This window comes from Anolis carolinensis, chromosome 6 (genome assembly GCF_035594765.1).
Source record: "Anolis carolinensis isolate JA03-04 chromosome 6, rAnoCar3.1.pri, whole genome shotgun sequence".
Classification (NCBI taxonomy): domain Eukaryota; kingdom Metazoa; phylum Chordata; class Lepidosauria; order Squamata; family Dactyloidae; genus Anolis; species Anolis carolinensis.
The window spans coordinates 3,037,850-3,182,028 of record NC_085846.1 but is presented as its reverse complement, the minus strand read 5'-3'; the positions used below and the strand labels follow the sequence as shown (position 1 = coordinate 3,182,028).

General features: G+C 45.2%; 4 protein-coding genes across 6 annotated transcripts; all 4 read left to right on the top strand.

Annotated features, from left to right (window-relative positions):
* Positions 1 to 5,869: 5,869 nt before the first annotated feature.
* LOC134292576 (zonadhesin-like) lies at positions 5,870 to 11,846 on the top strand. Its single transcript, XM_062957937.1, has 6 exons — positions 5,870 to 6,081; positions 7,483 to 7,629; positions 9,470 to 9,723; positions 10,319 to 10,403; positions 10,573 to 10,719; positions 11,476 to 11,846. The coding sequence occupies exons 1-6, from the start codon at positions 5,967 to 5,969 to the stop codon at positions 11,742 to 11,744; spliced, it is 1,017 nt and encodes a 338-aa protein (XP_062814007.1). The 5' UTR covers positions 5,870 to 5,966; the 3' UTR covers positions 11,745 to 11,846.
* Positions 11,847 to 12,026: 180 nt separating this feature from the next.
* On the top strand, positions 12,027 to 64,281 carry LOC103281593 (zonadhesin). The gene is made up of 31 exons (XM_062957030.1): positions 12,027 to 12,036; positions 12,168 to 12,265; positions 20,537 to 20,609; positions 20,730 to 20,876; positions 22,125 to 22,393; positions 23,997 to 24,081; positions 26,291 to 28,606; positions 29,375 to 29,622; positions 30,643 to 30,823; positions 31,060 to 31,174; positions 33,020 to 33,114; positions 34,635 to 34,811; positions 35,738 to 35,943; positions 36,956 to 37,100; positions 39,367 to 39,611; positions 42,744 to 42,908; positions 43,127 to 43,254; positions 45,262 to 45,533; positions 45,802 to 46,010; positions 46,311 to 46,455; positions 47,442 to 47,692; positions 49,001 to 49,133; positions 49,388 to 49,571; positions 50,805 to 50,972; positions 53,635 to 53,765; positions 54,280 to 54,479; positions 56,060 to 56,198; positions 58,050 to 58,226; positions 60,368 to 60,476; positions 62,186 to 62,229; positions 62,878 to 64,281. Exons 1-31 carry the CDS (start codon positions 12,027 to 12,029, stop codon positions 62,925 to 62,927), a joined length of 6,915 nt encoding a protein of 2,304 aa, XP_062813100.1. The 3' UTR covers positions 62,928 to 64,281.
* Positions 64,282 to 69,118: 4,837 nt separating this feature from the next.
* slc12a9 (solute carrier family 12 member 9) lies at positions 69,119 to 116,868 on the top strand. Of its 2 annotated transcripts, none has more exons than XM_062958165.1 (15): positions 69,119 to 69,246; positions 74,887 to 75,147; positions 80,343 to 80,477; positions 81,483 to 81,614; positions 84,586 to 84,876; positions 85,122 to 85,229; positions 91,342 to 91,453; positions 96,245 to 96,402; positions 96,518 to 96,600; positions 100,030 to 100,154; positions 100,280 to 100,472; positions 102,902 to 103,076; positions 104,647 to 104,793; positions 106,602 to 109,016; positions 115,362 to 116,868. In XM_062958165.1, the coding sequence occupies exons 2-14, from the start codon at positions 74,925 to 74,927 to the stop codon at positions 107,516 to 107,518; spliced, it is 2,799 nt and encodes a 932-aa protein (XP_062814235.1). In that variant the 5' UTR covers positions 69,119 to 69,246; positions 74,887 to 74,924; the 3' UTR covers positions 107,519 to 109,016; positions 115,362 to 116,868. The 2 variants fall into 2 exon arrangements, with proteins under 2 accessions (XP_062814235.1, XP_062814236.1); XM_062958166.1 differs by lacking the exon at positions 69,119 to 69,246 and adding an exon at positions 69,840 to 69,916.
* Positions 104,658 to 127,892, top strand: ufsp1 (UFM1 specific peptidase 1 (inactive)). Of its 2 annotated transcripts, none has more exons than XM_062958167.1 (2): positions 104,658 to 104,793; positions 126,210 to 127,892. In XM_062958167.1, the coding sequence occupies exon 2, from the start codon at positions 126,228 to 126,230 to the stop codon at positions 126,894 to 126,896; it is 669 nt and encodes a 222-aa protein (XP_062814237.1). In that variant the 5' UTR covers positions 104,658 to 104,793; positions 126,210 to 126,227; the 3' UTR covers positions 126,897 to 127,892. The 2 variants fall into 2 exon arrangements, with proteins under 2 accessions (XP_062814237.1, XP_003229504.2); XM_003229456.3 differs by lacking the exon at positions 104,658 to 104,793 and adding an exon at positions 122,435 to 122,557.
* The last annotated feature ends 16,287 nt before the right edge of the window (positions 127,893 to 144,179 follow it).

The window sequence follows — 144,179 nt, the reverse complement described above, 5'->3', positions numbered from 1 at the left end:
TTGGAGTCCGTTCTTATTCCGGCAGGTCCTAGCCTTCCCAATTGGGAAAACTGCTAAAGTCTTCTTTATTGCGTTGTAAGGCAATTTATCTCAGAGGGTTCTGGCTTAGTCTATATAAAAAGGCTGATATGATAGATGCAAATGCAAAGCTATATATGCAAAAGTTTACTATTTTCTGGCTTATGGTCCCTTCAGCGTGGCTTTGCTTGTAAGCTATTGGGCATCTTGGGTTTAGCAGCACATGCAGTAATAATGTCAGATCCTGTGACTGTTTGTTAATTTTTCAAGGACCACATGAAACAGAGATTTGGAGTTACCCTTTGGCAGATTTCAAAGGGAAAGCCAGAGTTTGAGTAGAAGGAATATTCAATAATAGTTGTAAAATGGTTAAAAAAACATTTTCTCAAGTGTTAGAAAATGCTGACGGAAATAATCTTGTGCTCATGAGAATCTTTGCAGATCAGGACTTATGCTCCACAGTTTTTTTCTCCATTCCTTTGTGTGGCTTTAGCATCAAGTCACTCCCCATTTGCAATATCTTCTGCCACAATTTTTTTATTTCTTTCTGCGCAGAAAATAAGACTTTTGTGCAAAAATACTATTTTCTGCACGGAAAACATTTATGATCAGAAATGTGTCTACCCTGTTTCGCCGAAAAAAAGACATCCCCAGAAAATAAGACCTAGTAGAGGTTTTGCTGAATTGCTAAATATAAGGCCTCCCCCAAAAGTAAGACCTAGTAAAGTTTTTGTTTGGAAGCATGCAGGATCGGTAAATGTACATACCATAGATTGTTGTACATGGAAATAAAAGTAATAACAAGAAACAACAACAACAACAACAATAATAATAATAATAATAATAACTTTATTCTTGTATCCCACCTCCATCTCCCAGAAGAGACTCAGGGCAGCTTGCACAGGGACAAGCCCAACAACAACATAAATTTACATACGAACAGAAATTTAAAACAGTAATTGTAAAACAGTATAGCTATAAAATATTATATAGAAATTCTTGAAAGGATTCACAGTTTGGTTATGCTGTTTTGTGATGACAACTACTGTACAGTAGATAATAAATTTTCATTTTTAAAAATTCAACCATAAATGTGAATTCGTCTTTGTGGAAAAATAAGACATCCCCTGAAAATTAGACCTAGTGCATCTTTGGGAGCAAAAATTAATATAAGACACTGTCTTATTTTCGGGGAAACAGGGTATGTGTATATAGATGTGTGTGTGTGTGTGTGTGAATCACACATTAAAATTTTGCAAAGCAAAAAAAGTTGAAATCTGCCAACAACCTTCAAAAACTGCACAATTGTCAAAGGACCTTAACACATGCTTGTTCAGCACAAGTTTTAGCACAGATTCTTACGGTTTCCTATAGTATGTCTTCTTTTCTATCCCACAACACAAACCCCTATTTGTGGGCACTGCATTTGTATCCTGGAAATGTCTGTAAAGTGTCGTTTTTGGTGACATATTCAAACAGAAAATTTGTAGGGTGAATCCGTGCTTTTTACATGTTACTAGCTGTGCCCGGCCACGCGTTGCTGTGGCTAGGACTTTATTTTTCTTTTCTTTTTGTTGTATGAACCTAGAGGCGTGGATGAGAGGTTGTGCTGTCAATTTTCGAGGTTGTGGGGCGTTTAGTTTAGTTGTTTTGTCCGGTGCTGGGATTCCATTACCCTTTTATATATATAGATGTTTAACATATGATGGGCATCCTGTTGTTTTCCCTGTCTGCATCCCGTCAGGCCTTTTTCCTAGTGGGAAGAAAATGGCCAAAATTACACAATCCTTCTTTCAAGTATATAATTAGTGCAGGTATTTATCACTTTACTGTTTCTTTATGGCTGCCCCTTTGTGCCCCCGCCCACCCCAGCTATTTTCAGCAGGTAATTCACCTCCCACACCCAACCGACATTGCGTCTTCGCCTTGAACTTTAAGCAAGGACAACACCCAGGAGGGATCAAAGGATAAATCACAACGTCATCTCATTATTTTGATAACTGTCAAGGATCCATTGCGTGGCATTCTGGGATTTATAGTCAATGAGGGACTTAAAGCAAGGACTCTCGGCTCAAGGGTAGCAATGACTCTTCCTCCCAAAGAAGATTTTGGTCCTTCCTCCATGACATTTTCCTGCATTACCCAAATTTCTAATATTGATGTGGAACTGAAAAATATGGATTTTTTAGACATATATTGTACTAGCTGTGCCTGGCCACGCGTTGCTGTGGCAAAGTGGTGGTGGTATCGGTTAAAAATTGTTGTGTAATTGTATTTGATGTTATTTGCAATTTTTTATTAATTTTATTGTAAGTTATATTTTTATTTATTATATTTTATTATTTACTTGTATTATTTTTAGTTATTTTCTGTTATTATAGTATTTTATTGTATTAATTTTTAGTGTTTTTATTATTTTTTATTGGGTTGCTAGGAGACCAAATTGGAGGAGCTTAGCCTTCTAACTGGCAGCAATTGGATAAAAGCAATTATTCCTCTCTCTCTAATTAGGACTTTATTTTTCTTTTCTTTTTGTTGTATCAACCTAGAGGCGTGGATGGTGAGTTGTGTTGTCAAATTTCGAGGTTGGGGGGCCTGTAGTTTTGTTGTTTTGTGGGTCGCCGTGATGCCATCACTCTTTTATATATATAGATGCACATTAGAAGCACTGAAATGTAGAAAAATCAGACTCTCTCTGTGTTAGATTTTAGGGATGCACAAGCTGACAGGACAGTGGGGAGAAGGGAGGCCTGTTATCTATACATTCCAGTGTGAATTGGTTCCTAGCACAGCTCAATGGAAGAGCTGACTTCTCCCCCTCCCTTTTGACAAGGCAAAAGTAGGCCTCTTGATGGATTTCTCGTGGTGTCTGTGACTTACTACACGCTTTGAAGAGTGCTTAGATAGGAAAAATGCTGATTGTGCATATTTATGCCCATGTATGTAAGCATGTGAAGTGACGTACTAATGACGAGATGTATGTGGAAGCATGTTCTTTGTCTGAAAATGTATAAAAGGCGAGTCCACGACTTGATCGTCTCTCTGGAAAGCTTTTAGGAAGAGATTCCACTTCCAGGGACTCAGCTGAAATAATAAACCGGACTTTTGGGCCTCTCAGAAGGATCTCTCTTGCGTTATCTCTCCCTTCATCTACAACAGTGGTCCCCAAACTAAGGCCCGGGGGCCGGATGCGGCCCTCCAAGGTCATTTACCTGGCCCCCGCTCTCAGTTTTATAAGAGAATATTTTTATATCAGTTTTAATAATATAATATATTGTATATACATATAATATTGATAATAATATTATGTTATACAATATAATACTAATAGTAATACCATATAATAATATTAATTATATGTTGTATATTACATATTATATAATAGTATAGTGGTATAGTTCAATATAGTAATATATAATGCTAATATTGTGTTATACTAATAATATAATATATTGTATGTACATACAGCTGCTCTGAGTCCCCTTCGGGGTGAGAAGGCTGGGATATAAATGTAGTAAATAAATGCAGTAAATAAATAATTAATTTTAGACTTAGGCTCAGCCAAAGTCTGACATGACTTGAAGGCACACAACAACAACAACAACAACAATCCTAATTAACTTGACTATCTCATTGGCCAGTAGCAGGCCCACATTTTCCATTGAAATCCTAATAGGTTTATGTTGATTAAAATTGTTTTCATTTTTAAATATTGTATTCTTTCGTTGTTGTTGTTGTTGCACTACAAATAAGACATGTGTAGAATGCATAGGAATTTGTTTGCATTTTTTTTCAAATGATAATTCGGCCCCTCAACAGTCTGAAGGATTGTGGACCGGCCCTCTGCTTCAAAAGTTTGGGGACCCCTGATCTACAACAATATTGCAATAACTGAACACTTTGATTGATCATTTAGAAATACAGTCTAGGCAAAGGTAACCAAGAGAAGGTAAATACTGCAAATACTGTAAGAAATCTAGATGTGAGTGATGTGTCTGTGTCTCCCTTTGATACTAGAAATTTGGGGAGGAAAAATTCATGATGGGAGCAGAAGTCTTATTTGGGGTCCAATCTCTTCATTTTGCTTTACCGCCTCACCAGTGTCTTTGTTCAAGAAGTATCTTCACTACTACGTATGTTACAGCAATATGACAATGACTGCACGCTAGCTGTCAGGGTCCATCCTGTGGAAATTTGGGATTTGTAGTTCAGTGGGGGAATTAGGCTTTTGGAAAGGCATGACTTTTTAGAGATCCTAACTTTTTGGAAAACCACAATCTCCATAGCCTTTTAGTGAAAAACTAGCTTTGCCCGGCCACGCCTTGCTGTGGCTTATGGGAATCCTTTGTTGGCCAGGTGGAATAGCAGTGAATAGCCTTGCAGCCTCAAAGCCTGGCCGTTTTCTGGAGTAGCTGGAGTAGCACCCTCAATCAAAGAGGCTTTGAAGCCTGGCTACTTCCTTTGTCGGGGAATCCTTGTTTGGCCAGCTTGAATTGCACTGAATAGTCTTGCAGCTTCAAAGCCTGGCTGCTTTCTACCTAGGGCATCCTTGCTAGGCCAGGTTGAATGGGACGGAGTAGCCTCGTGGCTTCAAAGCCTGGGGGTTTTTCACCTAGGGGAAATCTTGGTTGGCCAGGTTGAAAAGCACTGAATAGCCTTGCTGCTTGCAAGCCTGGCCGCTTTCTACCTTGTGGAATCCTTGGTTGGCCAGTTTGAATAGCAATTAATAGTCTTAGTGTGGCAGGGGGAGAAAGGCTCTTCCTCGTCTTATGTAATTTGGACTATTTTTCTAGGTTTTTTGTTGAAAGACATATTTTGGATGATTATATCTTTTGTGGCCAAATTTGGTGTGATTTGGTTCAGTGGTTTTGTTGATAATAATAATAATAATAATAATAATAATAATAATAATAATAATAATAATAATAATAACTTTATTTCTATACCCCGCCCCATCTCCCCGGAGGGACTCGGAGCGGCTTACATAGGCGCTTGCCCGACACAACAATATAATAACAGCAATAAAACAATAAAACAAATATCGCAACAATAAAACATCAGCATCAATAAAACAGTCATAAAAATCAACATACAGCATAAAATGTTAAAAACAGGAGTAAAACACACAATACATTTGAAAATCATAACCCTTTGTAAAAGTATGATCTTCTAGTGAGGAGCCAGAAACTCATTTGAGTAAAATCTTATCTTCAGTGGTATATATATATACACATGTACTTATGCACGGCAATTTGGTTTCTCAGTTGTTAGACTGATTACCTAGTTGTCTGATCTGTTAGGAACAGAGATTATGCCAATGCAAAAAATATAGCAGTTCTTCAAAAGGTTTCTTTTCAGTGCCCAAATACATCTCCTCTCCCATAAAACATCTTGTTTCTATATCATGCTCTCAAGAGACAAAAATAAAGTACCTTTCCTTAAATATAGCATACTTGGTTTACTCACAACCTTGATGTATTCAGCATACAGGTACATAACTTGTCAATCCAGTTACAGATAGGATTTGAAGTAGTTTCTCTGTGCAGATAACACAGGCATCTTTCTTATAATCAAGAGCAACATGAGTTTGCTCTTAATGGTCCAAAGTCTACATGGAGTCTGAGCTCAGAGCAGTCCCAGATCTGATCATATGGTTTGCAGCCCCATCCACAACCTCAAGAAACATAAAGAGAAAGCTGCATACCAAAACATATATATATACAATACAGTAAGCAAACAGAATAATATACAAACAAATTACTAGTGGAGGCTTGACAAAGTTGCTATTTCCAACATAGAACTGTTTTCAAGCTAAATCCTCCTAGTTGACTCCTTTCATCTGGTTGGTGGGAGAAGGGGAATAAAGTGGTACATTTTTCATACAAATTTTGAAATGGACCCTCCATTGACTTCGCATTTACCCCAAAGAAAGGAATTTTTGCACTCCCATGTCGCCCATCCCAGATTTTGTTTCCTGCTGCTCACTTTGTTCGTTCTTCTCTCATTTCAGGGCAAAACAGACCCATGGTGTTGAATTATTGCAAAAATCCTTTGCCACAAAATGTAAGTGACTTCCCAACTATTTTAATGTGTCTGGAAGGAGTGTATGTTTATGTGGGCCACTAATAATATTAAATGGGTTGTTGTATGTCTTTCGGGCTGTGTGGCCATGTTCCAGAGGTATTCTCTCCTGACGTTTCGCCCACATCTATGACAGGCATTTTCAGAGGCTGTGAGGCATGCCTGCCATAGATGTGGGCGAAATGTCAGGAGAGAATACCTCTGGAACACGGCCACACAGCCCGAAAGACATACAACAACCCTGTGTTCCCGGCCATGAAAACCTTCGACAACACAATAATATTAAATATTTTTCTCACTGCCTCCTTTCTTGCCTACTGTGTAATTCCCCATCTCTATGACAGCATAATAATAATAATAATAATAATAACAATAACAACAACAACAACAACAACAACAACACCTTACAACCAGCAGAGTGTCTGCTGTGGACTCATCTTGTTGTGATAATAATAATAATAATAATAATAATAATAATAATAATAATAATAATAATAATAATAATACAAACACGGAGCCTCCGGTGGCTCAGTGTGTTAAAGCGCTGAGTTGTGGAACTTGCAGACTGAAAGGTCCCAGGTTCAAATCCGGAAAGCGGAGTGAGAGCCCGCTGTTAGCTCCAGCTTCTGACAACCTCGCAGTTCGAAAACATGCAAATGTGAGTAGATCGATAGGTACCGCTCCAGCGGGAAGGTAACGGTGCTCCTTGCAGTCATGCCTATGGCCACATGACCTTGGAGGAGTCTACGGACAACGCCGGCTCTTCGGCTTAGAAATGGAGATGAACACCAACCCACAGAGTCGGACACGATTGGACTTAACGTCAGGGGAAACCTTTACCTTTACTAATGCAAACACACCTCATTGAACAAAACCTCTACCACAGAACTCCTCTTTTGCAAACCCTTTTTGTGCCCTCCCTGCTCCCTGCTTTCCTTCCTCATCCTCTCTCTAGCTGGGTGTTCTTTAGCAGCAACAGCATTGTGAGGCTGATGAAAGAGAGGTAAACACTCAGGGCAGCATATCTTCATCAAACAATGCAATAAAACGTGGTTTGGAAAAAAGAAGAATTCTGTGTTTGCCAGTGTGGTTAACAGCAACTGCCTCCACAATTTCTTGCAGAACATACGGATAGCAAAACAAAGGGGAAAAACAAGTAAGCAGCTCCACTTGGTGTGTTAAAGAAGCATAAATCTAAAAGTTTGGCCAGTTTGGGATATGAAAAGTTTGCTGGGAAACCTGCTCCTCTTTATTTGTGTCGGAGGAACTCTCCTTTCTATTCTTTTCAAATTACCTAAACGCCAGGTGTTTGTTAAAGAAGGAATTATTTGGGAGTTTGTTAACAGGAGCCTTTCTGTCTTTGCTTCTTCTTCTCCATCTCAGCCGCCCTCCCCAGCTGTGACTTTGACGATGCCGAGCGCCCTTTCTGTGGCTGGACCCAATCCGAGGACGGTGGCGGCCAGTGGCTCCGAGGGGATGGGCCAAGGCCTGGGCAGAGCCCTGGACCTCCAGGAGGGAAGCCTGAACGGAGTAAGATGTTGCAACCCAGGCCTGGGCAAACTTAAGCGGCCGAGGGGGAAAAGAAAGGGGCCTGAGGCTGTGAGGAATGGTGGGAGTTGGAGTCCAAAACACCTGGAGGGCCCACGTTTGCCCATACTTAATCTACATAAGGCAGTGTGGCCTTTGATGGCCCAGGTTGAAGGCCTCGTGTGTGAAGCTCCAGTGTGAAGGCTGCTGTATGTAAAACTTAAGTGGCCAAGGGGGAAAAGGAAGGGGACTGAGGCCGTTAGGAATGGTGGGAGTTGGTGTCCAAAACGCCTGGAGGGCCCACGTTGGCCCATGCTTGATCTACATAAGGCAGTGTGGCCTTTGATGGCCCAGGTTGAAGGCCTCGAGTGTGAAGCTCCAGTGTGAAGGCTGCTGTATGTAAAACTTAAGCAGCCAAGGGGGAAAAGGATGTCAGCGTGGGGGTCAGGGTGCGTGCCGGGTGGGTTTCTTCAAGCTCCATCAATCATCTTCTCCAGCACCCTGATGAATTGGTTGCAATCGTCTGCCTCATCAATTCCTATTCAATGTCAGACTCAAACACATCTGTAGTCTGAAGTCCAAACATTTATTCAATATCTATAATACATATTTACAAAGCATAACAAAAGCCATCACTCTGAGCTGGCATTCTTCTATAGCCTCTTGTCTCAGCAAGCTCCAGCTCAGCAGGCTCAGAGATAAGAAAACACATTCCTCAGTCCGAAGGAAGTTCCCGGCCTCCAAGGCCGGAAATCATGCCTGATAGGTCGACAGTAGGCTGTCAGTCAAACTAGCCTGCTGTTAACTGTTTCATTGCTGAAACACACACTCTTGCACAACAGCAGAAAACACTTGATTTACATTTCATACACACACAACTATAATCCAACAAAAGAAAGGACCTGAGGCTGTTAGGAATGGTGGGAGTTGGAGTCCAAAATGCCCGGAGGACCCACGTTGGCCCATGCTTGATCTACATAAGGCAGTGTGGCTTTTGATGGCCCAGGTTGAAAGCCTCGATTGTGAAGCTCCAGTGTGAAAGCTGCTGTATGTAAAACTTAAGCGGCCACGGGGGGAAAGGAAAGAACCTGAGGCTGTTAGGAATAGTGTGAGTTGGAGTCCAAAATGCCTGGAGGACCCACGTTGGCCCATGCTTGATCTACATAAGGCAGTGTGGCTTTTGATGGCCCAGGTTGAAAGCCTCGATTGTGAAGCTCCAGTGTGAAAGCTGCTGTATGTAAAACTTAAGCGGCCACGGGGGGAAAGGAAAGAACCTGAGGCTGTTAGGAATAGTGTGAGTTGGAGTCCAAAATGCCTGGAGGACCCACGTTGGCCCATGCTTGATCTACATAAGGCAGTGTGGCTTTTGATGGCCCAGGTTGAAAGCCTCGATTGTGAAGCTCCAGTGTGAAAGCTGCTGTATGTAAAACTTAAGCGGCCACGGGGGGAAAGGAAAGAACCTGAGGCTGTTAGGAATAGTGTGAGTTGGAGTCCAAAATGCCTGGAGGACCCACGTTGGCCCATGATTGATCTACATAAGGCAGTGTGGCCTTTGATGGCCCAGGTTGAAGGCCTCGTGTGTGAAGCTCCAGTGTGAAGGCTGCTGTATGTAAAACTTAAGTGGCCTAGGGGGGAAAGGAAGGGGCCTGAGGCTGTTAGGAATGGTGGGAGTTGGAGTCCAAAACACCTGGAGGGCCCAAGTTTGCTCAGGTCTGCCTTAGGCCTTCCCCTTCCTTTGCACAGCTGGAGCTGGGGTTCAATGGACCCCCATATTTGGATCCCAGCTACATCATCGAAACAAAATCAAAACAGTCACCGACCAACTGCTCTCTGCCTTTTCCAGGAGAATATTACATCTACCCAGAAGCGGGGAAAACGGTGCAGCTGCAAAGCCCAGCTCTGGATCCAGATGCAGCCGAGATCTGCGTGGAATTCCTCTACTACCTGTACAGCTTCAGTGCTGGTGCCCAGTTGGTGGTAAAGGTCCAGGATGCTTCAGGGAACGTCTCAACGCTGTGGACCAAAGGAGGGATGCAGAGTTCGTCCTGGTTGCTGGGGACCGTGACCGTACAGAACCCTGTCCGGCGTCCCTTTCAGGTAATTTTTTGGTGAAAGGACAGGGAAAGGGCTTGGTTCTCATTCCTGTCACATCCTCAGTCTTGTCTCAGTGGCAACTGGTGGCTCCCGCGTGGGCAGGAGTGGGGAATCTGTTCCTGATTTAAGTCTGGAGATCCTAAAACCTGGTGCCTTTCTCCAGAAAGTTCCAAGACCAAAAGTTAGCTTGAAATCAACAAGTGAGGTCACAGGTACCACTTATACCAAAGTAGGTGTGGAAGGTGAGGAAGGCCCTCAGCCATTGGTCAATTTTAGATAAGCCAAGATATATATACTTTGTTAACTGCGACACAAGTTGCAGCAGCCATTTGCATGGTAGAGTCCTTTAGGGTGTGTATGGCTGTTCTGCCTTATCATAGCTGTGATAACAATAAACTTTGCTTTTTGCATCTTTCATGAGACTGGGTTTTCTGCCTAATTTCCCTCCTGAGCCAGGACCCATTGAAGGTAATTGTCTTGCAGTTTAGGATTAGGTTTGGCCACCTTAAACGGCACCTTGACAGTTTGAGATAAAAACCAAAGGGCTTTTGACGCCGGCTGTTGAAGCTAGTGATGACCAGGGCCTGTTTCCTCGCAGGTTGTGTTTGCAGCCACCCAGGCTGAGAAGATGGAAATCAATATGGGGCTGGACTCCATCTCCATCAGGGTCGGACCTTGCTCACGTAAGTGACCCTGACTCTGGGTTCCTCCCCACGTGCTGGGAGACGTTTGGGTTGGAGTCTGGGGATCCTGGCTACATTTCGGTCAGCCAAGTCCCACTTGCTTCCACGTCAACTGAGGGATTCTTCCTTACTTGTTCTCTCTCTGCCGCTTACTGCTTCTGTCCTGCAGCCTGTGTGACCGGCTGTGATTTTGACACTACGGATGACCTCTGCGGATGGGAGAACCCGGCTGAAGGGGACATCCAGTGGGAGCAGTGGCCTGGGGCAGGGGATGACCCCAACGTGGGACCGGAGGACGACTTCTCCAAACCTGGATGTGAGTTCCTCCCATCTGGGTTTTTCTGCACAGGAACCCTGGAAGCTGCCCTATGGCCCTTGAGCAGCTTTGTCAACCCTGAGTGGCAGCTGCAGTAGCACATTTAGGGTCTATCTAGACCAGGCATGGGCCAACTTCGGCCCTCCCTCCAGGTGTTTTGGACTTCCACCATTCCTCACAGCCTCAGGCCCTTTCCTTTTGCCCCTCAGCCGCTTAAGCGGCTGAGGGGCAAAAGGAAGGGGCCTGAGGCTGTGAGGAATGGTGGAAGTCCAAAACACTTGGAGGGAAGGCTGAAGTTGGCCCATGCCTTTTCTAGACCAATACCATCAGCTCTGACTGGCAGGCATAGCTCTCCACTGGGGAACTGCTCTTGAACTAGGTTAGACTGATTAATTAGGAACTGCCCTAGCAGCTGTGAGGGGACTCAGGGCTATAAAGCAGGATCAGGTGCAGCCAGCTCTTGCTGTTAACAAACCGACTCTAATGCCTTCACTCCCCTGGTGCCTGCTTCGAGTCTGCATCTGGATTTATTGCTGTTTCTTTGCTATTTGATTTGGGAGCTTACCAGAGACTAAGAACTGTGCTTGCCCTGTGACTCCCTTGCTTCCTTTTGTATTAGTCCACCGAGTGTGCTGTACTTTATGTTTTGCTGAAATAAAGCAGTGTTCATTTACTTACCGCAGTGTTTTAAGGCTGTTCTTGAAAGACAAAACAGGACAACTGCAGACCCTGATTCTTTCTCGGCCTTCCTTGCAGTCGGCTCCTACATGTTGCTGGATTCCCTGGACCCAAAAAGCAGCGGGACAGCCCTCCTCAAAAGCCCTCCGTACGAGTCCCCGGGGGGCTGCCTCTCCCTCGACTTCCATTACACTCTCCATGGTGTCTCCAGTGATACAACGCTCAAGGTCTATGCAGCGGCTGTGGCAGGTAGGCATGCACACTCTCTGGCCCAGCCAAGCCCAAGGGGCCCTTGTCGGAATAATGGTTTATATATTGTGGGAAATGTTCACTCATTGTTAAAGTAAGTGTGTGGTGCTTCAGTAAGCATTCCAGCAGAGAAATGGTTAAATGCATAGAATTAGATTGACTGCCTAGTGACATTATTTAGCTTCCGTTTAACCTGGTCTCCATCAATCCTGATGGACATGAGAGTGAGTTTCTCCAGCTGTGTGCTCTGTATATAGCTATAAATAACTGCAATAAAACTCAGTTACCGCTGGGCTCAGCAGACAGCTATGAATACACGTGTGCATGTTTGTTCATGCGTCTAAACCGATGCTAGATTGCCGGACGGAGGGGAGATTGAGATGGAGACCTGTTTGTGTCTCAATTAACCCCCTGTGACAATCCCACCGGATTCTGGGTTTCCCAGGACCTGCCTCTCATCTTGGGAGGATGACAGTTTTGTATTAAGTTTCCTACTCCTCTCTGTGTTTCTGTTTGAACAGGGGAAGGACTGGGAGCCCCCCTGCTGACTCTCAGTGGGGAGCATGGCCCCAACTGGAATCCAGGAGTGGTCAATTATACTGGGACGGCCGAGGTCCAGGTAAGGAAGCCAAGGGGATTCAACAGAATTGGGACTTGGGGCAGGCAGTCCTCAGCCGCATAAGCAAGGAGCAAGCACCTTGGGAGGGGAAAGGGATTTTGGAAAAGCAAGTACAGTAGAGTTCCGGTAATCCGACATAAACGGGTGGGCGGAATGTCAGCTAACCGAAACTTTCGGATAATAGGGAGTCCCTATTATCCCTCTTGCCAAGCCGGGTGCCTCATCCCTCCGGCAAGCACCGGTTTAGGGAAGCTAAACCCTATAATCTCAACAGTCCAAAGTCTAAAGCATCTCTCTGTTCTGAGAGTCTAATAGAGTCTGTCTGAAAGTTCAATGAAGTCGGTACAGTCTGAGAGTCTAATGCCGTCTGCCTTTACTGGCGCCTGAAAGCGTACTGGCCCAAACGGGACTAGCCCAATTTACTTGTCCGAAAGTATCTCCTCCTATGAGCCAGCAAGGTCCCTAAGGTCATCCGGAGAGGCCCTGTTCTCGGTCCCACCTGCCTCGCAAGTGTGGCTGGTGGGAACGAGGGACAGGGCCTTCTCGGTGGTGGCTCCCCGGCTGTGGAACACCCTTCCTAGAGATATCCGATAAGCCACAACCCTTCTGGGCTTCAGAAAAGCTGTAAAAACATGGTTGTGTGCCCAAGCTTTTAATGAGTAAATGTCAAAGTCGACATGGTCCGATTTAAGGTTGAAGCCTGAGGTTTTTGGATGAATGGAACTAATTACATATGTTTTAAATTTTATAATGTATTTTTAATAGTTTTAACTCATTGTATGTAGTGTTTTGATTTATAATTGTGTTTTAGGCATTGAATTTGGCCTATTGTTGTAAGCTGCCCTGAGTCCCCCTGGGTGAGAAGGGCAGGGTGTAAATGCTGGAAATAATAATAAATAATACTGTTCTAAAATGGAGTCTGAGTCCTGAACAGTCCCAGTTCTGATCACATGGTCTGCAACCCTTCCCACAACATAGAGTTAAGGAAAGCTGCATAGCAATACACACATATACAATACAGTAAGCAATCTGAATTATATACAAATATAATTTATTTATTTATTTATTTATTTATTTATTACAATATTTATATCCCACCCTTCTCACCCAACAGGGGACTCAGGGCGGCTTACAATAAAACGCATATATAAAAATTATACAGTGCAATATAAATCAGTTAAAATTATTATTAACTTACATCAGTATTCATAAAACACACTATAAAATACAGGTATTGTTCAGTGAAGGCTTGAAGAAGGTTGCTATTTCCAACATATTTCAACCAGATTTGAAATTTTATTTTTTATTCTGCAAAAAGTGGCAATTGTAATCCGGAACCCTTGGCCCTGATTTTTGCATGAATAGTTGTGGAGAAAATTGACTCAAGCGAGTTTTTAACTCGTCTCAGAGAAATTCCTGATTTCTCCGAAATGGTGGCGAATGCCATTTTCCAAAAGGTTATGGAGATTTTCATTTCCCAAAAGGTTATGGCATCATTATCCCCGAAGGTTGTTATTTCTATCACAGTTGTGCCTTTCCAAAACTTTTCCAAAATACTTTTCCAAAAATAAATAGAGGAAGAAGATGCTCCAATGACGTCAAAACTGAACAGAAATCAGGGTTTGTCACGACCCAGGCTACAGAGCACCAATAACCATACGCAGAGGCCAGATTCTATCTAATATCTTTATTAAGGAAATATATAAAGTTAATAAAAGCAAGTGTATGAAATAGTCCAGAAGCAGACCTTTCAGGAAAGGTCAAAATTAGTCCAAGAAAACAATGTCCAATATGAAATATTAAGGTCCAAAGTTGTAATCCAATAACCGAAACACTCACTTTGCCAGGCAAAGTGAGGGGAGATGACAAGGTCCTTTAGTCCATGAACTTGAGCAAGGCTAGAAAATAACTTGATACTTGAAAACAAGGCTTGAATCGTGGAACAAGGTAACGAGGAACAAGAACAAGGTCCGTGGAATAACTTGGTAAAATCCGTGAAAACAAGGCAAGGTTTAGTCCTGGGAAACAAGGCAAGGTCCGTAGGTAAACAAAGGCTGGGAAACAGGAGCGAAGGCTGGAAACAAGGACAAGGCTTGAGCAGGAACGAGGCTTGAAGCGGAGCGCGCTGTTCAGACACAACTCGCTCCGGAGGCTGACGAATTGACTCCGCAAAGTTACTCCGCGGGTAAAACACCTATATAGAGTCTAACTTTCCCGCCGAGAGCAGTTCTCTGGGAACCAGAAACGAAAGCTAATCTCTGAGACCAGATGTTTGACTCCTTAAAGATTCTCATGGAAAGCAGGCTTAATTGGCAAATTCTTAGCAATTATTCTAGCACTCCTGCGCGAGGCTGCTTCCAAACCTCTCTGTTGTTTACAAAACTCATGGCGAGAAAACACTGGAGATGTAGCCTCAGTATTTGTTTGACATACTTCTGGAACATAATCCTCTTGCAGGTGCAAGGTTCCCAGATCTGGCTGGGAAGAATCTGTCTGGGAAGAATCCAGTTCTGACTGGGAAGGTAAAAAACCCAAGTTTTCTTCTTCATCAGGCATCACAATGTCATGAGCAGGACTACAAGGCCCATGGGTCATCACACTATCCCCCTCCTCAAGCCCCCTCCCAAACTGGGACTCTCTCCCCGAGGCGCGAGGTCGTGGCTTGGCGGGATAGGTCTGATGGAAGCGACGGGTTAGATCAGGAGCATGGACAGTGGAGGCGTCTTCCCAAGAGCGTTCCTCAGGGCCAAAACCCACCCAGTCAATGAGATATTGCAGGCGGCGGCGGTGAAAGCGAGAATCCAAAATGTCCTGAACCTCAAACTCGTCCTCCCCATCCACCAAAATAGGGACGGGGGCCGGCCGGTCTACATCAGGCCGCACACCATCCGCCGGAAGGAGCAGGGAGCGGTGAAACACTGGGTGAATGCGCATTGAACGCGGAAGTTGGAGTTTGAAAGTCACGGGGTTTAATTGTGCCACCACTGGATAGGGGCCAATGAAACGGGCATCTAACTTCCGGCAAGGGCGATGGGAGGGCAAAAAGCGAGTGGACAGAAAAACCCGATCTCCTACCTTGATTTCGGGGCCCGGCTGGCGATGTTTGTCCGCGTGACGTTTATAGTCCTCCTTGGCTTGGTCCAGTTGCTGGAGCAAAAGTTGTTGCACCGCTGTGAGTTCCTGCAGCCAATCTTCTGCTGCGGGAACTTCCGAAGTTTCAATGACAGGGGGAAAGAAACGTGGATGGAAGCCGTAGTTTGCAAAGAACGGCGTTTCTTTTGTAGAAGCCTGGACTCCATTGTTGTAGGCAAACTCCGACAGTGGTAACAGAGAAGCCCAATTGTCCTGTTGGTAGTTTACATAACAGCGAAGGTACTGTTCCAAAGTGGCATTGGTGCGCTCCGTTTGCCCATCCGTTTGGGGATGGTGAGCTGAAGATAAACGAGAGTCTATGCCCAATAGTTTTTGTAGTGCCTTCCAGAACCGAGAGGTGAATTGGGATCCACGGTCTGTGACCAAACTCTTGGGTAATCCATGTAGTCTGAAAACATGTTGGAGGAATAAATCTGCAGTCTCTTGGGCCGTGGGAAGGCCTTCACAGGGAATGAAATGGGCTAATTTGGTGAAAAGGTCCACCACCACTAGAATCGTGGTGAATCCACAGGAAGGTGGCAAGTCAGTGATAAAATCCGCAGAAATTATTTCCCATGGGCGAGATGGGGTAGGAAGGGGGTGTAGAAGCCCTGAGGGCTTCTCCCTTCTTATCTTGGAGCGCTGGCATACTGGGCAGGTGTTGACATATTTTTCCACATCTTTGCGGATCTTGGGCCACCAGAAATCTCTTAGGATCAAATGCATGGTTTTAAATAGTCCGAAATGCCCTGCTGGTTTGCAGTCATGACACAGACGAAGTGCTTTTTCCCTGCCCGGTCCGGGTGGGATATAAACATGATTTCTATAGCAAAGCAGTCCATCTTTAAGCGAAAAGGGAAAATGTAGACCTTGACGAAGTTGGTCCTGCGCCCAGGCATCTGTTTGCTGACTAGCCCGGATTTCTTGAGCACAGATGGGGCCTGGAGTAGAGGGAGTTGAATCAATGGGAGTGGATTTGGTGTTCCCCACTGTGAGCGTGGCAAAGTTCTCGGGTTGTAGTAGTTGGGATTCAAAGGTCTCCTTGCGTCCTGCAGCGTATTCCGGTTTACGTGACAGGGCGTCTGCTTGCTTGGTTTGTGCTGGGGTCACATAATGAATCTGGAAATTGAAACGTTCAAAGAATAAAGCCCAACGCTGCTGCCTCTGATTTAGCTTGCGGGCAGTTCTTAGATGTTCTAGATTTCGATGATCAGTGTGGACTTCAATGGGAAATTTGGCTCCTTCTAGCCAATGTCTCCAAGTTTCAAAAGCTGCCTTTATGGCTAATAGTTCTTTTTCCCAAATGGTATAGTTCCTCTCTGGCGCGGTTAGTTGACGAGAATAATAGGCGCAAGGGTGAAGGCGATCTCCCACCGGTTGTAGGAGCACAGCCCCAATTGCCACATCAGAGGCGTCCGCTTGCACCACAAAAAGGGTTTCAGGATCTGGATGCTGAAGGATTGGCTGGGATGTAAATAATTTCTTTAGTTGCTGGAACCCTTTCTCTGCTTGATCAGTCCAGCGGAAGGGCTGTTTCCCACGGATGCAGCTGGTGATTGGGTCAGACCAGCGGGCAAAATCTGGAATGAACTTGCGGTAATAGTTCGCGAACCCCAAGAATCGCTGCACCTCTTTCTTGTTGGTTGGCGCCCGCCATTCCAATACAGCTGAAACTTTTGCCGGGTCCATGGAGAGCCCTAGAGGCGAGATGCGATACCCCAGGAAATCTACCTCTTGTAGATCAAAAGCGCATTTTTCCAGCTTGGCGTAAAGTCCATGATCCCGCAATCGTTGTAACACCATTTTGACGTGGTTCTCATGTTCTGATTGTGATCTAGAAAACACCAAAAAATCGTCCAAGTAGATGATCAAGAACCGATCTAGATAGTCCTGAAAAATGTCATTGACAAAATGCTGGAACGTTGCGGGAGCTCCGCATAATCCATAATTCATAACTCGGGATTCGAATAATCCGAATTTAGTCTGGAAGGCGGTCTTCCACTCGTCCCCTTCTCTGATGCGAACTAGATTATAAGCCCCCCGTAGGTCCAGCTTGGTGTAGACCTTGGCTCCTCGAAGTCGGTCTAATAGATCCGAGATTAAGGGCAGGGGATAGCTGTTCCGCTTAGTGATATTGTTCAATGCTCTGTAGTCCACCACCAAGCGTAATTCCCCTGACTTCTTCTTCACAAACATCACTGGGGAGGCGGCTGGGGATTGAGAGGGTCTGATGAATCCCTTGCGGAGGTTTGTCTCTATGAATTCCCTGAGAGCTTCTTGCTCTGGTTCAGTCAGGGAGTAGAGATGCCCTCGCGGGATCGGGGCCCCCTCCACCAAGTCAATGGCACAGTCATAAGGTCTATGGGGGGGTAATTTCTCGGCTTCTTTTTCATTGAATACATCCCAATACTCGGAATACTTCTTTGGCAAGGTGATAATGGGCTCGGTGTCTGTGGCATGGCAGACCTTGGCTACGAGGCAATGGTTTTGGCAGTACTTTGAAGCAACCTGCAGTTCTCTGTTGGACCAGGAGATGCTTGGATCGTGAAGTGTCAGCCATGGAATCCCCAAGATCACAGGGAAATGGGGAACCTCAGTAACAAAGAAGGAAATCTCTTCCATATGTTCCCTTATCCACATCCTGGTGGGTTCCGACCACTGGCTTACGGGACCCGTCTTGAGAGGGCGGCCATCGATGGCTTGTACCACACGGGCATTCTTGAAGTCATGATATTGTAATCCCAGAGAGTCGGCATACTCTCTATCAATGAAATTATTGGTAGCTCCTGAGTCTATCATGGCGTGGATCATGACGGGTCCCTTTTTTGCTGACCATAAGGTGACCACTAGAAGGAACAGGACCCCGGTTGGCGGCTCTTGGATGGGTTTCTTGACCGGGTTGGCGAGCCTCTCTACGCCCGGTCGTTGGCTTCCCCCGCCGGTTGTGTGCCAGCCGCCTCTGACGCCTTCGTCTCCGTGGAGGACGCCGCCGCAAGACGGGCGGCGGGCTTCCTTTTGGCTGGGCACTCTCTGGCGAAGTGGCCCCCATTTCCGCAATACCAACAGAGGTTTAGGCGTTGGCGGCGGGCCTTCTCGGCGGCATCTAATCTGGGACGCACATTGCCCAACTGCATCGGCACCTCCTCGTTCCCTCTGGGGTATGGAGATGGTGGTGGGGGTCTCCACACTGGACGCGGCTGAACGCTGGCGGGAGCGGGGGGTTTTACCCCAGCTCTACCGCTCTGGCCTCGTACCCACTGTTTCCTGTTGGCAATCATAACTTCAGCCCGTAAACATTGATCGATGAGCGCTTCAAGCGTTTGGGGAGGATCCACCTTGGAGATTTCCTCCAGCATTTCAATGTTGAGACCCTCCCGAAATTGTCCTCTGAGGGCAACATCGTTCCAGCCGGTGTTGTGGGCCAACACTCGGAACTCGGCTATGTACTGAGACATGGGTCTGTCTCCTTGGAAGAGGCGGCGGAGTTTGTGACCGGCTGCCTCCAAATTGTCCTCGATTCCCCAAGTCTCCTTAAGGTGGTCCAAGAAGCGTTGCGCTGATCTTAGGTGTGGAGAGGCTTGGTCGAACAGTGCCGTCGCCCAGTTGGCCGCTGGCCCGTCTAGAAGACTGTAAACCCACGCCACCTTGATGTCTTCTTGGGGAAACTCGGCAGCACGGGCCTCTAGATAAGCTTGGCATTGGCGACGGAAAACATGAACCTTAGAAGCTTCTCCAGTAAACTTGGTTGGCAACGCCATGGCCGGAAGACGGATTCCGCGTTCCTTCAAACCTTTTATTTCCCCATCCTGTGCATTGAGCTTATCACGGATTCGGTCCACCTCATCCTTGTCGATGGTGTAGGTAATCGGCTGGCCGCTCGGCCCAGGTACGACTCCGGTAGACATTCTGGCCGAGGTTAATTGGTGCTTAGGGTGGCGGAGTCAAACTGTCACGACCCAGGCTACAGAGCACCAATAACCATACGCAGAGGCCAGATTCTATCTAATATCTTTATTAAGGAAATATATAAAGTTAATAAAAGCAAGTGTATGAAATAGTCCAGAAGCAGACCTTTCAGGAAAGGTCAAAATTAGTCCAAGAAAACAATGTCCAATATGAAATATTAAGGTCCAAAGTTGTAATCCAATAACCGAAACACTCACTTTGCCAGGCAAAGTGAGGGGAGATGACAAGGTCCTTTAGTCCATGAACTTGAGCAAGGCTAGAAAATAACTTGATACTTGAAAACAAGGCTTGAATCGTGGAACAAGGTAACGAGGAACAAGAACAAGGTCCGTGGAATAACTTGGTAAAATCCGTGAAAACAAGGCAAGGTTTAGTCCTGGGAAACAAGGCAAGGTCCGTAGGTAAACAAAGGCTGGGAAACAGGAGCGAAGGCTGGAAACAAGGACAAGGCTTGAGCAGGAACGAGGCTTGAAGCGGAGCGCGCTGTTCAGACACAACTCGCTCCGGAGGCTGACGAATTGACTCCGCAAAGTTACTCCGCGGGTAAAACACCTATATAGAGTCTAACTTTCCCGCCGAGAGCAGTTCTCTGGGAACCAGAAACGAAAGCTAATCTCTGAGACCAGATGTTTGACTCCTTAAAGATTCTCATGGAAAGCAGGCTTAATTGGCAAATTCTTAGCAATTATTCTAGCACTCCTGCGCGAGGCTGCTTCCAAACCTCTCTGTTGTTTACAAAACTCATGGCGAGAAAACACTGGAGATGTAGCCTCAGTATTTGTTTGACATACTTCTGGAACATAATCCTCTTGCAGGTGCAAGGTTCCCAGATCTGGCTGGGAAGAATCTGTCTGGGAAGAATCCAGTTCTGACTGGGAAGGTAAAAAACCCAAGTTTTCTTCTTCATCAGGCATCACAATGTCATGAGCAGGACTACAAGGCCCATGGGTCATCACAGGGTTAAGGAAAGCGATCCTTTTGAGGATTAGAGCCGCAAGAATCGCTAGCAAGGAAAGATTCTGGGAGTTATAGTGCAAAGAAAGAAGTCAGTTTTGCAAGCTCTGAGGCAACGATAATGTTTCCAAAGCTGAAGGAAGGAGGAAAAGAAGAGCAGGAGAATCTCACTCTTTCTGAAAGTGTGCCCCATAACCACTCATGGGTTTCCCTCCTTAGTTTGTTTTCGAAGGCACCTACCGAGGCAAACCTGGCCTGGCAGTGGACAGCGTCCACATCTCACCTTGTGAAGGTAACTTCGTCCCTGGGCCTCAGGGTTGGCGTTTGGGGGGAGAGAAGGGGCCTGTGGGGCGGGAGTGGCAGTAGAAAAGGTTCCCTGACTCTTCCTCCCCTTTCCGCTCCCCGTCCCCAGAGGTTTTCGCCCAGTGCGACTTCAACGACAACGCAAATCCCTTCTGCGGCTGGGTCGGTTCTGGTGACGATGACGTCTCCTGGACACGGACCAACCATTCCACCCCGACCGAAGAGACCGGGCCCCCGGGAGATTACCCCGATGGAAGTAAGCAGCCCAAGAGGACACGGGATTCGGAAATCGTTTTCCTAAAATAATTAGATAATCCCTGTTACTCATTACACAGCAGTGTTGAGAAACTGACTCATTAAGCCAGGCATGGGCCAACTTCGGCCCTCTCTCCAGGTGTTTTGGACTTCAATTCCCACCATTCCTAACAGCCGGTAGGTGGGAGTTGAAGTCCAAAACACCTGGAGGGAGGGCCAAAGTTGGCCCATGCCTGCATTAAGCATTAAAGTTGTAACTTTTCTATTATTTTCTGTCAATTGGTTGATTGAGACGAATCCCCTTCCTGGTCTTAATTTCTCCTCCGATGTTCTGGCTGTCTGCTCAGAACGCACGGAATAAATGCCAGACTCCTTTCAGTTCAGCTATCAAAAGCGGCTCAAACTTTATTGCAGTATGTACAGCTTATTTACATCGTAGATCAGACAATAACCAGACTCAGTCCGACTACATCAGAGGGCACTGCAGGAGTGAACATTCCATTCTTGCTCATTACTTTTTATTTTGTAAAGAAACATAATACATCGAAAGTGGTGGAACAATATATTGATAGGAAAGCGAGGGAGGTGAAAGGGTTCTGAAAATAGGTGAAGAGAGAAAACCGGAGGGGAAAAAAAAGAAAGAAAAGAAAAGAAAAAGAAAAGAAAAAGAAGAAAAAAGAGAAAAAAAATTGGTTGACTTCCCATCTTGACCTCAGAGTTTTCTCTTTCGTTGATTACATATTGGTATTTTCTCTTAGTCTCTTTTCGCTTAAACCATTTTATATTGTAGATAAGTCTATCGTGAAGTCCATTCTTCCTTTTATCAAGAATTTTATGAAGTTTGCCCAGTCTGTTTTATTTTTACCCTCTCTTACTTTTTTGTGTTAGCTTATCCATTTGTATCATGTCCAAGATTCTGATTATCCATTCCATTATACATTCCATTCTTATCTCTAAAACATACGTACATCCGGCTAGAAAGCGGAACCTTCCAAAGTTACGCTCTAGCCATTCATTCCCACTCTATGCATTTAACCTCTTGACTACTAGATTACACACACAGCTTTAAACTCCAAGCACAATTTCACATTCTACCAATACATTTTACTAACACTTTCTGGGTTTAGTATGGAAGAACAAAATCCTAGGATTCCTCCCTGATGGCAGCCAGTGTCTCCCATGTCATTGGCATAATAATTATCCGCTCTGGGTTGTGTTCTGAACTTGAAAGGCTGTCCTCTTTCTGCAGAGGGCTACTACATCTACGCAGAAGGGGGCTCCTTGAAACCGGGCCAGTCCCTCCGCCTGACCAGCCGGGCCTTCTGCACCGACACCGAGGCCTGTGTGGAGTTCTATTACTACATGCACGGCATTGTGCAAGTCCAGACGCAGCTCCGGGTGCTGCTGGAGGGGCCTTCTGGAACAGAGGTCCTGCTCTGGACCCGGGGCGGGATCCAAAGCCCCGTGTGGCTCTTGGGATCCGTGACAGTGCCGTACGGCGGGCCGCAGCCAAGCAGGGTGAGTGGCGTAGTGCTGACCATATATTGGAGATGTTAATTTATCAGGTAGGCTGGGAGTTATTGTCCCCCGAAAGTAGGGCCCAAGCTGCAATGTCAGAATTTCTAATTGCAGCAACTTTGGCTCTTTGTCCTGATACTATTCAACGTATTATGGGGCTGTGTGTGTATCTTTGCTGTCCCCCCACTCTCAGTGAAGTTGGTGCTACTTGATTAAGGTTCCCTGTTTCGCACCTCAGGTTAGCTTCACCTTGCCATATTTACCAAATTGTACACAGGTTGAAGTCTTTTCAGTTTATTAGAAAATAGAAGATAAAAAGTTCTTTAAAAGCAAAAGTAAAGTTCTAAAAGACCATTGCAAAATACAGTCTTAGAGAATAATTCGAGAAATCACAAGGAATAAAGAAAGTCCCAATAGATTATGACAAAGTCCCAAGAACATGAACACAAAAGCTGCAAGATAATCCAGGAAAAACGAGAGCTTGCTTCTTGGTAGAACGAACGTTGTTTTGACAAAGGTTTGTCTCCAAACACATTGCTTTAATACCCTTTGCAAAGCATGAAAGCATTTCTCTGGCCTCTAACCTCCCTCTTGTTTGCGATTCTCACACTCCTCCGAACCCTGAGTTCCAAACGGTCCGCTCAATCTAAAGATTCCGTTTCATCAAGGTCAGCCTGCTCATTAGTGTCAGCCAGCTTGCTATCAGACTGAGAACTGTCCTCCTTTCCAAGTCAATTTGCACCTGGCTAGTTTCAGTATCATCAACATCATTCCTGCTGTGGGAAAAACTCCCTGTTCTTCATCTTCTATAACAACAGGGACATTTTTAACCTGATTCTGAACCTGAATCCCATCATCCTCATCAGAGTCAATCTGAGGTTCCAGCTGAGTCACAACACCCTGTGGCTCCATTGGTCACTAGATGCTCAGATTTGTGGTCAAGGGGGCTGCGGTGGCGCAATGGGTTAAACCGCTGTGCTGCTGAACTGCTGACCTGAAGGTTGGCAGTTCAAATCTGTGAGATGGGCTGAGCTCCCACTGTTAGCCCTAGCTCCTGCCAACCTAGCAGTTCGAAAACATGCAGATGTGAGTAGATAAATAGTTACGGCTTTGGTGGGAAAGGCATAAGATGCTACAAGCAGTCATGCTGGTCATACGACTAGGAGGTGACAACATAGGCTTGGAAATGGAGGCAAAAACCTCCCGCCTCTAGAGCCGGAAATGAAAGGAGAAGCCTTTGCCTTTGTTTGTGTATGTGTGTCTCGTTGTATTGTAACAAGGGATTGAATGTTTTCCTGTCTCTGTTTATATATATATATATATATATATATATATATATATATATATATTTATATATAAACATATATATATATATATATATATGTTTTTATATATATAAACAGAGACAGGAAAACATTCAATGCTTTGTTACAAAATCTGCTCTGAGTCCCCACGAGGAGAAGGGCAGAATATAAATAAAGTGTTGTTGTTATTATTATTATTATTATTGTTATTATTCTGCATCACGCTCCTCTGCCTCTGCTGCCTTGGGCTCTGCAGGGCAAGGATTTACAAAAGCCTTTCTGTCTCTGCTTTGACTCAGGTGCTTTTTGAGGTGGTTCGGGGGAGCCACCCTTACCTGGACGTGGCCCTGGACAACATCTCCGTGCGCAGAGAACCTTGCTCAGGTGAGGCCGGGCAGGGGCTCATTCACGCTGAGTCTTGTGGCCTTGCTACACATGTCGGTGCCAAAAGAGGCATCTCTGCCACCTGACGATGAGTAAATTGTTGGGAATCATCCTGGACTACTCAAGTCTAGATGTAGTTAGATAGATGATAGAGTTAGATTGAGGGAATCCTTTCCCTGTTTCCAAAGCATGCCTAGACAGGCTTTACTGTGTTTTCCCTCTATCCTGCATACGTCACATCCTTTACTTTGAAGTTAGTAGAAATGTGAATCTTTAGGGACACTAACTTCTCATTGGTCAGAATGTCTTTTATGGCCCCAATAAACTGGACCATGAGGTCGGACCATTTTGGTTCTCTCTTCTCCCTTTGTTCTTCAAGCTAACAAGAAGCATCCTGCCATCTCTCCTGGCAAGATGTAATTATTTAGATGTTTGTTATTTTTCCTTTCTTAGTTTTCCTTAGAAACCAGTCTAGAGTAGTCTAGACAGCTCCCAAGCCTTTCTATCTACAATGGAATTCTTTTTACCTGAATAAATACTTTTTGAACTTTTATTGAGACTCTGCAGCCATTGCAATCCTAAATAGACAAAGGCTTCTCTTGCTCACCCGCGTGTAAGTAACTGTTGCATTTGAAAGCTTTGCTTTTGCTACTCTGCTGATTTTGGTGGAATCTCCCCCAGAGAGGGTTAAATTGAGTCTAACCGCTCAGAGATTACCACAACATAAATAAGATCTGGATCAATGTTTAAGGGATACAGAGGGAGGAGACAAGCTTCCGACCTCCAAAAGAGGAGACCCTCAATCTAGATCTCTCCCAAATGAGAGCAGCAGGCAACGGCATGGGAGCCAGGGGCTAGTTTACACCCCAGACCTCCCCAGGGTCTCACCCTTCCCACAGCAAGCCCAAATGCTTCCGTTTTGCTTTGCAGGCGCTCTCAGAATGGCAGCAGGAAGTGGCATTGCCTTATTTCCTGTTGCCAATTGAGATTGACAACAGTCGAAAACGGAGGTTTTCAAATAGCACAGGGTGGCGAGGTGCTTGCAGACTAGGGGAGCTGAAACATGGAGAGAACAAGGTGGAGAGGTCTCACCTATCATTAACAAACACAGGAATCTAGCTCGTTTACATTACATGAGACATATTTTAGCGTATCAGATTAACCTTAAGTTGATATTAAATTCAATGACTTCTCTAAAGGACTTACTCAAGGGTCCTGAACATTCCCCTCTCGTCTCTTCTCTCTGCCTCCCTCCCCTTGTCCTACTTTTGGGCGTGGCAGGAAAGGTGACACATGTCCCCTTGATGCCACTGTCCACAACACTGAGCGGTAGCCAGTTGGGCATCCTTGGAAAAAGGATATTATTAAGATTTCACAGAAACAATGCATTGGAGATGTACAGGGGCGGTTCAACCACGAGGCAAATTAGGCACTTGCCTGTGGCACCATCCTCTAGGAGGCGCAGTTGAGGCACTCCTGGGTGCACGCACATGCTGAAGGTGGGCCCAGGCCCGCCTTAACCCACACCTATGGCAGGCATCCTTAGAGGTTGTGAGGTCTGTTGGAAGTTAGATAAGTGAGGTTTATATATCTGTGGAAAGTCCAGGGTGGGAGAAAGAGCTCTTGTCTGTTTGAGGCTAGTGTGAATGTTGCAATTGGCCAGCTTGATTAGCATTTAATGGCCTTGCAGATTCAAAGCCTGGCTGCTTCCTCCCTGGGGACATCCTTGGTTGGGAGGTGTTAGCTGGCCCTGATTGTTTCCTGTCTGGATTTCCCGTGTTTTCAGAGTGTTGTTCTTTATTTAGGCTTTTCCTTAATCCCTCCTTATTATCCAACATTTTCGCTTATCCAACGCTTTTATTTTTCAGTGATTGGTTTTGGTGGGGGTGTGCCAAAATTCTGTTCGCCTACACTTGAAAATTACCTTGGGCCAGCCCTGGAGGTGTATCAAATTTGTGATTTATGACTATCCAGCTGTGATTTATGGCTATGTAACTGTGAAAGACATATGTAACTATGTAGCTGTGCTGAAAAATGCACTTGTAAGGAGCAGGGAGAGAACTGACTGGTAAATAAAAAATGAGCATTTAGAGTGGTCTTCATTTTCTCTATTTGCCTTTAATTTTCCAGTTCATGTTTCCTTCCACATACGGGTAGCCCTCTCCTCCTTGTTTATGTCCTGGGGACTCTTATCTCTTCCTCTTGACAGGCTCTGGAACGCCACTTCCTCCGACCACTTCCTCCATTGCCACATCAACCCACGCTGGCCCTGTGGTGACCCTGCCGCCCTGGAGTCCTGGAACGTCGCGCTCCACAACCACCAGCTCTGCACCCACCAGCCACGTGGTTCCAACAACCCACAGCAACACCACTCCCCAAGACCCCACTCTGACCAGCCCCACCACCACAACCACCACCACTACATCAAGCTCTACTGCCACCACCAGAGACAGCCATGTTAGCAACACTACGCCAACCACCTCTGGTCAAGACAACCAGACCACGCCTGGGGTCCCCAAACCAACAAGCCATCCCACCCCAGCTGCCCCTACTACCAGCAAGGCTAGCACAACTAGCATGACAGCCAGCCCCTGGAACACAACCACCACTGCTGCTATCACAACCAGCGACTCCAAAACAAGCACAACTAGCACAACAGCCAGTCACGGCAACATAACCAGCACTCCCACCACCAGCGTCTCCAAGACAAGTACAACTAGCACAACACTCAGCCCTGGGAGCACAACCACCACTGCTGCTATCACAACCAGCGACTCCAAAACAAGCACAATTAGCACAACAACCACCCACGGCAACACAACCACCACTCCTGCTTGCACCACCAGCATCTCCAGGACAAGCACAACTAGCACAACAGCAAGCCCAGGGAGCACAACCACTACTGCTGCTATCACAACCAGCGACTCCAAAACAAGCACAATTAGCACAACAGCAAGCCATGGCAACACAACCAGCACTTCTGCTCCCACCACCAGCGTCTCCGAGACAAGCACAACTAGCACAACAGCTAGCCCTGGGAACACAACTACCACTGCTGCTATCACAACCAGCGACTACAAAACAAGCACAATTAGCACAACAACAAGCCACGGCAACACAACCTCCACTCCCGCTCCCACCACCAGCGTCTCCAAGACAAGCACAACTAGTACAACAGCCAGCCACAGCAACACAACCACCACTGCTACTATCACAACCAGTGACTCCAAAACAAGCACAACTAGCACAACAGCTAGCCACAGCAACATAACAACTACTGCCACTCCCGCCACCAGCTCGACACACCACACACAACTGCCCATTACGAGCCAGACAAGCCCCACCCATGGAAGCACCACCAGTACACCAACTATGACCAGCCAAGGCAGCTTCACTACTAGTACCACTAGTCCAGCCACCACCTCAACCAGTAGTGACTCCAAGACAAGCACAACGAGTACAACAGCCAGTCAAGACAACACAACAGTGGCTACCAGTCCCAGCACCACTCCCAGCCCAACACAGCTGCCCATTACAAGCCCCACCAGTGGTAGCCGGCCTAGTACCACCACAGGCCACACCAGCCATGTTACAACAGCTGGCAGCAGCACTAGCCACCCCTCTGTTACCACGGCTGGGCCCACCCCTCCAAAGAGTAGCACTACAGCCACTACTCACATCAGCCCCTCCACCTCTCTGAGCAGCCATACTGCTCCCAGCCACAACCAAACGAGCGCTACCCAGGGAAGTCCAAGCCCTGGTCACACCACTGCTTCCCCATCAACCACCAGGCAAACCAGTCCCATCACCACCAGCACAGCCACCACAAAAATAACCACCATTAGCACAACCACCATCAGCAGCAGCCCAACAACTCACACTACTGGCCATCCAACGACTACCTCAGGAACTACCCTGCAGGTCAACACAACCACCACCCAGAGCTCCACCACCCTCACCACTTCGCCCCACACCAGCTCCACCATCTTGTCTCCAGGCGGCCCGACAAGCGGACCCCCCAGCCCCACTGTAACCAGGACCACGACTCATGGAAAGACCACCAGCACTGGCCCCCTTCTGACCAGCTCTGTGAGTCCAAGCACACTGCACACAACCATGGTCAGCCATGTCAACGCCACATCCACAACGGCCAGCACCAAGTCCACACCGACAACCCCAGGCTGTGGCCACTCTAGCCCTACCACCACTAGCCCAAACAGCACTCACACCAGTGCAACAACCATTGCCATCATCACAACTAAAAGCAGTGTTGATACTACCGTCAGCACTACCACCAGACCACCGATAAGGACAACCACGACTCAACACACCACTAGCCATGCGGCCATTGAGTCTAGCCGGACCACTATCACCACCACGGAAAGAAGCAGCACCAAAATGCCTGTTAGCCCAGAGGCTACAACCACAACAACAACACTTCAAACGACCACAGCAAAGCCCATCCCAACACAAGGGGCCTCCACAGGGACCATAGTCACAAGCACAGTGCCAGTGGCACCTCCAGGTAAATGGCTTTATGAGTTTCCTAATAGTAGAGGGAGGAGCAACAGCTGTCTTTGGCAGAGAAGGATGAAGGCCTCATCAAATGACAACCCTATGGTTGCATAACATTGAACTGTGGCAGATAAAGTGGTGTCAAACTGCATTAATTATACCATGTAGGTGCATCTCTAGAGGTGTAAGGGGTGGATTATACAGAGGAAGACAATGTGTCATGATCTCCGATCTCTGACATCTCTGGACACAGAGCAAGCGCTGACAAAGAACAGATGCTAGCCATAAAACGGACCAACCATAAAACCTCAATTACCCTCTGGTATGTGTGAGCCCCTATATAAATGGGCTAAAGAGAAGGTTCTGGTATTCTGTACAATAAAACCTGTTGGAATCTACCAGCGTGTGTCTTGGGGCTTTCTTCTGGCGGAAGACTTACCCACAGCACAACTGGGAGAAGAGAACCCAACAATTTGTACAGAATCCCAGAACCTTCTCTTTAGCCCATTTATATAGGGGCTCACACATACCAGAGGGTAATTGAGGTTTTATGGCTGGTCCGTTTTATGGCTGGCATCTGTTCTTTGTCAGCGCTTGGTCTGTGTCCGGAGATGTCAGAGATCAGAGATCATGACACAATGCTGCAGATAACCTGGGATCATGGAGATTTGGGGATTTTGTGCTGTGCTCCAGAAAAGTAACGTTTCCAACTTTCCTAAGTTCTGGGTGAAGCCAGTTAGGTGCGTGGTGCCTGACTCTTCCCTGTCCCTTCCCACAGACCAAGGGATCTGCACCATCTCGGGAGACCCCCACTACACGACCTATGACGAGCGGCTCTTCCACTTCATGGGCACCTGCACGTACCTGCTGTCTACCGTCTGCAACGCCACATCGGACCTTCCCACCTTCAGGGTCCAGGCCACCAACGAACACCGAGGGGCCAACAAGCAAGTCTCCTACGTCAAGTCCGTCCGTGTGGAAGTCTATGGGATTGAAATCGTACTCCTGAAAGCGCGAAGGGTCACTGTGAGTGTTGCTTCTGGGCTCTAAAAACAATAGCAAGGAAATATTCAGGGTGCAGAAGGTGCATCCCCTTGCTATCATGTCCTCAGGGAGACCACCTGGTCCAAAATGTCGATGAGTGAGAGGCTAATTGAGACATATTCACCTTCTCCGTCTCAGTTCCTCTCCTTCTGTGCCAGTCTCACAGAAAAATAAACTCTCATTAGTCAGATGTCAGCCGATCCTGGCCGTTCAGAGCTTTATTGCTGTTATTTACAGCTATGTACAGACACGCAGCTAACACACACGTCTCTTGTCCAGCAGAATTAATGGCATCTGATGAAGAAACTTGCCACCTCCCAAATTCCATTCCCAGTGACTTATGTCCGCTACCTAAGCGGAAACTGAATTACTATCACTCTAGGCAGTAAATCTAATTCTACCCTGTTTCCCCTAAAATAAGACATCCCCTGAAAATAAGACCTAGTAGAGGTTTTGCTGAAATGCTAAATATAAGGCCTCCCCCGAAAGTAAGACCTAGCAAAGTTTTTGTTTGGAAGCATGCCCTCCGAACAGAACACCAGAGCATGCAGGATCGGTAAATGTACGTACCATGGAGTGTTGTACATGGAAATATTGGTAGTAACAAAAAATTCTTGATAGGATTCACAGTTTGTCTGGTTATGCTGGTTTGTGATAACTATTGTACAGTATGTAATAAATGCTCACTTTTTGGTTCAACAATAAATTTGAATTCTTCATGGAAAAATAAGACATCCCTGAAAATAAGACCTAGTGCATCTTTGGGAGCAAAAATTAATATAAGACACCGTCTTATTTTTGGAGAAACACGGTATGCAGTTAAGCATTCGTCTGTGGGAATGCTTACCGAAGCACCACACATACTTACTTTAACAATGAGTGAACATGTCACACACTACATTAACCATTACTCTGACACAAAATACATCAAGCAGCTCAGACAAACAACCCCTTTTGACAAGCGAGACATTTGCTTACTTTTTTGTGTCTCCTGCGCTGCAGGTGACCGGGCAGAGAGTGACCTTGCCAGTTTCAGTAGCCGAAGACCGGGTGTCAGTGCGACTCAGTGGCACGTTCGTCTTGATACAAACGGATTTTGGCCTCTCGGTGCGGTTTGATGGGAACCATCATGCTGAAGTCTCCGTCCCACCATCTTACTATGGATATGTTTGCGGCCTCTGCGGTGAGTAGGACAGCGAGAATTATTTGACGCAGGGGAGGCAGCAGACAAAATTAGGCAGAGGTCCCTATGGCTCAGAGGTGAGACTGTGCTTTATGCGAAGATGGCCCCAGGTTCAACCCAGGTGGAGTTGGCAGCTCCTCTGTGGTGGGATCAGCTACAAGAACCTCCAAACCCTCTTGGTCTTCCATTCTTCTGGACATGATATCTCTTCTTATATCTCTTCTCCTGCTTTTCAGGGAACTACAACGGGGAAGTGTCAGATGACAACCTCATGCCTGATGGCACTTCAGCTGGGACAGACGCCGACAAACTGGGAGAGAGCTGGCAGGTCCCGGATGCAGGAGATGAAGGGTGAGCCTCACAGAATCTGCCTTGAAATCCCATCTCTGTTCCACCCTGAAATGTATTATGTGATATTTTTCAAGTCAAAACTTTCCCCAAATGAGATGCCATGCTTCCCAAGTGTTCCTGTTTAGCATGGATCGTGTTGTCATCCCACTTTTTTGAGATCATTTTTGCATGTCCCAGTGTCCTTCTCCTCCTGCTTTCCCCCTTTGTCCTCATCTCACTCGAGTTACTGGAAACTGAGGATGGAGATGAGAGGAATGGGGAGGAAATTGCTCTTCCCAGTCGGCTCAGCCAAAAGCAACTTAGGGCCCTTCTGCACAACCATATAACTAGGGCTGGCTCAAGGTAGTTTTCAAGTATAAAAGGTATAGGTAAAGGTTTCCCCTGACGTTAAATCCAGTCGTGTCCAACTCTGGGAGTTTGTGCTCTTCTCCATTTCTTAGCCCAAGAGCCGGCGTTGTCCGTAGACACCTCCAAGGTCATGTGGCTGGCATGACTGCATGGAGCGCCGTTACCTTTCTGCCGGAGCAGTACCTATTGATCTACTCACATTGGCATGTTTTTGAACTGCTAGGTTGGCAGAAGCTGGAGCTAACAGCGGCCGCTCTCGCTACTCCCAGGATTTGAACCTGCAACCTTTCGGTCTGCAAGTTCAGCAGCTCAGCGCTTTAACACACTTTGCCACCGGTGCTCCAATGTTCAAGTATAGGCGAATAGAATTTTGGCGCCCCCCCCCCCCCAAACCAATCACTGAAAAATAAAAGTGATGGATAAGTGAAAATGCTGGATAATAAGGAGGGATTAAGGAAAAGCCTAAATAAAGAACAACACTCTGAAAACAGGGGAAATCCAGACAGGAAACAATCAGGGCCAGCTAATGGATGCTCCCAGGTAGCAACAGCCAGGCTTTGCAGCTGCAAGGCACCTCAATGCTAATCAAGCTGGCAAACTGCAGCATTCACACTTGCTTCAAACAGAAAAGAGTTCTTTCTCCCATCCTGGACCTCCCCAGATATATAAACCCCACTTACCTAGCTTTCAACGGACCTCAGAATCTCTGAGGATGCCTACCATAGATGTGGGTGAAATGTCAGGAGAGAATGCTTCTGGAACATGGCCAGGCAGCCCAGAGACCTAGCCTCGAGGAAGGGGAGAGAAGGAAGGCGTTCGCCGCTTTGGGGAGCAGAGAAGCAGAGAACTTTTGATGGCCAGACTGCACTCTGCCGTTGAATGGCCACACATGTCCTGGTCTTTGTCTGGGAAATATCAGATGATATGAGATTTGCTTTGAGGGGAACATTCGAGGATTTGAAACAGCTCCTCTAGGGTCCTCCTCCAACACCCAAATGCTGCTGTCCTATGCAGATCGTGATGCTATATTGTTGGAGACTGGCCCGGAGGGGAAGCAAAGGAGAGAATTCCAAGAGATGAATAAACCAAGCCTTTTATTGTTATCACAGCTGATGGTAAGGCAAACAGCTGTAGGCACCCACTGTAATGGGTCCGTACTATGCAAATGGCCATTGCAACATGTGCGCAGTTAACAAAGAATATATATCTTGGCTTATCTAAAATTCACCAATGCCTGAGGGTCTTCCTCACCTTCCACACCCACTTGGCACAAGCGATACCAATGACCTAACTTGTTTACTCTGAGCTTTCTTCTCTCCTTGGAACTTCCTGGAGAAAGGCACCAGCTCACAGGAAGGGAGGGGCATATGCAGAGGCAAAGCTACATAGGCAAAAGTTTACTATTTTCTGGATTATGGTCCCTTCAGTATCAATCAATATGTAAATAAGTAGACAAATGCAACACAATGTCATCACTGGCACATCCTGCCTTTGCAGCTGCAGCAACACGGGGGACCCAGGAGAGTGCGACAAGGATCTTGCGGCAGAAGCGGAGAAGCCTTCCAGCTGCGGGATCCTGACAGACCCCCAAGGTGAGAACGGAGTCCGGTTAGTTACCCCTGTTAATTAGCTCCGAACCACCCTGATTTATTGGTGAGTCAGGCCTCTCACTAATCCTTCCTCCATCAGTCTGCTTAAGCATCTGGCTAAGCAGCACTGACAAACGACACCACAGTCGTAATTCAGCTGATCACAGAAGTTCCAAGGCTTTATTATATACAAACTATATACAACTACAAAGTCCATAGCTCATAGGACCCATGCTTCCCTAGCAAGGCAAAGCATGTCCTCTCTCTTTGCCTATCGTCAGCGAAGCTCTTCTGCTGTCGGCAACTCCCACATTCCATTGCAGAATGACGAACGTCCTGTCTGCACTTCTAAGGCCAGAAGGCTTGACCTATTGGCTAGGCAGGCTATCACTCAAGCTGGCCTGCCATTAACCCTTGTGCTGCTGGAAAGCATACACAGTTGCAAAAACCCAACAGCAAAAACACTTGATTCAACATTTCACCCTTACACCAAAATACACCAACAGTTAGGTAGACATTGGTTGCAGGGCAGGCAAGACAAAGAGGCTGCTTTGAGAAGTTTCCGTATTTGTGTTAAAAATATCCCCAGAAGAACATCTCCCTGAATTAACAAGCCACTTTTAATAGAAACCCTCCTAAATTATTGTGTTCTCAGCCTGGTCTCCTTTATAGGACTTGCCTTCTGCCTCTGCACCTAGATTTACAGGCATGGCCAACTGTGGCCCTCCATGTGTTTTGGACTGCAACTCCCACCATTCTTAACAGCCTCAGGCCCCTTCCTTTTCACCCTCGGGCCCGACCAAGAACTCATGAAGTCATCCCTTTGACACCTGGGCAAACTGTGGCCCTCCCACCGGGTGTTTTGGACTCCAACTCCCACCATTCCTAACAGCCTCAGGCCCCTTCCTTTTGTGGCTGAGGGGCAAAAGGAAAGGACCTGAGGCTGTTAGGAATGGTAGGAGTTACAGTCCAAAACACCTGGAGGGCCACAGTTGGCCCACGCCTGCACTAAACCCTGCAAAAGGTGCTGCAACAGCAAGAATGATAATTGCTAGGAATAGAAAAGTGTTAGCTAAAAAGGATTGGAAAGATAAATTAATGTATCACATGCAAACGGCCAAGATAGCCAATAATTTGGCAGGCAAAAACAATGAAGATTTCCTAAAGAGATGGAAATGGGCAATAGCATATCTGGAAGGAGAGTCAAAGAAGTCAACGATAAATAGTCCAAAAAGGAATTTATGGGCAAACACAATAGAAGGGTAAATAAGTAATGTTATAGGCACCACAGTGACTAGGGATGGAAGTCAAGGTGTGGGGTGCACAGGTGTGTGGGATAAAGGTTAACTTTGTGTAGGATGTGGGCCAAGATGGATGTCTTACATGTTGTAGTGTGGATGCCATGTGTGTTATGTGGACTGTGTGTATTCATCACGTTTGTAAATTTTAATTAAAATTAAAATATGCAAGAAGCATATCATTCTGTCCTTCTTGGATGCCGACTGCATGTCATCTCCCCGCAGGTCCGTTCTCCCCTTGTCATAGCAAGATCCCTCCCGAGGGTTTTTTCGAGAGCTGCGTCTATGACTTCTGTGGCACCGGTGGGGACACGAGCACCCTCTGCTTTGCGCTCCAGTCCTACGCTGACCGCTGCGCCCAGGCTGGGGTCAACATCGCTTGGAGGAACAACAGCTTCTGCCGTACGCCACTTTCTTTTACTTATTTGTTTCCATTCAATTATCCAGTTTGGTCTTTCAAGACTCTAAAGTGGATACACACACTTGAAGTCAGGAGTAGATACATAGTCTGTCCAAAGCCACATGTATCCTTTCAACTCCACTTTCCTGTCAGGGAATCGGCGATCCCCGATTGATTGATGAGCCAGGTCTCACCTCTGCTCACCCGTCAGACCACTTAGCAAATGGCGAAAGTGGCACCAACAAAGAACAACAGCTTCGTTGATTTTATCTGCTGATCTCAGCGGCACTGATGCTTTATTTACATTAATATTTACAGTGCTAATTGACCAAAGCTGTCAGGACACATCTTGCATCTGCAAGATCAAACATGGAACTTTTCCGTCTCTCTCAGAGTCCATTCTTCCTGTCATGTAGCACAAATTGAAGTCTTTGTCATTTGCCCTTCCAGCAATCAATCAGGGCTCACTGCAATTAACCTCTTGACTGCTGGAATGCTTGCCGGAACGAAATACATTCACTTCCACAGCAACAATAGATTAAACATTTACTACATATCACAAAAACACTAACATTTCCTGGACCTGACTAACATTTCCCCACCTGACTGTCAACCAAGCTTGCCATGGCTTTGGGAGTTAAAGACACCTGGAGGACCAAAGGTTGGGAACCACTGCTGTTGGGCATCTGGAGCAAGCATGGGCCAACTTTGGTCCTCCCTCCAGGTGTTTTGGACTCCAACTCCCACAATTCCTAGCATGCCTGATCTAGAGATCCTGTTTTAACCCCTGAAAGGTCTTTTGGGCCCATCTGTGGTCTAATGGCAGCACCAAGCTGGAGTCTCTTGAACAGAAGCAAGCATTCTCAGGGGAGAGCTTTGCTCTTGCCTTTTGTGTTGTATTAAAGGTGTTTCTCCCACCTCTTTCCAGCCCTGAACTGCCCCCCTGGGAGCTCCTACTCCCCTTGCACCCCTTCCTGCCCGGCTACCTGTCTAGACGGCCCCTCCGAACCCGGCTGTCCCGGCCAGCCCTGCCTGGAGGGATGTGTCTGCGACGACGACCTTGTGCTCAGCGGAGAGACCTGCGTTCCCATCAGCCAGTGCGGCTGCACCGACGACAGCGGGCAGTACCACCCGGTAAGGAGGCCAGCAGCATGAGAATGCTTCGTGTTTTCTTGTCACCATTAAAGTGTTTATTAATGATGTATGAGGGTTAAATTGAGCTCTCTGCCTCAGTCTCCCCTCCGTCCAGCAATCTAGCATCTGCTAAGATGTATGAACAAACATGCACACTTGTACTCATAGCTGTCTGCTGAGCCTGGCGGTAGTTGACTTTTACTGCAGTTATTTACAGCTATATACAAGCACACAGCTGGAGAAGCTCACTCTCATGTCCAGCAGAATTGATGACGACTGGCAAAGAAAACGTCAGATAAACTTGTTGCCTCCCACTTTCCATTCCTAGTGACTAATATCTGTTACAGAAGCTCCACAATGCCACTCCAGGCGGTATATCTAACTGTGCATTTAACCATGTCTCTACTGGAATGCTTCCCGGAACATTGCACAAACTTTAGATTTAACAATGAGTGAACATTTCACACTATACAAACCATTACTCTGACATTTATATCGCTCCCTACATGCTCAGGGAAGAAGTAGAATCAGTTTAAGTTGCCTTCTGTGATGGCAAGAGGCACTGAAAACCTCCTTCATGAAAGGGCATATAGTAAGACCCCTTATCTGCGAGGGATGCATTTCCAGACAGACTATGCTAATGTGTCACTGTGGATATCACAATACATGATTGATGTTGGGAATTACAACCTTCTTCAAGCTTCTTTTAGTCATTTGTTAATCTATAATTCTGTTTGCATACTGTTTTATATTTATGTTCTGGTATGCAGCTTCTTTTGCTCTATGTTTCCTGAGAGGTTGTGGGAGGGGCTGCAGACCACACGATCTGATCTGTGACTGCTCAGATCTCAGGCTCCATTTAGATTCTTCTTAGACTTTGGACTTGCTTGATGCTTGTAAGACAGATGCCCGATGCCATCTGCACAGATATGATCTCAAACACATCTGAAACTGGACTGAAAAACATGGGTTGTTCTTTCTTCATCCCTCCTTTTTTTCTCCTCCTTTTCAGGTCGGGGATAGCTGGATGGCCGACAGCAACTGCACCGAGCACTGCACCTGTGGGGCCCAGAACAACGTCACCTGCGAGGAGTGGAGCTGCAGCCCCGTCCAGGAGTGCCGGTCTGAGGAGGGCCTGCTGGGCTGCCAGGACACAGGTGAGCCACACCTGAAGCGCTTGAATGGCATGGAACAGGGAAGGCAAAACATGCCTTGTATTGACAAAGTCAGAATCACTGGGATGTTGTGTGGTTGTCGCACCTCAGGTTAGCTCCACCTTGTTAAAGACACCAGACTGCACACCAAATGTAGTATTTTGTAGTTTATTAGAAAATAGGGAAAAGATAGTTCATAAAAGGTAAACGTTCAGTTCCAAAAGATAGTTACAAAAACAAGGCTGTAAGAACAAATCCGTGGAAACATTAGGCATGAAGCAAGGTCCTTAAAACGAAGCCAAAGTCCCAGAAACGAGGATACATCCAGGCTATAAGATAATACAGGAGAGCAGACTTGGTTCTTGATTCAAGTGAGGAAATTGCTTTGACGAAGATTTCCCTCTCAGCAGACTGTTTTAATAGCATAACATGAAGGCATTTCTTTGCCCTTTGACCTCCCTCTTATTTGCTATTCTATGCAACCTCCGAAATTCCAAACGATTAGCCCGATCTAGAGGCACGCCCTCATCACTTTCGCCTCCCTGCTCCTCATCTCCCACAGCAGTTCAGTTCAGCTGACACAAAGGTTTAACCCATTGCGCTCCTGACATCATAGTGAAATTGCACAATTGGGGCTTGCTTTCAGGGATTATTTTGGAGGAATGTTTTCAAGATGTGGATGATTGAACCCTTGGATCTGGAGGGCTGACTGCGTTTCCTTCCTCTGGAGAGACTAAAGATCTATGGGAGGGCAATGTGAAGGGATTTCTTTTCTGGTGTATTTGTACTTGGATTAATTGGTAAGGGGCCTTGAGTTCCGGTTTTAGGGGAACGGCCTGGTGTCAATCAATGTCAATGTTTTTCCGCTTACCAGAAGAAGGGTTACCGAAACTGGGATAAAACCCGTGAACCAGTTGTAAATGGCGTAAACGGATATATTACCACCTACTCCAGTCAATAACCAGCTACTCAGGATCTACATCAGCATTGACTCTGTCTCCTTGGCTTATTGTTTCAAAACCGGTGGAGTCCTGAGGAATCCTTCCAGAACTGCAGAGACTCTGAATCGGTTTGCCTTTAAGCCAATCTAATCCTTTTAGGACTGCAGAGACTTATATCATCTTGTTTGATTTATAATACTGAGTTAGATACTTTTGGGTTATTGTGATACTCTAGGCTGCATGAGCACTGGAAACCAGACACCAAAGCCAATAAACAATCTAATATCTTTATTAAAGAATTGAAGAAATAAAACAAAAATAAGCAGAATATATAGTCCATCAATAGACCTTCTGGGAAAGGTCAAAAATAGTCCAGTAATATCAGGTCCAATGTCCAGTATTAGAGTTTTAAAGATGAAAATCCAGTTAACCGAAACACACTCAAACTTCCAAGCAGTTTGAGTGGGGAATAATCCAGGTCTTTTGCAAGAGTCCCAGGGAGCGGGTCCAAAGCAAGGAGTTCAAGGCAAGGCAAGGAAACAAGGCAAGGCAAGGCTGAAGATAGTGGATCCAATCGCGGTCCAGACTTGACTAGAAGGCGAGGCGCAACGGCCAGTCTACTCGAGAGTAGAGTGCCACAAGGACTAGAGGCGACGTTGATCCTACAACTGACACGTTGACACCGCGCTGGCTAGCCAGCGCGCAGAACTTTTAAGGGACTTCAAATCTTCCTTCAAAACAGGTGTCCAACATTTTTCCCAAGGGAAAACTGGCTAAAGACAACATCTTTACCAGATGCAAGCCTCCCTGGAAACTCTCAAGTGAAATGGATTAGTCAGCGGTTTCTCTGGCTGTTAATCTCGCGCTCCTCCGTAAGTTAGCCTTCTCTGAGTGACTTGATTCCCAAAACAGCCTCCTATCAAAGGGAAGGGAACCGCTGGGAACAGGCTCGGCCTCAAGGGCTTTTTTAATGAGCTTTGGGCTTGAACTGTCAACAGGGAGCATCTGGAAGGGAACAGAATCTTGCTGAGTCGGCATAAACCCTCTTTCCTCGTCGCTCTGGTCCGCAACGAATACAGGGTCATGACCCGAGGGTCTCTGGGACATCATAGTTATATACCATAGGACTGAGCATTGATTCTGTGAATGTAATATGTATATGATGCTCTAATATACATATTGTGTACTACTTATGTTTTGAACCATTATTGTGTTTTGTATAGCTCATTACATTGTTTAGAATAGACATCTGTGTTTATCCAATAGTCAATCAATGTCACCCTTATCCTGGCTGTAAAGTGTCCGACTTCCTTCTCCACCCTTTGCAGGTGTGGCGGCTTGCCACGTGGCCGGGGACCCCCACTACTACACCTTTGACGGGGCCATGGTCTCCTTCATGGGCACCTGCACCTACACGCTGGTGGGCCTCTGCCAGAGCGACCCCCGGCTGCCCTCCTTCACCATCACGGCCAAGAACGAGGAGCGGGGGCAGCCCGAGGCCTCCTACCTGCGCCAGGTCACCCTCCAGCTGCATGGATACACCGTCACCCTCCAGAAAAGCCGCCGCGTCCTGGTAAGGGGTGTGTGTGTGGGTGTGAGTGTGAAGAGAGGCCATTTGGTGCAAACTGCGGCTTTAAATGTCGCACCTCAGGTTAGCTTCACCTTGCTAAAGACACCAGGCTGCACACAGATCGTAGGAAATAGGGAAAAGATAGTTCATAAAAGGTAAAATTTCGATTCCAAAAGATAGTTACAAAAACAAGGCTGTAAGAAACAAATCCATAGAAACATTAGGCATGAAACAAGGTCCTTTCAAAAGAAGGCAAAGTCCCAGAAATGAGAATACATCCAGGCTACAAGATAATACAGGAGAGCAGACTTGGTTCTTGACTCAAGCGAGGAAATTGCTTTGACAAAGATTTCCCTCTCAGCAGACTGTTTTAATAGCATAACATGAAGGCATTTCTTTGCCCTTTGACCTCCCTCTTATTTGCTATTCTGAGACTTCTGCGCAACCCCAAAAATTCCAAATGACTAGTTCGATCTAGAGAAGCGGCCTCATCGCTTTCAAGGCCACAGGGCTCGTTAGTGTTATCAGGCTGAGGCTGGGAGCTACTCTCCCTTTCTGCTTCTTGCACCTGAAAACCATCATCAGTAACAACATCATTCCTTCCCAGGAACACTCTGCACCTCAATCCCATAATTCCCATCAGAGTCATCTTGAAACTCATCCTGAACCTGAATCCCATCATCTGGAAACTGCATCCCAGAATCCTCATCAGAGTCACACAAAAGCAAAGGCTGAGTCACAACATTAAAAAAAACTGTGACTTTAATGTTTTGCATCCTGGTCTGTGACAGTAATAATAAAATTCATTCATTTGGGGCAGAGAGAGGCCACTGGGATGATGGGTGTGATCGTTAAGAAATGGTAGAAGAGCAACAACAACCATGAAATAAGAAGAGCAACCACAATCATTTTTGTTTATATATCACCCCAAGGAAAGTACTGTGGTTCTTCTATTCTAAGACCTCTTCTACACTGCCAGATAATCCTGGTTATCAAAGCAGAAAATTCACATTATCTGTACTGAATTATCTTAGCCTTTCAAAGAAGATAATCTGGATTATATACAGCTGTGTAGAAGAGGCTTAATGGATCTACACTGCTAAATAATGCAATCAATCCTATGCAATTAAACTGCATTAAATGAGTCAATACTGACCATATCATCCAGTTCCAAACTGCATGATGTGAAAGTGTTAGATGCAGCCTAAGGCCCCCTCTACACTGTCATATAATTCCAGATTATCTGCTTTGAACTGGATCATATGGCAGTGTAGACTCATATAATCCAGTTCAAAGCAGATAATCCGGATTGTATATGGTAGTGTATATGGAGCCTAAGATTCCATTTCCCCCCATCTAAGCCTCTGTAGAAACAGGATGTATTTTAGAACCAATGTTTCCTTTTTAAAAACTCCATACTTTGCAGAGAGCATCCCACTCACACTTTTGTTTTTGTGTGGGAATCCCGCCTCCAAGTTGGACCTTTCTTTGCTCCACCCACTCTCACTATTTCATTGTTGAATTCTGTGGAGTAGTTTGCAAGTGTGGAGCCATTAACCTGCTGTATTATTTTTATTTGGCAGTTTTACTTACCATTATATGGTTGTTAAAATGTTGGTTTGATTTATGTAATGTAAATGTCTATGATGTTCGTTTTACTGTAAATATATTTTATTTTGCTTATTGGGGAAATTTGGACTTGGCCCCTTGTCAGCTGCTCCGAGTCCCTGCAGGGAGATGTAGGCGGGATATAAAAATAAAGTTATTATTATTATTTTATTTTATTTTATGGCACAGCAAACAAGATAGATATGCTGGATTTCATTTCACAAAATCACAAGTCGAACACTTCCCAAGTGTCTAGGACTGTTTGATGTCTTTTCGGATGATGCGCGCAGATCCCAGTCGGGTGGCCTTTTGCAGTTGGCAGATCGTGATTTTGTCAATGTCTATTGTTTCCAAATGCCGGCTGAGATCTTTTGGCACAGCACCCAATGTGCCCATCACCACTGGGACCACCTGCACTGGTTTCTGCCAGAGTCTTTGAAGTTCAATCTTGAGGTCCTGAGAGCGGCTGAGTTTTTCCTGTTGTTTTTCGTCAATGCAACTGTCACCTGGGATGGCGACATCAATGATCCAAACCTTTTTCTTTTCCACAACTGTGATGTCTGGCGTGTTGTGTTCCAGAACTTTTTCAGTCTGGATTCGGAAGTCCTACAGTATCTTTGCGTGCTCATTTTCCAATACTTCTGCAGGTTTGTGATCCCACCAGTTCTTTACTGCTGGGAGGTGGTACTTGAGGCATAAGTTCCAATGAATCATTTGGAACACATAGTTGTGCCTCTGTTTGTAGTCTGTCTGTGCAATTTTCTTACAACAGCTGAGGATATCAATGGTTTTGTCAGCTTCCTTGCACAGTCTGCATTTTGGGTCATCAGCTGATTTTTCAATCTTGGCCTGAATTGCCTTTGTTCTGATGGTTTGCTCCTGGGCTGCAAGGATCAGGCCTTCTGTCTCCTTCTTCAGGGTCCCATTCATGAGCCAGAGCCAGGTCTTCTCCTCATCAGCTTTTCCTTCAATTTTGTCAAGGAACTTTCCATGCAGTGTTTTGTTGTGCCAGCTGTCAGCTCTAGTTTGTAGTGCGGTTTTCTTGTACTGACTCTTTGCTGTGTTTTGAGGAGTTTCTGATATTATTATTGTTGTTGTTGTTGTTGTTGTTATTGACTCCTGGTAGGAAGTTTGGGTTATATCTCTGAAACCACCTATGTAAGAAGTTGAGTACTAGTATTTCAATAATTTTGATCCTTTATGGCACATCAAAACATTGTCCAAAAGATTGCACTGCAAAGCTGCATTAAAACAAAAAAGTATTGTGCAAGCAGAAGAACATGTAAATAGAGCTGCAGGTGGACATTTTATTTTTTTCTTAGGTTCAAAGCTTTTGCTGTTGTAGTTGTTGGTATTGAAATGAGTGTGTATCTTATGATCAGAATCAGAACTGCTGCATTAAGGCAGGGCCATTCATGGAGACATCCCAGAGAGGAGACTGTGATACTTTAACTAAAGTGGTTTCGTGCTGGTTTCAAAATTCAGCAGTGAGGTGTGTAGCATTTCATCATTCAATTCTGGCTGCAGATCGATGGGCAACGGGTCCGGACCCCCGTGGAGGGGCGCATCCCAGGCGTCTCCATCACCTCCAGCGGCATCTATGTCATTCTGGAGACCGACTTTGGTCTGGTGGTAAAGTTCGATGGGAACCACCATTTGGAGATCCAGCTCCCGGGGACTTACTTTGACAAGGTAAAACATCTGCAAAAGTCATGGAGTCACCAAAACCCATAAGGCAGGCATGGGCAAACTTTGGCCCTCCGGGTGTTTTGGACTTCAACTCCCACAATTCCTAACAGCCGGTAGGCTGTTAGGAATTGTGGGAGTTGAAGTCCAAAACACCCGGAGGGCCAAAGTTTGCCCATGCCTGCCTTAGAGCAAAGACTCTCAAAAGACCCTTCTCTCCCCAGGTGTGTGGCATGTGTGGCAACTTCAACAACCACTCCCAAGATGACCTTCTGATGCCAAACGGACACCTGGCCGCCAGTGACAGCCAGTTTGGGAACAGCTGGAAAGCCCCCGGAGATGCTGACCCCGGGTAAGGAATGGACAGAAGGCGGTTGCAGTGGGCAGAACCCTGCTCTTCCGAACATAGTCTCATCTGGAAAGGCCACTTTCTGTTACTCTCATATGAAGCCTTTTATTTTATGAGATTGTGTTCCCTGTGATTTTAGTTAGAAATTACAGAGTTGGGGGAACGTTTCTTTTCTGAACATAAATCTACATCCCATTCTATTTCTATATATATATACACGAGGGTTATCCAGAAAGTAGATTACGTTTTGAAATTAAAAATGAACAAAGTATAGGTGAAAACATTTACCATATGCAGTTGAAAGCCAGATCCAAATACCACTTCTCAACATAGTCACCATTCAAATCTAGGCACTTATCATAGTGAAGAATGAGCTTGGCAACTCCTTCCCCACAAAACTCTGCCACTTACGTCCTCAACCAGCCGGTCACACCTTCCCACAGCTGCGCATCATTGCCGAAACACTGTGTTGAGCGGAAGAGTTTTGTGGGGAAGGAGTTGCCAAGCTCATTTCTTACTATGATAAGTGTCTCAATTTGAATGGCGACTATGTTTAGAAGTGGTATTTGGCTGGGGTTTTCAACTGCATATGGTAAATGTTTTCTCCTATACTTTGTTCATTTTTAATTCCAAAACGTAATCTATTTTCTGGATAACCCTCGTATATGCATGTGTATATATATCTATATCAATATCTGTATCATATTTCTTTGATTCTAAGATGCCATTGATTGTGTGCCATGTGTGCCATAAAAAGTTTTATGTATACAAAAAAGCACCTATGACTATAAGATGCATGTCATTTTTAGACATAGGAGATATACACACACGCACACACATATTGTTGCACTCCAGCACTGAAACACCTCTTCACCCAGCACCACACATGAGTCCAGAAGTTCTATCTAAGAATGCTTATTGAAGAAAGCAGGTAAAAGGTGGGAGGAGGCAATTCCAAAAGGGACAGAAGAATAGAAAATACCAAACATCAATAATCTAAAAATGACAAAGTACATAAAATCAAGAGTGCCCAAATCCACAGTGATACTTCAAACATAAATCCATCAACAAGACAACAGGAACTTTTCCAAGGAAAACCCTTTCAGGAGACAAAGGCATGAATCAGAACAGGAAACTTGAGTACACTTGAAACATGAACTTGAGAGCAGAGACAGACAGGAAAGCCATCAGGTTGTTTTATGTTTTCCGGACTGTATGGCCATGTTCCAGAAGTATTCTCTCCTGACATTTGGCAATGTTGTCTCCTCTTGTAATCCTTTGGCAACGTTGTCTCCTCTTAGAGGCGTAAAGCCAAGACCACTTAATTTAAGCCCGACCAAGTTGCCATGAGATCATGCCAAAGGCACCTGGGCTTCAAGGTCTTCTCACGGATTCTCTCCAAATGTCTAATTAGTCTATTTTTCACTCCCTCCGTTCTCAAACCAAATCTGACTTCTCAGGAAAACTGTTTCCCAAGAGAACTGGTTTCAGTCTCCCCAGTTGCCTGGGAATGATCACAGGAATGCAATACATCATCCTCAAGTGTCTGTGATTCTCTCCTAGCACTGACAGACTCATCACTTTGAAACCATCAAACCCTTCATCCTCTGACATATCAGAAAAATCCTCTGCCACTTGCTGAGCTACAACACACATCTACACACACTATATTTCTCTCTGTGTGTGTTTAGATGTCGGGTTCTCTTCTCTCAGTTGTGCTGTGGGTCCGTCTTCCAAAGGAAAAAGCACCAAGACATGCTGGTAGATTCCAACAGATTTTTATTGTACCAAATGTCAGAACCTTCTTTTGGCCCACATATATAGGGGCTCCCACATACCAGAGGGTAATTGAGGTTTTATGGTCGGCTGTTTTATGGCTGGCATCTGTTCCTTGTCAGCCGACCAGAAATGTCAAGAATTGGAGACATCAGACACATGTATACATGCAACTAAACTTACCTGCTCCCAATTATCTTCCGCTGACTCCTTGTTCTCTTGCTCTGCCTTTAGTTGCCAGCCAGACGACCGTGAGGATCTAGAGCCCCACTGCTCCCCAGAAGAGATGGAGCGCCTGTCCGGCTTGTGTGGAGAGATCCTGGGGCGCAAGTACCAGCGCTGCCATGCCGTCATCGACCCCAGGCCCTTCATCCAGAACTGCCTCTTCGACCTGTGCGAGTACGACGGCATGGCCTCCGTCCTGTGCGACAACGTCCAGTCCTACGTGGAGGCCTGCAAGAGCCAAGGCGTCACCGGACTCTCCTGGAGGAACAGCACCTTCTGCCGTAAGGGGCCCAGGCTGGGAGCCCAGAGGGTGGGAAGGACCCAAAGGATCCGGGGACCTGGAGACGAATGATGCACACAGATTAAATCGATTGAAGAGTATGGCAAATGAAAAGCATTTTGGTATTGGATATACGGGGGGAGGGGGTCTTTTCTAACATTTTCTATGGATTTTAGGCTAATGTTCCCAGAGTTCCAAAACACCTGGAGGGCCAAAGTTTGCTCATGCCTGCCCGAATAGCTGACATTTGCTCCTTTCTTCCTCTCCAGCTCTGCCTTGCCCTCCGCACAGCCATTACACAGAGTGCGCCTCTCCCTGCCCGGCCACCTGCTGCAACCTCTATGCGCCGGCCACCTGCCAGAGCCGCACCACCTGCGTGGAGGGATGTACCTGCGACCGGGGCTACGTCCTCAGTGATGACACCTGTGTCTCCGCACACAACTGCGGGTGCCTGGACAGCCAGCACGAGTACCACAGCGTAAGTCAGGGGCAGCACCATAGGGCTGGGGGGCACTGTTGAGGTTGGAAGGGACACCAGGGACACCCAGTCCAGCACCCTTCTGCCAGGTAGGAAAACATCATCTAAGTCAGGCATGGGCAAACTTGGGCCCTCCCTCCAGGTGTTTTGGACTCCAACTCCCACCATTCCGTAGGCGTTGAAGTCCGAAACACCTGGAGGAGGGCTGAAGTTTGCCCGTGCCTGGTTTAAACCAAGAGTCTCCTTTGTGGCGTGGTGTGGTGTGTGGGTCCTGACAGAGCCGATCTCCTCTTTTTCCAGCCCGGAGACACCTGGGTGACCCTGGACTGCCGCGAGCACTGCACCTGTCTGGGGGGTGGGAAGATCTCCTGCCGGGCCTTTGAGTGCCTCTCCGGGTCTCTCTGTGTCCTCAGCAGCACCGGGCAGCGCTTCTGCCAGCCCAGAGGTGAGTCTTCCCATTGGCCAGAAGGACAAGCAGGGGTCCCGGGCACAAAGACCCCGACTGCCCTCTCTCTCCTCATCAAGCCGCCCCTACCTGGGTTGCATTCTATGCAAAAATATTTTGTGCAGATTTTTCACAGAAAATGTTTCCGATTGCAGAACTTTCTGTGCAGAAAATAATACCCCTGGGCAGAAGTATAGCAGTACTGGCATCCCCCCACTTTTGCAGGGGTCCTGCACCCCTCACCTGTTAGGGAATTGGCAACCCCGACTAATTGATGAGCCAGGTCCCACTTCAGCTCACCCATCAGACCACTCTGCAAACGGCGAAAGTGGCACCAACAAAGCACGACAACCTCGTTGATTTATCTCTGCTGAAGACAGCGGTACTGAAGCTTTATTTACAGTGCTAATTAACCAAAGCTATCAGGACACATGTTGCATCCAAATGAACAAACATGGAGCACATCCGTCTCTCACGAAGTCCGTTCTCTCTGTGCTGTAGGACCTCTTCTGCATTCCACAGCTTGTGATGTATCTTCCTGTCACATAGCACAAATGGAAGTCTTTGCCATTTGCCCTTCCAGCAATCAATCAGGGCTCGCTGCAATTAACCTCTTGACTGCTGGAATGCTTGCCGGAACGAAATGCACACAATTCCACAGCAACAATAGATTAAACATTTCACTCCATATAACAAAAACACTAACAATGAACGTGATTGTATTTTTACCTAGAAAAGATACAGCAAACTTTGGCCTTCCTTCAGGCGTTTTGGACTTCCATTCCCACCATTCCCAACAGCCTCAGGACCCTTCCGTTTCCCCCTCAGCCGCTTAAGCGGCTGAGGGGGAAAAGGAAAGGTCCTGAGGCTGTTGGGAATGGTGGGAATGGAAGTCCAAAACACCTAGAGGAGGGCCAAAGTTGGCCCATGCCCAGCCTAGTGAATTCCTTAAGATATAACTCTTTCCTCCTCCTCCTTTTGCCCAGAATTCCACCAGTGCGTGATCTCCGGGGACCCCCACTACCGCACCTTCGACCGCTTTGTCCACCACTTCCAGGGCCGCTCCACCTACGCCTTGAGCCAGACCCTCCTGGACCTTCCTTCGGTGCTGGAGCCCTTCTCGGTGGCTGGGCGGAACCGGCGTCGTTTCCCCTTCCACCGCTTCTCCTTCCTGCGCGAGGTCTACATCTCTGTCTACGGCTATAGCATCACCCTCATGCAGCGGCGCAAGATGCTGGTAAGCAACACGCCCAGGACCCCTGCCTCCGAAACCCACATGGTCGAGAAGCATCTGGTCTTTTTGGTGGGGAATAAAATGGCAATGGATTTGGTCTGTGTTTTAGTGAAGATGCTGAATAGGTCCAGTTCCCTGGATGTCTCATTTAGGGTTCGGTCTAACAGAGCAGATTCACAACTCCATCTGGTTCACAAGGAATTTCATCTGAGGCTTCACGAACCTTTCCCCATTCACTTGACCAGTGGTTCCCAACCTATTTTTGGGCCTGCCCCACCTAAATCTCTAAAATCCTGATGCCCCCCCCCCTTCCCCATGACATTTCCAGCAATGAAACAAAACAACTATCCCAGGGTCATAGCAATATTCGAAGCACAATGGATTTGAGTGATCTACATCAAATTCTGGGTAATTTAAGTGTCCCACTTCATGGGGTATCTTTGTGAGAAGATGCAAGAATATCCTGTCACCTGTTCGCCAATATATATATATATTGATATGCTGTATATAAAGCCCCTAGAACAGGCATGGGCAAATTTTGGCCCTCCAGGTGTTGTTGTATCATCTGTCCTGGTGTCGTATCATCTGTCCCGTTGTTGTATCATCTGTCCCGTTGTTGTATCATCTGTCCCGGTGTTGTATCATCTGTCCCGGTGTTGTATCATCTGTCCCGGTGTTGTATCATCTGTCCCGATGTTGTATCATCTGTCCCATTGTTGTATCATCTGTCCCGTTGTTGCATCATCTGTCCCGTTGTTGTGTCATCTGTCCTGCTGTTGTATCATCTGTCCCAGTGTTGTATCATCTGTTCCGTTGTTGTATCATCTGTCCTGTTATATCATTTGTCCCATTGTATCATCTGTTCCTAGGGATTGTGTGTTGAAGTCCAACTCTCATAATTCCTAGGAATTGTTGGTTGAAGTCCAGAACACCTGTTTGCCCATGCCTGTTTTAAATTCTATTCCAGAGCCAGTTCATAATGGAAGCCCTTCGGGCGCAGCCCTTGCTGGGCTCTCTCGCGGTGGCGGCGGCGACCATTGGGTTGCTCGCCGCGGAACAGGGAAGTCCTTGCTATTCTCGCAAGATTTCGCGAGATTTCTGCAAGAATAGCAAGGACTTCCTGGAGTTCCGTGGCTGGAGAGCGCGCCGCCGCCAAGTTGGAGGGGGGGGTGTAATTTCGGGGGGGGCCTAGATTTGCGTACATAGTGAAAAAACCTAGGGCGGCTACTGTTCTATTCTTTTGAGTGTAGAGTCTTGCATAAAAGAAGAAAGTGGGGTGTAAATAAACATGGGAATACTCCTCCCTGGCAGGTGAACGGCCTGGCAGTCACTCCGCCCTTTGCCACTCTGGACGGGTCACTCCAGATCTCCCAGCGGGGCCTGAGGCTCCTCCTGCAGACGGACTTTGGCCTCACGGTCTCCTTTGACGGCAGGGATTTCGCTGGTAAGGCTCACCCACTTGGGGGTCAGAGGGGTGTGGAGAGGGTCTGCCCTTTTTAGGGAGGGAGGGAGGAGGCAATCATAAAACCCTCAAGTCCCCCAAAATGTCCACTTTCTCGGCAGCTCTCAGGAGCCTGGAGGCTTAAAAGTGACCATCTCTTGGCACCCAAAGATTTCCAGGTGGGTGGTTGCACGGCTGCACTCTTGGTGTTACCATCTATCTATCTCTTTCTTCCTTCCTTTCGTTGTCCTACCCAGAGATCACTCTTCCCAGCACCTATCAGAACCGCGTGGGTGGACTCTGCGGCAATTACGACGGACGGCGGAACAACGAATACATGAGGCCTGACGGAACCTGGACCCGGAGCCTCAACACCTTTGGCAACAGCTGGGAGGTCTCCGTCCAAAGGGAGATGAAGGCCGGCATCCGCACCCGGAACAGGTCAGGCCCGTTGTGTGTGTCCATGTATGGAGGGATGCACCCATGTTTGCAGTCTATGGATGATTACACTGTAGAATTAATGCAGCCTGACATCATTTTAACTACCCTGGCTCAATGCTACAGAAACTTGGTAGTTCTACAAGATCTTTAGCCTTCTCTGCCCAAGTGTAGTGCTGTACCTCACTAAACTACAACTCTCAAGTTCCATTGGACTGTGCATGGTGTTAAACTGCATTCATTCAACAACATAAACGCACCCCTTATCTAAACAGAGGAGACATGGAGTCAACTGTTGCACCTCAGAATAGTTCACCTTGCTATAGACACCCAGTCAGACACAGGAGAAAGTCTTTTGTAGATATAAATATAAATCAAAGCAGGCAATAAAAAAGTCAATAAAGACCCATTAGTCCATGAGCCATAATAATCCACAAATCCATAAGCCAAAACAGTAAACGATAGATCCCAAAGAACAAAGGCCCAAAGGTTTCAAAGATCCAGGAACAATAATCTTTTCTTAATCGTGAAGCAAAAACATCCACACAGATGAAGCGAGGATTTGCTTTGACAAAAATCTAACGGCAAACACACACTTTTAAAAGCACCCCAGAAATGCATTCCTCTTTCCTGAAGAGGCCTCTCTTTTTCCTACCAATCTCACACTCCTACGAGGCTGAACTCCCTTCCATAACAACCGGTCCGCCCTAGATAATGATGGCGCCCCTTCAAGGTCCTTGTTATCTCGCACCTGAACCGGGGCTTGAGACATCTCTTGCTCATTAATTCCCATGGGAATGTCATTCTGGCTGTTATCGATGGCTTGTGGGGTCAACAGTTCATTCTGCTCAAACTGCATTTCTTGAGCCTCTGAATCAGCCTGTATTCTCATGCCATCATCCTGAAATTCATCCTGCATCCCCTCGTCTGACTCATCAGGCTCTTGTATCTGAAACCCAGAATCCCCTTCTTCATCCTCACTCTGGCTATGCTGTGGCTGAGTCACAACATCAACGTTCCCCAGAGCCATGCTTTGAAACCTGGGGGCCTCTTTTTGCTCACCAAGGGGGCTCTTGTCCCCAGGGCCATCCTTTGCCCACTCTGGCTCTGAAGGGACTGGTCCCCCGAATGAAGCTTTTGCCATAGTCTGGCTGCCCACTGGTGCCTCCTCTACCTTGCCTTGTCCTGTGTGTGAATCTCAGCAATGCCTTCTCTCTTTGGTCCCCCCTTTTCAAGGCGCGAGGAGCCATCCGACGACGAGGATGTGGAGACAGGGTTCGACATCGACTGCAGCCCGGAGCAGCTCATGTTTGTGAATGGGACGGATGTCTGCGGGGCCCTGTCCGACCCCGTGGGGCCTTTCTCAGCCTGCCACAGCAAGGTTTCCCCAGACACCTTCCAAGAGTGAGTATGGAAGGTGGAGGCAGCCAAAATTTTCAAAATCTTTTTTTTTTTTGCGGGACTTCAAATTCCTAGAATCTTCTGCAGGACTGACTGAAGTATTTTGAGAGTTGTGCTCTAATCAGGCAACATTTCCTGGATCTTGACCTGCTTGTTCAGGATTGCTTCCGTTAATGAAATAAATGTGTCCCTGGGGAGGCTTTCAGAAACAGGAAGAAGCAGGATTAGTAAGAAAATAATAATAATAATAATAATAATAATAATAATATTAATAATAAGCCTGCATATACCTTAACACAGACATGGGCTGACTTCGGCCCTCCAGGTGTTTTGGACTTCAACTACCGGCTGTTAGGAATTGTGGGAGTTGAAGTCCAAAACACCTGGAGGGAGGGCCAAAGTTGGCCCATGCCTACCTTAACAGGTTTTTAATTATTCCTAATTGAATTGTACGTTTAATTAAATTTTCATATTTGTATGTTGTGGGTTTTAAATGTTAATGTTGTGAGACGCTTTGGGTCCCAATCAAGAGATAAAAGCTGGATATAAATACTGTGACTTCCGCTTTTGCCTGCGTAGAAGGAAATATGTCACAGATAATGGAATTTGGGAGGTGCTATTCTTTACGGATAAGAGTTCTTGTAGTCGCCATCAATCTTTCTGTTAGAGCAACATGTGTCTGAGCAGCTCAGGCTGCTATTTGTGTATATACCTGTAAATAAAAACTAATTACCGCTGGAGTCGGCAGACAGCTATGCAGTCTTGTTTGTTCGTGCTACTAAGCAGATGCTGAGTTGCCGAACAGAGGGGAGAATTGAGATGGTCGGCCATAAGTATCTCAATATATCCGCCTCACATCAATCAAGTGTCATCCAGCACTTGACAAGGGTTATGAGCCCAGTATGCTTCTGCTGCGCAACTCTGCTTATGTTCTTAATAGATTGTGGTGCTCAGCCATCAAATAGACTCCGTACTATGCATTGTACAATAGACCCCCTAATTCAAAATATTTAAGAATTTTTGGGCAATTTGCCCAGGTACTAATTCCAACTCAGCATCTGCTTAGTAGCATGAACAAATAAGACTGCATAGCTGGCTACCGAGTGTGCCAGGGAGGGGGAAAGGGGAATATTTTTCTTATAAAATATTGCCCTCATCATCACCATCCTACCTTTTTTCTTTCACCAGCTTCCACTTTTCTTATGATTTTCATGTTTTGGTGGCCATACTTACAAATCTCTACATCTTTATTATTATTATTATTATTATTATTATTATTATTATTATTATTGCATTTATTTATACCCCGCTTTTTCTCTCCGACAAGGGGACTCAACGTGGTTTACATTAAAAGTCTTTCAGTACAGTTTAAAATCTACAAATATATAAACATTAGAACAGAATTAAATGTCATTGGTATTTTAAAAATTCAATTAAAACCCATACAAACATATTTAAAAGTAAAAAACACAGCAGCTCATCTGCTCTCCCCATTTCTGTGTTACTCTTCGTGCAGTTTACCTTAACAGGTAGATCAGGGTCAGCCAAAATCATGCCCCTCTTTTCCTTCATTCATAGATATGAAATGTATTTAGGGGAAGAAGCTATAAAATCACTGAATCCAATTTTTTTTTCGTGTCAGGAGCGACTTGAGAAACTGCAAGTCGCTTCTGGTGTGAGAGAATTGGCAAGGACATTGCCCAAGGGACGCCCGGATGTTTTGATGTTTTTATCATCCTTGTGGGAGGCTTCTCTCATGTCCCCGCATGGAGCTGGAGCTGATAGAGGGAGCTCATCCGCGCTCTCCCCGGGTGGGATTCGAACCTGGCAGCTTTCAGATCAGCAACCCAACCTTCAAGTCACAAGGCTTTAATCCACTATGCAACCAGGGGCTCCACTGAGTCCAATAAAACTCCTGTATTCACTGGGAATGTGTTCCAGGACACACACACCCCCCCCCACACACACACACACATAAATAGACCCGAAACCATTGCTATTTCCAAGTACTGTATTTTGCCTATAATTGAAGTGAGGAAGCAAGAAGTCAGCTTTGCTCCTTTGCTTTAGGTAAGCCCTGTCTAAGATTGCATTAAAAAGCTGAGTGTGTGCTTGACTCTTTTCTTAGAGTGCATTAGGAAGCTGAGTGTGTGCTTGACTCTTTTCTTAGATTGCATTAAGAAGCTGAGTGTGTTCTTGACTCTTTTCTTAGATTGCATTAAGAAGCTGAGTGTGTGCTTGACTCTTTTTGTAGATTGCATTAGGAAGGTGAGTGTGGCTTTGCCTCCTGTAATTGAGGCTAGCTACTCTGCTATTGTTTTGAAGGTGAGGTGAGGCTACGTGACTGATTGTTGGCTTTCTGTTGAATCTTTCTGAGTCAGAGGCTGAACTCAAGTGGCAGTTATCACCTCCCTACACACATATCCTGGAGCATTCTGCACATTTGTTGGCTTATTTGTAGGATTCATTTGCAGCTACTACAACCTTGTTTCTCAAGGATCTTCCCACTGCTGATTTTGCTAAAAATGTCCAGCTAGACAAAGATAAAAAAGCATAACAAGTAACCTCCCTGTCACAGCCTTTGTTAATGGAGATCTGCCATCCTCTGGCATGTTTCCCCTTTTCTTTCTTCCTTTCTTCCTCTTTCTCTCTGCCTTTCCTCCAGGAGCTGCGTCTACGACCTCTGCGCTTTGTTCAACGACACGGAGCTGCTGTGCCAAGACTATGAGGCCTATGCCCAGCTCTGCCAGGAGGAAGGGGTGCCCTTGGAGGCCTGGAGGCGGCAAACGGGATGCGGTGAGGAGCCCCTTCCTCTAAACCCCATGGAGTAGGTGGGAGAGCGACTGTGGTTGGGGGTCATTATTGCTCCACTTTCCATGCTGCACAAGCGGGATAACAACATGGTGTGTACCCCACTCCCCTCCATACAAGGCATTGGAAAAAATACTTTTGATAATATCACAGGCATGGGCAAACTTTGGGCCTCCTCCAGGTGTTTTGGACTGCAACTCCTGCCATTCCTAACAGCCTCGGGCCCCTTCCTTTTGCCCCTCAGCCGCTTAAGTGGCTGAGGGGCAAAAGGAAAGGGCCTGAGGCTGTTAGGAATGGTGGGAGTTGCAGTCCAAAACACCCAGCAGGAGGGCCACAGTTTGCCCAGGTGTCAAAGGGATGACTTCATGAGTTCTTGGTCGAGCCCGAGGAGGAAAAGGAAGCTGAGGCTGTTAGGAATGGTGGGAGTTGGAGTGCAAAACACCTGGAGGAGGCTCAAAGTTTTCCTTTAAATATATATCAATTCCTTCTGTCTCCATAGAGGTCTCTTGCCCCCCACACACGACGTATCAGCCTTGCATGACCGCCTGTCCTGCCAGCTGTGCCAACATGGCCGCTCCCTCCGACTGCGAGGCACCCTGCATGGAGGGATGCGCCAGCAACACGGGCTACGTCCTCAGTGGCCTGGACAGCGTGCCCTACAACCAGTGTGGCTGCACCTGGAACAACCAGTACTACCAGGTGAGGAGGCCAAGGACCGAGTGGAGGAGCTCAGCCACGATACAAGTCTTTGAGGAGGAAGCAGCATTTGAGTACTACTACATCTCCCAGAACCATGCCTAGTGTGCCAGCAAGATTAATGAGTTATGGGGAATGAGCTCCATTACTGCTAACTTGGGGCTCTTCCAGACAGGTTCTATATCCCAAGTTCTGATCCCAGGTTTTCTGTTTGGATTATATGAGTCCTCACTGCCAGATAATCTGGGATCAGATCCTTGGATATAGAGCCTGCCCGGAAGGACCCTTAGTGCCAGGACTCCTAAAAGATGCTCTGGGCAAGACCCTGTTGACTCTTTTCTTAGATTGCATTAGGAAGCACACACACTCAGCTTCCTAATGCAATCTAGGAAAAGGGTCGGCAAGGTCCTGCCCAGAAGCACACACTCAGCTTCCTAATGCAATCTAGGAAAAGAGTCAGCAAGGTCCTGCCCAGAAGCACACACTCAGCTTCCTAATGCAATCTACGAAAAGAGTCAGCAAGGTCCTGCCCAGAAGCACACACTCAGCTTCCTAATGCAATCTAAGAAAAGAGTCAACAGGGTCTTGCCTAGAGCATCTTTTAGGAACCCTGGCACTAAGGCTTATTTCAACGTACATTGTTTTAAATGTTGTGAGCTGCTTCGTGCCTCAATCAAGAGATAAAAGCAGCAGAAGGAGGAGGTAGTAAAGGTAAAGATTTTCCCCTGATGTTAAGTCCAGTCGTATCCAACGGTCAAGAAATAGTTGCACTTTGTCCTCTGCCCTGAAGCACTTTATAACTTTACTATGGCACTTTAGTACAATTTGGCCACTCCATACTATCCCCCTCCACCATCCTGGTGGTTCACTGTATTTTATTTTATATTTACCTACTTTATGTTTTAATGGGCTTTTATGCTTAATGTAATGTATTGTTTGCATAATGTGATTTTACTGTGTTTTATTCATTGTAATATGTTTTAATTGTTGTACTTGTTTACTGTTTTCGGGCCATTGTCCTGTGTTAGCCGCCCCGAGTCCCTGCGGGGGAGATGGTGGTGGGGTAGAAAAATAAAGTTACTTATTTTCTTACTTACTTGCTTGGTGCTCATCTCCGTCTCTAAGCCAAACAGCCGGCGTTGTCCATAGACACCTCCAAGGTCATGTGGCCAATGTCATGACGGCATGGAGTGCTGTTAGCTTCCCGCCGGAGCGGTACCTATTGATCTACTCACATTTGTATGTTTTGCTAGGTTGGCAGGAGCTGGGGCTAACAGTGGGAGCTCATCCCACTCAATGGATTCGAACCGCTGACCTTTCAGTCAGCAAGTTCAGCAGAGGCTGGATGGTCGGGGGTGCTTTGAATGGGATTTCCTGCTTCTTGGCAGGGGGTTGGACTAGATGGCCCATGAGGTCTCTTCCAACTCTATTATTCTATGATTCTATGATTCAGTGGTTGAACCCACTGCACCACTAAGGTTTCCTGGAGGAGGAAGAAGAGGATTGAAATGCTAATGCCCGTGACCACAACGGGCCTGCCTGGACCCCATCTCTTCTGCCTTGACCGCTCCTTTCCTTCCCAGATCAACGACAGCTTTTGGACGGAGGACTGCTCCCAGCGCTGCTTCTGCCGCACCACGGGGCCCCCGGAGTGCCAGGATGCCGGATGCGCCCCGGGGGAGGCCTGCACCCTGGCCAACTTCACCCGCGGCTGCTTCCAAGGTGAGCCCTTCCTTTTGACCCACAATTGCTTGCATGGGGGGGGGGGGGGGAGTAGTTGTCATCTCTAGCAGAATGGAGCCTAGCAGAGCCTGTGCTGTTGATGAACTCATGGCAGGAAAAGGAGAGAAAATGCGGAGGAAGATGCTCTGGCGAGGTTGAAAAAAAGAGCCACAAACTGACTTCTGTTGTTGCAAGTTATGCATTTCAGGTAAAAGAGGAGATGGACAAAAGAAAGCCACCTGGCCATGGTAGAAGAGTCCTTAAGGCTGACTCTCATGTCTCAGTTGAAGGGATCCTGAGGCAGAGCGAAGCCCCTTTACGGCAAAGGGCCATAAAGACATTAAAGACTTTGGGGAAGAAGAAGGAGGAAGTGGCCTCTACCTCTAATATAAAAGAGTAGATAAGACAAAAGAGAGTTGCCTAATTTAGCTAGAAGACTCCCTAGTAGTAGTAGTAGTAGTAGTAATAATAATAATAATAATAATAATAATAATAATAATAAGCACAGCAGACAAAAAACCAGTACAAGAAACCCGCACTACAAACTAGAGCTTACAGCTGGCACAACAAAACATTGCATGGAAAGTTCCTTGACAAAATTGAAGGAAAAGCTGAGAAGGAGAAGACCTGGCCCTGGCTCACGAATGGGACCCTGAAGAAGGAGACAGAAGGCCTGATCCTTGCAGCCCAGGAGCAAGACATCAGAACAAAGGCAATCAAAGCATTTTAAGATCGAAAAATCAGCTGATGACCCAAAATGCAGACTGTGCAAGGAAGCTGACGAAACCATGGATCATTTCCTCAGCTGCTGTAAGAAAATCGCACAGACTGACTACAAACAGAGGCACAACTACGTGGCCTAAATGATTCATTGGAACTTATGCCTCAAGTACCACCTCCCAGCAGCAAAGAACTGGTGGGATCACAAACCTGCAAAAGTCTTGGAAAATGAGCACGCAAAAGATACTGTGGGACTGACAAAGTTCTGGAACACAACACACCAGACATCACAGTTGTGGAAAAGAAAAAGGTTTGGATCATTGATGTTGCCATCCCAGGTGACAGTCACATTGATGAAAAACAACAGGAAAAACTCAGCCGCTCTCAGGACCTCAAGATTGAACTTCAAAGACTCTGGCAGAAACCAGGGCAGGTGGTCCCGGTGGTGATGGGCACACTGGGTGCCGCGCCAAAAGATCTCAGCCGGCATTTGGAAACAATAGGCATTGACAAAATTACGATCTGCCAACTGCAAAAGGCCATCCGACTGGGATCTGTGCGCATCATCCGAAAATACATCACACAGTCCTAGACACTTGGGAAGTGTTCGACTTGTGATTTTGTGACGCCCCCGGCTTGGACGGCCCCGTTGGTGGAGATGGCGCAGACGGAGAGGACGGTCAGGGAGATGATGAGGTAGGCCACCACCAGCATCAGGAGCGACTGCAGGAAGCCGGCGTGGCCCACTATGAACCCTGCGAGGAGGAGGCGGGACATTGTTGGATGTCAGGCACAGATCGGCTGGGCTTTGGAGGGCTCACCTTTGCCAAACAGTTTGTTACCAGCAAGAGCTGCCTGCACCTGCTTCTGCTTTATAGCCCTGAGTCCCCTCACAGCTGCCGGGGCAGTTCCTAATTACTCATCTGCATTTCTGGCAGCTATTCTTGTTGAACGAGGTCTCTGCTCTGTTTCCTTTCGCCTCTCCTGAAACATGGGTCCTTCCAAAGTCTCCTCCTCAGATTCCAATTGCCCCTCTGATTCACGAACACTTTCCTGCTCCCGTTGCTCTTCTGAAGAAGAGGAACCCCTAACAGTGACCCCCTCTTCCTTCCTTCCTGCCCTCCTTTGCAGTGACCCCCTGCCTGAGCAGCCCCTGCCAGAACGAGGGCACGTGCCTGGACGAGTCCGAAGGGTTCCTGTGCCTTTGCCCCGAGGGATACGCGGGGCCCCGGTGCGAGGAGGCCCTCCTGGATGAGGCCCCCGCCACGAGCCTGCCACTCCACACCACCACCAGCAGCCCCACCACAAGTAAGCCCTATTTTACTTCATTCCTTTATTTTGTGTAGTATTTCCTCGTATATTCCAATTTTAGGTTTGATTATTCTGCTTATTTCATCTTGTAAAGTATTTATAACGATCTCTGTGAGTCCAGCTGGGATTGGTTCCCAAAGTCCGAAACTTGGACTATCCAGTGACTTCAAACCACAGTCACCCCTGTGATATACTATCACAGATTCTCTGTTCCTTACCAGGACACAGACTACATTAAATAAGTCACCAAACTTATTTAAAACCGACTGAAAACTAACAATTGAGTCCTTGATCCCATCAACCTGGAATCAATCCACCCTGTGCCTCATCAGAGCACAGACTCACTTTCTTTTTTAAACTCTGCACTCCTTCAACAGTAGGCATTAACTGTAATACTTACCCTTTTAAAACATAAACACACAATTAAACATAACATCTGTAAACCAAAATTCATACTTCATTACACATCTATATTTTTGTTTTCATTCAATGTTACTTAAAAAAATATAAAACCCTTTATATCCAGCTCTTTTCTCAATATTGAACTCCAGTAGTGTGTATGTATATGTGTGTATATGTATAGGTATATGTATATGTGTTTATGTGTGTGCATATATATACCGTATATACTCGAGTATAAGCCGACCCGAATGTAAGCCAAGGCACCTAATTTTACCACAAAAAAACTGGGAAAACATTGATTCCAGTATAAGCCGAGGGTAGTAAATTCCAGAAATAAAAATAAATACCAATAAAATTACATTAATTGAGGCATCAGTAGGTTAAATGTTTTTGAGTATTTACATAAAGCTCAAATTTAAGATAAGACTGTCCAACTCTGATCAAATCATTATTCTCATCTTCTTCAATGATTCTCATCTTCTTCTTCAGTGCTTATGTATCCTTTTAATAATAATAGAGTAAAATAATACATGTAATAATAATAATAATACAGGAAAATAATACAAGTAATAATAAATAGAGTAAAATAAATGCAATAATAATAATAAGATCAGAGTGAAATAATAAATGTATTAATAATAATAGAGTAAAATAAATGTAATAGTAGCAACAATAATAGAAAAAATAATAAATGTAATAATACCAATAATAATAGAGAAAAATAATAAATGTACCATATATCCTTGAGTATAAGCTGACCCAAATATAAGCCAACCAGGACCCTCACCCGAGTATATGCCGAGGGGGGCTTTTTTAGTCTTAAAAAAAGGGCTGAAAAACTAGGCTTATACTCGAGTATATATAGTGTGTGTGTGTATATATATATGTGTGTGTGTGTGTGTGTATATGTATGTGTATGTATGTGTGTGTGTGTGTGTATATATGTGTGTATATATATATATATATACGCACACACACACACACACACACACACACACACACATATACATACAGGGTGTTTGAAAAAGAACTCAATAGTTTTACAGGCTGCAGCATTAAAACTAGGGAGTTCTTTTTCAAACACCCTGTGTGTATATATACAGTAGAGTCTCACTTATCCAACGTTCTGGATTATCCAACGCATTTTTGTAGTCAATGTTTTCAATACATCGTGATATTTTGGTGCTAAATTCGTAAATACACTAATTACTACATAGCATTACTGCGTATTGAACTACTTTTCTTGTCAAATTTGTTGTCTAACATGATGTTTTGGTGCTTCATTTGTAAAATCATAACCTAATTTGATGATTAATAGGCTTTTCCTTAATCCCTCCTTATTATCCAACATATTCGCTTATCCAACGTTCTGCCGGCCCGTTTATGTTGGATAAGTGAGACTCTACTGTATGTAGGACAGGGAGTGGACTCTGGAGTGGACTGGTCCATGAGGTCACCAAGAGTCGAAAATGACTGAGCGAGTGAGACGACGACGACTGTATTTATATATATATATATATATATATATATATATATATATATATTCCACAATAAAATTGTGTGTGTGTGTGTGTGTGTGTGTGTATATATATATATATATGGTAGAACAAAAATGCAGTTTTAGAAAACCCCAGGAATTACAAGCAATAAAAAAAACAAAACAAAATGAAAGAAGCCATTGGACTGAAAACAGCCTGTGGGTCTCTCGTGACCTTTCTCTGCCCCCGTCTCCCCAGGTGACAAGGCAGACTCCGACCTGGTCCCGATCCTGCTGGGGGTCCTCATTCCGCTGGGGATCATCCTCCTCGTGACGGCCACTGTCTGCATCTGTCGGCACAAGAACAGGTAAGTTCTAGTCAGAGGAAACGTGGTGGAGCAGAGGTGGGCCAACTTGGGCCCTCCAGGTGTTTTGGACTTCACCTCCCACAATTCCTAACAGCCGGTAGGCTGTTAGGAATTGTGGGAGGTGAAGTCCAAAACACCTGGAGGGCCCAAGTTGGCCCATGCGGTCTCTTCCAACTCCAGGATTCTCTTATTCTAACTTTGGCCCAAGGGGCCCCAAAGTGTTGCCCCAAAACCCTGTTTTCCTTTTTCACAACCATTGTTGTGACTCTGATGAGGATTCTGGGATGCAGTTTCAAGATGATGGGATTCAGGTTCAGGATGAGTTTCAAGATGACTCTGATGGGGATTATGGGATTGAGGTGCAGGGTGTTCCTGCTGTGGGAGACGAGGAGCAGGGAGGCTTTCCCACGGGAAGAAATGATGTTGCTACTGATGATGGTTTTCAGGTGCAAGAAGCAGAAAGGGAGAGCAGCTCCCAGCCTCAGCCTGATAACACTAACGAGCCCTGTGGCCTTGACGATGAGGCCTTGACGAGCCCTGTGGCCTTCTCTTGATCGGGCTAGTCGTTTGGAATTTTGTGGGTTGCGCAGAAGTCTCAGAATAGCAAATAAGAGGGAGCTCAAAGGGCAAAGAAATGCCTTCACGATATGCTATTAAAACAGTCTGCTGAGAGGGAAATCTTTGTCAAAGCAATTTCCTCGCTAGAATCAAGAACCAAGTTTGCTTTCCTGCTTGGATGTATCTTCGTTTCTGGGACTTTGGCTTTGTTTTAAGGATCTTGCTTCATACCTAATGTTTCCATTGATTGGTTCTTACAGCTTGTTTTTGTAACTATCCTTTGGAACTAAACTTTTGCCTTTTATGAACTATCTTTTCCTTATTTCCTAATCTATATATATATAAAAGGGTAATGAAATTTCGGCCTAGGACAAAACAACAAAACTACACATCCCAGAAACACTAAACTTGGCAGCACAACCCCTCATCCATGCCTCTACGTTCATATAACAAAAAGAAAAGAAAAATAAAGTCCTAATTAGAGGGAGAGGAATAATTGTTTTTATCCAATTGCTGTCAGTTAAAAGGCTAAGCTTCGCCCACTTGGTCTCCTAGCAACCCACTCTGCCCAGGGGACAGGCAGAGTTAGGCCTCACTTAGGCCTCTTCCACACTGCCTATAAAATACAGATTATCTGATTTTAACTGGATTACAGTATATGGCAGGCCCTTCCACACAGCTATATAACCCATTTATAATCTTATATTATCTGCTTTGAACTGGATTATCTGGACTCCACACTGCCATATAATCCACTTCAGTGTGCATTTTATACAGCTGTGTAGAAGGGACCTCATATAATCCAGTTCTAAGCAGATAATATAAGATTATAAATATAATATGTAATTACTGTGATATAATAATACAGAACAATATAATCTCTAAAATCAGGACAGTAAAAGCATAAGCCACAGCAACGCGTGGCCGGGCAAAGCTAGTAAACTACAAAAGACTACGATCTGTGTGCAGCCTGGTGTCTTTAGCAAGGTGAAGCTATCCTGAGGTGCAACACCCAGGTGGACTCCCATCATGCCTTGCGCCCCACCACCCTGCATTTGGGCAGATCTTCCAACCATCCATTCGAGCCAGGCCCTCTTGCCCCCTGTCCCCCCCGGGCCTGACCCTGCTTCTTCTCTTCTCCTTCTCTATAGGAAGAAGACCAAGGAGGACCGCATTGCCGTCTTGTCTGCACCAGGTGAGAGAAGGTGGGGTGGGGTCCCTCCATAGGAACAGCTGCCCCCAAACCCAGCTGCTTTTGCAACCAGAGGGTTGTCCTGCTCTCTAGTTGGCTTTGATGCCTCCTGGCCCCACAGACCCCCAGGAGACCCTCATTCTGCCCACATTTCCTTGATGCAGTCAGTCCACTTCCTTGTGCTTCTTTCATGCCTTCCACTTCACCACATCCTTCCCAGTGAGGCCAGTCTGGATTCCCTTTCAGACCCACCTGTTTCCCTTCTTTATCCCACACCATATTTGTGGATTGATTTCCGTTTGAGATTGATGTATGTTTTGCTTTATGTGTTACATAATAAGATAGTACTCAGTTGGGACTGTCAAGAAAATACTCAGCAATACTATCATACTGTCTTATAAATACACACATTTAAAGCTGTCTGAGAACATATACATTTAAGTTTTTTCTTTAAGTTTTTTCTTTCTATATCACTCTTGTAGCCTCCTTCTGATTTTTTGCCTACTGCCGATGACGGACTCAAAAAATAGAAAATTTGAGCCAAGGGTGTAATGCTCCTTGATGCAAATGAATGGCATCCCCGCATCTCCAGTAGAGTCAGAAAAATGCATTTCAGTGATATTATTTTTCTTTATTGTGATTGTCTTCCAGGGCAGTCCAGCACTTCAGATGCCTTTGGCAATAGGATCACTCGCTTCTGAGCTTCCACGTTCCTCGCTGAGCAGATTCCTTCTTTCTCGCCTGGTCCTCTGAGCTGGATGTGTCCAAGCTTTGGCCTTTGCTTATGGAGGAGAAAGAGACGCTCGCATTGGAGCCTTGCGTGAGGTTCTTCCCACAAAGAACGGGGAGCCGTGCCTTCCCTCCTGGACCCGGACTGGGAGGAAGAAAAGACACTTTGGAGAGACACTCACACCTGAGCTGCCAGCCTGTGTCCACTTCCACATCCCTTGGTAGAGACTTGTGTGGCTTCCGGAGAGACTCTTGAATCTCGTGCTCGGAAAGAGGCCTGCCGGTCAACCCCAAACCCTCCTAAATTATTGTGTTCCCAGCCTGGTCCCCTTCAAAGGACTTGTGTTCTGCCTCTGCATCAGGCATGGGCAAACTTGGGCCCTCCAGGTGTTTTGGACTTCAACTCTAATAATAATAATAATAATAATAATAATAATAATAATAATAATAATAATAATAATGCCATCTCCCCGAAGGGACTCGGGGCGGCTTACATGGGGCAGAGCCCAACAACACAGTTAAAATGTAATTACATAAAAATGCAATTCACAATACAACGGAACAGAACAAAACATTATAACAGTAATAAAAAAAAACATCAACCAGGAACCAATTTCAGTTCCTATTGTCTTCGTGGGCATATGGACTAGTTATAGCAATAAAGGATAGGCAGATAAATAAAGTGCATAATCATATACGGGTAGTAGTAAAGTGCAAGAATAGATTTTGATTCCTACAAGCCTATGGGGAGTTGAAGTCCAAAACACCTGGAGGGCCCAAGTTGGCCCATACATGTACCTGCTGACTTTTGTTTTGAAATACAGCCTTCCTTTTCTGCAACAAGAGGCTTCCTTTGTCAAGTCTGTTTGTGGGAAGGCCTGTGGCCTGCTCTCTCTGCTCCTCTCTCTTATCACCAAGAGTGTGTTCAATCAATCCAGGCTGCAGCCATACACCTGGAGAAGCACCAACATACGAGGGCTATCCAGAAAGTACATTACGTTTTGGAATTAAAAATGAACAAAGTACAGTAGAGTCTCACTTATCCAACATAAACAGGCCGGCAGAACGTTGGATAAGCGAATATGTTGGATGATAAGGAGAGATTAAGGAGAAGCCTATTAAACATCAAATTAGGTTATGATTTTACAAATGAAGCACCAAAACATCATGTTATACAACAAATTTGACAGAAAAAGTAGTTCAATAGGCAGTAATGTTATGTAGTAACTACTATATTTACGAATTTAGCACCAAAATATCACGATATATTGAAAACATTGACTACAAAAATGTGTTGGATAATCCAGAACGTTGGATAAGCGAATGTTGGATAAGTGAGACTCTACTGTATAGGAGAAAACATTTACCATATGCAGTTGAAAGCCACACCCAAAGACCACTTCTCAACATAGTCCACATTGAAATCTAGGCACTTCTCATAGCGATAAAAGAGTTTGGAAAGTCCTTCCCCACCAAACTTTGCCGCTTGGCTTGCATCCTCAACCATTCCTGCTCAACCTTCCTGCAGCTGGGCAAGTGCATGCGCTCAACTTTCCCCCACGCTCGTCCTGGATCACTCTTCTGTTTTGCAAATGCTTGTAAGGAAGGTTATGGCAACTGTTTTTTGGTACAGGAAAGGTGTGCTTCTTGCAAAACCTTAGAAGAGCGATCCAGGACAAGCATGGGGGAAAGTTGTATGCATGCACATGTGCAGCTGCGGGAAGGGACACCCGTCCGGTTGAGGACGCAAGCCAAGCGGCAAAGTTTGGTGGGGAAGGACATTCCAAACTCTTTTATCGCTATGATAAGTGCCTCGATTTGAATGGTGACTATGTTGAGAAGTGGTATTTGGGTCTGGCTTTCAACTGCATATGGTAAATGTTTTCTCCTATACTTTGGTCCTTTTTAATTCCAAAACGTAATCTACTTTCTGGATAGTCCTCGTATGAGAAGTGGTTAAAGGAGGGTTGTGAAGGCATCCTGGCCACACAGACTGCTCTACGTGGGCACACTTTGAAAGCAGGAAGGCAGAGGGTTAATGGGGACCGTCCTGGCTGAACTGGGAATACTTCGAAGATACAGCACACACTGGAGAGAGCACAACTATGGCCAATGTATTTGGGAAACACACAACCTGGATCCTTCACGGTTTGCTTGGCAGAAGGCCTTCTCCTGCCCGGATCTTATCAGCGCTGTGGCCTCTGAGGTCCACGGGATGGAGGCTGGAGGGTTATCTCGGTCTCTTATCTGCATGCCATTGGGCACGTGCGGTTGCTATCGTTGCCTCTGAGAGCCGCAAAGGGAAGGAGGGCGGTTTGGCCAGTGTTTGCCTTCTGTCGCGGCGTGTTTGCGCTCTCAGATTAGAACAGCCTTTGGAGAACCACAGCAAAAGCCCCCGCTCTCCCCATTACAAATAATAGAGTGATTAAAGTCAGTCCTTAGATAAGATAATTTGGGACAAATAAAAGACCCTGATTTTTTCTCTGTGTGTTTGCTTCGTAATAATGATAATAATAATAATAATAATAATAATAATAATAATAATAACAACAACAATATTATTATTATTATTAACATGACCTGGCAGAATATGTAAAGCAAAATGAAGAACCTGCTTTGATTGAAGTCAAAAATCAGAAACTCCTCAAAGCACAGCAGACAAAGAATCAGTACAAGAAAACCGCACTACAAACTAGAGCTGACAGCTGGCACAACAAAACACTGCATGGAAAGTTCCTTGACAAAATTGACGGAAAAGCTGATAAGGAGAAGACCTGGCTCTGGCTCACGAATGGGACCCTGAAGAAGGAGACAGAAGGCCTGATCCTTGCAGCCCAGGAGCAAGACATCAGGACAAAGGCAATTAAGGCCAAGATCGAAAAATCAGCTGATGACCCAAAATGTAGACTCTGCAAGGAAACTGACGAAACCATGGATCATATCCTCAGCTGCTGTAAGAAAATTGCACAGACAGACTACAAACAGAGGCACAACTATGTGGCCCAAATGATTTATTGGAACTTATGCCTCAAGTATCACCTCCCAACAGCAAAGAACGGGTGGGATCACAAACCTGCAAAAGTATTGGAAAATGAGCACGCAAAGATACTGTGGGACTTCTGAATCCAGACTGACAAAGTTCTGGAACACAACACACCAGACATCACAGTTGTGGAAAAGAAAAAGGTTTGGATCATGGATGTCGCCATCCCAGGTGACAGTCGCATTGACGAAAAACAACAGGAAAAACTCAGCCGCTATCAGGACCTCAAGATTGAACTTCAAAGACTCTGGCAGAAACCAGTGCAGGTGGTCCCAGTGGTGATGGACACATTGGGTGCCGTGCCAAAAGATCTCAGCCGGCATTTGGAAACAACAGACATTGACAAAATTACGATCTGCCAACTGCAAAAGGCCACCCGACTGGGATCTGCACGCATCATCCAAAAATACATCACACAGTCCTAGACACTTGGGAAGTGTTCGACTTGTGATTTTGTGATACGAAATCCAGCATATCTATCTTGTTTGCTGTGTCATAATAAAATAATATAATAATAATAATAATAATAATAATAATAATAATAATAATAATATCTCAAGATCCCATTCTGGGAGGTTCACAAAGGTTACGTCAGGCACCATCATCCCGCTGTATCTACACATCCTGCATCCACGGAGCCCACCATCTGTAACTTGAAAATATTAAAAATAAAAAAGCCAACCTTAATTTACCCTATTGTTTATAACAAAAGCCATTGTCTCTAATGGGACTTGCACTTCTCCTCCCTTCTCTTCTCTTCTCTTCCATTCCCAGTCCCTTCCTTCCTTTTCACTCTCTCCTTCTCTCCCTCCATCCTATCCTTCCTTCCCCATTTACTCTTCCCTTTCCTTCCTTCTTCCCTCCCTTTCTAACCTGATTCATTCCCCACCTGTTCGTTCTTCCTTCCTTTCCTCCCTCTCTTATTCCTTCCTTCTTCTCTCCCTTCTTACTTTTTGTTCTTTCTTTTCTTCCATCCTTCCATCCCTTTTTTCTTCCTTTCCTCCCTTCCCTAATTCTTTCTTTCCTTCTTTCTTTCTTCCCTCTCTCCCTCCCCTGCTCCTTCTTACTCCCACCCTCCATCCCTTCCTACTTTTCTTTCCTTCTTTCATCCCTCCCTCCCCTATTCCATTCCTTCCTTCTTTCTTTCCTTCCTCCCCTACTACTCCTCTTTCTTCCTTCTTTACTTCTCTCCCTCCCTTCCTACTTTTCTTTCCTTCTTTATTTCTTTCTTCCCTCCCTCTCCTCTATTCCTTCCTTTCTTCTCCCTCTCCCTCCCCTACTCCTTCTTCTCTCAATCCCTTCCTTCTCTTCTTTTTCCATTCCTCCCTTCCCTACTACTCCTCTTTCTTCCTTTCTTCCCTCCCTCCCTCCCGTACTCCTTCCTTTCTCCCTCCCTTCCTACTTTTCTTTCTTTCCTTCTTCCTTCCTTCTCTCAATCCCTTCCTTCTCTTCTTTCTTTTCCCATTCCTCCCTTCCCTACTCCTCCTCTTTCCTCCTTCTTTCCCTCTCCTTCCCCTACTCTTTCCTCTCTCCCTCCCTTCCTACTTTTCTTTCCTTCTTCCCTCCCTCTCCTCCATTCCTCCCCTTCTTCCTTCCTTCCTTCTCTCAATCCCTTCCTTCTCTTCTTTCTTCCTTCTTTCCTTCTCTCCCTCCCCTACTCCTCCCTCTCTCCCTCCCTTCCTACTTTTCTTTCCTTCTTTCCTTCCCTCCCTCCCTCTCCTCCATTCCTTCCCTTCTTCCTTCCTTCTTCCTTTCCTCCCTCTCCTACTCCTCCTCTTTCTTCCTTCTTTCCCTCTCTCCCTCCCTCCCTACTTTTCTTTCCTTCCTTCCTTCTTCCCTCTCTCTCCTCTATTCCTTCCCTTCTTCCTTCCTTCTTTCCTCCCTCCCCTACTCCTCCTCTTTCTTCCTTCTTTCCCTCCCTCCCTACTTTTCTTTCCTTCCTTCCTTCTTCCCTCCCTCTCCTCTATTCCTTCCCTTCTTCTTTCCTTCCTTCTTTCCTCCCTCCCCTACTCCTCCTCTTTCTTCCTTCTCTCCCTCCCTCCCTACTTTTCTTTCCTTCTTTCCTTCTTCCCTCCCTCTCCTCCATTCCTCCACTTCTTCCTTCCTTCTCTCAGTCCCTTCCTTCTCTTCTTTCTTCCTTCTTTCCCTCTCCCCTTCCCCTACTCTTTCCTCTCTCCCTCCCTTCCTACTTTTCTTTCCTTCTTCCCTCCCTCTCCTCCATTCCTTCCCTTCTTCCTTCCTTCCTTCTTTCCCTCCCTCCCTCCCTTCCTACTTTTCTTTCCTTCTTTCCTTCCTTCCTTTTTCCTTCCTTCCTTCCTTCTTTCCTTCCTTCCTTCCTTTCTTTCTTCCCTCTCTCTCCTCTATTCTTTCCCTTCTTCCTTCCTTCCTTCTTTCCTCCCTCCCCTACTCCTCCTCTTTCTTCCTTCTTTCCCTCTCTCCCTCCCTTCCTACTTTTCTTTCCTTCTTCCCTCCCTCTCCTCCATTCCTCCCCTTCTTCCTTCCTTCTCTCAATCCCTTCCTTCTCTTCTTTCTTCCTTCTTTCCCTCTCTTCCTCCCCTACTCTTTCCTCTCTCCCTCCCTTCCTACTTTTCTTTCCTTCTTTCCTTCCTTCCTTTTCCTTCCTTCCTTCCTTTCTTTCTTCCCTCCCTCTCCTCCATTCCTTCCCTTCTTCCTTCCTTCTTCCTTTCCTCCCTCCCCTACTCCTCCTCTTTCTTCCTTCTTTCCCTCTCTCCCTCCCTCCCTACTTTTCTTTCCTTCCTTCCTTCTTCCCTCTCTCTCCTCTATTCCTTCCTTTCTTCCTTCCTTCCTTCTTTCCTCCCTCCCCTACTCCTCCTCTTTCTTCCTTCTTTCCCTCCCTTCCTACTTTTCTTTCCTTCCTTCCTTCTTCCCTCCCTCTCCTCCATTCCTCCCCTTCTTCCTTCCTTCCTTCTCTCAATCCCTTCCTTCTCTTCTTTCTTCCTTCTTTCCCTCTCTTCCTCCCCTACTCTTTCCTCTCTCCCTCCCTTCCTACTTTTCTTTCCTTCTTCCCTCCCTCTCCTCCATTCCTCCCCTTCTTCCTTCCTTCCTTCTCTCAATCCCTCCCTCCCTCCTTCCCTGACTCCTCCTCCTCCTCCTCCTCTTCCTCCATCCTCCCTTCTGCCGGGGGCGCGGCGGATGCGCTCGGCGTCCCTCCCCCGGCCCCGGAAGGAAGAGAAGAAGGAGAAAAAACGAAGAGCCGGTTGGACCCGGAGGCGCGTCGAGGAGGTTAGGTAGGTGCTTTTCCTGGGGAAAGAAGCGGAGGAGAGAGGAAGGGGCTTTGCAACATTGTGCCAACAAATCTAACCTAGGAGGCCTCTTGCACTGGGACAGAATCCGGGGCGTCTACACTGTGGAGTTAGCACGGTTCAGAACCAGCATCCCAGAATAACGCCAAGCCAAAGGCCAGGCGTGTTTTGGACTCAGGCTCCCATCACGTGGGTATGATGATGATCCTTTGATTGACACCAAGAGGACAAAGGCATGGGCCAACTTGGGCCCTCACTCCAGGTGTTTTGGACTACAACTCCCACCATTCCTAACAGCCTCGGGTCCCCTTTGGGGACCCGAGGCTGTTAGGAATGGTGGGAGTTGTAGTCCAAAACACCTGGAGTGAGGGCCCAAGTTGGCCCATGCCTAGTGTTGATGCACTTCCCAATCCATCTCAACCCATCCTCAATGTCCTTGCATGATGATGGAGCATCTCCGCATCCCAGCCACAAACCGCCTTTGTCCAGAGATCAAGAAGACCGTGATTGACAGGCCGAGCCAGGCAGGTCCCCATCCTCCGCCCCGGCTGGACATGTCACGCTCATGTGACTCAGTTTCCCATGTGATCCCCAAATCCGCTTCCAAAGCCCGGCCGAGCTGTCAGCAGCTGATAGAAGCCAAGAGCCATCCAAGGTAGGCTCGGGATCTCAAAGGAAAGGGTTGGAAATGGGTCCCCAAAGGGTCATGTAGTCCAACCCCCCGCTGGAGAAGTCTCTCACAACCTCTGAGGATGCCTGCCCTAGCTGTGGGCGGAACGTCAGGAGAGAATGCTTCTGGAATATAGCCATATATAGCTCACAAACCTCCCTAGGATGCCTGCCATATATGTGTGCCAAACGTCAGGAGAGAATGCTTCTGGAATATAGCCATATATAGCTCACAAACCTCCCTAGGATGCCTGCCATATATGTGTGCCAAACGTCAGGAGAGAATGCTTCTGGAATATAGCCATATATAGCTCACAAACCTCCCTAGGATGCCTGCCATATATGTGTGCCAAACGTCAGGAGAGAATGCTTCTGGAATATAGCCATATATAGCTCACAAACCTCCCTAGGATGCCTGCCATATATGTGTGCCAAACGTCAGGAGAGATTGCTTCTGGAACATGGCCATATATACCTCACAACCTCTGAGGATGCCTGCCCTAGATGTGGGCGAAACATCAGGAGATAATGCTTCTGGAATATAGCCATATATACCTCACAACCTCTGAGGATGCCTGCCTTAGATGTGGGCGAAACGTCAGGAGAGAATGCTTCTGGAACATGGCCATATATACCTCACAACCTCTGAGGATGCCTGCCCTAGATGTGGGTGAAACATCAGGAGAGAATGCTTCTGGAATATAGCCATATATACCTCACAACCTCCCTAGGATGCCTGCCATATATGTGTGCCAAACGTCAGGAGAGAATGCTTCTGGAACATGGCCATATATACCTCACAACCTCTGAGGATGCCTGCCTTAGATGTGGGCGAAACGTCAGGAGAGAATGCTTCTGGAACATGGCCATATATACCTCACAACCTCTTAGGATGCCTGCCCTAGATGTGGGTGAAACATCAGGAGAGAATGCTTCTGGAATATAGCCATATATACCTCACAACCTCCCTAGGATGCCTGCCATATATGTGTGCCAAACGTCAGGAGAGAATGCTTCTGGAACATGGCCATATATACCTCACAACCTCTGAGGATGCCTGCCCTAGATGTGGGCGAAACGTCAGGAGAGAATGCTTCTGGAACATGGCCATATATACCTCACAACCTCTGAGGATGCCTGCCTTAGATGTGGGCGAAACCTCAGGAGAGAATGCTTCTGGAACATGGCCATATATACCTCACAACCTCTTAGGATGCCTGCCATATATGTGTGCCAAACATCAGGAGAGAATGCTTCTGGAAAATGCCCATATATACCTCACAACCTCTGAGGATGCCTGCCCTAGATGTGGGCGAAACGTCAGGAGAGAATGCTTCTGGGACATGGCCAGACAGCCCGGAAAGCACACAACAACCCTATTATTATTATTATTAATTATTATTATTATTCCTCACAACCTCTGAGGATGCCTGCCATAGATGTGGGCGAAACGTCAGGAGAGAATGCTTCTAGGACATGGCCAGACAGCCCGGAAAACACACAACAACCCTATTATTATTATTATTAATTATTATTATTATTCCTCACAACCTCTGAGGATGCCTGCCATAGATGTGGGCGAAACGTCAGGAGAGAATGCTTCTAGGACATGGCCAGACAGCCCGGAAAACACACAACAACCCTATTATTATTATTATTTTATTATGACATAGCAAACAAGATAGATATGCTGGATTATTATTATTATTATTCCTCACCACCTCTGAGGATGCCAGCCCTAGATGTGGGCGAAACGTCAGGAGAGAATGCTTCTGGGACATGGCCGTACAGCCCGGAAAACACACAACAACCCTATTATTATTATTATTATTTTATTATGACATAGCAAACAAGATAGATATGCTGGATTATTATTATTATTATTATTATTATTATTATTATTATTATTATTATTATTCCTCACCACCTCTGAGGATGCCTGCCCTAGATGTGGGCGAAACATCAGGAGAGAATGCTTCTGGGACATGGCCAGACAGCCCGGAAAACACACAACAACCCTATTATTATTATTATTATTATTATTATTATTATTATTATTATTATTATTATTTTATTATTATTATTCACAACCTCTGAGGATGCTGCCCTAGATGTGGGTGAAACGTCAGGAGAGAATGCTTCTAGGACATGGCCAGACAGCCCGGAAAACACACAACAACCATATTATTATTATTATTATTATTATTATTATTATTATTATTATTATTCCTCACAACCTCTGAGGATGCCGGCCCTAGATGTGGGCGAAACGTCAGGAGAGAATGCTTCTGGGACATGGCCAGACAGCCTGGAAAACACAGAACAACCCTGCCTTCAGAGGGTTCTGAAGAAGGAGAGTCCACAACCCCGTGATGGGAATCCACATTCCTCTCTCTAATATTATCCTTGAATCTCTTGTGACTAAAATTCACTTATTTGTGTCTTTGGAGAGGCAAACGTCACAACTTCTGAGGATGCCTGCCCTAGATGTGGGTGAAACGTCAGGAGAGAATGCTTCTAGGACATGGCCAGACAGCCCGGAAAACACACAGCAACCTAAACTCACTCCGCCTTGGATATTTAAAGATGGGTCTCAATTTTCTCCTCTGGAAGCTAAACAGACCAAGCTCAATAAGCCGCTCCTCGAAGGGATTCATAGCGTTCGAACCTTTAACCATTTCAATCACTCTGCTCTGGATACTTGTTGACATTGAATATTGGTTAGCTGCTCTGAGTCCCGTATTGGGAGACAGGGTGTGATAATAATAATAATAATAATAATAATAATAATAATAATAATAATAATATCTGCATTCATTATCCGAAAATACATCACAGAGTCCTAGACACTTGGGAAGTGTTCGACTTGTGATTTTGTGAAACGAAATCCAGCATATCTATCTTGTTTGCTGTGTCATACAATGTTGTTGTGTCAATAATAATAATTATTATTATTGGCGGCCAGACTGGAACATAGTATTCTTCCAGGTGAGGTCTGGCAAAAGTAGAAAAGAGCAGGGCTAGGACTAATAATAATAATAATAATAATAATAATAATAATAATAATAATAGTAATAATAATAATAATAATAATAATTCATTTCTTATAACCATCTCCCTGAAGAGTTTGAGGCCAGAACAGAACATAGTATTGTTCCGGGTGAGGTCTGTCTAAAGTAGAAGAGAGCAGGGCTAAGACGAAGACTAAGACTAATAATAATAATAATAATAATAATAATAATAATAATAATAATAATAATAATTTATTATAACCTGCCTCCATTTCCCCAAAGGGTTTGAGGCCAGAACAGAACATAATATTGTTCCAGGTACGTTCTGGCTAAAGTAGAAGAGAGCAGGGCTAAGACTAATAATAATAATAATAATAATAATAATAATAATAATAATAATAATAATGAAATCCAGCATGTCTATCTTGTTTGCTGTGTCATACAATAATAATAATAATAATAATAATAATAATAATAATAATAATAATAATAATATATTTCTTATAACCTGCCTCTATCTCCCCGAAGGGTTTGCGGCCAGAACAGAACATAGTATTGTTCCAGAGGAGGTCTGGCTAAAGTAGAAAATAGCAGGGCTAGGAGCAATAATACTAATAAAAATAATAATAATAATAACAACAACAACAACTTATGCCTCAAGTACCCCCTCCCAGCAGTAAAGAACTAATGGGATCACAAACCTGCAAAAGTATTGGAAAATGAGCACGCAAAGATAATAATAATAATAATAATAATAATAATAATAATAATAATAATAATAATAATAATAATTGGTGCCGTGCCAAAAGATCTCAGCCGGCATTTGGAAACGATAGACATTGACAAAATTACGATCTGCCAACTGCAAAAGGCCACCCTGCTGGGATCTGCGCGCATCATCCGAAAATACATCACACAGTCCTAGACACTTGGGAAGTGTTCGACTTGTGATTTTGTGATACGAAATCCAGCATATCTTTCTTGTTTGCTGTGTCATAATAAAATAATAATAATAATAATAATAATAATAATAATAATAATAATATACATCACAGAGTCCTAGACACTTGGGAAGTGTTCGACTTGTGATTTTGTGATATGAAATCCAGCATATCTATCTTGTTTGCTGTGTCATAAAATAATAATAATAATAATAATAATAATAATAATAATAATAATAATAATAATACATCACACAGTCCTAGACACTTGGGAAGTGTCCGACTTGTGATTTTGTGATACGAAATCCAGCATGTCTATCTTGTTTGCTGTGTCATAAAATAATAATAATAATAATAATAATAATAATAATAATAATAATAATAATAATAATAATAATACATCACACAGTCCTAGACACTTGGGAAGTGTTCGACTTGTGATTTTGTGATACGAAATCCAGCATATCTTTCTTGTTTGCTGTGTCATAATAAAATACTAATAATAATAATAATAATAATAATAATAATACATCACACAGTCCTAGACACTTGGGAAGTGTTCGACTTGTGATTTTGTGATACGAAATCCAGCATATCTTTCTTGTTTGCTGTGTCATAATAAAATAATAATAATAATTTCTTATAACCCGCCTCCATCTCCCCGAAGGGACTCACCATGGCTCACATGGGGACGAGCCCTTAAAAACACCAGTTTGATGTACAATCCAAGCACAATACAAATTACAAGATTAAAACATAGCAAAGCAATTATTTCAAACATCTTAAAATGAACACACAACCATATCAATTACGAAGCAGAAGTGGAACTATTCAGGGTGCGTGGAAGGGGCCGGCTGTGCAATTGTGGATAATAGAACCTGAGTGCAAGAAAGGGCTCCCTCACTCTGGACATTAGACTCCCATTGATGCAGCCGAGAATCGCACTGGCCTTTTTAGCCGCTGCATCACAGAGTTGGCTTACGTGTCTCCTGCTCTCCTCCTAGGTAACTGGGGACCCCCGCTGCCGGTGCCCCCGGCCCCCATGTCCACGGAGAGCTCCCCTCTGCTCAGCTACCGCCTCTTCCGCGTCTGGGGCGAAGGGGAGATGCCGGGGGTCGCGCAGGAGGAGGCCCCGCTGGTGGTGGGGGTCATGGGGGGCTCCGGGGGGCCCCACCCCGACCCGGCCAGGCAGCTCTCCACCTTCTTCGGGGTCATCGTGCCCACCGTCCTCTCCATGTTCAGCATCGTGGTCTTCATGCGCATCGGTGAGTGAGTGGGGGGATCCTGGGGGTCCCAAACAGGCCCTCGTTTTTGACATGGAACTTGAGCTACAAAATCCGCAGGAGAGGCTTTCCTGGATTGACTGCAAAAATATGGATCATAGCAATGAATGAATAACTTCCGATGGAAGCAAATCATAACAGTTATGCTGGAAATGTCTAGGGAGGACGTATTTTGTTAGATATGGGTCATATTGTATTAGGGGAATGTCTTTATTCTGAAAATTGTGAATGATAGCAAGATATGTTTAACAAGGAGCCACCATTGAGCTGCTGAACGTGCTGACCCAAATGCCAGCAGTTTGAATCTGGGGAGCAGAGTGAGCTCCTACTGTTAGCCCCAGCTTCCGCCAACCTAGCAGTTAATTAAAAAAAAAATACTTTATTTATACCCTGCCACTGTCTCCCCGTGGGGACTCGGGGCGGCTTACATGGGGCAGCAGCCCAAACAACATAAGGACAAAATATAAGCAACATAATACAAATCTATATCTATAAAAGGGTAATGAAATTTCGTCCTAGGACAAAACAACAAAACTACACATCCGAGAAACACTAAACTTGGCAGTACAACCCCTCATCCATGCCTCTACGTTCATACAACAAAAAGAAAAGAAAAATAAACTCCTAATTAGAGGGAGAGGAATAATTGTTTTTATCCAATTTTTTTTATCCAATAGTTTTTATCCACTTGGTCTCCTAGCAACCCACTCAGCCCAGGGGACAGGCAGAGTTAGGCCTCACTTAGGCCTCTTCCACACTGCCTATAAAATACAGATTATCTGATTTGAACTGGATTATATGGCAGTGTAGACTCAAGGCCCTTCCACACAGCTATAAAACCCATTTATAATGGACTTAATGTAAGGTAAAACCTTGACCCTTGACCTTAACTACCACCAATTCCTCAATACTTTATTTCCCAGAACACCAGACTTCGCCACAGCAACGCGTGGCCGGGCACAGCTAGTCACAATATAAAAAGATAAAACAGTAGTACAATATATCAATTAAAACAACAATACAAGATAAAAATTGCATTTAAAACACATACATGGTAAGACCGTAATAAATACAGGATAGCGTATTAAAAACCCTCTGGGGCTGATTAATTAATGACTGTATCTCCGAAGGCCTGCCAAAACATCCAAGTCTTCAGTTGTTTCCTGAAGTTCGAAAACATGCAAATGTGAGTAGATCAATAGGCACTGCTCCGGCGGGAAGGTAACGGCGCTCCATGCAGTCATGCCAGTGGCCACATGACCTGGAGATGTCTACGGACAACGCCGGCTCTTTGGCTTAGAAATGGAGATGAGCACCAACCCACAGAGTATGAGTAGATCAATAGGTGCCGCTCTGGCGGGAAGGTAATGGCACTGCATGCAGTCATGCCATTGGCCACATGACCTTGGAGGTGTCTACGGACAACGCCGGCTCTTCTGCTTAGAAATGGAGATGAGCACCAACCCACAGAGTATGAGTAGATCAATAGGTGCCGCTCTGGCGGGAAGGTAATGGCACTGCATGCAGTCATGCCATTGGCCACATGACCTTGGAGGTGTCTACGGACAACGCCGGCTCTTCTGCTTAGAAATGGAGATGAGCACCAACCCACAGAGTATGAGTAGATCAATAGGTGCCGCTCCGGCGGGAAGGTAATGGCACTGCATGCAGTCATGCCAATGGCCACATGACCTTGGAGGTGTCTACGGACAACGCCGGCTCTTCGGCTTAGAAATGGAGATGAGCACCAACCCACAGAGTATGAGTAGATCAATAGGTGCCGCTCTGGCGGGAAGGTAATGGCACTGCATGCAGTCATGCCATTGGCCACATGACCTTGGAGGTGTCTACGGACAACGCCGGCTCTTCTGCTTAGAAATGGAGATGAGCACCAACCCACAGAGTATGAGTAGATCAATAGGTGCCGCTCCGGCGGGAAGGTAATGGCACTGCATGCAGTCATGCCAATGGCCACATGACCTTGGAGGTGTCTACGGACAACGCCGGCTCTTGGGCTTAGAAATGGAGATGAGCACCAACCCACAGAGTATGAGTAGATCAATAGGTGCCGCTCTGGCGGGAAGGTAATGGCACTGCATGCAGTCATGCCAATGGCCACATGACCTTGGAGGTGTCTACGGACAACGCCGGCTCTTGGGCTTAGAAATGGAGATGAGCACCAACCCACAGAGTCAGTCACGACTGGACTTAACATCAGGGGAAACCTTTACCTTTTAATATCTATTATAAATATAATAATTGTTTTTATTATAATATAACATATTCATAATACATATAATGAATTTATTTATTTATTTATTTATTTCCAACATTTGTATCCCGCCCTTCTCACCTGAAGGGACTCAGGGCAGCTTACAACAATGGCAACAATTCAATGCCCACATAAAAACAATATCAAACAATACATAAAATCAATTAAGACTATTAAATACAATATAAAATTACAATATATAAATTTAAAACATATATTATTTTGTTATAATATTCCAATAATCATAATTATTGGGCTCGGGCTGTGGCGCAGGCTGGAGAGCAGCTGCAGTGAATCACTGCAATGAATCACTCTGACCAGGAGGTCATGAGTTCGAGGCCCGCTCGGAGCTATGTTGTTTGTCTTAGTCCTATGTTAAAAGGCATTGAATGTTTGCCTATATGTGTAATGTGATCCGCCCTGAGTCCCCTTCAGGGTGAGAAGGGTGAAATATAAAGGCTGTAAATAATAATTATTATTATTATAATATAATATACTTGTAATATCTATAGGTAAAGGTAAGTCCAAGTCATGTCTGACTCTGGGGGTTGGTGCTCATCTCCATTTCTAAGCTGAAGAGCTGGCTTTGTCCGTAGACACCTCCAAGGTCATGTGGCCACTGGCAGGACTGCATGGAACGCCGTTACCTTCCCGCTGGAGCAGTACCTATTGATCTACTCACACTCTGGGGGTTGGTGCTCATCTCCATTTCTAAGCCAAAGAGCTGGCGTTGTCCGTAGACACCTCCAAGGTCAGGTGGCCATGGGCATGACTGCATGGAGCGCCGTTACCTTCCCACCGGAGCAGTACCTATTGATCTACTCACATTGGCATGTTTTCAAACTGCTAGGTTGGCAGGAGCTGGAGCTAACAGCGGCTGCTCACGCCGCTCCCGGGGTTTGAACCTGGGACCTTTCGGTCTGCAGCTCAGTTCTTTAACACACTTTGCCACCGGGGCTCCTGTAATATCTATCTATATATATAAAAGGGTAATGAAATTTCGGCCTAGGACAAAACAACAAAACTACACATCCCAGAAACACTAAACTTGGCAGCACAACCCCTCATCCATGCCTCTACGTTCATACAACAAAAAGAAAAGAAAAATAAAGTCCTAATTAGAGGGAGAGGAATAATTGTTTTTATCCAACTGCTGCCAGTTAAAAGGCTAAGCTCCGCCCACTTGGTCTCCTAGCAACCCACTCAGCCCAGGGCACAGGCAGAGTTAGGCCTCATTTAGGCCTCTTCCACACTGCCTATAAAATACAGATTATCAGATTTTAACTGGATTATGTGGCAGGGCAGACTCATGCTATATAACCCATTTATAATCTTATATTATCTGCTTTGAACTGGATTATCTTGAGTCCACACTACCATATAATCCACTTCAGTGTGCATTTTATACAGCTGTGTAGAAGGGGCAGTTCTAGGCAGATAATAAAAGATTACAAATATACAGTAGAGTCTCACTAATCCAACATAAACAGTGTCCTCTATCCTCATCACTTTCACAGTACACAAACAACCAAATGCATACTAAACATAAAGACAACCATACAACAGACATTCATAGAATCATAGTATAGTAGAGTTGGAAGAGACCTCATGGGCCATCCAGTCCAACCCCCTGCCAAGAAGCAGGAAATCGCATTCAAAACCACCACTAGCTCAACAATTTCAGTACCACCACTAGCTCAACAATTTCAGTACCACCACTAGCTCAACAATTTCAGTACCACCACTAGCTCAACAATTTCAGTACCACCACTAGCTCAACACATTCAGTACCACCACTAGCTCAACAATTTCAGTACCACCACTAGCTCAACACATTCAGTACCACCACTAGCTCAACAATTTCAGTTCCACCACTAGCTCAACACATTCAGTACCACCACTAGCTCAACAATTTCAGTACCACCACTAGCTCAACACATTCAGTACCACCACTAGCTCAACAATTTCAGTACCACCACTAGCTCAACAATTTCAGTACCACCACTAGCTCAACACATTCAGTACCACCACTAGCTCAACACATTCAGTACCACCACTAGCTCAACAATTTCAGTACCACCACTAGCTCAACACATTCAGTACCACCACTAGCTCAACAATTTCAGTACCACCACTAGCTCAACACATTCAGTACCACCACTAGCTCAACAATTTCAGTACCACCACTAGCTCAACACATTCAGTACCACCACTAGCTCAACAATTTCAGTACCACCACTAGCTCAACAATTTCAGTTCCACCACTAGCTCAACACATTCAGTACCACCACTAGCTCAACAATTTCAGTACCACCACTAGCTCAACACATTCAGTACCACCACTAGCTCAACAATTTCAGTACCACCACTAGCTCAACAATTTCAGTACCACCACTAGCTCAACACATTCAGTACCACCACTAGCTCAACACATTCAGTACCACCACTAGCTCAACAATTTCAGTACCACCACTAGCTCAACACATTCAGTACCACCACTAGCTCAACACATTCAGTACCACCACTAGCTCAACAATTTCAGTACCACCACTAGCTCAACACATTCAGTACCACCACTAGCTCAACAATTTCAGTACCACCACTAGCTCAACACATTCAGTACCACCACTAGCTCAACAATTTCTCACCAACACCACCAGACAATGCCACAGCAACGTGTGGCTGGGCACAGCTAGTAACTGTATATATTGTGTATTTTGGGCTTGGTCCCCATGTGAGTTGGGAAGATGGGGCAGGATATAAAAATAAATTTATTATTATTATATTATAATGTGGAAAGAGGCCCTGTCAGCCTAGGTTTGGCAAAGGTGAGCCCTCCCAAGCCCATCCGGTCCATGCCTGACACCCAGTGATGTCCTGCCTCCTCCTCCTCCTCCTCTTGCAGGGTTCGTGGTGGGCCACGCGGGCTTCCTGCAGTCTCTCCTGATGCTGGTGGTGGCCTACCTCATCATCTCCCTGACCGTCCTCTCCGTCTGCGCCATCTCCACCAACGGGGCCGTCCAGGCCGGGGGCGCCTACTGTATCCTTCTGTTGTGACTAACATTGACTTAGATGAGGATGATGGGAATCAGGTTCAGGTTCAAAATCAGGTTCAAAATGTCCCTGTTGTAGAAGATGAGGAGCAGAGAGTGCAAGTTCATTTTCCCACAGCAGGGAATGATGTTGTTGGTACTGAAACTAGCCAGGTGCAAATTAACTTAGAAAAGGAGGACAGTTCTCAGTCTGATAATGAGGCTCAGCAAACTAACGAGCAGGCTGACCTTGATGAAACGGGAACCTTAGATCAAGCTGACTGTTTGGAATTCAGAGTTCAAAGGAGTGTGAGAATAATAATAATAATAATAATAATAAGAAGAAGAAGTTTATTTATATCCCGCCTCCATCTCCCCCGAAGGGGACTCGGGGCGGCTTACAGCAAAATCAAAATCAAAATACAAGCAATGATAAAATATAAAACATCAAAGGACAAAAACAAAAACCAATAAATATATACACAATAAGTTAAAAAAACACAACACAGAATTAAAACATCAGGTTAAAAACAATGAGGTTGCAATAGTGGATAAGCAAAGTGTACAGTGCACATTATAGCAAACAAGAAGGAGGTCAGAGGCCAAAGAAATGCTTTCATGTTTTGCAAAGGGTATTAAAGCCATGTGTTTGGAGACAAACCTTTGTCAAAGCAACTTTTCGCTTAGCCAAGAAGCAAGCTCTTGTTTTCCTGGATTATCTTGCAGCTCTTGCGTTCATGTTCTTGGGACTTTGTCATGCTCTAATGGGACTTTGTTTATTTTTGGTGATTTCTTGAATTATGCTCTAAGGCTTTATTTTGTAACGAATTTTTGGAACTTTACTTTTGTTTTTGAAGAGCTTTTTATCTTTTATTTTCTAATAAACTATAAAGACTTTAACCTGTGAGCAGTTTGGTGTATACAGCAAGGTGAAGCTACCCTGAGGTGCGACACCTTCTGTGTTTCCCTCTTTTTCCTCTTTGAAATGTGGCCTTAACCGCATCCTTCTTCAGTCATGATTAGCCGGACGCTGGGCCCCGAGTTCGGGGGAAGCATCGGCCTGATGTTCTACCTGGCCAACGTCTGCGCTTGCGGGGTTTATGTCCTGGGCCTGGTGGAAGCCATTCTGGATGACTTTGGAGCAGGTGAGCGTGGGTTCAGAAAAGTCCCCTTCTTTGGACAATAACTCCCACTATCCCATGGTCAGTGGACTACTCAATAAACAGATCTATCTGCCCCAGGATCCAAGCATTGTTGGGTTCCAATGCCCAGCATTCCACACCCAGGCCTGTAGCGAGGGGGCGGTTTTAGGGGTTCAACCCCCCCCCCGAAATTTTTCAGGTTATAAAAAAAACCTGGTTTACTCATGAATTTTAACTGGTTAACCAAATCCCCATGCTATGTCTATGAGATGCAAAACATTAAGAGTCCCTCCAGGCACTATTTCAAGCAGATATTCACAGGTTTGTAGCGGGGAGAGGTGTGTGCTAGGGGTTCAACCCCCCCCCCCCCCGAAATTTTTCAGGTTATAAAAAAAACCTGGTTTACTCACGAATTTTAACTGGTTAACCAAATCCCCATGCTATGTCTATGAGACGCAAAACATTAAGAGTCCCTCCAGGCACGATCTCAAGCAGATATTCATAGCTTTGTAGCGGGGAGAGGTGTGTGCTAGGGGTTCAACCCCCCCCCCCCCCCGAAATTTTTCAGGTTATAAAAAAAACCTGGTTTACTCACGAATTTTAACTGGTTAACCAAATCCCCATGCTAAGTCTACGAGACGCAAAACATTAAGAGTCCCTCCAGGCACTATTTCAAGCAGATATTCACAGCTTTGTAGCGGGGAGAGGTGTGTGCTAGGGGTTCAACCCCCCCCCCCCGAAATTTTCAAAACCCCTCCCGAAATTTTTTTCTGGCTATGGCCCTGTCCACACCCCTGACCATATTGGCTGGGAGCTTATGGATGTTGCAGTCCAACAACATCTGGAGAGGAATCTTGTTCTCACCCAAGCCTCCATCCAGTTGCCAGGACCAATTTTGGGGATAAGTTCAGAGACGTATAAATACCCCACTGAAGAGGAAATCACAAATCAGAACCCAGTGATCCGATTTGGAAATGTATGTTGGTGATCTCACAATGCAGAACTCAAATGCTTCTGTCATTTTGGGAGGAGACTTTGACGCTAAGATGGGCCCAAATCTTGCTTTATAGACGCCATAAGACTCTCCCTCCCGAGCCTGATTATGATCTACCCCTCCTTATGCGATAATACTGAAACCAGGAAATATTTTTATTTATTTATTTATTTACAGTATTTATATTCCGCCTTTCTTTCTCACCCCGAAGGGGACTCAGGGCGGATTACAATGAACACATATATGGCAAACATTCAATGCCAACAGACAAACAACATACAGTATAGACAGACACAGAGGCATTTAACATTTTTCCAGCTTCATGATTCCGGCCACAGGGGGAGCTGTTGCTTCACCGTCCACTAGTGGCTGTACTTCCCCATTCCTTTCCTCGTGTTTTGCTAGCAGTTTTATGATGTTGTAAATTAGTTAAATTAGCCTCCCGCATTAAGCGTACCTGAATTTCCCTACTTGACAGATGCAACTGTCTTTTGGGGCTGCATAGGTCAACAGCAAGCTGGGCTATTTAATGGTTGGGGGCTTAACCCAACCCAGGCTTCGAACTCACAACCTCTTTGTCAGTAGTGATTTATTGCAGCTGGTTATTAGCCAGCTGCGCCACAGCCCGGCCTAATTTATTCATTTCCTGTTGTGTTTTTAGTGCCCAATTCCCTTTTTTTTATTAATAAACCTTTATATTTAAGCCAATTTTCCCACCCTATTCTTCTTCTTTGGGAGGCCTCTAATGGTGATATTCATAATAATGTTTTTTCGTATAACTTTTATATATATATTTCTCCCATATCTTAAGAATTGAGGACCTTATAAAACAAAATTATTTTCTATCTTTTTTTTTTCATACCAGAGATAAGAGTGCCACCCTAATCTCAGGTCTATTCCCTTCAGATTCAAAATTTTGCTACTTTCAAGTTTTGCCGCCTCAAAGTATAGTTTTAAGTCAGATGTAGCTAGACCTTCCCTCTTTCTTTCATCAATCATGTATTTTACTTCAATTCTGGGTTTCTTTTTTTTCTTTTTCTTTTTGGCAAATAAACGTCATTATATTTTTATGCCAAAAAAAAATCCAGAATCCTGAACGGGATCTTGTTAACAGCTTGTTTATTTTAACTTCTTTTGTGCCGCGGGTTGTATGTTGTATGTATGTCTATGTGCTAAATGTTTTGATACAGCCGACGGGCTAATCAATAAAATGTGATTGATCATATAATAACGTATAAATAAATCCGCAGATTCTATTGGTTAATCTAAACAAGAGGGATGCCCTACTCTAGGTCTTGTATGTTAGGGATTCCTCTTCTTCAGACGAGGAAGGGGAGCAGGAAAGTGTTCATGAATCTGAGGAGGAGATTTTGCAAGTACCCACATTTCAGGAAAGGCTAAAGGAAACAGAGCAGAGATGTCATTCAGCTAGAATAGGTGCCAGAAATGCAGCTAAGTAATTAGGAACTGCCCGAGCAGCTGTGAGGGGACTCAGGGCTATAAATCAGAAGAAGGTGCAGCCAGCTCTTGCTGGTAACAAAGAAAAGCCTAAGCCTTCGCTCCCCTTGTACCTGCTTCAAGTCTGTATCTGGGAAACTGTTCCTAAGGATTTATTGCTGTTTCTTTGTCTGAAGTAAGACTGCCATTTGATTCGGGAATTTATCAGAGACTGTGCTTGCCCTAAGACTTCCTTGCTTCCTTTTGCATTATTCCACCTAGTGTGCTGTACTTTATGTTTTGCTGAAGTAAAGCAGTTTTCATTTACTTACTACAGTGTTTTAAGGCTGTTCTTGAAAGAGAAAACAGGACATTGTAGGACCAGTCCACAGTGAGGGACCTGTTGTCCAACCCCACCTGAAAAGCTACATTGCTCTAAGAAAAATGAAGCATTTCTGCAGTGTTGTGGTGATGGGATATGGGGGTCCAGGCAAGGTTGAGGTGCTCAGATACCCGTTGATCCTGCCCTTTCCTCCCTGGCAGATGGGTCGGTGCCACCAGGCTCGAAGGCCTTGCCCCAGGGCTACCTGTACAGCTTCTTATATGGCTCGGTGGTGCTCTTCCTCTGCCTGCTGGTCTGCCTGGTGGGCTCCCACATCTACTCCCGGGCCGCCTTCTTCATCTTCCTGGTGGTCAACCTGGTCCTGGTCACCATCTTCGCCAGCTTCTTCGCCGTCTCCCCCAGGGAGATCTCCATCTCCCGTGACGGCAACCACAGCTTCAACGCCTCCTTCACTGGGTTCAACGTCTCCACCCTCCGAGACAACCTCTACGGTAGGTAGGCAATTTGAAGCTGCCTTCAGGCACAGGATATATACCAGGCATGGGCCAACTTCGGCCTTCCCTCCAGGTGTTTTGGACTTCAACTCCCACAATTCCTAACAGCCGGTAGGCTGTTAGGAATTGTGGGAGTTGAAGTCCAAAACACCTGGAGGGAAGGCCGAAGTTGGCCCATGCCTGATAGAAATGCAGGTTGAAGAGCTCTTTTTCTTCCTCTCCTCATCTTCCTCCTTTTGCAGCCATGTATTCTCGCGATTACACCACGAACAACATGATGTCCTTCGCCACCGTCTTTGCCGTCATGTTCAACGGCTGCACAGGGATCATGGCAGGCTCCAACATGTCAGGTGAGGATCTTGTAGCATTCCTAAAGCTCCATGCATGTATATTACAAGAATAATTTATGACACGGATGTTCAGCGTTTAAGATTACTAGTTTCCCTTGCTTAAATGGGTTAGGGACCAGGGCACTGTCTAAAACTGAAAATGGTTGAAAAGTCCATTTTAGCTTGTAATTACAAGACTGAACACTAGATGGTGCCAAATGCAAAGCTGAATTCTAAAGAGAGGGAAGCCGCACATGGCTAAAATTTAGATATGCTGAAATAGTAATAATAATAATTTCTTATTATCTATCTTGTTTGCTGTGTCATAATATAATAATAATAATAATAATTGTATGACACAGCAAACAGCAGCCTTTGCTGTGTCATAATATAATAATAATAATAATAATAATAATAATAATAATAATAATAATAATAATAAAAATAATAATAATAATTGTGATGACTTGACGTGACAGAGAATGGAATCCCTTCAGATCCCACCGCTGCCACCAATTATGTGAAGACTTGACGTGATGACAGGGATGGAACCTTTTTGGATCCCACCGCTGCCACCAAAATGCGAAGGGTTCACCTTCTACCTCTATGTATTTCACTTTTCTATGTTGTCGCTGCCACCACCTTTGAAAGATGCTTTGCTCAAATAATGAGCAACATTTGAAGAAACAGTAACTTGTTTATTTATAGTACAAAGCTTGATGGTTGCAAGAATGTTATAACTTAAGTTGAACGATGTTACTTCTGTACAGTAAGTGTTGCAAGACTTTTCAATCGTTTCACTGAGCTTAGTATGGTATTAGCTTTATAAGACTTGTTTCTTTCAGTTAGGAATACTGTCCTTCTTGAACTTAATTGATCTGTACCCGATCAAACTTGGACTGGGGAGTTTAACTGGTTAACCCTAGTCCTTCTATGACTTAGGGATGTAACCTCAGCTCTTTAGTTATTCCTACTAAAGGCTCAGCAACTTTAATTTTAGCCCTTCTCCGCTAAAACTCTCTAGCTGCTCAACTTCCTCCCACAATCTCTTTATTTCAATCACACTCCTTTCCCACTGAATAGAACCAACTGCTCTGCTCAACCGACAAACTCCAACTGCCGAATTCCAACTGCTAAATTTTGAATTCTATGGCTTCCACCAGCAAGGTGAAGCCACGCCCCTTTTCCTGGCCATGCCTTAGAGGCTCCCAGCTTCTGTATAAGAATAGCTGAAATATATAACCTTAAACAGTCAACCTAAACATAGCAATCATGAATAAAACACAATGATCATGACATCTTTACATACCTTCCAACCCAGAAAGATTATTTTTGCTTTTTCTAGACCCAGAATAAGCAAAAATAATAGAGAGTAACACAAAATACATATCTATATATAAACATAACATCATACCTTAAACTCTAAATACAAACCTGTAAGTCTTCCGATCAAGGTGCTCTGGATAGAGCATCAGCTACTACATTACATTTGCTGACCTATTTACATACGGCTTAATCATATTTACATGCACCCGTTTCTCAATCCCTGATTGTTCATCTAGGATGTCACAGTTCACATGGTTCTGCTTCCTGACGATCCTCCACGGTCCAGTCCAGTCTATCTGTAGTTTGTTGTTCTTGTTGGGTGTTAAAAACAGGACCTCATCTCCGACGTTGAAGTCTCGGGGTCTCGACGTTGCGTCGTACCGGGTCTTTTGTTGCTCCTGGGCCGCCATAAGATGTTCCTGGGCGATGTCCCTGGCCATCTTTAATGTTGACTGAAGATCCTTGATGTAGTCGTCGACAGGAACAGGATCTGGCGTAGGGCTTGCTTCCCAGTGCTCTCTGATCAAATCAAGGGGTCCACGAGCCCTCCTTCCGAATAACAATTCAAAAGGCGAGTAACCAGTGCTGTCCTGTGGGACTGATCGATATGCGAACAACAGCTGCTGCAACTTGGTGTCCCAGTCATGGGGTCTCTGCTGGCTATAGGCCTTGATCATTTTCACTAGTGTTTTGTTCAGGTTTTCTACTAGGCCATTCGTTTGCGGATGATAAGGTGTGGACGTTAGGTGTTTAATTCCGCACAACTCTAATAACTTCTTCATTAGCCGCGAGGTGAACTGAGTCCCCAGGTCTGACACAAGCTCTCTGGGAAATCCAGTCCTTCCCCAAATTGATAACAGCGCATTGGCTACGGTGGAAGTTTCAATATTGGTCAAAGCCACTGCATCTGGATACCTGGTTGCATAGTCTATTACTGTGAGGATATATTTGTATCCTCTCCGACTGGGCTTATACAAAGGACCAACTAGATCAATCCCTACTCGGAAAAAGGGTTCCCCAACAACCGGCATGGGAACTAAAGGAGCTTTGGTCTTATCTCTTCCCGTGCTAAACCTTTGGCAAGTATCGCACGACCTGCAAAACTCCTTGATATGTTGATACATGCCAGGCCAGAAAAAGTTCTTGCTGATCCTTTGGGTGGTTTTTCTAACCCCCAAATGCCCTCCTTGTGGATTGTCATGGGCCACATTTAACAGTTGTTTCCGGTAGTTTACAGGTACCACTATTTGGGTACGTGTTTCTGGCTTATTCAAAGTCTTATGGCTTGTACTTTTCCTGTATAAAACTCCCTCCTCAAGTACGAACTTAGGAGTTTTACTTTCTTCTGTTCCTGTGGCGCTCTGAGCTTGCAAGAACAAAGGTTGTAATGTTTCATCTGCTAGCTGCTCTCGCAGTATCTCTTGTTTTCCCTCTATTCCGCTGACCAACTCAATGATGTTCGAACTAGACTCAGGAAGTTGCTCTGAGCTAGCTTGGATGGTTAAACACTTGGCCTTTGGAGTGTGGACCTCCATGTTGCCTTCATGTTTATCAGCTTCTTTCTGCCAATTCCTAACTTTTCCATTTAAATCATTCCCAATCAAACATTTGTATGGGATATCCGCGCAGACCGCGAAGTCCCATAATCCTTCCCAGCCTTTGTACTTGATGGGTAAGGATACTACAGGGGTTGGTATCGACGGGCCTATCCCCTTTAAATTTATCTCTGAAGAGGGATGTTGGTATCTCTGTGGGACCACTTCAGGACGTATAATACAGACATCCGACCCAGTGTCTCTCCATCCCTGCGTGTGTATCTCATCTATGACAATAGATTCTAAATAGTCTTCAGAGATTTCCCTTGAAAGGAAATTGTTTTTCTTTTGGCCTCGCATCAGGGCTTCTAGACTTAACTTCAGGTTCTACTTCTTGTTCTATTGGAGCTCTATTTACAAAGAAAGTAGACCTGTCTTTCTTGATTAAGTTACATTGATACCTAAGATGCCCTGGCCTTCCACAATGGTAACATTTTATCTTTTCCTCAGGCCTGGCTTGGCCTGCAACTGCCTCATGCTTCCTATAGGCGGTGTTTTCTCCTGAACCTCCCCTTTGCATCTGTGTGCGTGCGTGAGGGTAAAACGTCGGCTTTAGAGGTTTTTTCTCTTTTGGTTCTTCCTCCTTCCTAAAACCTTCTTTCAAGGTAATTAGCTGGTCAATCATTACTGCAGCTTCGTTGGCTGTCTTTGGGTTTCGGTCTTGAATTAGCCATCTGTATTCTGAGGGAACTAGGTGAAAGAGCTGCTCCAGCTTCAATAGTTCAAGTTGCAGAAAGGAATCTACTTCAGAAGTCTTCACCCAGCTGTCAAAGTATTGAGCTTGCTTTGAAGCAACTTGCGCAAAACTTTGGTGTCTGTCCCTCTTTAAAGTTCTGAACTTTAATCTGTAAAATTCAGGCGTCAACTGAAACTTTTGTTGTACCTGTAGTTTAAACATCTTATAATCTCTGTGAGTGTCTTCAGCCATATCACTATATATCTCCAGAAGCTTTCCACTAATTTGTGGCCTCAGATATAACATCCATTTGTCTTCACTCACTTCAAAATCTTTACAGCACCTTTCAAAGGATATAAGGAACTTTTCTATATCATCTTCCTTGTTATATCTGGGAAACCTTTTTAAAATTACGTCAGGTGCTTCAGCTCTCAAATCCCCTTCTTGGGTATCAGCATGAGGTTGAGAGTGTGTCAATCTTTGCTTCTCCAAATCTATTTCCATTCTCTTCAACTCTAATTCTCTCTCTCTTTGCTTATCCTCCAATTCAGCCTGCCTGGCTCTCTCCTCAGCTTGTCTCTCTTTCTCTTTTTGCTTATCCTCCCATTCTCTCTCTCTTTGCTTATCCTCCATCTTTTTCAATTCGAATTCTCTCTCTCTTTGCTTATCCTCCAATTTCTTCATCTCTAATTGATACTTGAGAGACATTTCAGACAAGGTTACTTGTTCTGAATCTGAGGAGGAAAGCTCTCCTGCCTCCTCTGCCAACTTTTTCTGTTTCCTGGTGGCCATTTCCAGACAAGTTTTACCTCAGCCCTTTTACCTAAAGCTGATCTCCGGCACCAAACTGACTTTTGCCACACGAATTTCAGGCACTGAATCAGTTTTTGTTACACGTATCCCACCGCTGCCACCAATTTATGTGATGACTTGACGTGACAGAGAATGGAATCCCTTCAGATCCCACCGCTGCCACCAATTATGTGAAGACTTGACGTGATGACAGGGATGGAACCTTTTTGGATCCCACCGCTGCCACCAAAATGCGAAGGGTTCACCTTCTACCTCTATGTATTTCACTTTTCTATGTTGTCGCTGCCACCACCTTTGAAAGATGCTTTGCTCAAATAATGAGCAACATTTGAAGAAACAGTAACTTGTTTATTTATAGTACAAAGCTTGATGGTTGCAAGAATGTTATAACTTAAGTTGAACGATGTTACTTCTGTACAGTAAGTGTTGCAAGACTTTTCAATCGTTTCACTGAGCTTAGTATGGTATTAGCTTTATAAGACTTGTTTCTTTCAGTTAGGAATACTGTCCTTCTTGAACTTAATTGATCTGTACCCGATCAAACTTGGACTGGGGAGTTTAACTGGTTAACCCTAGTCCTTCTATGACTTAGGGATGTAACCTCAGCTCTTTAGTTATTCCTACTAAAGGCTCAGCAACTTTAATTTTAGCCCTTCTCCGCTAAAACTCTCTAGCTGCTCAACTTCCTCCCACAATCTCTTTATTTCGATCACACTCCTTTCCCACTGAACAGAACCAACTGCTCTGCTCAACCGACAAACTCCAACTGCCAAATTCCAACTGCTAAATTTTAAATTCTAAGGCTTCCACCAGCAAGGTGAAGCCACGCCCCTTTTCCTGGCCATGCCTTAGAGGCTCCCAGCTTCTGTATAAGAATAGCTGAAATATATAACCTTAAACAGTCAACCTAAACATAGCAATCATGAATAAAACACAATGATCATGACATCTTTACAATAATAATAATAATAATAATAATAATTGTATGACACAGCAAACAAGATAGATATGCTGGATTTCGTTTCACAAAATCACAAGTCGAACACTTCCCAAGTGTCTAGGACTGTGTGATGTATTTTCGGATGATTTGCGCAGATCCCAGTAGGGTGGCCTTTTGCAGTTGGCAGATCGTGATTTTGTCAATGTCTATTGTTTCCAAATGCCGGCTGAGGTCTTTTGGCACGGCACCCAATGTGCGGATCACCACCGGGACCACCTGCACTGGTTTCTGCCAGAGTCTTTGAAGTTCAATCTTGAGGTCCTGAGAGCGGCTGAGTTTTTCCTGTTGTTTTTCGTCAATGCGACTGTCAATGATCCAAACCTTTTTCTTTTCCACAACTGTGATGTCTGGTGTGTTGTGTTCCAGAACTTTATTATTATCACCACATGCATAACTGTGCCTTTTTCCTTCTGATAAATACGACAGCATTTTTATAGACACCTAGAACATTCAATGGGGTGAGATGCAGAATAGAGCTGCCCGAATACGTTGCAGCCTTTATTTCTGATTTATCTTCTTCCTACACTCATGAAGTGTTCTGCAAAAGCACAAAGCTGGCATCGCTTTGTGGCATTTTGGTTGCCAATAAAAAGTCACTCTCGGTTGCACATTTGGGTTAGACTTTTGTGGGCAGCTTGGGTTTCTGAACTGTTGGGGAACTGTGGGGAAACGTGCCCATTTTCCAATCCGTGACTGTTCTGACGACAATGTCCTGTCCTTCAGGAGAACTGAAGAACGCCAGCAGCTCCATCCCGAAGGGCACGATCGTGGCCGTGGTCTACACCTTCGTCATCTATTTCTTCCTCTTCTTCATGACCAGCTTCACCTGTGAGAGGTGAGGTGCTGGCGTAGGCCAGGCATGGAATAAAATAATAACTAACACAGATGTCTATTCTGAACAATAGAGAACAATAATGGTTCAATATACTTTAGAGCACCATATACATTTCACGTAAACTAAACCAATGCCAAATCCTCTGAAATAATATGAAATTAAAAATGAAAAAAAATGTCTTTCTAAATAGTAGTAACCAGCTGCTATAAATCACTACTGACCGAGAGGTCATGAGTTCGAAGCCCGGGTCGGGTTAAGCCTCCGATCATTAATAGCCCCGGCTTGCTGTTGACCTATGCAGCCCCGAAAGACAGTTGCACCTGTCAATTAGGGAAATTTAGGGACGCTTTATGCGGGAGGCTAATTTACAACACCATAAAACTGCCAGCAAAACATGAGGAAAGGAATGAGGAAGTACAGCCACTTCTGGACAGTGAATAATAATAATAATAATAATAATAATAATAATAATAATAATAATAATTTATTCTTGTACCCCGCCCCATCTCCCCGAAGGGACTCGGGGCGGCTCACATGGGGTCTTGCCCAACATCACAATATCAAATCAAAACAAAAACACAAATTTACAACAATAAATCAACAATATCGGTAAAACAATCAAAAGGACAATCTTACAAGATAAAATGTTAAAACAGGTATATCAAACACAAGTCTGGGCCGAAAGGTGAATGTGTCAAATCGGGAGGAGATAGTTACATAATTGACATAGTCAATGAACTACTATAAATTACAATGGTGACAATAAAAGGGCAGATCAGTGGGTCTATTATTACATAGGCAGGCATCTTAAACCAACAAAAGTCACAGTGAAGCAACAGCTCCCCCTGTGGCCGGAATCGTGAAGCTGGAAAAATGTTAAAAATGCCTCTTGAGTCTGTCTAATGTATGTTGTTGTCTGTTGGCATTGAATGTTTGCCATATATGTGTTCATTGTAATCCGCCCTGAGTCCCCTTCGGGGTGAGAAAGAAGGACGGAATATAAATACTGTAAATAAATAAATAAATTAATTAATTAAACCAAACAATTAGATGTAAGTCTCTGCAGTCCTGGAAGAATTTCCTATGGACTTCAATTAGATTAAACACGGATTAGAGCCAAACAGACTCAGTCTCTCTGCAATCCTGGAAGGATTTACTCTGGACTCCAACTGAGTAAAACACAGGATTAGAGTAGAACAGTCTAGGTCAATGATGGGCAAGCTTTTGCACTTGGGTGTGTCAAAATTCACCAAAAAAACTAGCATGACTTGGGTGGTGTGTCACTTCGAGAAAAAAAAAACGTAATTTCACAATATATACAGCTTAAATAACAAAAATATATAATTGTAATATATAACTGTATTTAATCAATCAAAAACTATTTACTACAATTATTTCCATGTACAACAATCTATGATACCTCTTGCAGTTTCCACGCTGATTTCTCTCTATTGTAGTTTCAATGTAGTCATGAATAATGAATAATAATATAATAATATAATAGTAATAATATACTACGATAATAATAGAATAATAATAGAATGAATGAATATATATATATATATATATATATATATATATATGTATGTAATGTGCATAATTCCCATGGAGTAAACAACAAAACCACTGGACCAAATCACACCAAATTTGGCCACAAAAGACATTAATCATCCAATCAATCTGCATGCGGCAGCATGTCAGCAAAAATTATGCACATTATATATATATATATATACTAGCTGTGCCCGGCCACGCGTTGCTGTGGCAAAATATGGTGGTATGGGAAATAAAGTATTGAGGAACTGGTGGTAGTTAAGGTAAAGGGTAAAGGTTTTCCCCTGACATTAAGTCCAGTCATGTCTGACTCAGTGTTGGTGCTCGTCTCCATTTCTAAGCCGAAGAGCCGGCGTTGTCCGTAGACTCCTCCAAGGTCATGTGGGATGACTGCATAGAGCGGCGTTACCTTCCCGCCAGAGCAGTACCTATTGATGCACTCACATTTGCATGTTTTTGAACTTCTGGGTTGGCAGAAGCTGGGGCTAACAGTGGGGGCTCTCTCCGCTCCCCCAATTCAAACCTGCAGCCTTTCGGTCCAGAAGTTCAGCAGCTCAGCGCTTTAACATGCTGCGCCATCAGGGGATATTATTTCCTAAAGGTTGTGAATATACAATATTTCTGATTGGTTTTTTTTGTCTGTTGGAGGCAAGTATGAATGCTGCAATTAGGAAAAATGATTAGGATGTAATGGCCTTGCAGCTTTAAAGCCTGGCTGCTTCCTCCCTGAGTGAATTTTTTGTTGGGAGGTGTTAGCTGGCCCTGATTCTTTCCTGTCTGGAATTCCCTTGTTTTCAGAGTGGTGTTGTTTGCGATATTTTATGTGCTTCTACTGTCTGTGGCCCTGAGAAAACAGAGGATTTGCCAGACTTTGATGATGGGAATACTTTGTTGGGAGGTGTTAGCTGGCCCCGATTGTTTCCTGTGTGGAATTCCCCTGTTTATTTACTGTCCTGGTTTTAGAGATTATATTGTTCTGCATTATTCTATCCCAGTAATTATTTCATATTAAAGTAGAATCTCACTTATCCAACATTCACGTATATAATGTTCTGGATTATCCAACGCAGTCTGCCTTTTCATAATCAATGTTTTTGTAGTCAGTGTTTTAAATTCATTGTGATATTGTAGTGGTAAATTTGAAAATACAGTACAGTAGAGTCTCACTTATCCAACATAAACAGGCTGGCAGAATATTGGATAAGCGAATATGTTGGATAATAAGGAGGCATTAAGGATAAGCCTATTAAACATCAAATTAGGTTATGATTTTACAAATGAAGCACCAAAATATCATCTTAGACAACAAATTTGGCAGAAAAAGTAGTTCAATACACAGTAATGCTATGTAGTAATTACTCTATTTATGAATTTAGCACCAAAATATCACAATATATTGAAAACATTGACTACAAAATGCATTGGATAATCCAGAACATTGGTAAGCGAGTGTTGGATAAGTGAGACTCTACTGTAATTACTACATAGCATTACTGCGCATGGAACTACTTTTTCTGTCAAATTTGTTGTATAACATGATGTTTTGGTGCTTAATTTGTAAAACGATTACCTAATTTGATGTTTAATCGGCTTTTCCTGAATCCCTTCTTATTATCCAACATATTCACTTATCCTGCCGGCCTGTTTACGTTGGATAAGCGAGACTCTACTGTATATTGATAATCTTAAATTATCTGCTTAGAACTGGATTATCTGAGGCCCCTTCTTCACAGCTGTATAAAATGCCCACTGAAGTGGATTATATGGCAGTGTGGAGTCAAGATAATCCAGTGCAAAGCAGATAATGTAAGATTCTAAATGGGTTATATAGCTGTGTGGAAGGGCCTTGAGTCTACACTGCCATATAATCCAGTTAAAATCAGATAATCTGTGGAAGAAGCCTAAGTGAGGCCTAAATCTGCCTGTCCCCTAACTGAAGCCTGGCTGTCCCTTGGCTGGTTGCTAGGCAACCAAGTGGGCAGAGATTAGCCTTCTAACTGGCAGCAATTGGATAAAAAAATTATTGCTCTCCCTCTAATTAGGACTTTATTTTTCTTTTCTTTTTGTTGTATCAACCTGGAGGCATGGATGATGGGTTGTGTTGTCAAATTTCGAGGTTGGGGGGCTTGTACTTTTGTTGTTTTGTCCACTGCCCTGATGCCATCACTCTTTTATATATATATATATATATATATATATATATATATATATATATATACTAGCTGTGACCAGCCACGCGTTGCTGTGGCAAAGTGGTGGTGGTATTGGTTAAAAATTGTTGTGTAATTTTTATTTGACGTTATTTGAATTTTTTAATTAATTTTATTGTTAGTTATATTTTTATTTATTATATTTTATTATTTTCTTGTATTATTTTTAGTTATTTTCTGTTATTATAGTATTTTATTGTATAATTTTTTTAGTGTTTTTTATTATTTTTTATTGGGTTGCTAGGAGACCTAGTTGGAGGAGCTTAGCCTTCTAACTGGCAGCAATTGGATAAAAGCAATTATTCCTCTCTCTCTAATTAGGACTTTATTTTTCTTTTCTTTTTGTTGTATCAACCTAGAGGCGTGGATGATGGGTTGTGTTGTCAAATTTCGAGGTTTTGGGGGCCTGTAGTTTTGTTGTTTTGTGGGTTGCCATGATGCCATCACTCTTTTATATATATATAGATATATATGTCAGTGCTGACAACACGTGTCATAGGTTGGCCATCACTGGTCTAGGTCATCAACCCAATGTGATAAAAGTCTTTTAGGTGTTCCAACTCCTGTGCTGATGGTGTCAAAGATGTAAGGCATCTCCAAAGATTCAGTATAACAGAAGTAAATTCAGAATGACCAGAGCAAATTCAAAAGCAAGGGAAACAGATACGACGTTAATGCAGATCCTGAGTAGCTGGTTGTTGGCTGGAATAGGTTCCGTAACGGAAAATAAAGGTAATATAGACATAATTCACAACTGGTTTTCTCAGGTATTTCTCCAGTTTTGGAAACTTCTTCTGGTAAGCGACAATATATTTCTAAATTCTTTTTGTTATGGTGATATATGTTGGAGGCTCTGCTTCAGGTATTATGTCCGCAGTATTAGTGTCCTGTTGTTGATCTTGTGTTGCGAGGTGTTGGTGTATGTATGGGCCAGCTTGGGCCCTCCAGGTGTATGTGTGTAGTGTGTGTTTGTGTGTGCTGTGTTTTGCAAACCCCGCTTCCTCCTCCTCCTCCTCCTCCTCCGCAGGGCGCTGCTGCAGGGCGACTACGGCTTCTTCCGCTCCATCAACGTCTGGCCGCCTTTCGTCCTGGTGGGCATCTACTCGGCCTCGCTCTCGGCCTCCATGAGCAACCTCATCGGCGCCTCCCGCATCCTCCACGCTTTGGCCAAGGACGACCTCTTCGGTGGGTCCCTCTTGCTCTCCACTTTTTGCTTCTCCTCTCCCACTTCTCATCCACAAAGCGTCTCATCTTACAACTCCGCCGTTACCATCATAAGTCTTTTTCTTTCCTCCGACAGGGATCGTCCTGGCGCCGGCCAAGATCGTCTCCAAAGGAGGAAACCCCTGGGTGGCCGTCCTCTACACCTGGGGCCTGGTGCAGGTAAAGGCCTGGCTCCCCTCCCCAGGTGGCCTCCATTCCTAGTCTTTCACATCTCCATCAGCCTGTAAGGTTCTCTTCTTCCAGTTGTGCTGTGGGTAAGTCTTCCACAGAAGGAAGCACCAACGTTAAAGCACTGAGCTGGAGACGAACAGATCCCAGGTTCAAACCCTGGGAACGGCGTGAGCGGCCGCTGTTAGCTCCAGCTCCTGTCAACCTAGCAGTTTGGAAACATGCCAATGTGAGTAGATCAATAGGTACCGCTCCAGCGGGAAGGTAAGGGCGCTCCATGCAGTCATGCCGGCCACATGACCTTGGAGGTGTCTACGGACAATGCTGGCTCTTCGGCTTAGAAATGGAGATGAGCACCAACCCCCAAAGTCAGACATGACTGGACTTAACGTCAGGGGAAACCTTTTAGATTCCAACAGGTTTTATTGTACAGAATACCAGAATCTTCTCTGTAGCCTGTTTATATAGGGGCTCTCACATACCAGAGGGTAATTGAGGTTTTATGGCTGGCATCTGTTCTTTGTCAGCGCTTGCTCTGTGTCCGGAGATGTCATAAGATCGGAGATCATGACATCATTATTGTACAGAATACCAGAATCTTCTCTGTAGCCCGTTTATATAGGGGCTCACACAGACCAGAGGATAATTGAGGTTTTATGGCTGGCCCGTTTTATGGCTGGCATCTGTTCTTTGTCAGCGCTTGCTCTGTGTCCGGAGATGTCATAAGATCGGAGATCATGGCATCATTATTGTACAGAATACCAGAATCTTCTCTGTAGCCCGTTTATATAGGGGCTCACACAGACCAGAGGATAATTGAGGTTTTATGGCTGGCCCGTTTTATGGCTGGCATCTGTTTTTTGTCAGCGCTTGCTCTGTGTCCGGAGATGTCATAAGATCGGAGATCATGACATCATTATTGTACAGAATACCAGAATCTTCTCTGTAGCCCGTTTATATAGGGGCTCTCACATACCAGAGGGTAATTGAGGTTTTATGGCTGGCCCGTTTTATGGCTTTGTCAGCACTTGCTCTATGTCCGGAGATGTCAAAGATCGGAGATCATGACACAGCCCCACAAGATCCCCTTAATAGGATCATACTCCCCTCCATGCTTGAATCTACGGCCAATGTCTGGCAGAACCTTTTGGAGAACCTAGAGCAGGCATGGGCAAACTTGGGCCCTCCAGGTGTTTTGGACTTCAACTCCCACAATTTCTAACAGCCATATTTTCACCAATGGTGGGCATGCAAAAAAAAGTAAAAAAAGAATTGGAGTAATATACGAGGGTTATCCAGAAAGTAGATTACGTTTTGGAATTAAAAATGAACAAAGTATAGGAGAAAACATTTACCATATGCAGTTGAAAGCCAGACCCAAATACCACTTCTCATCATAGTCACCATTCAAATCTAGGCACTTATCATAGTGAAGAATGAGCTTGGCAACTCCTTCCCCACAAAACTCTGCCACTTGCATCCTCAAAAAGTATAGGAGAAAACATTTACCATATGCAGTTGAAAGCCACACCCAAAGACCACTTCTCAACATAGTCGCCATTCAAATCTAGGCACTTACCATAGCGATGAATGAGCTTGGCAACTCCTTCCCCACAAAACTCTGCCACTTGCATCCTCAAAAAGTATAGGAGAAAACATTTACCATATGCAGTTGAAAGCCAGACCCAAATACCACTTCTCATCATAGTCACCATTCAAATCTAGGCACTTATCATAGTGAAGAATGAGCTTGGCAACTCCTTCCCCACAAAACTCTGCCACTTGCATCCTCAAAAAGTATAGGAGAAAACATTTACCATATGCAGTTGAAAGCCACACCCAAATACCACTTCTCAACATAGTTGCCATTCAAATCTAGGCACTTACCATAGCGATGAATGAGCTTGGCAACTCCTTCCCCACAAAACTCTGCCACTTGCATCCTCAAAAAGTATAGGAGAAAACATTTACCATATGCAGTTGAAAGCCACACCCAAATACCACTTCTCAACATAGTTGCCATTCAAATCTAGGCACTTACCATAGCGATGAATGAGCTTGGCAACTCCTTCCCCACAAAACTCTGCCATTTGCGTCTCAACCAGCGTTTTGGCAACGATGCGCAGCTGCAGCAAAAGATGACCGGCTGGTTGAGGATGCAAGTCCTTTAAAAGGGGACCAGGCTGGGAACACAATATCCAATGTTCCGCTGGCCCGTTTATGCTGGATAAATGAGACTCTACTGTATTAAAAAAAAAAAGGAATTGTGGGAGTTGAAGTCCAAAACACCTGGAGGGCTGAAGTTTGATAATTAAACAACTGTCTAGAACAGGGGTCCCCAAATTAAGGCCCGGGGGCCGAATGCGGCCCTCCAAGGTCATTTACCTGGCCCCCACCCTCAGTTTTATAATACATTTTTATATCAGTTTTAATAATATAATATATTGTATATACATATAATATTGATAAAAATATTATAATGTTACACAATATAATACTAATAGTAATACCATATAAAATATTAATTATATGTTATATATTACATATAATATTACAGTATAGTGGTATAGTTCAATATAGTAATGTATAATGCTAATATTGTGCTATGCTAATAATATAATATATTGTATGTACATACAGCTGCTCTGAGTCCCCTTCGGGGTAAGAAGGGTGGGATATAAATGTAGTAATAAATGTAGTAAGTAAATAAATAATTAATTTTAGACTTAGGCTCACCCAAATTCTGAAATGACTTGAAGGTACACAACAACAACAAACAACAATCCTAATTAACTTGACTATCTCATTGGCCAGTAGCAGGCCCATACTTTCCGTTGAAGTCCTGATAGGTTTATGTTGGTTAAGATTGTTTTCATTTTTAAATATTGTATTGTTCTTTCATTGTTGTTGTTGTTGTTGTTGTTGCTTTGCACTACAAATAAGACATGTGCAGTGTGCATAGGAATTTGTTTGTATTTTTTTTTTCAAATGATAATTCGGCCCCTCAACAGTCTGAAGGATTGTAGACCGGCCCTTTGCTTTAAAAGTTTGAGGACCCCTGGTCTAGAACAAAAAGCAAAGCAAAAAAAAGTCTCAGGGTTGTTGTGTGTCTTTCGGGCTGTGTGGCCATGTTCCAGAAGCATTCTCTCCTGACGTTTCGCCCACATCTATGGCAGGCATCCTCAGAGGTTGTGAGGTATGGAGAAAACTAAGCAAAGAGGTAAATATTTCTCCATACCTCACAGCCTCTGAGGATGCCTGCCATAGATGTGGGCGAAACGTCAGGAGAGAATGCTTCTGGAACATGGCCACACAGCCCGAAAAACACACAACAACCCTGTGATCCTGGCCATGAAAGCCTTCGACAACACAAAAAAAAAGTCTTTCAGGCCAAAACAAACTGCCTGCCTCCTTCCGCAGCTGGTGCTCTTGGTGGGGAAGCTCAACACCATTGCCGGCATCGTGACCGTCTTCTACCTCGTGGCCTATGCTGCCGTGGACCTGGCCTGCCTGGCGCTGGAGTGGGCCTCTGCTCCCAACTTCCGGTGGGTGAGGTGTCCGGCGGGTGGGCGGGAGGGTCACTCGGTGCAGGCGAGAGAAGAGGAATCATTTGGGTGATGAAGATACTGATAGGTATCGGTCTGAAGCCGGCGTCCTTCTCCTCCCGCAGGCCCACCTTCCAGCTCTTCTCGTGGCACACCTGCTTCCTGGGCATCGTCTCCTGCCTGGTGATGATGTTCCTGATCAGCCCGGCCGGGGCCTCGGGCAGCCTGGGCCTCATGCTGCTCCTCCTGGGCTTCATCCACCTCCGCTCGGCCGCCTCCTCCTGGGGCTACATCAGCCAGGCCCTCATCTTCCACCAGGTACGGGGTCATTGCTAATAGCCAACACGGATTTACCAAAAACAAGTCATGCCAGACTCATCTGATCTCTTTTTTCGATAGAGTTACGAGTTGGGTCGATACAGGGAATGCTGTGGATGTAGCGTACCTGGATTTCAGTAAGGCCTTCGACAAAGTCCCCCACGACCTTCTGGCAAACAAACTAGTAAAATGTGGGCTAGACAAAACTACGGTGAGGTGGATCTGTCATTGGCTAAGCGAACGAACCCAAAGGGTGATTCTCACCAATGCGTCGTCTTCATCATGGAAAGAAGTGACAAGTGGAGTGCCATCCGCAGGGCTCCGTCCTGGGCCCGGTTCTGTTCAACATCTTTATTAACGACTTAGACGAAGGGTTAGAAGGCACGATCATCAAGTTTGCAGACGACACAAAACTGGGAGGGATAGCTAACACTCCAGAAGACAGGAGCAGAATCCAAAACGATCTTGACAGACTAGAGAGATGATTGGCCGAAACTCACAAAATGAAGTTCAACAGGGACAAATGCAAGATACTTCACTTCGGCAGAAAAAATGGAAATCAAAGAGACAGAATGGGGGACGATGCCTGGCTTGACAGCAGTGTGTGCGAAAAAGATCTTGGAGTCCTCGTGGGGAAGAAGTTAAACATGAGCCAACAATGTGATGCGGCAGCGAAAAAAGCCAATGGGATTCTGTCCTGCATCAATAGGGGAATAGTGTCTAGATCCAGGGAAGTCATGCTCCCCTTATTCTATTCTGCCTTGGTCAGACCACTTTACCTGGAATCACACTGGGTCCAATTTTGGGCACCACAGTTGAAGGGAGATGTTGACAAGCTGGAAAGCATCCAAAGGAGGGCAACTAAAATGATCAAAGGTCTGGAGAACAAGCCCTATGAGGAGCGGCTTAAAGAGCTGGGCATGTTTAGCCTGCAGAAGAGAAGGCTGAGAGGAGACATGAGAGCCATGTACAAATACGTGAAGGGAAGTCCTAGGGAAGAGGGAGGGAGCTTGTTTTCTGCTGCCCTGCAGACTAGGACGCAAGGGAACAAGGGCTTCAAACTACAGGAAAGGAAGGAGATTCCACCTGAACATCAGGAAGAACTTCCTCACTGTGAGAAGGGCTGTTCAGCAGTGGAACTCTCTGCCTCGGACTGTGGTGGAGGCTCCTTCTTTGGAGGCTTTTAAGCAGAGGCTGGATGGCCATCTGTCGAGGGTGCTTTGAATGCGATTTCCTGCTTCTTGGCAGAATGGGGTTGGACTGGATGGCCCATGAGGTCTCTTCCAACTCTGCTATTCTATGATTCTATGAAAAGGTGGACATACCAACATGGAAAGGTATCCAAAGAAGCAGCCGTATCTCCAAATGAGTGGGATGTGAACCCCACTCGTTTCTGTGGAACAGATCCAACATCTAAACGAGCTGTCGGTGTGGAAGACCCAATTGAAAACCCATCTCTTCTAGTAGGCCTGCTCAGTCAATTTTCAGTCATGAGGTGTTGTATGTTTTCTGGGCTGTCTGGCCATGTTCTAGAAGTATTCTCTCCTGACGTTTCGCCCACATCTATGGCAGGCATCCTCAGAAGTTGTGAGGTATGGAGAAACTACAACAAGGAAGGTTTATATATATCTGTGAAAGTCCAGGGTGAGAGAAGAACTCTTTGTCAGTTGGAGGCCAGTGTGAGTGTTGTAGTTAATCACCTTAATTAGCATTGAATAGCTTCATCTCCTGGCTTCTTTACTGATTTTTGAGTTGTTTTAGTACTGGTAGCCAGATTTTGTTCATTTTCATGGTTTCCTCCTTTCTGTTGAAGTTGTCCACATGCTTGTGGATTTCAATGGCTTCTCTGTGTCGTCTGACATGATCGTTGTTGGAGTGGTCAGAACAGTAAATAAGAAGCAACACTCTGAAAACAGAGGAGTCCCAGACATGGGAACCAGGGGCAGCTAATGACTCTGAACAAAGAATGCCCCCAGGCAGGAAGAAGCCAGGAGATGAAGCTATTCAATGCTAATTAAGGTGATCAACTACAACATTCACACTGGCCTCCAACTGACAGAGTTCTCAACCAGGACTTTCCACAGATAGATAGATAGATAGATAGATAGATAGATAGATAGATAGATAGATAGATAGATAGATATATAAACCTTCCTTGTTGTAGTTTCTCCATACCTCACAACCTCTGAGGATGCCTGCCATAGACGTGGGTGAAACGTCAGGAGAGAATACTTCTAGAACATGGCCAGACAGCCCGGAAAACATACAACAACCCTGTGATCCCGGCCATGAAAGCCTTCGACAACACATTTTCAGTCATGAGTTTTGATTTACATTCTATTACTGCCATATGTTGATTTTATATCATGTGTTTAGTGTATTATTATTATTAAGTATTATTATTGTTATTTCTGCCCCATCAATAAAAGGTGCGGAAGTACTTGCTCCTCCTGGACATCCGGAAAGACCACGTCAAGTTCTGGCGGCCGCAGATCCTGCTGATGGTGGCCAACCCTCGAGGTGGCTCCCAACTCATGAAGTTCATCAACCACCTCAAGAAGGGAGGCCTCTTTGTCCTGGGACACGTGGAGATCGGGGACCTCGGTAAGGCTCTCCCGCTCCCCAATGTAAGGGGGCTGTACTTACTTACTTACTTAGGGGATCCCTCGTAGTTCGAGGATGATGGTTCTCTGTTTCTGTTGTCTTGGGGATGGATCCGTAGATGGCTGAGGAGACCTATTCTTGATCTGCATGTTCTCCCTTTCGCAGTGAGAACATCAGTTTCCAGGTGGAAGGTGGTCCCGGTCAGGGTTGGCTTGACACACTTTCCTCTTGGCACGTTTCTCCCTTAAGCCCTCCATTTGTGCCTCTTCAAACTCCGCAGCACTGCTGGTCACAGCTGACCTCCAATTAGAGCGCTCAAGGGCCAGGGCTTCCCAGTTCTCAGTGTCTATGCCACAGTTTTTAAGGTTGGCTTTGAGCCCATCTTTAAATCTCTTTTCCTGCCCAACAACATTCCGTTTCCCGTTCTTGAGTTCAGAGTAGAGGAGCTGCTTTGGGAGACGGTGATCTTTGGGCATTTGGACAACGTGGCCTTCAGTCTAGCGGAGTTGATGGCGTAGGAGCATCGCTTCCATGCTGGTGGTCTTTGTTTCCTCAAGCACGCTGGCATTTGTCCGCCTGTCTTCCCAAGAGATTTGCAGGATTTTCCTGAGGCAACGCTGATGGAAACGCTCCAGGAGTTTGGTGTGATGTCTGGAGACCGTCCACGTTTCGCAGGCATGGAGCAGGGTTGAGATGGGAATGGCTTTGTAAACAAGCACCTTGGTGTCTCTACGGATGTCACGATCCTCAAACACTCTCTGCTTCATTCGGAAAAATGCTGCACTCGCAGAGCTCAGGCAGTGTTGTATTTCAGTGTCGTCTGTAGACCGTCCACGTTTCACAGGCGTAGAGCAGGGTTGGGAGGGGAATGGATTTGTAAACAAGCCCCTTGGTCTCTCTACGGATGTCCCGGTCATCAAACACTCTCTGCTTCATACGGAAAAATGCTGCACTCGCAGAGCTCAGGCAGTGTTGTATTTCAGTGTCGTCTGTAGACCGTCCACGTTTCACAGGCGTAGAGCAGGGTTGGGAGGGGAATGGATTTGTATACAAGCCCCTTGGTCTCTCTACGGATGTCCCGGTCATCAAACACTCTCTGCTTCATACGGAAAAATGCTGCACTCGCAGAGCTCAGGCAGTGTTGTATTTCAGTGTCGTCTGTAGACCGTCCACGTTCCTCAGGTGTAGAGCAGGGTTGGGAGGGGAATGGATTTGTAAACAAGCACCTTGGTGTCTCTACGGATGTCATGATCCTCAAACACTCTCTGCTTCATTCGGAAAAATGCTGCACTCGCAGAGCTTAGGCGGTTTTGAGCTCTGCAAGGGGGCTGTATGTGGGGGGAAAATAAGAATTTGCCTTCGTATTGTGTCAGGGGGTCCGTTTATTCCAGTGTGGTCAGCTCTTGCTGGCAGCTGTGACATATCCAGACAATTCAAGCAGGATTCTTTCCTAGCAAATTCTGGAAACCCTTGGCATGCTCCTTGGTGGTAGTAGTCTCCCATTAACGGACTAACTAGACCCAGTTCACAAGAGACCTTCTATGCGCTTGTTTGTGTCTCCTTCCTACAGATACCATGCCCTCTGACCCCATCCAGGCCCATTATAACTTCTGGCTGAGCCTGGTGGACAAGCTGAACATCAAGGCCTTTGTGGACCTGACCCTCTCCCCGTCGGTCCGGCAAGGGACGCAGCACCTCCTGCGCATCACCGGACTGGGTGAGGATGGGTGAGCTGGGAAGTAGGGTGAGCCCTTCGGGACAGAACCAAGGAGCTTAGACTTTCATTAGGACTGTGCTGGCTGGGGGATTCTGGGGAGGGTAGTCCAAAAAGGATATTTTTCAAGCCCTGTCCGTACAGATCTTCTTGTACCATGTGAGTTCTAATACATAATACATAATAATTTATTTGTTTGACCAGTCATATGACCATTTCAAAGTGCAACACAAATAAAAAAAAACAAGGCAAAAAGGATGGGAGGACAGCAGCTGACCTTCTGTTTGCCGTCAAAATCTTATTTTCCTGATTCTTTTTTCAGGAAATGTGCTCTTTTCTTGATAGCTTTCAGGATAAAAAGGCTGACTCTGATTATGGTGGATCTTTCTCATCCTTGTAAAAGGAATGTCAAAAGATCATTTCTGTTGGGGGACCTAAACTTAGATTTATTTATGTATTTATTTACAGCATTTATATTCCGCCCTTCTCACCCCGAAGGGGACTCAGGGCGGATCACATTACACATATAAGGCAAACATTCAATGCCTTTTTAACATAGAACAAAGACAAGACAAACATAGGCTCCGAGCAGGCCTCGAACTCATGACCTCCTGGTCAGAGTGATTCATTGCAGCTGGTTACAGCTGGCTTGCTCTCCAGCCTGCGCCACAGCCCGATAGATAGTTAGTAATGGATGAAAATATCTGTGTCGAAGTTCAGCATATGCTGGGCAGTCAATCAAAAAATGTTCGATATCTTCCACTATTTGTTCTACCCAGACACAAAATCTCTCATTTCTTGGGATGTTACAGTAGCGACCAGTTTGCATCATAATACTGAGTCGTTCAAACCTGGCTCTGGTCTATATACTTCTTAAGGGTAACGGAACTGGAATAGTCAGATAGTGTTCTAAATGAATATTCATTTTGTGGGAGGCGAAAAACTTTGTGGCAGAAGACCTACCTATACTTGCTAGGTCCAATTGAGCATAGATATCATGAGTGCGTTGCATGAGCACTTGTTTTGCCCTAGATCCTAGATCAATGATGGGCAACCTTTTGCACTTGGGTGTGTCAAAATTCACCAAAAAACCTAGCATGACTTGGGTAGTGTGTCACTTTGAGAAAAAAACCATAATGTCACAATATATATAGTTTAAATAACAAAAATATATAATTGTAATATATAACTGTATTTAATAAATCAAAAACAATTTACTAGCATTATTTCCATGTACAACAATCTATGGTACCTCTTGCAATTTCCACGCTGACTTCTCTCTATTGTAGTTTCAATGTAGTCATGAATAATGAATAATATAAGAATAATATAATAGTAATAATATAATAATATACTACAATAATAATAGAATAATAATAGAATTAATATATGTATATGTATATATATGTAATGTGCATAATTCCCATGGAGTAAACAACAAAACCACTGGACCAAATCACACCAAATTTGGCCACAAAAGACATTAGTCATCCAATCAATCTGCATGCGGCAGCGTGTCAGCACAAATGGCTAGGCGTGTCAGTGCTGACACGCGTGTCATAGGTTGGCCATCACTGTCCTAGATCATTCAAAAATTGTAAAGGAAGGCCAATTTTAGCCATCTCATTGTTTAAGGCCACTACCCATGATGACTTGAGGGCATGCTGGTCTTGAACGCCATATCTTCTTGTAAGGAGGCAATCCTCAACCCAAGGCCGCCTTTGTCTGGTTCTCCCAGTTTTCCCATTGAACACAGAATAGCTCCTCGCAGGTCCAGCCCTTGGGTTCACCTCTTTCTTCCTTGTGGGCAGGTGGCATGAAACCCAACACGCTGGTCCTGGGCTTCTACGATGACTGTGTCCCGGAAGACTACTTCCTCCAAGACCCGGCCTTCATCCAGGCGCGGGAGAACGACGAGTTCGGGGTGGACCTGGCGGCCCTGCAGGCCCATTTCCCCCCCGTGCGCCCGGCGGAGAGTCCTCGGGCCCTGAGCCCGGCCGAGTACGTGGCCATCATCTCGGACGCGGTGAAGATGCACAAGAACGTGTGCCTGGCGCGCTACTTCCACCTCTTGGAGAAGGACCAGCCTTCCTCGCCCTCCTCCTCCTCCTCCTCCTCTTCCTCCTCCTCCTCCTCCAGCTCCTCCAAGCGGCGTTTTGAGGGGCGCTACATCGACGTGTGGCCCCTGAACCTGCTGCGGCCCCACACCCCGACCTACGTGGACATCTGCAGCCTCTTCCTGCTCCAGATGGCCTGCATCCTGACCATGGTCAGCTCCTGGAAGGCCGCCCGGCTGCGCATCTTCCTCTGCGTGGAGTCCGGCGACGTGGGCTGGGTGGGCAAGGAGGAGAAGCTGCGGGAGCTGCTGACCAAGCTGCGCATCAAGGCCACCATCAAGATTGTCACCTGGGACCAGGTGGTGGCCCTCAACGGACTCCATCAACAGCAGCCCTCTGAGACGGAGGACTCGTCCCCCCCGCACGACGGGGAGACCTTCCTCAACGCGGCCACCACGTTCCACGTGACGGACGAGTACCTGTCCTCCGTCAACAGCCTGGTGCGGAAGCAGGGGGGGCAGACGGCCGTGCGCTTCCTCTACCTGCCGCGGCCCCCCGCCGACACCGCGCAGTACGAGCGCTACCTGGAGCAGCTGCGGATCCTGACCACGGACCTGGGCCCCACCTTGCTCATCCACGGCCTCACCCCCGTCACCTGCACCGAGCTCTGAGGGACGGGCCTGGAACGACAACTCCCAGGTTTCCCTTTGGCGGATTGTGGGAGTCGGAGTCTTCCCTCCATTCCTCCCTCCCTCCAGGATTCTTCCAAAGACGGATTTGCCTTCTGGGGCGAAACCTCTGTGTGGTCAAAAGAAACGTTCTGCTGCGTTTGGAAACGGAGGAGAGGGAAAGAAAGGGTGCCTTGTCTTTGCAGCAGACTTCACCGAGAACCCATTTGGGGGATGCTTTGGAGAGCCATGGCTTTCGGCTGTTACAAAGTGCTTCACAAACCTTGGTTTGGTCCAGACATTTCAGTTGGACGAAGAAGAGCTTCCCATGCTGTGAGATGGGTCTCTTTGTCCCTTGGTTTGGGACATGATCTATGCCTTCCACGGCCTGGCATCGTAGCAGAAATCACTGAGCTTTGGATCTGGTTGCAGGACAACACAGTTTTCTCACGTCTGGGGCCAAGGGGGGCCTTCAATACCTTCCAGCCTTGCTTTGCAGGACTTCTCTTTAAATCTGTTTCTTTTTTCATATTATTTTGCTCATTAGTTCCAGAGAGCATGGCTCTTCCTTCCACTGGGTATCTCTCGGAGGAGAAAAAAGGCTGTCTCTCCTCATCTTGGTGGCGGATTCTTAAGAAATGTGCCCAATTCTGGAGCTTTTGGCTTTGTGGTTCCTCTTACATCTAGAGTAAGACCATTCTCATGCCTTCATTCCTTAAGCAGAACAAAGAAAAGAGGAGGTGAATGGTGTCTTGCTCCGTTTTCTTAACTCACATTGCCTTGATTCAAAGAAAGCCAAATCTTCCAATAGGCCAATAATAATAATAACAGAAATAACTAACAGCACTTGTCCAAGTTATGACGATATCGGGCCTTGTTTACTATGGTTCCCCAGTCCAGATTTTTCAAAGCAGTAGATTTGGGGAGTTGGTCCATGAAGAGTTTCCCAAACCGTGAGATCCTCCAAAAATAAATAACTAAAAGCACTTGTCCAAGTTATGACGATATCTGGCCTTGTTTACTATGGTTCCCAGGTCCAGATTTTTCAAAGCAGTAGATTTGGGGAGTTAATCCATGAATAGTTTCCCAAAACATTAGATCCTCCAAAAATAAATAACTAAAAGCACTTGTCCAAATTATGACAATAGCTGGCCTTGTTTACTACAGTTCCCAGGTCCAGATTTTTCAAAGCAGTGGATTTGGGGAGTTGGTCCATGAAGTTTCCCAAACCGTGAGATCCTCCAAAAATAAATAACTAAAAGCACTTGTCCAAGTTATGACGATATCTGGCCTTGTTTACTATGGTTCCCAGGTCCAGATTTTTCAAAGCAGTAGATTTGGGGAGTTAGTCCATGAATAGTTTCCCAAAACATTAGATCCTCCAAAAATAAATAACTAAAAGCACTTGTCCAAATTATGACAATATCTGGCCTTGTTTACTATGGTTCCCAGGTCCAGATTTTTCAAAGCAGTAGATTTGGGGAGTTAATCCATGAATAGTGTCAAGGACAGAACGCCACAAGATTCAAAGTAACAGAGTTTATTAGATTACAGAACTCAAAAATGCCCGTAAAACACAAGGGCCAGGCAGTTTTTGCCTTTAGGAGCAAAAAGGGGCAAAAGTAAATGTTCAAAAGATAAACCGGATTAAACCGGAGTTTAATCCGGGTAAAAACAAACTGCTTGCTTCAGCCTGGGTATAAACGAAACGAAAGCCAAGGAACAAAAGATACAAAGAATGCAACTAATTGGCAGCAGATTCCTCTCTGCTGCCAACACTGTGCTTAGAGTAACTTGCGTCGCTCCCCCACACACACAGCAGACAGGATCTCCAACACGAGTAAATCAGCCAAGGATTGTAGCAGTTGAGTAGACCAGTTCCGTTCCGTAGATCAAAGCCAGAAGCAGACGTTTGTAGTTTTTCCAAGTCCAAGAAGGGGGGAAGACAAGCCGTGGTCAGTTCAGTCCGAGTTCTCAAAGCAGGAGATGGCGTCCGTCAAGAAGACGACGGAGGGTCAAGCTAATAAGAGTAAGCACAGGTTTGCACAAACAAATGCCCACACAATCCCTCCCGCCGTCTGACCCTGGATTCCAATCAACTTACGTCACAGCACAGGAAAGCACACAAGTCTTCAGGGAAGCGTCCCACACACACACGGATCCCAAGCGTTTGCCCAGATTACCTTGCCCAACGCAATTTGCAATTGCTCCCAAGCCCCATTTTATGCCAGTTACAAATCTTCATCACTGTCAGCTGTCCTCCTTAACCCGGGCGTTTCCTCATCACTTTCCTCGTCAGAGCTGGAACACCTCTGACTACGCCCAACAGCATCTCCAGCTGTGGATCCCGTCCCATCCCTCCAGCTAAACCATGGGTCTAATCCTGAAGGTCCCCATTCATCTTCTGTCCCATCATGGCCAGTGGCACCCACTTCCTCCCTTACCCGAGTCCAATCCATCTCATCCTCCTCTGAGCTAACCAGCCCCTCCTCCATTCTCTCCGTAAACCCTTCGAAAGACTCCTCGTCAGATGGTGCTGCAAATATGTCTCGCAGTCTTTTTCTCTCTCGCTCCTCGAGAGTATCTGACTCTCGAGGAGTCTTACGCCCACGTCTGTCAGTAACAGAGCCATGAGGCTCAATCATAACACTATCCCCTCTCACAAAGGCCTCCTCCCCCGATGGCGGAGAAGTGGCAGTGATACCCTCCGCTATAGCACCACGACGACTAGAGGTATCAAGTTTCAACAGCGAACGATGAAAGACTGGATGGACCTTTAAACTAGACGGTAAACGCAAACGAAACGCAACAGAAGAAATCTTTTTAACGATAGGAAAGGGACCCAAATACCGAGGCGCAAACTTTCCCCCAGCCTGTTTAATATGTTTGGAAGATAACCACACCAAATCCCCTTCTTCCAACTCCTCCCCTGCCTGCCTGTGGCGGTCAGCCTGAGTCTTCTGCGTTGCCTTAGCTTCCAACAGTAAGCGACGGGCAACATCATGCAATGCAGCCATTTCCGAAGAGCGGTACACAGGGTCCGAAGAGACCACATTGGTCGACGGCGCCACACCTCCCCGTGGGTGAAAACCATAAGTTAGCTCAAATGGCGTATGCTGACTAGACGTGTGCACCGCATTGTTGTAAGCAAATTCCGCCACCGGTAACCACTTTACCCAAGCCGTGGGTTGATCTAAACAAAAACAACGCAGATACTGCTCTAAGAGCCCATTAACCCGTTCCGACTGTCCATCCGTTTGCGGATGGAAAGCTGAAGACACGTTTAACTTAGTCCCCAAACACTCATGGAAGTGTTTCCAAAAGCGTGACACAAATTGCGGAGCCCTATCTGAAATAATCACCTCGGGTGCTCCGTGCAAACGATAGATGTGCTTTGTAAATAGTAAGGCCAACGTAGGGGCCGCCGGAATGGTTGAACAAGGAATAAAATGAGCCAGTTTACTAAATAAATCCACCACCACCCAAATACAAGTATAACCCCCAGACTTAGGCAAATCTGAAATAAAATCCATGGAAATGATTTGCCATGGCCTCTCCGGAACAGGTAAAGACGATAACAACCCTCTAGGGCGCCCAACAGGCGTCTTACTCTGCTGACAAACGGCGCAGCTGTCACAAAAGCGCAGAATGTCTTGCCGCATCTTTGGCCACCAGTAGCTCCTGGTGATAAGCTGTACGGTCTTGAACCTGCCAAAGTGCCCAGCCATGGGTTCGTCATGGTGGGCTCTAATCACCTCCAACCTGAGGGTCCCTACTGGTACGTAAACCTGCCCCCTACGCACCAATACCCCGTCTTGATCCTGGAGATGCGGCAGTATGGTACGGTTACCTGCAGAGAGCAGCATCAGTTGCTCCTGAGTCCATACATCATCCTTCTGAGCCTCAAGGATCTGGTCATGTAACCCAAGCTCATTATCTACAACACACAGAGAGGCAGTAGGCAAGATGGTCTGACATACTACCTGCTCATTGGTCTTAAATTCCGGCTTGCGGGATAAAGCATCGGCCCGCAAGTTTGCCTTCCCCTCCACGAACTGCACCTTGAAGTTAAACCTGGAGAAAAACAAAGCCCAGCGGATTTGACGCTGGTTTAACTTCTTTGCTGTTTGCAAGTGCTCTAAGTTCTTGTGATCAGATCTGACCACGATCTGGTGCCGTGCCCCTTCAAGCCAGTGCCGCCACACCTCAAACGCCACCTTAATCGCCAACAACTCCTTCTCCCATATGGTATAGTTCTGCTCGAAGGGTGTTAGTTGCCGCGAGTAAAATCCACAAGGACGCAAGGTCCCTGAGGAATCCTTCTGAGACAATACAGCCCCCAACGCGTAGCTAGAAGCGTCCGCTTCTACCACGAACGGTCTGTCAACATCAGGATGGGTTAGTATGTTGTCCGATTGAAAACTAGACTTTAGTTGTAGAAACGCCTCGTGAGCTTCCCGCCCCCACACAAATGGCTGTTTCTTGCGCAGAAGCTGCGTCAAAGGTACCGTGAGCTTTGCAAAATTCGGAATAAACTCCCGGTAGTAATTAGCGAAACCCAAGAACCTTTGTACATCCTTCTTAGTCTTCAGCTCCTGCCATGAGTTGACGGCGTCAACCTTATGTGGGTCCATTTTAAGTTCCCTACCTGACACTACATGACCTAGGAACTCCACTTCAGGCACATGAAAGACGCACTTGGAAGCCTTGGCGAAAAGCCCATTAGCCCGCAGTCGGTGCAGAACCTGCTTGACATGTTGACGATGTTCTTTCTCGTCCTTAGAAAAAATCAAGATATCATCCAAATAAATCACTAAAAATTGGTCAATTAGGTCCCTGAACACATCGTTCATGAACCTCTGGAATACCGCAGGAGCATTACAAAGCCCAAAAGGCATGACTCGGAACTCGTGGCATCCGAAACACGTGTTAAATGCCGTCTTCCATTCATCCCCTTCCCGTATACGGATTAAGTTATAGGCCCCCCGCAGGTCAAGCTTGGTAAAGACCTTAGCCCCTTGCACCCTTGATAACAGTTCCGAGATTAAAGGCAGCGGGTACCTATCCCGAATGGTGTATTTGTTTAGGATCCGATAATCGCAGACCAACCTAAGTTCCCCAGTCTTTTTGGCTACAAAGAATACCGGTGCCGCAGTTGGAGAACTAGATGGGCGAATAAACCCCTTGGCTAAATTTTCATCTAGAAACTCCCGCAAAGCTTGCCTTTCCGGTACAGTCAAGGCATACAGCCTCCCTGCTGGCAGTTTCGCACCTTCTGCCAACTTGATGGCGCAATCATATGGCCTGTGCGGTGGTAATTTGTCTGCTTCTCTTTTACAAAATACATCAGAGAACTCCCCATACTCAGCAGGCACTCCCTCCATATCAGAATGAGTAACATTTAGAGTGCAACAATCCTGCCTCTTTAAGATCACTTTACGTGTTGCCCAATCTACATGTGGGTTTACTACAGCTAGCCAATCCATCCCCAGGATCACATCATATCTAGGCAAGCTCGTAATATCCCACACAAACGTTCCCGTTACTCCCTGCACCTCCCACGTTACTGCTGAGGTTTCATGGTTAACCACCCCAGTCTCCAGCAGTCTCCCATCTGCTCCTTCCACCCACACGTCGCATGCCTTGCGCACTCTAGGAATGCCATGCTTCTTAGCAAACTCAATATCTACATAGGAGACCGTAGCCCCTGAGTCCAGCAGTGCCAAAGTAGAAACAAGTTCCCTTCCCCCAACAGATAATGTAATGGGTACGAAAACATGCTTCCTCCCCTCAGTTGACTGCTTGAGGAGCCCTAGTGCGTTGGACTCACGTCGCACTAGGGCTGGCCTTTTCCCGAAAGCTGGGAAGGTTTCACATTACAATTTTTGGCAAAATGCCCAGCATTCCCACAGTACAAACACAAGCCCAGCTGCCTCCTACGGCTCTTTTCCTCTGTAGACAGCTTTTTAAAGACCCCAAGCTCCATGGGCTCTTCCCCCATCACCACAGGTGCCCTGGTTACATGCATGGGTGGCGCACACATTGCTTTTGAGTGTTTACGAGCCTCGAACCTTGCGTCTAAACGCAGCACCTTAGCTACTAAGGCGTCCCAGCTTTCAGCCGGCTCCAAGCGTGCTAATTCATCCTGGAGCATATCACTTAACCCGGCAGTAAATAAAAGCATGAATGCATTTTCCCCCCAATCCAGCTGGTGGCGATACAGGTTAAACTTATTTAAGTAATCCAAAACAGTCCCCTTTCCCTGTTTCAACCGATACAGAGCCCACCCAGCGTTCTCCGTGCGGAGAGGATCCCCAAAAGTATCAGTTAACAACTTTTTGAAATTATTCAAATTGTCCTTGACTGGGTCATTTCCCAAAATTAAATTAGTGGCCCATTGTCCTGCGGGACCGGTCAACAAACTCAAAATAAAGGCCACCTTGCTAGTGTCTGTAGGAAAAGCATGAGCACTGAGCTGAGAAAAATAAAGCTCCACTTGTGCCAAAAAGGTTGGCAACTTGCACCTGGTTCCGTCAAAGCGTTCAGGAGTCAAAACATGTCCTTTCACAGCCTGAGCTGTTTGGATAACGGTAAAAGCCGTTTGCAATTGGTCTACTTTGGCCCTTAACTCATCCATCGTCTTCCTGACGGGTTTATTGCTGCAATAAACTTTTTATGGGCGTTGGGCAATCTGTCAAGGACAGAACGCCACAAGATTCAAAGTAACAGAGTTTATTAGATTACAGAACTCAAAAATGCCCGTAAAACACAAGGGCCAGGCAGTTTTTGCCTTTAGGAGCAAAAAGGGGCAAAAGTAAATGTTCAAAAGATAAACCGGATTAAACCGGAGTTTAATCCGGGTAAAAACAAACTGCTTGCTTCAGCCTGGGTATAAACGAAACGAAAGCCAAGGAACAAAAGATACAAAGAATGCAACTAATTGGCAGCAGATTCCTCTCTGCTGCCAACACTGTGCTTAGAGTAACTTGCGTCGCTCCCCCACACACACAGCAGACAGGATCTCCAACACGAGTAAATCAGCCAAGGATTGTAGCAGTTGAGTAGACCAGTTCCGTTCCGTAGATCAAAGCCAGAAGCAGACGTTTGTAGTTTTTCCAAGTCCAAGAAGGGGGGAAGACAAGCCGTGGTCAGTTCAGTCCGAGTTCTCAAAGCAGGAGATGGCGTCCGTCAAGAAGACGACGGAGGGTCAAGCTAATAAGAGTAAGCACAGGTTTGCACAAACAAATGCCCACACAATCCCTCCCGCCGTCTGACCCTGGATTCCAATCAACTTACGTCACAGCACAGGAAAGCACACAAGTCTTCAGGGAAGCGTCCCACACACACACGGATCCCAAGCGTTTGCCCAGATTACCTTGCCCAACGCAATTTGCAATTGCTCCCAAGCCCCATTTTATGCCAGTTACAAATCTTCATCACTGTCAGCTGTCCTCCTTAACCCGGGCGTTTCCTCATCACTTTCCTCGTCAGAGCTGGAACACCTCTGACTACGCCCAACAGCATCTCCAGCTGTGGATCCCGTCCCATCCCTCCAGCTAAACCATGGGTCTAATCCTGAAGGTCCCCATTCATCTTCTGTCCCATCATGGCCAGTGGCACCCACTTCCTCCCTTACCCGAGTCCAATCCATCTCATCCTCCTCTGAGCTAACCAGCCCCTCCTCCATTCTCTCCGTAAACCCTTCGAAAGACTCCTCGTCAGATGGTGCTGCAAATATGTCTCGCAGTCTTTTTCTCTCTCGCTCCTCGAGAGTATCTGACTCTCGAGGAGTCTTACGCCCACGTCTGTCAGTAACAGAGCCATGAGGCTCAATCATAACAAATAGTTTCCCAAAACATTAGATCCTCCAAAAATAAATAACTAAAAGCACTTGTCCAAATTATGACAATAGCTGGCCTTGTTTACTACAGTTCCCAGGTCCAGATTTTTCAAAGCAGTGGATTTGGGGAGTTGGTCCATGAAGTTTCCCAAACCGTGAGATCCTCCAAAAATAAATAACTAAAAGCACTTGTCCAAGTTATGACGATATCTGGCCTTGTTTACTATGGTTCCCAGGTCCAGATTTTTCAAAGCAGTAGATTTGGGGAGTTAGTCCATGAATAGTTTCCCAAAACATTAGATCCTCCAAAAATAAATAACTAAAAGCACTTGTCCAAATTATGACAATATCTGGCCTTGTTTACTATGGTTCCCAGGTCCAGATTTTTCAAAGCAGTAGATTTGGGGAGTTAATCCATGAATAGTTTCCCAAAACATTAGATCCTCCAAAAATAAATAACTAAAAGCACTTGTCCAAATTATGACAATAGCTGGCCTTGTTTACTACAGTTCCCAGGTCCAGATTTTTCAAAGCAGTGGATTTGATGAGTTGGTCCATGAAGTTTCCCAAACTGTGAGATCCTCCAAAAATAAATAACTAAAAGCACTTGTCCAAGTTATGACAATATCTGGCCTTGTTTACTATGGTTCCCAAGTCCAGATTTTTCAAAGCAGTGGATTTGGGGAGTTGCAGTCCATAAAGTTTCCCAAACTCTGAGATCCTCCAGAAATGAATGTCCATCTTGTTTTGACGGACAGATACGGGATTTTCACATAGATGGACAGATTTGGGAGCGGCCTCAGAGAAAACCCTGTTTCTTGTCCATTTTGGCTTCATTCTTGCAAAATCATGTGCGCCTCAGGAGGAAAGGAGGGAGGTTTCCATTAATTTCCCCAGCCTGTCATTTTTCTAGCGTCTTCCCTTAAGTTGTCGAAGGCTTTCATGGCCGGGATCCACAGGGTTGTATGTATGGCCATGTTCCAGAAGCAGCAGCACTCTCTCCTGACGTTTTGCCCACCTCTACGGCAGGCATCCTCAGCCTCAGGCCCTTTCCTTTTCCCCCTCAGCCGCTTAAGCGGCTGAGGGGGAAAAGGAAGGGGCCTGAGGCTGAGGATGCCTGCCCTAAGGGTGGGTGAAACGTCAGGAGAGAGTGCTGCTGCTTCTGGAACAAAAGGTAGAACAACCTTGTCTTCCCTTAACTTTGCTAACAGCAGTTCTGAAAAAGGAGGGGGGTCTCTAATAGTTGCCTCCAAATACAAAATCCCCCCCCCCCCGGGAGGTGCTTGGACTAATCCTTAACGAGCAAATTAAATGTTTCATTTATTGGGGTTCGATAGGGGGGAGGGGGAGTTTGTGAGAGTGGGTGGGTTTTGTGTGAATGGGCCGCTGCGGTTTCCTCGTTTCGGGGAGTCCGGCTGCCACTTTGAGACTAACACTAACTCGGTAGTGGGGAAAAGGCAGGCGATTTCTACTTTTTAATGGAAGTGGGCAATAAAAGTGAGACTTATTTGAACCCCTGCGGTGTTGTGAGCGGCTCTGTTTTCATGGGAAAGATGGGGAACGGGCCACGCAATCAAGCCCTGGCTGCTTTTTTTTGGGGAGGATAAAGGGAGGACTCTGTCAATAATAATAATAATAATAATTTTATTTTTATACCCCGCCCCATCTCCTCGAGGGGACTCAGGGCGGCTTACATGGGACCAAGCCCAGGCAACAAACAATATAAAACTCAACAGTTAATCATAGAATAGCAGAGTTGGAAGAGACCTCATGGGCCATCCAGTCCAACCCCATTCTGCCAAGAAGCAGGAAATCGCACTCAGAGCACCCCCGACAGATGGCCATCCAGCCTCTGCTTAAAAGCCTCCAAAGAAGGAGCCTCCACCACAGCCCGGAGCAGAGAGTTCCACTGGTGAACAGCCCTTCTCACAGTGAGGAAGTTCTTCCTGATGTTCAGGTGGAATCTTCTTTCCTGTAGTTTGAAGCCCTTGTTCCCTTGTGTCCTAGTCTGCAGGGCAGCAGAAAACAAGCTTGCTCCCTCTTCCCTATGACTTCCCTTCACGTATTTGTACATGGCTATCATGTCTCCTCTCAGCCTTCTCTTCTGCAGGCTAAACATGCCCAGCTCTTTAAGCCGCTCCTCATAGGGATTCTTGTTCTCCAGACCCTTAATCATTTTAGTCGCCCTCCTCTGGACGCTTTCCAGCTTGTCAACATCTCCCTTCAACTGTGGTGCCCAGAATTGGACACAGGGTGATTCCAGGTGTGGTCTGACCAAGGCAGAAGAGAATAAGGGGGAGCAGGACTTCCCTGGATCTAGACGCTATTCCCCTCTTGATGCAGGACAGAATCCCATTGGCTTTTTTAGCAGCCGCATCACATTGTTGGCTCATGTTTAACTGGTTCCCCACGAGGACTCCAAGGTCTTTTTCGCACACACTGCTGTCTAGCCAGGCATCGTCCCCCATTCTGTCTCTTTGATTTCCATTTTTTCTGCCGAAGTGAAGTCTCTTGCATTTGTCCCTGTTGAGATTCATTTTGTGAGTTTCGGCCAATCATCTCTCTAGTCTGTCAAGATCGTTTTGAATTCTGCTCCTGTCTTCTGGAGTGTTAGCTATCCCTCCCAGTTTTGTGTCGTCTGCAAACTTGATGATCGTGCCTTCTGACCCTTCGTCTAAGTCGTTAATAAAGATCCTGAACAGAACCGGGCCCAGGACGGAGCCCTGCTTGTGGCACTCCACTTGTCACTTCTTTCCATGATGAAGACGACGCATTGGTGAGAATCACCCTTTGGGTTCGTTCGCTTAGCCAATTACAGATCCACCTAACCGTAGTTTTGTGTAGCCCACATTTTACTAGTTTGTTTGCCAGAAGGTCGTGGGGGACTTTGTCGAAGGCCTTACTGAAATCCAGGTACGCTACATCCACAGCATTCCCTGTATCGACCCAACTCGTAACTCTATCGAAAAAAGAGATCAGATGAGTCTGGCATGACTTGTTTTTGGTAAATCCGTGTTGACTATTAGCAATGACCGCATTTGTTTCTAAGTGTTCGCAGACCACTTCCTTAATGATCTTTTCCAGAATTTTGCCTGGTATTGATGTGAGGCTGACATTTTGTGAGTTTCAGCCCATCTCTCTAGTCTGTCAAGATCGTTTTGAATTCTGCTCCTGTCTTCTGGAGTGTTAGCTATCCCTCCCAGTTTGGTGTCATCTGCAAACTTGATGATCGTGCCTTCTAACCCTTCGTCTAAGTCGTTAATAAAGATGTTGAACAGAACCGGGCCCAGGACGGAGCCCTGCGGCACTCCACTCGTGACTTCTTTCCAATATCATCATCATCATCATCATCATCATCTAATTACTTATTAATTGCCCTCCATCCACGATGCTCTAGGCGATTTACAAGCTAAATTGTAAAGGATAAAAATTCATACATACAAATATTGATAAAATTAACATAGATTAAAAGCTCTAGTAAAGAGCCAGGTCTTGAGTGCGAGGGTAAAAGGTTCCAACTCACGCATGGCTCTCATATAGGGCGGCAAGGCCTTCCATAAGGCAGGGGCAGAAACAGAAAAAGCTCTGCGCCTGGTCCTCTCCAAGTGCACTTCTCTAGGACCCGGTACATAAAGTAAGTCTCGTTGGTATGGTCGTTGCGACCTCCGATGATGGGAGAAGGAGAGACGGTCCCTAAGGTACGATGGGCCCTGGCCGTAAAGAGTTTTAAAGGTCAGAACTAGCATCTTATATAGACCACGGTAATCTGTTGGAAGCCAATGCAGATGCTGCAGCCCTGGTGTTATGTGGCATTTCATGGGTGTTCTTGTGAGTAGCCTGGCTGCCGCATTCTGAACAATACGGAGCTTCCGGGTCGTGGACATCGGAAGGCCAACATACAGGGCGTTGCAATAGTCCAGCCTAGACGTGACCGTGGCCTGGATGACCGTTCCCAGCACCTCATCAGATAGATAAGGTGCCAGTTGCCTCGCTTGTCGTAGGTGGAAAAAGGCCTGTTTGCTGGCAGCAGCGACCTGAGCTTCCATTGTCAGCTGCGAATCTAAAACGACACCCAGGCTCTTAACGGAAGGTGAAGGAGATAGGGCAGCACCATCGAAGCTGGGGAGCAAGTGGGTCAGACCAGTCGAGCGGTCATGCCAGAGAATCTCAGCCTTCGCCGGGTTCACCTTCAGTCTCCTAGCACGTAGCCAGTTCGACAGAGCCTCCAGACAGAAGGTGAAATGGTCTGGTATTGACGTTGCTCCAGGCTCCAAGCGCAGAAGGAGTTGGGTGTCGTCCGCATATTGATAGCAGTCTAGGCCGAAACTCCGAACCAAACTAGCAAGGGGTCTAATGTAGATGTTGAAGAGAAGAGGGGAGGGGATGAAGACGACGCATTGGGTTCATTCGCTTAGCCAATTGCAGATCCACCTAACCGTAGTTTTATCTAGCCCACATTTTACTACTAAAGGAGGGAGGCAAATCATAGAATCCAAGAGTTAGAAGAGACCGACTCTCGACTACCATGCAGGAAAAGCACAAGCAAACTTTTTGATTGTGTGTTTTCTTGCATGGAAACAGATGGCCTGTTTTCTGAAGCTTCCACAGTAGTGTGATCGAGGTGACCACCCTCCCCCCCAGGACTTTGTAAAAGATAGTTCAAAAATCAAGACTTTATGTTCTATATTCCATATATTTATAGTAGAAGGTGATTGAGACTTTTTACTGGAGTTTACTGTGGATTATCCCTGCACTCTGAGGCAAGAGATAACAACTTCATGAATTGTGAAATCATGCTGCTAAAACTCCACTTTTATGAATTTCCATGCTGGGTTCTCCAGATGTTATGAACTTTGTTCTTATCAAATATTTTCAATTGTTTATATCATTCATGATTCCCCTTTATGCAATGTAACTCACTTTTATGGATTCTCCCTCATTTCCATGAAATCTATCTATCTGCCTATATGTATTTGTACTCTTTGGGATCCCCGGAAAATATGTATTTTTCCCAGCATGGTTTATATTCCAACTTTATTTTATTTTTCATTTTATTTCATATAATTGTCAAATCATGAAATCAAATAGGAAATATTTTGAACTCAACATGAACCCCAGAACCTATCCCATTTCCTATGACCCAGGCTTCCCTTCCCAAAAACAAAAGGATAATCTGCCACCGCTAAATTCAATCAAATTCAAATTGCATGGACAATATAGGGCTTGAGTCACCGAATTCGGAGTGTTGACCTAAAGGAGATTCGCCCCAAGGCAAACATTGTCATATCTCACCCAAAGGAAAATCCAGGACACCTCAGGAAGGCGCCCTGCAGAGCCTGTCAATATGGCTCATCACCACCCATCTTTGCTTCCATCTCTGACACCCCAAGGCATATCTAAAATCTGTATACGTGACAGAAACCCGGACACCCTTGATTGCTGCCATTAATAAATTAAGCACCCTTTAGAAATCGGTCTAGCAGGACTTAATCCGCTAGTTCCTGTCCCGTCACCTCATTGTTTCGATAACTCCCGCCTTCTCTTTCCTGATTGGCCCGAGTAGAGACAAAAGGCAGCTTCCTATTGGGCCAACGAAACGAGGCGGGAAGCGAAAGCCCGCCTCGTTCAACCTTCTAGCCTATCAACGATCAGATAGGCGGGGAAGCAGGGCGGGAAATTCAAAGGGCTGTCAGACTGAAATTTTGTATAAATATGGCTTTATTTTGATTGTATGGTACTACTAGTAGACCGAATGATCGCTACTAGAGTCCTCTTCAGCTGAATTGCTCAATAAAGACTCCTTGGCGGATTTTCCTTCAACTTTGGCGGACCTTCTTCATTTCGGCTTCAGGTTGTATTGCGGCTCGTAATTCTCCTTTTGGCTTCGCCAAGGTCCGTTCTCTCAGGACCGGATCGGGTCTCTCCTTAAGGGCCCGATCCCCTAAACGCGGTCGACAACAGTCGGAGTCCCTTGTCAGATTCTGAGGCAGAGAGTTCCACTGTTGAACAGCTCTCATGGTCAGGAAGTTCTTCCTAATGTCCCGGCAGAATCTCCTTTTCTGTCATTTGAACCCAGAAACATGCTTGCTCCATCTTCCTTATGATATCTTTTCAAATATTTAAAGATGACTCTGTTAGGAATTTTTTGGAAGTCCAAAATACCTGGAGGGACCAAGTTGGACCAGGCCTGAATTAGAAGTATATAATATAATAATACTAAAACTTTATTTATACCCCGCCACCATCTCCCCACGGGGACTCGGGGCAGCTTATATGGGGCAAAGGCCCAAACAACATAGGACAAAATATGGGCAACATAATACAAATCACATTATAAAAAGATAAAACAGTAATACAATATATCAATTAAAACAAAAATACAGGATAAAAAATTGCATTTAAAACACATAAATGGTAAAATCGTAATACAGTAGAGTCTCGCTTATCCAACGTAAACGGGCCGGCAGAACGTTGGATAAGCAAATATGTTGGATAATAAGGAGGGATTAAGGAAAAGCCTATTAAACATCAAATTACATTATGATTTTACAAATCAAGCACCAAAACATCATGTTATGCAACAAAGTTGACAGAAAAAGTAGTTCATTACACAGTAATGCTATGTAGTAATTACTATATTTACGAATTTAGCACCAAAATATCACAATTTATTGAAAACATCGACTACAAAAATGCGTTGGATAATCCAGAACGTTGGATAAGCAAGTGTTGGATAAGTGAGACTCTACTGTAAATACAGGATAGATTATTAAAAACCCTCTGGGGCTGATTAATTAATAATTATTAATATATTAATTAATTAATATAGCCCAGTTCTATACTGTGCTACTGTGCCCTTTTCTTATATCTAGGAATGCTTTTCGTCAAGGAGAGAGATTTCAGATATCAAGTAGGAAATTTAGGTACCACTTATATGTGGGGAGGCTAATTTACGACACCATAAAAAATCACCCGACCTGTCTTTTTAAAAAATCTCCTTTCCTTTTGGCGTCCTCCTCCAATCCCATTGGCTGTTCGTTCACACGGCTTCCGGGAAAGCCAGTGCCCTGGCTAAAGATGGCTGCCGCGGCTTCGTGACGTCACTTCCGGAAAGTGGGAAGGGAGCCTTAAGAGGAAGGGCCTCTCTCTCTATGGTGGGAACTTCCTTTCAGGCCAGGTGGACGGAGGAGGAGAAGGAGGAGGTGGGTGCGAGAAAAATAAGCCAGATTGCCCCAGCTGCTCTACTTTTGGGTTCCAGGAGCAGCACTCTCTCCTGACGTTTCGCCCGCCTCTAGGGCAGGCATCCTCAGCCTCAGGCCCCTTCCTTTTCCCCCTCAGCCGGGGGGCCTGAGGCTGAGGATGCCTGCCCTAGGGGTGGGCGAAACGTCAGGAGAGAGTGCTGCTGCTTCTGGAACATGGCCATACAACAACCCTGTCATCAACACTTTGGCTCCTTGGGCCCATTTAGCAGCCGGTTAGCCCTAGATGGGGATGTCTGTTTACTCTCTGCCTCATGACAGGTGTATATACCTGTGCAGATCAGTCACTCACAACAACAATCTCCAAAATCCAACCTGGTCCTGGACTGAAGCAGGCCCAGCCCTGGTTCGGACTCGGATGGGAGACCGCCAAGGGGCCATAGACCCTATTTCGGAAGAAAGAGCGGATAGAAATACCCTGGCTAAGAAAACTAGACTCCATGGGGCCACTCCACAAATAATAATAATAATAATAATAATAATAATAATGGAAACAATAGACCAGGGTTCTCCAAACTTTTTAAACAGGGGGCCATGTCACGATCCTTCGGACCGTTGGAGGGCCGGACTATAGTTGGCAACTGAGCAATAATTAATAATAATAATAATAATAATGGAAACAATAGACCAGGGGTCTCCAAACTTTTTAAACAGGGGGCCATGTCACGATCCTTCGGACCGTTGGAGGGCCGGACTATAGTTGGCAACGGAGCAATAATTAATAATAATAATAATAATAATGGAAACAATAGACCAGGGGTCTCCAAACTTTTTAAACAGGGGGCCATGTCACGATCCTTCGGACCGTTGGAGGGCCGGACTATAGTTGGCAACTGAGCAATAATTAATAATAATAATAACAATAATAATAATAAAAAAGACTGGAAAAACTGGAAAAGCTGACACGATATGAGGATTTAAAGATCGAATTACAAAGACTCTGGCACAAGCCAGTCAAGGTGGTCCCAGTGGTGATCGGCACATTGGGTGCAGTGCTTAAAGACCTTGGCCTGCACTTAAACACAATCGCCGCTAACAAAATTACCATCTGTCAGCTGCAGAAGGCCACCTTACTGGGATCTGCACACATTATTCGCCGATACATCACACATTCCTAGACACTTGGGAAGTGTCCGACGTGTGATCCAATACAACAGCCAGCAGAGTGTCTGCTGTGGACTCATCTTGTTGTGTTTCTAATAATAATAGCAATAATAATAATAATAATAATAATAATAATAATAATAATAAGGGTTTTAAGAGAAGAGACCTCTTGGGTCATTTAGCCCAACCCCCTTCTGCCCTTGTGCCGTGGGGGCCGGATAAATGGCTTTGATGGGCCGCATCCGGCCCCCGGGCCTTAGTTTGGGGACCCCTGCAATAGACATTGACAAAATTACGATCTGCCAACTGCAAAAGGCCACCCTACTGGGATCTGCACGCATCATCCGAAAATACGTCACACAGTCCTAGACACTTGGGAAGTGTTTGACTTGTTATTTTGAGAAACGAAATCCAGCATATCTATCTTGTTTGCTGTGTCATACAATAATAGTAATAATGATAATAATAATGATAATTAATAATAATAATAATTAATATTAAGGCCAAGATCGAAAAATCAGCTGATGACCCAAAATGCAGACTGTGCAAGGAAACCGACGAAACCATTGATCATATCCTCAGCTGCTGTAAGAAAATTGCACAGACAGACTACAAACAGAGGCACAACTGTGTGGCCCAAATGATTCATTGGAACTTATGCCTCAAGTATCACCTCCCTGCAGTTAAGAACTGGTGGGATCAGAAACCTGCAAAAATCTTGGAAAATGAATACGCAAAGATACTGTGAGACTTCCCAATCAAGACTGACAAAGTTCTGGAACACAACACACCAGACATCACAGTTGTGGAAAAGAAAAAGGTTTGGATCATTGATGTTGCCATCCCAGGTGACAGTCGCGTTGATGAAAAACAACAGGAAAAACTCAGCCGCTCTCAGGACCTCAAGATTGAACTTCAAAGACTCTGGCAGAAACCAGTACAGGTGGTCCTGGTGGTGATGGGCACACTGGGTGCCGTGCCAAAAGATCTCAGCCGGCATTTGGAAACAATAGACATTGACAAAATTACGATTTTCCAACTGCAAAAGGCCACCCTACTGGGATCTGCACGCATCATCCGAAAATACATCAGAAAATACATCACACAGTCCTAGACACTTGTGTTTGACTTGTGATTTTGTGAAATGAAATCCAGCATATCTATCTTGTTTGCTGTGTCATATAACAACAACAACAACCCTACTGGGATCTGCACGCATCATCCGAAAATACATCACACTTGGGAAGTGTTTGACTTGTGATTTTGTGAAATGAAATCCAGCATATCTATTTTGTTTGCTGTGTCATAAAATAAAATAATAGTAAAGAGGGTTGGAAGAGACCCTTGGGCCATTAAGTCCAACTCTGATGCCCGTACAAAATCAGTATCAAAAGACAATTAAAACTTTTAAAAATACAATATAAATTACAACATATAAATTTAAAATGTAAAATCAGTACATAAAGTACATTTACAATAAAATGAACACTATAGACCTATAACATTACATAGATTAGCATTTTAACATCAATATAATCATAAGTAAAACCGCCAGATAAGAAACAATTCGCAGGTTAAAATAGTGAAAAACAGGGCAGTGGCGCAAAATGCATGGGTTAAAATCTGATGTAGTAAATAAAGTGCTGTAATAAAAAGGGGGGAAATTGAGGTAGGATAAATGAGGGTGGTAATTACCAGATTAGGGCAAAAACAACAACAACAAAAAACAGTGAATCAGGCCCAGTCATATCAGTACTGAGGAAATTAATTCTTGTGATCAGCTGTTGAAAGCACACTGGAAGAACCAAGTTTTCAGATCTTTTTTAAAGGCTACCAAGGTGGGTGCCTGCTTGATCTCCCTGGGGAGATGACTATCTGTTGGGAGGGCTTGGATTGTGTGTTTCTGCCTAGAATGCAGACAGGGTTGACTAGGTGACCCTTGGCGCCAACTCTGAGATTCTCTGCTTCTATATTTATTTACAGTATTTATACAGTTTATTTATTTATTTACAGTATTTATACAATATTTATTTATAAGTCCCGAAGGGGACTCAGGGCGGATTACAATGAACACATATATGGCAAACATTCAATGCCAACAGACAAACAACATACAGTATAGACAGACACAGAGGCATTTAACATTTTTCCAGCTTCACGATTCCGGCCACAGGGGGAGCTGTTGCTTCACCGTCCACTAGTGGCTGTACTTCCTCATTCCTTTCCTCATGTTTTGCTGGCAGTTTTATGGTGTTGTAAATTAGTTAAATTAGCCTCCCGCATAAATTTCCCTACTTGACAGATGCAACTGTCTTTCGGGGCTGCATAGGTCAACAGCAAGCCGGGTTATTTAATGGTCGGGGGCTTAACCCGACCCGGGCTTTGAACTCATGACCTCTCCGTCAGTAGTGATTTATTGCAGCTGGTTACTAGCCAGCTGCGCCACAGCCCGGCCCAATATATAGTCCGTTCTTTCCTTCTCAACTTGCAGGCCTGCCTCTTGAGGAAGATGTCCTTGCTGTCGGATGTCCATCGAGGCCTGTCCTTTCCCGGCTCTCCTCATCGCGTGGCCCTCGTCTCCGGCTCCTGCCTCTACTTCCACTACGGCTGCGATGGCGTGGATGACCGCGGCTGGGGATGTGGCTACCGGACGCTGCAGACACTGTGCTCCTGGCTGGTGTCTTTGGCCGACCAGCAACGTGTCAATCCTCGCCCGGTGCCTTCGGTGAAGGAGATCCAGGACTCCCTGGTGGAGATGGGGGACAAGCCCCCGTCCTTTGCCGGCTCCAAGGACTGGATCGGCACCGTGGAAGCGGCTTTGTGCCTGGACCACTTCTATGCCGTCCCGGGCAAGCTGGTCCACGTGCCCTGTGGCCGGGAGCTGGAGAGGGAGCTGGAGGCCTTGTACGGCCATTTCCAGGGGGGCGGGGGTCCCATCATGATGGGAGGGGACCGAGACAACTCCTCCAAGGGGTTGCTGGGCGTCTGCTCCGGCCCCACCGGGCATCACCTCCTGGTTCTGGACCCGCACTATTACGGCAGGGCCGGCTCCCTCCCAAAGGGAGAGTTGCAGACGAGAGGCTGGGTTTCTTGGAGGGGACTCGAGTCCTTTGAGGAGAGCTCCTTCTACAACCTCTGCCTCCCCCAGTTCTGGACAAAAGGGTCTCCTCCCTTGTGAAACCGAGGAGCAATTCCTCAACATACAGTACTAAACATAAATGCCATCAACACAAACAAGGGGATAATGCTTTGGGATGGAAAGTGGAGGTGAAAAGGAGAAAGTGTCAGGACGTGATAGCCCAGCATTCATAACAACTGTACTCTCCACGTCCTGCCAGAGCAATGGCGGGAGGGAGATAATCTAAATCAGGGGTCTCCAAACTTTTTAAACAGGGGGCCATGTCACGATCCTTCGGACCGTTGGAGGGCCGGACTATAGTTGGCAACTGAGCAAGAATTAATAATAATAATAATAACAATAATAATAATAAAAAAGACTGGAAAAACTGGAAAAGCTGACACGATATGAGGATTTAAAGATCGAATTACAAAGACTCTGGCACAAGCCAGTCAAGGTGGTCCCAGTGGTGATCGGCACATTGGGTGCAGTGCTTAAAGACCTTGGCCTGCACTTAAACACAATTGGCGCTAACAAAATTACCATCTGTCAGCTGCAGAAGGCCACCTTACTGGGATCTGCACACATTATTCGCCGATACATCACACATTCCTAGACACTTGGGAAGTGTCCGACATATGATCCAATACAACAGCCAGCAGAGTGTCTGCTGTGGACTCATCTTGTTGTGTTTCTAATAATAATAGTAATAATAATAATAATAATAATAATAAGGGTTTTAAGAGAAGAGACCTCTTGGGTCATTTAGCCCAACCCCCTTCTTCCCATGTGCCGTGGGGGCCGGATAAATGGCTTTGATGGGCCGCATCCGGCCCCTGGGCCTTAGTTTGGGGACCCCTGATCTAAATGATAAGGACCATCTGGCCAGGGATGGGTTTTATAGCCAGCTCTGGTTTTTCAAGCCTGGGAAAAGGATCATATAACAGATATGTAGGAAGGTAGAAGGCGGATATACTCAGGGTTTGGTGGGAATACGCCAGTTTCAGCTTCGTTTTCATCTTGAAAAGAAGGTCCTCAATAAAGCGTTTCCACGGAGCTGCCTGTGTGAGCCTGTTTGAGTCCAATAGCTTTCAAGAGCTGACATTGAGCTGAAACTCCCGTATTCCCACCAAACCCTGCTAAAAGATGTTCTTTTGGCAGGACGATGTCCTATATTTATATCGTACCTACTGTTTCACTTGCTTTGGCAAAATGCTGTTTACAACGATGTAATTTAAGATGGGACATTAAGTAGTTTTTCTCTTTAAAATCTCTCCTCAGAGTTGTCACAAATGGCAAATCAGATATATAGCCACAATGGAAGAGCAAAGAAAACTCACCCCAGAACTTGTTGGAGAACTGCCAGAGGTCACTGTACATATTATGGCATGAAGCAGATCTGTTCCTAGACGTTATTTCTTCAAATAAAAACTTGATGCCAGAAGCGTAAATAACAGGTGAAGAATAAGAATAGGCTCCTACACCACATACAAAAGAAGAGTGCAAGTCAACATGTTCCAGCAAATCTTAACAATCCAAAATGCCAATATACACATGTGAAACGAAGAAACAGGTCGGAGAAGCCGTGCACAAGGAAACAAAAACATGCCGACATTGCTACAGACCCCGACAGGCCATACTGAAAATGCTAGTATCCCAAAATGAGATTTTAATACTTTGAGCAAAAAGGATGAGGGGAATCAAGTCCAAGGTTGTCCACCAACAGGTTTCTGAGCAAAAGGGCCCATGGGAATAAAGTCCGGGGTTGTCCACCAATGAGGTCCCATTCTGTGCAGTCACTCCATGTCTCTGGATCGTGCTACTTCTGGCAGAGATGGAATGTAAGGAACAGTGTGCTGGAACTGAGCTCTGTGTACACTTTTGTATGCTTTTGCGCAAGACCCTAGTAAAACACACATCTCCATGTAAAGTGTGACCATGCCGGTGAAGGAGAAATAGTTAAGTAGCTAGTCAGGTACAGCATCCAACAATAATAAGTTAAGTGCCATGTGCCAAGAGAGATGATAGGCTGAGTAGTGACATAGGTGGGGTGCACGCTGTTTTGTTAATCTATATATATATAAAAGGGTAATGGAATCACGGCACCGGACAAAACAACTAAACTAAATGCTCCACAACCTTGAAAATTGAAAGCACAACCTCTCATCCATGCCTCTACGTTCATACAACCAAAAAGAAAAGAAAAATTAAGTCCTAGCCACAGCAACGCGTGGCCGGGAACAGTTAGTCTATATATATAAAAGGATAAAGTTGTTTGCACAGTGACTATAACAACAAATCTAAACGTCCCAGAAATACGAAACTTGGCAGCACAACACAAAAGCCTTGCCTCCCGGTTATAACAACACAACCACACCACAAAACCACAATCCGGACCCACAAAAATCACAACAACGCATCGTGACTATAACAACACCACTAAACGCCCTAGAAATACAAAACTTTGCAACACAACACAAAAGCCTTCCCTCTCGGTTGTAACAACACAACCACACCACAAAACCACAATCCGGACCCACAAAACTCACAACAACGCATTGTGACTATAACAACACAACTAAACCGGATGGCCATCTGTCTGAGGGGTTTGGGTGGGGTCTTCCTTCATGACAAAAAGAAAGAAAGGGGTTGGATTGGATGCAAACTACAAATCCCAGCACCCCATGGCATGGAGTCCATGCATTTCAATTAGAGGCCTCTTCCTTTTCCCTTTCCCCGCTATCCAACCCACTGATCCAGTTCCATGGCTCCGCAGGCAGGAAAGGCTGGGACGGATAGAACGAAGGAAGGAGGGAGGGAAGGGAAGCGAAGGAATGCCAAGGACAAGAGCCCTCCCTCTCTGCCCGGAAGGCCAAGAGCAAAAGGGAGAGAAAAACCATTGATCAGGTTATATTTACCCTCCTTTCTGACCAGTGTGTTCTTATCACCGAGCTCAGGATCGGAGCAGAGAAAGGAAAAAGCATAGGAATAAAGGAAACAAGGAGAGCACCCACTCTATCTATCCATCCACTCATCTATCCATCCACTCACCCACTAATAATAAACACCTACACAGGCAAGAATCAGCCATGCACTGAGGCTACAAGGCCATTCAGTGCTCATCCACCTCCCCAATCCCTACATGCACACTTGGCCTCCAAATAAAAACAATTACAATAATAACAATGACAGCAACAACAATAAGAATCAACACCATCACAGGCAAGAAGCAACCAGGCACTGAGGCTGAGAGGCCAGTCAGTGCTACACTGGCCCTCCAAAAAAGCAATACAGTACATCTAACTTGTTCACAATAAAAATATAAACCGCATTCAACAGAATCAGACATCACGATTAACAACAAACCAAAGACAACAGAGATCTCAAGCAATTATCAATCAACACAAAAATTGAAGAAGGCAACAGACTTTAAATACTACTACTAATGTGAGTATAAAGAAGGGTGGAGGTCACAGCATCAATACAACCTAATGTAGACTGACCAACACCACCAGACTCAGACACAGCAACGCGTGGCCGGGCACAGCTAGTAGCCATATAAAGGCTGAGACATTGGCCTTGTTCAGGTGCCCTGTTTGCTGCAGCAGTAAAGGGTCCCATTATCCCCCAATTCAAGCATTATTGCATTGTTTGCTGCGGACACACTGCTTCCACTGACAGCCTGTGTTTCTCCAGCCCTCCCTCACCATCTTCCTTGTGGGATAGGACTGAAATATCAGCTGGGATGAACCTGGAAACTGAGTGGAAGTCAAATAACAAACGGTCCCTTTGGCCAAAGTAACTACGAAACCCCAGCACTGCTTTCAGTCCAGCCTACTCAAAGTACTGGTCAAGATATGAGTTTATTAGTCTCATAATAAATGTTATTATGTTAAATAAATTTTAGCCATCCCAAGTCCCTTTGGGGAGATGGTGGCGGGATATAGAAATAAATCATTATTATTATTATTATTGACACAACGACGTTGTATGACACAGCAAACAAGATAGACATGCTGGATTTCGTTTCACAAACCCACAAGTCGAACACTTCCCAAGTGTCTAGGACTGTGTGATGTATTTTCGGATGATGCGTGCAGATCCCAGCAGGGTGGCCTTTTGCAGTTGGCAGATCGTAATTTTGTCAATGTCTATTGTTTCCAAATGCCGGCTGAGCTCTTTTGGCATGGCACCCAGTGTGCCCATCACCACCGGGACCACCTGCACTGGTTTCTGCCAGAGTCTTTGAAGTTCAATCTTGAGGTCCTGAGAGCGGCTGAGTTTTTCCTGTTGTTTTTCATCAATGCGACTGTCACCTGGGATGGCGACATCAATGATCCAAACTTTGTTCTTTTCCACAACTGTGATGTCTGGTGTGTTGTGTTCCAGAACTTTGTCAGTCTGGATTCGGAAGTTTCACAGTATCTTTGCGTGTTCATTTTCCACGACCTTTGCAGGTTTGTGATCCCACCAGTTCTTTGCTGCTGGGAGGTGGTACTTGAGGCATAAGTTCCAATGGATCATTTGGGCCAGACAGTTGTGCCTCTGTTTGTAGTCTGTCTGTGCAATTTTCTTACAGCAGCTGAGGATATGATCAATGGTTTCGTCGGTTTCATTATTATTATTATTATTATTATTTCACACAACAGTGTTTTATACAACTCTAATGTAAGCAACAACATGTTCCTTAGCAAAACTGTTTTCATCCTACAACTACACAGTGCTTATTAAACTGTGGGTCCCCTCCCCAAATGGGGTCTCTTTAGCTCAGTGCTGCGGTCATGAAAACAATGACAACAGTAAAAGGTTTCTGAACACCACCCATTTGCACAAATCTATTAGCAACAATATGCAGTGTATACCGTAAATTCTACAAATAATGCTTCAACTGTATTCCACAGAAAAATAAAGAAAATCAGCCTGTTTAGCCAGCCTTGCAAATGCTGATTTGTTACCAGTAAATATTCTTATTTTATAGATATCGTGTTCTACCATATAAGCCGGGTAGATTATTAAGATCAAGTAGTAAACTGCTGCTATTGACTCGGTTTAGGGACATCCGTCATTTAAAATTGGCTAGAGATGGCACATTCTCAGGCGTGACACCAAAACTTTGGAACACTTTGCCAGCAGCAATAAGAGCAGCCCCCACCCTCTTGGCCTTGAGGAAAAACTTGAAAACTTTTCTATGTGGAATAGCTTTTAATGAAGGTGACAGAAGCCTAGGACCTGCATTTATAATTATATTTTACCTTCCTAGGCATTTTAGAGTGCTGTTGTCATTTTTTTAAAATCATTTTTATGTCCGACAAGGACTGACTTGGGATTACAGTAGAGTCTCACTTATCCAAGACTCGCTTATCCAAGGTTCTGGATTATCCAAGGCATTTTTGTAGTCAATGTTTTCAATATATCATGATATTTTGGTGCTAAATTATAAATACAGTAATTACAACATAACATTACTGCGTATTGAATGACTTTTTTTGTCACATTTGTTGTATAACATGATGTTTTGGTGCTTAATTTGTAAAATCATAACCTAATTTGATGTTTAATAGGCTTTTCTTTAATCCCTCCTTATTATCCAAGATATTCGCTTATCCAAGGTTCTGCTGGCCTGTTTAGCTTGGATAAGTGAGACTCTACTGTATTTTAATGGGTTACTTATACTGTTATGTTTTATCTATTGTTGTAAACCGCCTTGAGTCCTTGGAGAAAGGCAATCTAGAAATACCCAAATAAATAAGTAAAAATATATATACCTATATGTAAAGAAGTGTGTTTTTATTTTGATTTATAGATGTCATGTTTAATTTCGTTTTAAAAAGTCATGTTTAGCTATGTTTAAAAGGGTAAGTATTTAGTTATTAGTGCGTGGGGGATGGTAACCAGCTCAGCATTCTGAGGCAGGTTGCCATGGTGACGAGGGCGGAGCCAACCGCCGTTTGGAGGAAAAGGAGGGAATGTTTAAAAAACAATTTTTAGTCTGTGATTTTAGTCACAGGGAAGACACTGGTTCCAGGTTAGGGAAACCAGGGAAGCTCAGATCTCTAGTTGTGTCTTATTAAGCAAGTTAGGTGACTTGTTTAGGTTTATTCTTAGAGTCTGAGTAGTAAGGGGAAGTGTGAAGCCTTGATGTGATGACAGGGATTGGAATCCCTTCGGATCCCACCTTTGCCACCAATTATGCGAAGGGTTCACCTTCTACCTCTATGTATCCTACTTTTCAATGTTATCGCTGCCACCACCTTTGAAAGATGCTTTGCTCAAACAATAAGCAACATTTGATGAAACAGTAACTGGTTTATTTTATAGTACAAAGCTTGATGGTTGCAAGAATGTTATAACTTAAGTTGAACGATGTTACTTCTATACAGTAAGTGTTGCAAGACTTTTCAATCGTTTCACTGAGCTTAGTATGGTATTAGCTTTATAAGACTCGTTTCTTTCAGTCAGGAATACTGTCCTTCTTTAAACTTAATTGATCTGTACCCGATCAAACTTGGACTGGGGAGTTTAACTGGTTAACCCTAGTCCTTCTATGACTTAGGGATGCAACCTCAGCTCTTTAGTTATTCCTACTAAAGGCTCAGCAACTTCAATTTTAGCCCTTCTCCGCTAAAACCCTCTAGCTGCTCAACTTCCTCCCACAATCCCTTTATTTCGACCACCCTCCTTTCCCACTGAATAGAACCAACTGCTCTGCTCAACCGACCAACTCCAACTGCCCAATTCCAACTGCTAAATTTTGAATTCTAAGGCTTCCACCAGCAAGGTGAAGCCACGCCCCTTTTCCTGGCCGTGCCTTAGAGGTTCCCAGCTTCTGTACAAAAACAGCTGAAATACATAACCTTAAACAGTCAACCTAAACATAGCAATCATGAATAAAACACAATGATCATGACATCTTTACATACCTTCCAACCCGGAAAGATTATTTTTGCTTTTTCTAGACCCAGAATAAGCAAAAATAATAGAGAGTAACACAAAATACATATCTATACATAAACATAACATCATACCTTAAACTCTAAATACAAACCTGTAAGTCTTCCGATCAAGGTGCTCTGGATAGAGCATCAGCTACCACATTACATTTGCCCTTTATATGTTTAATATCAAATGTAAAGTCCTGTAGTGACAAACTCCATCTCATTAATTTGTTATTGGTCCCTTTTACATTATCCAACCATCTTAGGGGTGCGTGATCAGTTTGTAACGTAAACTTCCTTCCCCACAAGTATGGTTTCAGTTTCTTTATGGACCAAATTATTGAGTAGCATTCCTTCTCGATTGTGGACATGCTAAGCTCATTAGAATGCCACTTCTTACTGAGGAATAGTATGGGCCTATCCTCTCCATCTTCATCAATTTGACTTAGGACTGCTCCTAGTCCAGTGTCTGAAGCGTCACAAGTTAAAATGAATGGGTCATCAAAATTTGGGGCTTTTAAAACCGAATCAGAAGTAAGGGCCTTTTTTAAATTGTCCATGGATTCCTGACACTTGGGAGACCATATTACTTGGTTTGGGTGTTTCTTTTTTGTAAGGTCTGATAATGGGGCAGCTAAATTACTGAAAGACGGGATGAACTTTCGGTAATATCCGGCCAAACCAAGAAATGATCTAATTTGTTTTTTTGTTTTCGGGATTGGCCATTGGTGTATATCTTTGACCTTGGTAGGATCAGGTCTGATACACCCTCCACCTATAATATGTCCCAAATACTTAGACGTATGGTTTCCCAACTTGCATTTAGAAGCTTTAATAGTTAACCCAGCTTCTAATAACCTGCCCAACACACAATCAAGATGCTTAAGATGGTCTTCCCAACAATCACTATAGATACCTATGTCATCCATGTAGGCTAAACAGAACTCACCTAAGCCGTAGAGAACTTTGTCTACCAGCCTCTGAAATGTCGCGGGACTATTTTTTAAACCAAATGGTAAAACGACGAATTCGTAGAGTCCCCCTTGAGTTCTAAAGGCCGTTTTGGATTGGTCTTCAGGTGCCATAGGCACTTGCCAGAACCCCTTAGTCAAATCAATACTACTTATAAATTTGGCTTTTCCAATTCTTTCTAGTAAATCATCCAAACGGGGCATCGGATACATGTCGTTTTGGGTGATTTTATTTAACCGCCGGTAATCTATGCAAAACCTTACGGTTTTGTCTGGCTTCTTTACTAACACTATGGGCGAAGCCCAAGGGCTGTTAGATGGCACGATTATATCCAAATCTAACATCTCCCTGACCTCTCGCTCTATGCATTCGCTTATCTTACCCGTCACCCTATAGGGAGGGGATGCTATCGGTGCGGCGTCACCGGTGCATATTTTATGTTGCACTCCCTGCACTCTCCCGGGTAAATCCGAAAACATGACTTTATACTTAGCCAAGATTCCTTTAACCTCTCTTTGTTGTGATGGAGATAAGTCTGAATTTATGGTTACTTGATCCAAGTTTCTATGTATCTCCCTATTACCTTCCCAAAATGAAAAAGGACCTGTATCTTCCTCTGATACTACACAGTAAACATTTGCTGACCTATTTACATACGGCTTAATCATATTTACATGCACCCGTTTCTCAATCCCTGATTGTTCATCTAGGATGTCACAGTTCACATGGTTCTGCTTCCTGACGATCCTCCACGGTCCAGTCCAGTCTATCTGTAGTTTGTTGTTCTTGTTGGGTGTTAAAAACAGGACCTCATCTCCGACATTGAAGTCTCGGGGTCTCGACGTTGCGTCGTACCGGGTCTTTTGTTGCTCCTGGGCCGCCATAAGATGTTCCTGGGCGATGTCCCTGGCCATCTTTAATGTTGACTGAAGATCCTTGATGTAGTCGTCGACAGGAACAGGATCTGGTGTAGGGCTTGCTTCCCAGTGCTCTCTGATCAAATCAAGGGGTCCACAAGCCTTCCTTCCGGATAACAGTTCAAAAGGCGAGTAACCAGTGCTGTCTTGTGGGTTGTCATGGGCCACATCTAACAGTTGTTTCCTGTGGTTTACAGGTACCACTATTTGGGTACGTGTTTCTGGCTTATTCAAAGTCTTATGGCTTGTACTTTTCCTGTATAAAACTCCCTCCTTAAGTATGAACTTAGGAGTTTTACTTTCTTCTGTTCCTGTGGCGCTCTGAGCTTGCAAGAACAAAGGTTGTAATGTTTCATCTGCTAGCTGCTCTCGCAGTATCTCTTGTTTTCCCTCCATTCCGCTGGTCAACTCAGTGATGTTCGAACTAGACTCAGGAAGTTGCTCTGAGCTAGCTTGGATGGTTAAACACTTGGCTTTTGGAGTGTGGACCTCCATGTTGCCTTCATGTTTATCAGCTTCTTTCTGCCAATTCCTAACTTTTCCATTTAAATCATTCCCAATCAAACATTTGTATGGGATATCCGCGCAGACTGCGAAGTCCCATAATCCTTCCCAGCCTTTGTACTTGATGGGTAAGGATACTACAGGGGTTGGTATCGATGGACCTATTCCCTTTAAATTTATCTCTGAAGAGGGATGTTGGTATCTCTGTGGGACCACTTCAGGACGTATAATGCAGACATCCGACCCAGTGTCTCTCCATCCCTGCGTGTGTATCTCATCTATGACAATAGATTCTAAATAGTCTTCAGAGATTTCTCTTGAAAGGATAAATAAACATTGTTTTTCTTTTGGCCTCACATCAGGGCTTCTAGATTTAACTTCAGGTTCCACTTCTTGTTCTATTGGAGCTCTATTTACAAAGAACGTGGACCTGTCTTTCTTGATTAAGTTACATTGGTATCTAAGATGCCCTGGCCTTCCACAATGGTAACATTTTATCTTTTCCTCAGGCCTGGCTTGGCCTGCAACTGCCTCATGCTTCCTATAGGCGGTGTTTTCTCCTGAACCTCCCCTTTGCATCTGTGTGCGTGCGTGAGGGTAAAACGTCGGCTTTAGAGGTTTTTTCTCCTTTGGTTCTTCCTCCTTCCTAAAGCCTTCTTTCAAGGTAATTAGCTGGTCAATCATTACTGCAGCTTCGTTGGCTGTCTTTGGGTTTCGGTCTTGAATTAGCCATCTGTATTCTGAGGGAACTAGGTGAAAGAGCTGCTCCAGCTTCAATAGTTCCTTAAGTTGCAGAAAGGAATCTACTTCAGAAGTCCTCACCCAGCTGTCAAAGTATTGAGCTTGCTTTGAGGCAACTTGCGCAAAACTTTGGTGTCTGTCCCTCTTTAAAGTTCTGAACTTTAATCTGTAAAATTCAGGCGTCAACTGAAACTTTTGTTGTACCTGCAGTTTAAACATCTTATAATCTCTGTGAGTGTCTTCAGCCATATCACTGTATATTTCTAGAAGCTTTCCACTAATTTGTGGCCTCAGATATAACATCCATTTGTCTTCACTCACTTCAAAATCTTTACAGCACCTTTCAAAGGATATGAGGAACTTTTCTATATCATCTTCCTTGTTATATCTGGGAAACCTTTTTAAAATTACATCAGGTGCTTCAGCTCTCAAATCTCCTTCCTGGGTATCAGCGTGAGGTTGAGAGTGTGTCAATCTTTGTTTCTCCAAATCTATTTCCATTCTCCTCAACTCTAATTTTGCCTGACTGGCTCTCTCCTCAGCTTGTCTCTCTCTCTCTTTTTCCTCCCATTCTCTCTCTCTTTGCTTCTCCTCCCATTCTCTCTCTCTTTGCTGAGCCTCCATCTTTTTCAATTCCAATTCCAATTCAGTCTGCCGGGCTCTCTGTCTCTCCTCAATCTCTAGTTTCTTCATCTCTAATTGATACTTGAGAGACATTTCAGACAAGGTTACTTGTTCTGAATCTGAGGAGGAAAGCTCTCCTGCCTCCTCTGCCAACTTCTTCTGTTTTCTGGTGGCCATTTCCAGACAAAGTTTACCTCAGCCCTTTTACCTAAAGCTGATCTCCGGCACCAAACTGACTCTTGCCACACGAATTTCAGGCACTGAATCAGTTTTTTGTTACACGTATCCCAGGCACTGAATTAGTCTTTGTTACACGTATCCCAGGCACTGAATTAGTCTTTGTTACACGTATCCCAGGCACTGAATTAGTCTTTGTTACACGTATCCCACCGCTGCCACCAAATATGTGAAGCCTTGATGTGATGACAGGGATTGGAATCCCTTCGGATCCCACCTTTGCCACCAATTATGCGAAGGGTTCACCTTCTACCTCTATGTATCCTACTTTTCAATGTTATCGCTGCCACCACCTTTGAAAGATGCTTTGCTCAAACAATAAGCAACATTTGATGAAACAGTAACTGGTTTATTTTATAGTACAAAGCTTGATGGTTGCAAGAATGTTATAACTTAAGTTGAACGATGTTACTTCTATACAGTAAGTGTTGCAAGACTTTTCAATCGTTTCACTGAGCTTAGTATGGTATTAGCTTTATAAGACTCGTTTCTTTCAGTCAGGAATACTGTCCTTCTTTAAACTTAATTGATCTGTACCCGATCAAACTTGGACTGGGGAGTTTAACTGGTTAACCCTAGTCCTTCTATGACTTAGGGATGCAACCTCAGCTCTTTAGTTATTCCTACTAAAGGCTCAGCAACTTCAATTTTAGCCCTTCTCCGCTAAAACCCTCTAGCTGCTCAACTTCCTCCCACAATCCCTTTATTTCGACCACCCTCCTTTCCCACTGAATAGAACCAACTGCTCTGCTCAACCGACCAACTCCAACTGCCCAATTCCAACTGCTAAATTTTGAATTCTAAGGCTTCCACCAGCAAGGTGAAGCCACGCCCCTTTTCCTGGCCGTGCCTTAGAGGTTCCCAGCTTCTGTACAAAAACAGCTGAAATACATAACCTTAAACAGTCAACCTAAACATAGCAATCATGAATAAAACACAATGATCATGACATCTTTACAGGAAGTAATCCCAGTTAGATCCAAAGTGATCAGTTGATATCTTTGCAACCATTATCTAAGTGCCTTTAAAGAAGTTACTGTAACCACTAAGCTCTGTGCCTGAAATAAACCTGTTATTGGTTTTTTTTATCCAAACCTCTGTCACACTTATTTTAAACTAAGTAATGCTACCATCTAAATTGAATAAGAATAAAGAAAGTTAAAAGGAATTCCCCTCTGCTTGAGATCTCTTAATTGGTGGCAGCAATAAGATTAAATTAATAAAAGATTCCCCTCTGCCCCACATCACCACACTATATACCCAGGGTTTTGTAAAAAATATCTCAGGTGGTTAGGGGCTCAGAATGGAAAACATTTAAGAAGCCCCGATCTAAGGCATACATGATCATTCGTATCTGTTGTTGTTTATTCGTTCAGTCGCTTCCGACTCTTCATGACGTCATGGACCAGCCCACGCCAGAGCTCCCTGATCCATTTAGTTTTCATGGCAAGAATACTGGGGTGGGTTGCCATTACCTTCCCCAGGGATTGTATTTAGTCTGACCTCTCTGCCATGACCTTCTTGTCTTGGATGTCCCTTCACAGTTTCTCTCATGGCATCATTGAGGTGCCCAAGCTCTAGCACCGCGACAAGATAACGATCCTTTGCAGGAAATTTGTATCTGAGATAAGTTAAAAAGACTCAAAAGGGAGGCCAGTACCACTCTCTCCTTCTCTGTGTGTTTCCCTCTTATGTGATAAAAAGCCAGCGCTCCAGACCTCTTGGCACCAGGCCTCCCTGCCAGAAAGCAAAACTGCGCTCTGCTAATGGGCAAGGAAGGAAGGAAGGTCTCAAAGGGAAATCCAAGTGCTTTAAATCTAATAGAAATAAGGGAAAGACTGTGGGACTGTAGAGATCACTGCCACAAGATGGTTCCTGTAAGGAAGGCAGGAAATAAATGCAATAAGTAAACAAACAAACAGAGACCAATGCCGGTTGGCTGGATATACAATGATATCCAGCAGCATACAAAAATAAAATTATTATTATTATTATTAAGGAGGGTCAAAACAATTTCAAGCCATGAGCAGATGCTTCTTGGGTGGAGTCATCAGGACAGAAAATCTTTCTGAAACAGCCACATTTTAACTTGGTACTGAAATTAGTCCAATGCTGGGGTTAATTTGGCCCCAAAGGGAAGAAGGTTCCACAATTGTGGTGCAACTATTTAGTTGCTTGTGGTTTCTTTCTTTTCTTTTCTTTTCTTTTAAATTTTATTTTTATTTCCATTATTTGAAATGTACAATGCTTTTGACACGAAATAAATAAATAAATTGTGGTGCCATGGCTAAGAAGACTCCGCTTCCACATCCATGTTTCAGAGCTTTGTTGCCAAAATTCCACCACCCTCCCAAAAGAACAATTTGATACAAGTCTCTAAACACACAGCCTGGCGGTCCAGCTGGAAATCATGCATTCCAGAGAGGATTAAATAACCACCAAAACCAAAACACCTGGGGGGAAGTGAAGAGAAAATGAGTGCCCACAAAACTCAAGACAATACGTCTGTTCCAAATCTCTTAACAAAGGTGTTTCGTTCCACACTTCGGAACTCTACATCTCTGGTTTCTTATGGAATATCATTATGGTATTCACACGAGTCAAATTTTGAGGAGATGCACTGGTATGGAAATGCCTAGATATATTCCAGCACATCTGGGAAAATCTTAAAATATCTTGTATATTTTATTTATTTATTTATTTTTCAAACTTATATGCCGCCACTCCCCTAGGGCTCGGAGCGGCTTACAAGAACCGGCTAAAATCAACAATTTAAAAAACATTTTAAAAACATCATTTAAAAAAAAAATCTTTAAAACATCCTAAAAGCACCTTTTAAAACATCAGCAACAGAACTCAAAAGCCTGCCGAAACAGGTGTGTCTTACATGCCCTGCGGAAGGCCAACAAGTCCCGCAAGGCTCGAACTTCAGGTGGCAAGGTGTTCCACAGAGATGGCGCCACTACTGAAAAGGCTCTGCGTCTAGTTGCAGTTAGACGCAAGGTCTTAAAACTGGGGACTTCCAGCAGGTCTTGGTCCTCAGAACGGAGGGATCTCTGGGGTTTGTAAGGGGTGAGGCGGTCCCTCAGGTACATCGGCCCTGGACCATGTAAGGCCTTGAAGGTAAGCACCATCACTTTGAAAGTGATCCGGTGCTCAATTGGTAACCAGTGCAGCTGCCGTAAGATTGGTGTTATGTGGCATCTTATGGGGACTCCCGCAAGGAGCCGGGCAGCTGCATTTTGCACCAATTTGAGCTTCCGGATCACCGACACAGGAAGGCCAATGTAAAGGGCATTACAGTAATCCAGTCTCGAGATGACTGTAGCCTGGATCACTGTAGCCAGGTTGTCCCTAGATAGATAGGGGGCTAGCCGTCTAGCCTGCCGAAGATGAAAAAAGGCAGTTTTGGTAACGGCGGAGACCTGGGCCTGCATCGTCAGTGAAGGGTCCAAGAGGACTCCCAGACTCTTTACTAGTGAAGACGGGCGTAGCACTTCACCATCCAGGGTTGGCAACTGGATATCCCCACTGCCCGGTCGGCCCAGCCATAGGAACTCCGTCTTTGCTGGATTCACCCTCAAACTACTGGAACGCAACCATCCAATAATGGCCTCGAGGCACTGGTGAAGACTGTCGGGTACAGACTCCGGTTGGCCTTCCATCTTTAACACAAGCTGAGTGTCGTCAGCATATTGATAACACTCGAGCCCGAAATCTCGGACCAGCTGAGCAAGTGGTTGCATATAGATGTTAATCAACAGAGGGGAGAGAATGGCCCCCTGAGGAACCCCACAATGTAGAGGGGACCTCTCCGAGACCAGGCCCCCCCTCTCCACTCGCTGTCCACGGTTGTGAAGAAAGGAGGCCAGCCGATTTAAAGCTGTCCCCCTAACTCCAGCAACGGCAAGGCGGTGGGTCAGAAGATTGTGATCGACTGTGTCAAATGCTGCTGTGAGATCCAATAACACAAGCAACACTGACCCGCCCCGGTCAAGCTGGCATCGGAGATGATCTGTGATGGAAACCAATACAGTCTCTGTCCCATGCCCCGCACGGAAGCCAGACTGGAAAGGATCCAGTCCGGCTGTGTCGTCTAGGAACTGCTGCAGCTGCACCGCTACTGCCCTCTCAATCACCTTGCCCAGAAATGAAAGATTCGAAACTGGGCGGTAGCTGGAGGGAACCAAACGATCTAAATCTGGTTTTTTCAGCAGAGGAGAGACCACTGCCTCTTTTAATCCCTCTGGAAAGACTCCTTGCTCAAGGGAGCTGTTTATTATCTTCAGCAGCGGGTCACGTAATCCCTCCAAGCAGGATTTTACTAACCAAGAGGGACACGGGTCAAGGGAGCAAGTGGTCGGTCTAGCTGCAGCTATGAGCCTATCGAGACCCTCTGCGTCCAGTGGGATGAACTGGTCGAGGGTGGGCCCAGCAAGTGGCCACGGAGTCTCAAGTTCTCTCATTGTATCAGTTGTGGCGGGGAGGTCCCGGCGTAGTAGTGAGATCTTGTCGGCAAAATAGCTTTGAAAAGCCTCGGCTGAAGGGGTCTGATCATCACTTTTTGGGTTGGTAGGAACCGTCGTTAGAGATCTAATTATTTTGAACAATTTTGCCGGGCGTGAGCTGGCGGACTCTATCAAAGAGGCATAGTATACTCTCTTTGCTTCGATGGTAGCATGCTCATAGGACTCCATAAATGCCCTGTAAGCTGATCTCGAAGCTCTGTCATGAAGTTCTCGCCACACGCCCTCTAGCCGTCTCTTTTCCCGCTTCATCGATCGAAGTTCCTCGGTGAACCAAGGAGACCGATTTCGGCGGGGTTGGAGAGGGCGTCTAGGGGCGATCTCGTCGAGTGCATTGGACAGCCTGATGTTCCACATGTCCACCTGCACATCGATTGAGTCGCTGACAGGCTCCAGATCCTTCAGAGCATTCTGGAACCTACTAGGTTCCATAAGTCTTCTTGGGCGAGCCCAAATCGGCTCGGCGCCCTTGCCAGGTGGGTAGGCATGCTCCAGCCTGACTCTCAGGGCACAGTGATCCGACCATGGAACCTCTAAAATAGAGGCTTGGGTCACTTGAATTCCTGCGCTGAAGATCAAGTCTAGCGTATGTCCTGCTTGATGCGTGGGCCCAGTACTGCAGAGCAAGAGTCCTAGTGTCTCCATGGTAGACACTAGGTCCATAGCCGCTGCTGAGCAAGAGTCCGTATCAGCGTGGACATTGAAGTCCCCCAGGACAACAAGTCTGGGGAACCTCAAGGACCACTCCGACACAGTCTCGAGCAGCTGGGATAGGCTGTCTGCTGGTGCACTAGGCGCACGGTACACCAGCAGAAAGGCCATGCTCTCAGGGGAATCCCACACCAGACCAACACATTCAGTGCCAGAGATGTCCACAACAGGAACTGCCCTAAGAGAAAAGCTTTCTCGGGAGAGCATAGCCACCCCACCCCCCCGCCTCCCACTCCGCATCTGGTGGGTGATTACATAACCTGGAGATGTTATTTCCTGGAGTAGGATCTCGTCCCCCTCTTGGATCCAGGTTTCAGTGATACACACTAGGTCAGCTCCCTGGTCAGTAAGAAAATCTCTGATAGTAGCAGTTTTATTCCTTATGGACCTAGCATTCACCAACACCAGGGTAGGAGGGGAGGAAACTAGTCGCCTGTCATAGGTGCACTTGGGGATAGGCCGCAGGTCAGAGGGGGGCCGAGTCTTCCGTCGACTCAGCCTCCCTCTAATATTCGGCCTGAGCCTACCGTCATATCTCCCCCTCCCAGAGATCGTAGGAATTCCCATACACAGACCTACTTCTCTTGGGGGCTCTACAGCAGAAACTAGGTGCCCAATGTTCGACTGGCCCCCTGAAAAGGAGGTGGGGCATGGCCAATTACCAAGTATATGCCTATAGAACGTTTCTGACTCCCTGTTGTGAGGTGAGCTCATCAAAAGAGACAATGCTAGCAGGAAGCACCAAATCCTGTCAACAAAAATTCCAATGTGTTGTCAAAGGTTTTCATGGCCAGAATCACAGGATTGTTGTGTGTCTTCTGGGCTGTATGGCCATGTTCCAGAAGTATTTTCTCCTGACGTTTTGCCCACATCTATAGCAGACATCCTCAGAGGAAATCTTGTCTTTGAGACTCACCCCTCTGTGCAAACTGGATTTAGTCAATAATCTCACCTTGGACTGTTTTACATATTGCCTCAAACCATTTTGCCAGTCCAGCTCCTCCTCCAGCATGGACTCTCTAAATACCTCAAGCTTCAAAGTGACAAATGACAGGAGAAGACTCCATCTGCTGCTGATGTCACGGGGATTCCCCAGCCAATGGGGAATCGTGGGGGACTTTGTCGAAGGCCTTACTGAAATCCAGGTACGCTACATCCACAGCATTCCCTGTATCG

Bases quoted from the DNA above. Each gene is read 5' to 3' on its own strand.
- LOC134292576 (XM_062957937.1), top strand. From the start codon at position 5,967: ATGTCGCCCATCCCAGATTTTGTTTCCTGCTGCTCACTTTGTTCGTTC. The intron at 6,082-7,482 runs GTAAGTGACTTC...TCTCCATCTCAG, and splicing joins AAAATCCTTTGCCACAAAAT to CCGCCCTCCCCAGCTGTGAC. The intron at 10,404-10,572 runs GTAAGTGACCCT...TCTGTCCTGCAG, and splicing joins CAGGGTCGGACCTTGCTCAC to CCTGTGTGACCGGCTGTGAT.
- LOC103281593 (XM_062957030.1), top strand. The intron at 29,623-30,642 runs GTGAGTGTTGCT...CCTGCGCTGCAG, and splicing joins TGAAAGCGCGAAGGGTCACT to GTGACCGGGCAGAGAGTGAC. The intron at 49,134-49,387 runs GTAAGGCTCACC...TGTCCTACCCAG, and splicing joins TGACGGCAGGGATTTCGCTG to AGATCACTCTTCCCAGCACC.
- slc12a9 (XM_062958165.1), top strand. From the start codon at position 74,925: ATGTCCACGGAGAGCTCCCCTCTGCTCAGCTACCGCCTCTTCCGCGTC. The intron at 100,473-102,901 runs GTACGGGGTCAT...CATCAATAAAAG, and splicing joins AGGCCCTCATCTTCCACCAG to GTGCGGAAGTACTTGCTCCT. The intron at 104,794-106,601 runs GTGAGGATGGGT...CCTTGTGGGCAG, and splicing joins CCTGCGCATCACCGGACTGG to GTGGCATGAAACCCAACACG.
- ufsp1 (XM_003229456.3), top strand. From the start codon at position 122,507: ATGGTGGGAACTTCCTTTCAGGCCAGGTGGACGGAGGAGGAGAAGGAG. The intron at 122,558-126,209 runs GTGGGTGCGAGA...CTCAACTTGCAG, and splicing joins CGGAGGAGGAGAAGGAGGAG to GCCTGCCTCTTGAGGAAGAT.